Source organism: Pan troglodytes, chromosome 8 (assembly GCF_028858775.2).
Source record: "Pan troglodytes isolate AG18354 chromosome 8, NHGRI_mPanTro3-v2.0_pri, whole genome shotgun sequence".
In the NCBI taxonomy this organism is placed as follows: domain Eukaryota; kingdom Metazoa; phylum Chordata; class Mammalia; order Primates; family Hominidae; genus Pan; species Pan troglodytes.
In genome coordinates, this window is record NC_072406.2 from 106,104,235 (window position 1) to 106,248,413 (window position 144,179).

The following is a 144,179-nucleotide window of genomic DNA, read 5'->3' on the forward strand; positions in this document are numbered from 1 at the left end:
TCCTTTTTCCTCTTTTCTTCCTTTTTAGTCCATACTTCTCCTTTTCCTGCTTTCCTGGCTTGCACCTGGAACATGGTGCCACCATAACCTATTACACTTTCCCAGATCTAATATCTGATTGCCTGTCAATCACTTGCAGACCATCATGGCATGTGAAAGAGAAAGTAGATTCATTTTATTTTATTTTGTTTTATTCTAGGAGTATTAGCATTTTAATAGAGCATGTCTTAGATTAAGTAATTGTTACTGAACCCCACAATAGCATCACATGGCTAGGAGACTGTTCTGCTCATTCATAAAAGCCATTTGTTTTTTGTGGTAAAATATACATAACATAAAATTTACCACTTTAACCATTCTAAAATTACAGTTCTTTGGCGTTAAGTACGTTCACATTGTTGTGCAATCATCACTACCTTTCATCTCCAGAACTTTTTTATCTTCCTCACCTGGACCTCTGTACCCATTAAGCACTAAGTTCCCATTTCCTGCTCCCCTGCCCCAGTGCCTGGCAACTACCTATTCTACTTTCTGTCTCTATGATTTTGACTGAAAATAGCCTTATTTTGCGCTGTTCAGAAGAAGAAGTTCAGGATTCCTCTGTGTTGAGTTGCAAGGGTTACACAGTGTCCTGTGTATCTAGGTGGACCCACTCATTCATGTGTGGACCCATTGCTGGCAGGCAGTGATCTGCCTGCCTGTGGCAGTCCTGGTGATGAGCCTAAATGACCATGTGTCATGCCAAAGAAGAGAGGGGGACTGAAAGAGAAGGCATTCCCGCCTCTACCCCTGTAAACTCCCTTCAGACTCATTAATTCTTTGATCCTATAAAAAGGAAACTTGGACTGAGGAATACTAAATGTGTTAATAGAAAACCCACCTTGCTGAAGCAAATGTAGCCAGTATGTCCAGATATGAATTACTGGCAGTTAAAACCAGGTTTGTACATAATAATATTGATGAAATCTAGCCTTTTCACTAAGGCAATGGCCCAGAAAGCAGGAATGGTCCATGTAGAAGTGGAGAAGGTAGGCAGTGTTCTCTATGGCAAAAGTCACAAATGGGAAGCCTGCAGGACAGACTCAGCTCAGAGTTGTCTTGTTTAGCCTGCACAATGTATTTTTAAATGTGATTCAGAGCCGGGCATGGTGGCTCCCGCCTGCAAACCCAGCACTTTGGGAGGCCGAGGTGGGAGGATTGCTTGAGCCCAGGAGTTTGAGACCAGCCTGGGCAACAGGGTGAGGTCCCATCACTACAACAAATAAAAATAAATTAGCCAGGCATGGTGGTTCATGTGTGTGGTCCCAACTACTTGGGAGGCTGAGGTGGGAAGATCACCTGAGCCCGAGAGGTCAAAGCTACAGAGAGCTATGATCACATCACTGCACTCCAGCCTGAGCAACAAAGACTGCGTCTCATAAAATAAAAATAAATGTGATTCATTGGCAGATTTAAAAAATTTGATTTCCAGTTTCACTTGAAAAATCTGGCTACGCAGCCCTGGAGTCCTGCCTGGAAACAAAATAAGGCTCCCAGTCCTTGCTTCATTCATAAAGCTGGAACTACCACTGCCAACATCTCCCAGGCTCACATCCTCCCCACTCTGACACCAGAGGTGACAGAACTTGCTTGCTTAGTTCCACTTGGAAAAGTCCCTGGCCAGATGCAGTGGCTCATGCCTGTACTCCCAGCACTTGGGGAGGCTGAGGCGGGAAGATCACTTCAGCCCAGGAGTTCAAGACCAGCCTGGGCAACATAGTGAGACCCATCTCTCATTTTTGAAAATATATATTTTAAATAAATACATAGATAAGAAAAGTCCCAAGGAGTATTCTGAATGATCAGTCAGTGTCCCACATCTACTGTAGTTGGCGTAGAATGGGCAGGGTACTCTGATTAGCAGCTCCTACTAAAATTACAGGGTTGGCAGGTAGAGCAGTCCCTCAAAACAAAGGGATACATTTTCAAAAAGGAATGGGAACACATGCTGGATAAATAAACCATCCAATGACCACCACAGGGGATAGACTGATAGTGTTTTGTTTATCTGTTTTGACATTTTAAATGTAGGTAAATAGCATAAACCTGAGATTACAGAAACACATAATTTCAGAGTTCCATAAAAGTCAACTAACCCACATCCTATCTAATGTATTAATCATGTGTTTTTTTTGTTGTTGTTTGTTTTTTTGCAGTATTCCCAACAAGGATCTTCCAGCAGGCATTTAAACTACTTACTTCCTCCTTAAGCATTCTATTCCATTGTAAAATAGTCCTAGTTGCTACACCGTTGTTCCTCATAGTCAGGTAAACTCTGCCACCTTGTAGCTTCCACCAGTCAATGGCAGCTCCCACCTTGGATGTGTCCGTAATCAATCCCTTCCATTTTGCAGGTGACAGCTCATCAAATGTTTGAAGAGAGCTCTCATGTTCCTGAGTGAGTCTTTTCTTTTCAGGCTAAATCTCAATCTACTCCAACTATTTCTCATGTGGCAAGGGGTTTACATCCCTTTGGACCTATCCAGTGAAATCTTTCAACATTCAACAATTATTTCTTGTGAACTTTCTTCATACCAATTAATAAACTAGATATTGGGAAGGAGATGGTGAGAAAAATAGGTTACATTTCTGCTTAATGGAGCATATAGCCCTGTAGATGAGGTAGATAATTATATGAATACTACACCCACAAAGAAGTAATAGGTGTTACAAAGGAAAACTACAGGGTTATATGTTTCTCTCAAATTTAATTGCCAGAATCAAATAAAATGCTTCATGTGTGGTCTTGTCAGTAGGAACACTGGGTAGTTTAACTATGTCCACAAATTCTTTGACCCTGCCTTCAAAAGATGGAGTCCTTCCCTCAAGTAGGGACTAGACTTCTGACTTGCTTCTAACAAATACAAAAAAAGCATTAAGTGACAGAATGTAACTTCAGAGACTGGGTCATAAAAGGCACTGCTGTTTCCTGCTTGCTCTCTCTTGGCTCTGGGGGAAGCCAGCTTCCTTGTCATGAGGAAGCTCAAAAAGCCCTACGGAGAGGACCTATTTGGTGAGGAACTGAGCCTCCAGCCAACAGACAGTGAGAAACTGAAACTCCCTGCAGACAGTCACATGAGTGAGCTTGGAAGTGGATCCTCCAGCCCCAGTCAAGCCCTCAAATGACAGAATCCCTGGCTGAAAGTTTTGTTGCAGCCTCATGAGAGATCTTGAACCAAAATCCTCCCCAACCCCCTGCCACCCACAATAAGCCACTCTCAAATTCCTGACCCACAGAAACTGTGAGATGATAAATATTTGGTTCAAGCTGCTAAGTTTTGAGCATAATTTGTTATGTGGCTATAGGTAATTAATATAGTAAACGGAGTATAACAATTAAATGTCATCCTTAATTAATGCAATTCAAGCTCACATTGACTATTTTGGCTGCCACGTTACCCCAATGATTCATGTTGATTTTATAATCAAGTAATATTTCTCAATCTTTTTCTCTCATGTTCCGCCAAGATTTAGCCTATTGTTCCATCTTATCAAAATCCTTTGGGAGTTTAATTCTCTTTCAAGGTAATTAGTTATCCCTATTGCTTTGTGCTGCTTCATGGAAGCAGCAATGACATAAAAATGCAAGGAATTGGGTAGTATTCTCAGATCTGCAGCGAATGAGTTGAGTGACAATGAACAATTCTCTTAATTTCCTTCAGCTTCCGTTTCTTAATGTGCAAACTGAGTATAACAATGCTGATTTCATGAGGCTCTGAGAGCAGACTAACCTGACACCAATTCCTCTCTCCAGGACTTTCCAGGTGAAAGGGACACTTTCCACCTGCACAGCATCTACTCATTCCCCCCTTCCTCTAGTAACTGTCCTATTTTCCTTTGGGGAACCACCCCTCCTACACTCATAGTCCATACGGTTAAGCAAGTTTGGATCCACCTTCCCAGCCCCAGGAATGGTGTTTACTTATGATGCAAGGGAAAACTCAATCATAAGTGCCTTAAACTGTCAAGATACTTATTGTTTGGGTGTAGGAGATTTCTGCATTTGACCAGTGGTTGAATGATACCAGACTCTAGGTCTGCATATCTGAGATTCTCATGGCCTTCTCCTCATTGTCATACTACAGTCTTTTCATTCTCACACATTAGTATCAAAGCAGGAAGTTGCTGGTGGGAGAAGAGGTATATGTATAAGGAGACTAGTTTTTTTTTTTTTTTAACTAGGGAAGAAAAATCTTCTCTGAAAGTCCAGAAAAATCACATCTCCTTTCACCTCATTGGCCAGACTCAGTCACATGGAGCTGGGAGAGAAACTGAGAAACTGAAAATTTGGTTTCAGGCTTTCAATCAAAGGAGAAGAGAGCCAGGAAACACTGTTGGGTAGGTAGATAATTAATAGAACATACCATAGATGAAGATATGGCCCAGACTACCTAGTTAGCATATTCTATCCTCCAAGTCACAGCATGGGTGCATAGGTGGACACATAATCCCACATGGCTCCTTGAACATCAGAAATATGATAGCCACCTTGCCACCATTAGCAAGAAGCCTGTCTGAGAATGATGTCTCCACAGGAAGCAGGAGTGGAAGGCACAGAGAAGCATATTCTTGCTGATCTCACTTGAGTGCCTTGTCATTGACATGCCCGCACCAGCTATACTTCTTGGACCTGCTGGTAATGTGAATCAATAAAATCCTTAGTCCAATGTGGTTAGATTACCACTTTAGTGACCTCCAATGAACCAGGCCTCCTGGTATTCATACCTTGTGTAGCCTTCTGTCCTTGAATCTGGGCTGACCCCTTGCCTCTCTTTAAACAATAAATTGTGATGAAGATGACGGCGTGCAAGTTCTGGGCATCAGCCTTCAGATTTCAGCTACGGCACACTTGGAAACCAACCACTGCAGAAGTGCAACTACCCTGAGACTATCATGCTATGAGAACAAGCTAACTATGTAGAAAGGCCTTGTGAAGGACCAAGGACCCCAGCTGACAGCAAGAACTGAGACTCCCAGCACAACCCCACCAGCCACATGAGTGAGCCCCCCTGGAAGTGAGACTTCCAGCCATAGTTGACAAGCTTTCCCCACTGAACCCTGCCCAAATTGCAAATAAACAAAATGCTAAGTTATGGAGTGGTATATTCCAAAATGCTAAGTTATGGAGTGGTATATAGCAATAGATAGTTAAAATACTCAGTTTGAGTAGGATTCCAGTGTCATTTGCTGCTGAGAGGGTTTTAATGGAAACACCACCCATGTAATCTTAGAGAAATTATAATATCTGCCTGCGATTCAGTTTCTTTAGCTGTACAAAAGCTGTAGTTGACATTCAGGATACATTTAATTTTCTTCCAGTCATTGGGTTGTTTTGGGATTAAATGAAAGAATGCATTGAAAAGAACTAATAATGCTAAGGATTCTGACTGACTCCCAGTGACCACTGCTTCCCTACTTGCTCCATTGAAATCCAGTAATTGTCTTAATTGTCTCCAGGATTGCCTTGATCTTCCAGCTTCATAATTTATCAAAAAAGGAATAAAATTAATTTAGCTAGTGAATTCTTGCTGACTCCCAGTGACCACTGCTTTCTCAAGTGGGTAAAAGATTCATTAAATGAAACTTCCAGACTTTTGGCATGGATAGACAAAGCCATAGAAAGCTATGCAAAGCTTATTTTTTCATTCTTGCATTTATTTCTTTGTTTATTCCTTGTCCATCCCTTTCATACTTCCTTATCCCATCCCACCTCCCTCCTCTACCTGTTACCCCCAGACTAGATAAACTTTTTCTGGCCTGAGCTAGTGAGTAGATTGGCTCTGCTTGGTTCTAAGAGTAAACTTCACCCTGCTTCTCTCCTAGGCTGCCTAATCATAGGAGAGGGGAAGAACAGAAATCCTAGATAGGTTTGGGGTTCTAAATGCAGGTGGGATTTAAGCTGCCTCTTTCCAGAAGAGCCCAAGAAAGGCAAACAGTAGAAACTCTATTTGGGATTCTGAGCTCAGGGAAGGGACTATCGGCTAGACTGCAGACTATAAATAGCTATGGTGGCCTGGGCCTGAGACATCTTCACTGGGGGTTCCCTATACCCAGCTAAGTATAGGGACAATAGATAATCTCCCAGAACAAATACAGTCCAGACATGGTGCAGGACAGCAAACACCTCATAGAGTTCCTGTGGGTCTGGTATGATGTGGAGCACCAAGAATCCCAGGCTCCTAAGAAGGTGCCCGGGTGAGTCAAGAGAGCCTCAGACCCAACAGAGTGCAGTGTTCAGGAGGAGGGATTGAGATGGAACAGGGACTCCTCTTAGAGGCCTGCAGCTGCACCCCAGCCTGAGCCTGGAAATAAAAAAAGTCTGAGTTCCTTCAAGAGAAATTCCAGGCATCTAGCTAGCCTTAAGAAGTAAATAAGCAACTTGCTAAGCAAGAAAGTAATAAATAAATAGCCAAGGAAGTTAGAGTCATGAGATGTTTTGTTCCCTATAGAAATAAAAAAAAAACATCTTTTTTTTTTTTTTTTTTTTTTTTTTTGAGACGGAGTCTTGCTCTGTCATCCAGGCTGGAGTGCAGTGGTGTGATCTCAGCTCACTGCAAGCTCCACCTCCCGGGTTCACGCCATTCTCCTCCCTCAGCCACCCTAGTAGCTGGGACTACACGCGCCCTTTACCACGCCCGGCTAATTTTTTATTGTATTTTTAGTAGAGAGACAGGGTTTCACCGTGTTAGCCAGGATGGTCTCCATCTCCTGACCTCGTGATCTGCTCGCCTTGGCCTCCCAAAGTGCTGGGGTTACAGGTGTGAGCCACCGTGCCCGGCCAAAAAATAACATCTTAACATATGTCCCTGAGTTGTTTTTCAGAAACCTGACAAATGAACCCACTGGCATGTAGATGGCCGTTCTTTGTTCTGAAGTTCTTCCTAAGGGGCCTGGAGGAAGTCACATCCATAAGCCAGAGCTAACATTCTTGTCTGCTGATTCCAAATGTTTAAACAAAGCTCACCTTCCTTAACTAGCTACATATCAGAGAACCTTCGACTCTACCTATGACCTGTAAGCCCCATGCTTCAAGATACCCCACCTCTTTAGGTCAAACCAATGTATAACCACCATATATTGATTAATGACTCCTGTAACCTCGGCCTCCCTGCCTTTAAAACCCTTTACCTGTAAGCCATAAGGGAGTTTGGGTCTTCCCAATTCTCCTTGCTTGGCACCCTGCAATAAATGCTTCACTTTCTTTTTTTGCAATCCTTATGTCAGTGCTTGGCTTTGCTATACCAGGCAGGCAGACCCAAGTCCAGTTTGATAACAGAATGACTCAGCTGGGATTATGTGTATTAACAACTAAAGACCAGGTGGGAATGAGGACTTGCTAGGAGATGCCAGTAAACACCAATCAGGAATTCCAGCTGCCCCCCTACTACCCACCTCCACCACCATTACTAGTGCTAGATACTAAACTCTGGTGCAACACTAGGAAAGTGGGAATCCCTGGGAAAGTGGGAATCCCTGATTGACTAAGATTAAATGGCTACCACTGAAATCAGAAAGGGGGCTCATCAGAGAAATTAAGTTCATTTGTAGAAAACTACATTTTTGTATTTTGCATGCCTGAGTTTGTGCATCAAACTAAGATCTGAAAGATGTGTAATAATTAGGGATCAGTCTAATGTATAAGGAGAGGAAGAGAATTCCAGACAAAGGGAGGAATTCCTGTTTTCAGAGAATTACATAGTACATCTGAATAACATCCCATCCAAGAGGGTTGGTTGGTTTGTATGTTTTTAATGCCATCACAGGGACAATTCCTACAATCTATTGAAACCCAGTGGTTTCTGGTTGGCTAAGACAAACTCTGTACTCCATGCTGTTATTTGCCTGACTCAACCTTGCATAACATTGGGGACCATTTTAAATTACATTGTTTAGATACTGGAGTCTCTGCCTGTTCTTCAGTGAGCCTGTTCGGAGTGAACTGCTCACCTGGCAATCATGTTTGTAATAGACAACCTTGGCAATTATGAATAAGATGGAAAGAGACATCTGGCTCTATTTTAACCAATCAGAGTCTCCCTAGAAGCCAAGTTTAGTGGCTAAGCAATGGCTAGTTATTCTCAGCGTGCAGCTGGAAGTGAGGTGCACATAACTCCAGGAGCTGGGGGTTTTTCTTCCACTCAATAGATAAGTAAAGAGAGGCAGCCTGAAGAGAGTGAAAAAAGAAACAGATGGTCAAGGAGCCCTAGCATCAAGGAACCATCTGGCCCCAGAAAGAAATAAGAGACTGAGAGGGTGGCTCAGCTCCAGACATTTCCTCACAGGCAGACCCTGTATTCCTGCCCTTGGCTTCTGGGACACACCCTGTATGTCCTTACTTACATCCCTGTCCACCCACCCCCTTTCCTTACAATATGAATATATTCATATTCCCAAGTCCATTGTGTTTGGAAACCAGAATCATAGATTACTACATAAAATCTTAACATTTTTGTCTACAAACCCACTGTTTTCTTCTTTTTTAACCTTTTAAAAAATGTTCTTTAATGGCATATAATATTTGTAAAAATTTTGGTGGTACATTGTGATTTTTTATACATATGATGTAGAGCGATCAGGTCATGGTAATTAGCATATCCACATCTCAAACATCTATCATTTCTTTGTGTGAATGTGGGAACATTCAATATCTTCCTTGTAGCTACTTGAAACTATATATTATATTATTGTTCAAGTGAGTCCCATTACTTCCAATGAAAGAGTTTAAAGCTAAGATAATTAGTATTTGTACGCCTTTGTTTTCAGGTGGGGCAGCCAGTAACAGCTACGTGCCCAAGCAATGTTGCAAGATCTCAAGTTAAGATTATTCTCTGTTCAAAATGCATGCCTGTGACTCAGCAGTTTTCTTCTCAAGAGTTCCTGCAAAGTCTTAGTAAATCTCAGCAAACTGCTGCCCTCTCTGTGTTCCCCATTAAATTAGGTTGGCCACTTCTGCAGCCTTACTCTGCCTTGCTTAGGGCACACACAGGTGAGTAAGTCATCGAACACATGAGGATTTAATGATGAAGACTGACCAAGTCTCTGTCCACTCAGAGCTTCTAGCTCTTGGACGACACAGTTAATTAAAGACACAATTCTGTTTAAGTGTTGTTTAGCCTTGGGGGAAGAAAGGATGTCAGAGAGGCACATGGCAGAGGGTGGCTAACTCAGTCAGGGGAGGTCAGAGGGGTAGGAAAGGAAGCGATTTGTCAAGGGGGAACACAATCCTGAAACATTCAAAGTCATCAGTTACATAGAACTTACGGTCTGCCAGACATTGTTCTAAGCATTTTACATACATAAGCTCATTTTATCCTCACATGGTAGTGTGGTAAATACTATTACTAGCCCTATTTTTGTAGATGATTCAAGTTCAGCACAGAGAGATGAGTACGTCAAAGAATACACAACTGGCAGAGGCAGAGCCAAGATTCAAACCCAGGCAGTTTGAATAATGAATGTTTATTTATTCAATTAAACAGCTACAAAATGGAAAAAGCATAACAATGCTTGTTCTCCATCCACCACCCATGTAGGTCATTTTTCTTCTGTTTTTGGTAAATCATACAGCCCAAAATGTCACCATATGGGTCATTTTTATTTCTAAAATGTAAATATCTTTGACTTCAAAATGTATGTCTAGTGTGACCCAACTGTATCTGCACAGTCAATGTCAAGATTTTCAAAAAGAGCATTTTGAGGTAGTTCTGCCATGTTATCATATCCAGATAATAATGAATAGCAATCACATTATTATCAGCAGTGACCTTTACACATCGGGGAGGAGGAAAAATAAACAGGATCATTTCAAGGTTGCACCAGCTGCCAGCTGAAATTACCCCATTAAAGACAACTCCAGAGGAGCAGTTGGTGGGTGACAAGAGATGCTTGTTTACATCAAGTGCTCCTTTTAAGGAAAATCCTTCCACGCACATTTCTATTTCCTTATTTTTAAAATTGATTTTGTAGCTTCAACAGAATATGATTGCTTAGTTAATTCATTTAACAAAATGTACTATAGCAGTTACTTGTGAAAGGTATTGAGAGATTAATTCTAGTATGAAAGCTTATCCCTAGACATCCCAGTGCTTGAAAAAAAAAAGAAAGGAGAAGCTTAATTACTAGTTTGGGTGGTATTTGGCTACATTATATTATGTAATAAAAAGAAGTGGCTGTTTAATGAGTCGAAGATTTCCATTTGAGGTGATGAAATATCTCTGGAACTAGATAGTGGTAATGGTTGCATAACACTGTGAATATACTTAATGACACTGAATTGTACACCTTGGTTAAATTGCTAAATTTTATATATATATTATACCACAGACTTAAAAAATGAATATATGTGCACACACGTGCATGTAAACACACACACACACACACACACAAGCACTCATAATTCTCCAGGGTGACCACAGAAGCATGAGTTGATATGGAGCATCCATCAGCCTGACTGATTATAGCATGACTCAGAATTAAAGTTTTATTGTGTTAAGTTACTTGTCACAGCAGCATAAACTAGCCCATCTTGACTGATGTAAGTTATTATATTGCACTTGGTTCACCTAACCTTTTTTCGATCCTCCTTTGCACAAGGCACTGGGAAAACAAAGATGAAAAGCTTCAAGAAGTTGAAACTAGCAAGAGAGATACATATGTTAACCAAAAGATGCGCTTAAGCATGATGGTGCCATAATAGAGGTAGATTATTAGTTACAATGAAAGTACAAAGGCTGGAATGGCCTGGAAACTCAGAGGAGTGTACTCAAGAGGGAAAAGGTTGAATTAAATTTTTAAAAGGTGTGTAGAAGTTTGCCAAGTAGAGAAAGGGAGAAGTTCTCCCCAGATTGATGAAAGAGCTTGCCCTCTGTGCAATGATACAGACATGAAACAGCCTGGCATGTCACAGGAAATGCCAGTCATCAGACAATAGAGTGTGAGGCGATGAAGATGGACTAGTGCTAGAGATGGACTAGAGAAGTTGGCAGGAGTCTGGAGTTTGGACCAAATCTTGCAGCCAGTCCTTTCTAACCATTCCATTCATACTACACATGGAAAATGAAAACACATCGGGCACACTGGGCTGCAACACACCTGTCCAGCCACAGCCAACCTTGGCACATCTTAATCCACTGCAGCAAATTAGGGCACACCTTATGGTAATTACTACTATGGGTAATGGAGAGTCATTGAAGATATCTAAGCAAGAAAACAATAGGATCAGATTTGCATTCTAAATCATGGTTTGGAAGCTAGATCAGTATGAAAAACTAGATTAAAGTCAGAAAGATCCATGAGGAGGCAGTGGCAACAATCCAGAGATGGCAGAAGCCTAAATCAGAATAGTGGCTGTGAAATTAAAAGAGTGGAAAGATTGAAGAGATAGTTTTAAGGTAGAATTAACAAGCCTTATGACTGATTGGATGTGGAGGGTGAAGGAAGATACAGAGTTTAAAATGGCCCCCAGCTTGAGTGACTAGTAGTGGCCCCACTGGGATAGAAAAGAGAGGAAGGGGAGGACTGTGTAGACAGCAGTCAGTTCTGTTATGGTCTTGTTGAACTGATGTGCCAGTGAAGCTACCTGATAGATGGTTAAATTCCAGGGAAATTACATATGGGCTCAGAGAGAAGACTGGAGTAGAGTTAAAGATACAGGGGTCATGGACAGATACAAGTGTTAGAGCCAAGAGAACAGATGAGCTTGTTGAGAGAAGACATAATTAAGAAATGAAAGGGGCTGAGAGTATTTAAGGGGAACACAGAGGAGGGAAAGCCTGTGGGAAATAACATTGGCATTTCTTTGATGCATAATGGGATCTTCCCAACTGACTGAACACTGAGACTGTTTGAAAAGAGTGACTCTGTAATCTTTCTAAATCTGTCTAAATGATCTTTAAAATCATCTCTGGGAATTCCAGAAGATTAGTCTCCTAATACAGGCTGATGCCTTTTGTGAAACTGAATATTTTTAAAATTACATCATTTAAAGTACTTTTAATGAAGCCATAGTTATGGTTTTCTCTAACATTTTTCTACAGTATATTATGATTATCTGCTTACATGTCTACACCTTCTCACTAGACTATTAAATCCTCAAGGGCCCCCAGCCCTAGTGTCTAGCATTGTACTTGGCACATAGTATACAGTTGATAAATATTTGTGAATTAACATAAATGAGTTTTAGAGTTCAATATATACAGAGTGTGATACAATAGTTTTTGGAACTCAGGTCCAACAGTCTTTCCAAAGTTTTGCAATGGAAATTTGTTAAATGGCCAAGAGACACTATAGTTTTAACGTGGCAATGTCCCTTATAATGGTCAACATCGATAAAGATGCATGCTATATTCATACACTCTGATATCATATAGATAAAAGAATGAATCAACTAAAGCTACACACAGTAATATGGATGAATCTCACAATCAGTGAAAGAAGCTGCGCAAAAAAGAATGCATATTGTACAGTTCCCATCATATAAAGCTTAAAAATAAGCAAATTTAATACCTAGTTTTAGAAGTCTGGTTAGTAGTTACCTTCGGAGGGGGTGCACTAATGGGAAGGGTCACAAGAGGGACTTTTGGGGAACTGGTCGTAAGTTCTATTTCTTGATCTGGGTGCTGTTTACATGGGCGTGTTCACTTTATGAACACTTATTGAGCCATACACAGGATTTGTGCACTTTTCTGTATGATTGCTATACTAGTGTAAAAATTTACTTTACAAAAATAATGAAACATAATCCTACGAGAGAAAGTTTTAACATAAAAGAATAAGCTCTATGTGTAAAGTAGGAGTACAGCATTAAGCAAGTGGTTGAAACGACACTAATCTACCGATAAAAAAGGAGAGTGAGGCCAGGTGCAGTGGCTCATGCCTGTAATCCTAGTACTTCGGGAGGCCAAGGTGAGTGGATCACTTGAGGCCAGGAGTTCAAGAACAGCTCAGCTTGGCCAACATGGTGAAACCCCATCTCTCCCCGCAAAATACAAAAAATTAGCAGGGCATAGTGGTGTGCACCTGTAGTCCCGGCTACTTAGGAGGCTGAGGTCGGAGAATCACTTGAACCCAGGATGGGAGGTAGATTGCAGTGAGCCGAGATCATGCCACTGCACTCCAGCCTGGGCAACAGAGTGAGACCCCGCCTCAAAAAAAAAAAAAAAAGAGAAAAAGAAAGAAAGGAGAGGGAGAGGAATAAGTAAACAAAGACTCGAGGGTATCTTCATACATATTTCTGGAGTGCTTTATAGCGAAAAGGCTCCAGAAATATGTATGAAGATCCTCTTGAGTCTTTGTCTCTACATACTAAGCTGTACTCAGTATAGGGTAAGCAAAATTCCCTAGTCTAGGCAATAAATAAATAAATAACCTACTGAGAAAAGAACAACTTCCAGGGAGCTATGAACTAAGGAGCTCACAATGTTTTGGATGACTTATCACAAAATCATCACAAAGAGAAATTCCAGGTTTGTTGTTTTTTTTTGACAGAGTCTTGCTCTGTTGCCCAGGCTGGAGTGCAATGGCGGGATCTCGGCTCACTGCAACCTCCGCCTCCCGGGTTCAAGTGATTCTCCTGCCTCAGCCTCCTGAGTAGCTGGGATTACAGGCACCCGCCACTATGTCCAGCTAATTTTTGTATTTTTTGTAGAGCTGGGGTTTCACCACGTTAGTCAGGCTGGTCTCAAACTCCTGACCTAAGGTGATCCACCCACCTTGGCCTCCCAAAGTGCTGGGATTACAGGCGTGAGCCACCATGCCTGGCCCCAATTCCAGGTCTTATAAATAAAAATATTTAGCTTTAAGGTAAAAGCCACTGTAGACCTATCCTAGAAGAGGTTAAATTCAAGCTTTAATAGGGTCAAACTGATCCACAAATAAATTAACTACAGGCCAGGATAAAGCTCAACACTCGTTAAAGGAAGAGAATAAAATCTAAATTCTATCTAGCAACCAATTTAAAAAAACCTTCACTAGTCGTGAAAAGAAGTAGGAAAATATGACCTTTAACAAGGAGAAAAATTAGTGAATCTAGAGACCCAAAAATGGAAGAGAAGCTAGAACTAGCAGGTGAGGACTTTAAAATTGTTGTTATAAATATATTCAATGATCTAAAGGAAAACATGGACACAATAAAGAGAGAAATGGAAACAAATCAAAAAAAGAGATCCAAATGGAAGTTCTAGAGTTAAAGAATATAATACCTGAAATGAACACAGGAAATAGAAACGATCTAAACTGAAGCATGGAGAGAAAAGAGGATTTTAAAAATGAATAGTGTCTCAGTGATCTGTGAAACAAAATTAGCAGTCTGACTTTTGTATGATTGTAAAATTAGAAGGGAGATTAGGAGGATGGAAGGAGGCAGCAAAGAAAATGCTTCAGGAAATGACTACTAATTTTCTTTTTTAAAAATCCCCCCATAACTGTTTATTAGAATGTGAATGTGTTCCAAATTAATAACTAAAAAATCAAGTTACAGAGCATGCAAAAATACAAACTAGCAATTCACCAATAGATAATAGTATCTTCATAATCCATACACTAAAATAATAAAATGGCTACAGAAGAAAACCCAGGTGACTGACTACAGCAATGCCTTCCATGTTCACCACACATCATGAGCAAAGCAAAAGACAAAAGATGAATTATGAAACACAGTAATCTAAGCAAGCCCACATATATATATTTTTGGGGATATCCCACTATCCTGAATAGTAGTATCATTACAGCTGACACAACTTCCAGAAAACTGCTGAGTAAGTGCTTAATATTATCCACAACAAAGCAAAACTAAATATTAGTATGCACATTTCTGAATGAGAAACTAATTGTCTCATTGATTTTAATAATGTAGTAGAAGAAAATTATATCCAGTCTCTGCAATGCCTAAGTGCATTCTATTTAAACTCAAGGTGCTATTTCATTTCATATACTAAAAGAATGCATGCCTTTAAGTGGTACCATTTGAGCAGAAATTCCTCATTGTATTCTTTAGACACACTGAAACCAAAGATTTAACTGAACTGTATTCCATAATATACTGCAAAACTCAAATATCAGCATTGTCAAAATAATTATCCATGCCTGCTGGTAGATATGGTCATAAAACTGGTTTCATTTCACTTACTGGAAGGTTTTAAGACAAAATTAACACTTCAAAATTTGATACTACCAGTATTAAACCAGTTATTGCCTGAGTAATAAAACGCCACGTTATCTATGGCTGGAAAATGAGATTGCTTAAATGGTTTGGGCTGCCTGATCATTGCAACAGAGGCACCTCAGATGGGATTCTACCAGTCTCACCAGTTCCCAGCCTGATGGGAAACATTATTTAACGTATGGCCCCATAAACATACTACTAACAAAACCGTAACAAATCTTTTGTGTTTGTTTAGATAATTCTTCTCCAGAAAAAAAACATGTCTCCCTCTCTAATCAACTCTGATGCTTACAAAAATTAAAAAATGAAATTTACTAAACTACATAAACCTATTAAGGCATTTTAGAAATTGACTTCCAGAATAATGGAACATTTTTCAGCTCTCAAAATCCTGCTATGTTTATAGGGCCACCTTACATTTGTGGAAATATACACTGCACTGAGAGAAGAGTATATAACCTATAAGCTGCTCTGTGGCAAAATGATAGCTTATTTCTAAGGTCTTAGTTTGATTTGATCAAGACCAATAGGTCTGAGCTTCTAGTGATCAAGTTCTATTATGTCCTACAGTGATGGGCTTCCAGAATGAAAAGTAAACAATAATTGAGGAATCCAAACATTCCACCTATTAAACTAAGTCTAGTGAAGCCATAGCATGAAAAAGGTTGCAATCATTTGGGATAAGTGGATAATTTTATAAAACTAAAATCAAAACACTGAAGATATGGAAAAATTCATAAGTATGAAGTAATAAGAAAAAAAAATGACACAAGAATTACAAAAATATTTGCCAGGCAAGGTATCAGAACCCCAGCATCTAGAAGTGGTTGACTCACAGGCTGGTACGAATTTACTGACAACAGTATAGGTTTGAAAAAGGAAAGTACTATTAGAAAGAAAGAACGTTGCCAGAGAGTGCATCAGGGCACCTCAGTGAGAGGACGGAGTGCACCATGGTGGATTTTTCCTTAGGAGTAGTTATGAACTTTAAGGCAGGAGCTTGAGGGTAATTGGGACCATACTAGCCACATAGGTCATAATAAATGATTACATTTGTAGTACTTTTGGTGCCTTAATGTCAGCAAGGATTGCACGGTGAGTTTTGACATGGCATTCTGGAGACATATAGAACGCCTATACATCTTTACAAACTTTAAGTTGAAAAGAGGCCTGGAACCAGATGCCAACTTTGGATACTAGGGAAGTTTAATTACTTCTAAATTCTTCAGATAAGGAGTTTTGCCTGTTTTGTGGTCAACAGGTGGTCTTTGCTCCCTTCTAAATTCCTCACATAAGGAGTATTTGTCTCCAGGGCCTGTTACTGGGTGGTTTTTGTTCTCCTCAGTATTTAAATATTGGACTTGAGAAATGGGTTATACATTGCCTTCCAGGGCAGAAGAGAAATGCCTTAGATGTTCTGACAGCACTGCACCTTTGGTTTGTTTTCAGTGATTGGTGGAACATGAACAGGAACCACATTATTGCTTGGGGACATGTCTTTTTCGGCTCTGTCTGACATTTGCTTCTGAGAAACAATGTGAGGTATCTCTGTTAGAATTGTCTGAAAAGTAGCTTCTACATTTGTAGAGTCTAGAGCAGATGTCTCAATGAATGACAAATCATTTTTTTCTGCCAAAGCTCTTGCCTTCAACTCTAGGAACTTCCCTGAGATGATGTAAATCACTCTTATTTGTCCATGATAACATGACAACAATGTTACTATCAGTGTGATCGCTCAGTTCTTTCAGCAATCATTCTGTATTTTCATATGTGAGATGTTTAGCAATGTCTTAAACCAATAAGGCACCTATATCTTCATGATAATAAGCTTATGTTATAGCTTCGTATTACTCTTGCCCTGCTCTGTCCCACATCTGTGCCTTTATTGTTTTCCTATCAATCTGGATGCTTCTTGTTGCAAACTACTCCAGTGGTGCTCTTGCTTTCCAGATTAAACTCATTTTGAGTAAATCAAGACAGGAGATTATTCTTTCCAACACCAGAATCTCCAATAAGGATAACATTAAAGAGGTAGTCATTCTCATTGTTGCAGGTGCCCATTGCACAACTGAGGAGTGAAGGGGTGGGAGCGGTAGTAGCATCTGTGAGACTAGGGAGGCATTGCTGCTCCTAATTTTCTGCATTTGATGAAAAGTACCAATCCGAAGATGCAAGAATCTCAGTGATCCTCAGTCAGAATAAAAACAGAGAAAACTATAAATTATATCAACACATGTTGATGACAACTAATGATAAAAAGTTGCCACACAGTGACCAAAGACTTAGATTACAACACTCAACTCCCTTTGAATACTTGGAAAGCTTTCTCAGGAAGGAAGTGTATAAATAAGCCTAGATTGTAAGGATTAGAAAAAAATAAATGATTATTTAATGCCTAGCCATTGAGAAACATTCACAAGCATTAGTACCATCCAGGAAAACATGACCTCACCAAACAAACTAAATAAGGCAGCAGTGACAAATTTCAGAGTGACAGAGATAGGTAACCTTTCTGACAGAGAATTCAAAATAGCTGTTTTGAGGAAGCTCAATGAAATCCAAGATAAAACAAAGAAGAAATTCAGAATCCTATCAGATAAATTTAACGAAGAGATTGAAATAATTAAAAAGCAGAAATAATTATCAGGCAGAAATTCTGGAGCTAGTCAATGCAATTGATAAACTGAAGAATGCATCAGAATCTCTCAACAGCAAAACTGATCAAGCAGAAGAAAGAATTAGTGAGCTTGAAGACAGGCTATTTGAAAATACGGAGTCAGTGAAGTCAAAAGAAAAAAGAATTAAAAAAATGAAGCATGCTTACATGGTCTAGAAAACAGCCTCAAAAGGGAAAATCTAAATTATTGGCCTTAAAGAGGTGGTAGAGAGAGAGAATAGGGTAGTTTATTCAAAGAGATAATAACGAAGAACTTTCCAAACCTAGAGAAAGATGTCAATATTCAAGTACAAGAAAGTTATACAACACCAAGCAAATTTAACCCAAATAAGACTACCTCAAGTCATTTAATAATCAAACTCCCAAAGGTCAAGGATAAAGAAAAGATCCTAAAAGCACCAAGACAAAAGAAATAAGTAACATATAAGGCAGCTCCAGTATGTCTGGCAGCAGATTTTTCAGTGGAAACCTTACAGGCCAGAAGAGTAGTATGATATATTTAAAGTGCTGAAAAAAACCCTTCTATCCTGGAATATTATATCCAGTGAAAATATCTTTCAAACATGAAGGAGAAATAAAGACTTTATCAGACTAACAAAAATTGAGTGATTTTTTTTTTAAACACCAGACCTGTCCTATAAGAAATGCTAACGGGAATTCAATCTGAAAGAAAGGGACATTAATGAGCAATAAGAAATCATCTGAAGGTACAAAACTTACCGGTAAGTAACAACAAGTACACAAACAAATAAAGAATACTGTAACAGTGTAATTGTGGTGTGCAAACTACTTCTATCTTGAGTAGGAAGACTAAAAAAGATGCACCTATCAAGAATAATAACTGCAACAAATTTTTAAGACAGAGAGTATAATAAGATATAAACAGAAACAACAAAAACTTGAGAGGAGATGAAGTTAAAGTATTGAATTTGTATTAGTTTTCTCCTTGTTTGTTTTTTAGCTTCTTTGTTCAATTTTGCAATCAGAGTTAAGTTGTCATTCGCTTAAAATAATGGGTTACAAGATGTTATTTGCAAGCCTCATGGTAACCTCAAATCAAATACCTACAACAGTTACACACACACAAAAAAGAAAAAATCAAAACATACCACCAGAAAAAAATCACTTCCAAAAAAAAGGAAGACAGGAAGGAAAGAAAGAAGAGAAGACCACACAACAACCAGGAAACAAATAACAAAATGGTAGGAGTAAGTCTTTACTTATCATTAATAACATCGAACGTAAATGGACTAAACTCTCCAAACCAAAGACATAGACTGGCTACATGGATTAAAAACACAAAACAAAACAAGACCCAGTGATCTGTTGCCTACAAAAAACACACTTTACCTATAAAGACACACATGGACTGAAAATAAAGGGATGGAAAAAGATATTCCATGCAAATGAAAATCAAAACAAGAGCAGGAGTAGCTATACCTATATCAGATAAAATACATTTCAAGACAAAAACTATAAATACAAACAAAGATGGTCATTATATAATGGAAAAAGGATCGATTCAACAACAGGATATAACAATTATAAATATAAATACACTCAACGCTGGAGCACCCAGATATGTAAAGCCAATATTTATTTATTTAATTTATTTATTTATTGAGACAGGGTCTTACTCTGTTGCCCAGGCTGGAGTGCAGTGGTGTGACCATGGCTCACTATAATGGCTCACTGTAGCCTTGACCTCCCAGGCTCAGCTGATCTTTCCACCTCAGCCTCCTGGGTAGCTGGGACTACAGGCACACGCCACTATGCCCAGCTAATTTTTTGTAATTTGTTGTAGAGACACAGTTTTACCATGTTTCCCAGGCTGGTCTCAAACTCTGGACTCAAGTGGCCCACCTGCCTTGGCCTCCAAAAGTGCTAGCATTACAGGCGTGAGCTACCACATCCAGCCTAAAGTCTTAAAACATGAAAAAAAAAAAAACCGAAATCATATAAAATATATTCTCTGACCACAATGGACTAACACTAGAAATCAATAACAAGAAGAAGTTGGAAACTATACAAACACACGGAAATTAAACAATATGCTCCTGAATGACCAGTGGGCCAATGAAGAAATTAAGAAGAAAAGTGAAAAATTCCTGGAAACAAATGGATGTTAACTGTCGCCACTGTTATTTAACATAGGACTGAAAGTCCTAGCTAGAGCAATCAGACAAGAGAAAGAAATAAAGGGCATGAAAATTGAAAAGGAAGAAGTCAAATTATCTTTGTTTGCAAATGATATAATCCTATATTTAAAAAAACTAAAGACACCACCAAAAAACTATTAGAGCTGATAAACAAATTCAGTGAAGTTATAGGATACAAAATCAACGTACAAAAATCAGTAGCATTTCTTTTTCTTTTTTTTTTTTTTGAGACGGAGTCTCGCTCTGTCCCCCAGGCTGGAGTGCAGTGGCATGATCTCGGCTCACTGCAAGCTCCAACTCCCGGGTTCACACCATTCTCCTGCCTCAGCCTTCCAAGTAGCTGGGACTACAGGTGCCCGCCACCACGCCTGGCTAATTTTTTTGTGTTTTTTTTTTTTTAGTAGAGACGGGGTTTCACTGTGTTAGCCAGGATGGTCTCGATCTCCTGACCTTGTAACCCACCCGCCTCAGCCTCCCAAAGTGCTGGGATTACAGGTGCTAGCCACCATGCCCGGCCAAAAATCAGTAGCATTTCTATATGCCAACAGCAACAGTCTGAATAGGAAATTGAGAAAGTAATTCCATTTACAACAGCTACAAATAAAATACTTAGGAACAAACTTAACCAAAGAAGTGAAAGATCTCTACAATCAAAACTATAAAAAATTGATGCAAGAAATTAAACAGGGCACAATAAAAACAGAAAGATATTCCATGTTCATGGATTGAACGAATCAATATTATTAAAATGTCCATACTACCCTAAGCAGTCTACAGATTCAATATAATCCCTATCAAAATACCAATGACATTCTTTACAGATATAGAAAAAACAATCCTAAAATGTATATGGAACCACAAAAAACCCAGAATAGCCAAAGCCATCCTGAACAAAAAGAACAAAACTAAAGGAATCATGTTACCTGACTTCAAGTTATACTACAGAGCTATAGTAACCAAAACGTGATGGTACTTGCATTAAAACAGACACATAGATCAATGGAACAGAATAGAGAACCCAGAAATAAGTCCATACATCTACACTGAACTCATTTTTCACAAAGTTGCCAAAAACATTCAATGGGGAAAAGACAGTCTCTTCAATAAATGTTGCAATAAATACACAGCAGAATGAAACTAGACCCCTATCTCTCACCATATAGAAAAATAAAATCAAAATGGATTAAAGACTTAAATTTCATACCCAAAACTATGAAACTACTAAAATAAAACTTTGGAGAAACTCTCCAGGACATTGGTCTGGGCAGAAATTTCTTGAGCAGTACCCCAAAAGCACAGGCTGCCAAAGCAACGAAGGACAAAGAGGATCACATTAAAAAACGTCTGCACAACAAAGGCAACAATCATCAAAGTGAAGAGATGACCCACAGAATGGGTGGAAATATTTGTAAACTACCCATCTGGCAAAGGATTAATAACCCAAATATATAAGGAGCTCAAACAACTTAATAGGAAACAAAACAAATTTAATAGTCTGATTTTAAAATGAGCTTAAGGTCTGAATAGACATTTCTCGAAAGAAGACACCAAATGGCAAACAGATATATGAAAATGTGCTCAAAATCACTGATCACCACAGAAGTGCAAATTAAACCTACTATGAAATATCATCTCACCCCAGTTAAAATATTTTTTTATCAAAAAGACAGGCAATAATGAATGTGGGTGAAGATGTGGAGAAAGAGAAATCCTCATACAATATTGGTGGGAATGTAAATTAGTACAGCCACTATAAAAACAGTATGAGGTTCCTTAACAAACTAAAATAGAACTACCATATGATCCATCAACCCCACTGCTAAGTATACACCCAAAAGGAAGAAAATTAATATATCAAAGAGATATCTATACTCCCATGTTTATTGCAGCACTATTCACAATAGCCAGGATTTGGAATCAACCTAAGTGCCCATCAACAAATGAATGGATAAAGAAAATGTGGTACATATACACAGTGGAATACTTTTCAGTCATAAAAAAGAATAAGATTCTGTCATTTGCAATGACGTGGCTGGAACTGGAGGACATTATATTAAGTGAAATAAGCCAGGCACAGAAAGACAAACTTCACATGTTCTCACTCATTTGTGGGAGCTAAATTTAAAACAATTGAACTCATGGAGACAGAGAGTAGGAGGATGGTTACCAGAGGCTGGGAAGGGTAGTGTGGGCAGGGGTAGGAAAAAGGGATGGTGAGTAGGTACAAAAATTACTTATATACAATGAATATGATTTCATATTTGATAGCACAAAAGGGTGACTACAGTCAGCAATAATTTGTTACACATTTTGGAATAACTGAGGGGGTATAATTGAAATGTTAGTAACACAAATAAATGATGAATTCTTAAGGTGATGGATTTACCCTGATGGGGTTATTACACATTATGTGCCTGTAACAAAATACCTCAGGTACTCCATCAATATATACACCTACTATGTACCCATAAAAATTAAAAATAAAAAAGTTAAAAATATAAAATAAAATATAAATGACATAAGGTTGATCACCTTTAAAAAAAAAGTTGCCAGAAAAAACAGTGGGACAAAGATAATATTAACACTGATTTATCATCAGAGACAAGTCAGGCAGAAGAAAATAGAACAAGATTTTCAAGGTCTTGAAAGAAAAAAACTGTCAACCTATAACTGTATATCCAACACATATATTCCTCAAAACACAAAATAGAAATACATTTTTTAGACAAACAAAAACAGAGAATTTGTTGCCAGCAGATCTACTCTACAAGAAATATTTTAAAATTTCCTCAGGCTGAAAGAAAATGATACCACATGTATCACATAGAGACATAGTCCTAGACAAAGGAATGAAGAGTTTCAGAAGTGGTAAACATTTATGTATACGTAAAAGATTTTTCTCCTCATTTTTTAATCTCCTTAAGAGGTAATTGACTGTCCTAAACAAAATACTAACAATGCATATATTTAAAGAAACTTATAACCTATTTCCTCCTCTCTATCCTTTAAGTAAGCTATTGTTACAATTATCATACATTTTATCTAAATGTTTTACAAATATGAATACACACACACTATGGAGGCTGCAGGAAATATTGACCTTGGCAAACTAGAATTACCTAAAAGCATTCGTTGTTTTAGGGCAGTAATGGTTAAGAACTTGGGCTTGGGGCCAGTCACAGTGGCCAGTCACAGTGGCTCATGCCCAGCCCCTTTAGGAGGCTGAGGTGGAAGGGTTGCTTGAGGCCAGGAGTTTGAGACGGGCTTGGGCAATATAGTGAGACCTTGTCTCTACAAAAAATTGAAAAATTAGCCAGATATGGTGGCACGTGCCTGTAGTCCCAGCTAATATACAAATATACAAAGCAAATATACATGGCTTTGTATCTAAATGGAACCTCTTGAGTGCTTTCTATCCTTACTACCACTGAAGGTGAAATTGCTGCTGCTTTAGCGGACTAGAACTGGCTTCTCTTATTGGATTGTGGTAGCCAAGCACTCTGTGTGTGTGTGTGTGTGTGTGTGTGTGTGTGTGTGTGTGTGTGTGTGTGTGTGTACATATGTTTGTCTGTAGGATAAATAATACTTTGTAGTTTGGTATTGGAATTCTCTGCTTACTGACACTTGGCTTAAGCCTTCTTTCTCCTTGAGGTCTCATCTTAGTAGAAATTAATGTTTGCCCTTTTTGTTCGACAGAATCAGGAGTTGGAAGAACATCCAGTAATGGGTACACAGAAATGGAGCAGGGAGAAAGAAGGAGAAGACGGAGAATAACAGAGTGCCTGAGGCATGCAGACGATTCAGGAAGGGACTAACATTAGGTCTGAGTTATATGTAGGTATTCACGTTGCAAATTGCCTATGAACAGCCACCATTCCCTGTGGGACCCAGCTGAGACCCATACTTTGGACAGCAGAATTGAGTTAGGAAGAGATCAGAGCTGTAGACACTGGAGTACGACTGCTGTCATAGCAGATTAGGACAGAGGTTGGATTCTGTTAATAGCATTATAAAAATTGTTTTTCTTATTTATTTCACAGCATTTTACTCTAGGAAAGTTAAGATGCTAGAGAGACACCATAAGCCTAGGGCACATCACATAGTTGTGTGGAAAGTCATCACGAGTATTGCCATCGCAATGGTCTCAGCGTTCAAAGGAGAACGAGTGAAAGAAACTATGCTCTAATGAGGTCCTCTCAGAAACCAGCAATCCTGGCAATTCAGCTCTCTGGGCAAACAATAGAGCAGAGTCATCAGGACCACCCACCTAGGCGTCTGATGATCCTGGGTTTCAATCCTACCTGTGCCCTTCACTATCAGTTTGACTTTGGGCAACTGGTTTAACATCTCTGAGCCTCAATTTTCTCATCTATAAAATGAGGATGATAAAATGCATACTGTTTAAAAAAGAGTACTTACTGTTGGGTACTCTACAAGTATTATCTCATTTTATCCTCGCAACAGCTAGATACTATTATTATTCTATTTTATAGGTGTGAAAACAGAGGCTCAGAGCAATGGGCTGTCATGTGTCGGAAGTCACAAGGCTGGTTAAGTGGTAGATCCAGGAATGGACCCTGGGCATTCTGATTCCAGAGCCCTGCTTTTAACTATTAAGCAAAACTGCTGGATAAAGCTCTCCTGAGTATCAAATAAGCTGATGAGCTCAATAGTGCCTGGCACATTTTGATTCTTTCATAAATGGTAATTATCAAAATGAGAGTTGAGTGCAATCCAGATCCCAAGTTATGACAAATCTGGGGTTAACGTGAATTCTGTAGCAACACCCAGGGCCAACTCTAAAGCTCAGGCATCCTCACTCTCAGATAATCTATAAACAGAAAGTTCTCATAGAAAAATACAAGTTCCCTGGGGTGTCAGAAATCGTTTATACAGAAGGTGCCTTTTGCAGCATGGGAACAGATCAGAGAGTAGGAAAGCAAGGAAGAACTGGAGAATGTCCTGGCCCCATCGTCAGAGCTCCCTTGAAAGGGAGCATCCTGACTTCCAGCCCAATCTGTCCAACAGGAGAGAACAGAAAGCTGGGAACTAAACGAGTGCCACACCCCTGGCTCATGGATTTTGCAGGATGCTAGGTAATGCTAGCATCATTTCTTCATTTCTCCATCATCTCCCTCCCCACCCCGATCACGTCCTCGGCCTTGTCTCTTTTGTTCCCAACTCCACCACTGCCAAGAACTGTACGTGGTCCAAAGTGGGCACTCAAACAACACTAGCTGAATGCATTACATGAAAAATGGTATGAAGATAAAGATAAATATATTAGGGATCAGAATGGAAAATTGTCATGCCTTTTTTAAGATGAAACACAGGACTTCAGAGAAACTTCAAAAATCTGGTAAGGGCTTTAAACTGTCTACAGACATTAAAGTTCAAACTCTCAGAAATGTTTTCCCTGGCATTTTTAACCCCCTAAAAATTTTAATAAAATACACATAAAATTTACCATTTTAACCATTTTAAATATACAACTCAGTGGCATTAAGTGCATTCACATGGCTGAACAACCATCACCACCATCCATCCACCGAACTCTTTCACCATCCTAAACTGAAATGCCATACCCATTAAACACTAACTCCCATTCCCTCCACATCCCAGACCCGGGGAACCATCATTCTACTTTCTGTCTCATGAATTTGACTATGCTAGGCCCTGCTAATAAATAGAATCATACAATATTTGTCCTTTTATGTTCAGTTTATTTACTTAGCATAATGTCTTCGAGGTTCATCCATGTTGTAGCATGTCAGAATTTCATTTCTTAAGACTGAATAACATTCTACTGTATGCTTTATACCACATTTTGCTTATCTGTTCATTCATTGACGGACATTTGAGTTGTTTCCAGCTTTTGGCAGTTGTGAATAATACTAATATGAAAATGAATGTACAAATATCTGTTCAATTTCCTGCTTTCACTTCATCTGGGAATATATATCCAGAAGTAGAATTGGTGGATCATATAGTAACTATGTCTAATTTTTTGAGGAGCCATTCCTGGCATTTTTTTCTGTTATATTTTCAGAGTCAGCTCCTACTTATTTGAACAGTTTATTTTGCCTCTCCAGTGTTCTATCCTACATTTATCCTAAATGACCTCTCTTTTGCTGGTCCCCTCTTTCATTTACAAAGATTATTTAGAAATATGATCTTATGTTCCACAGTACTGATTTTTCCCAAAACAAAACATTAGGGCTGTTTGGAACAAACTGCCATTTCCCAAGTCATAAGTTGCATTAGTTTAAAAGGTAAGAATCCACGAATTTTTTGGAAAAAAAAAAAAGCAGTCCTTCAAATCAGTACCAAGGTACCAGTTTGTTATGAAAGACAGTTTCTGACTTACAAACGTCTCACTTAGGAACATCCCTGACATGCAAAGACCAGTGGAAACCAGGAGTCTGACTCCTCCTGGAAGTCTCCACCTGCTGCCACAGGGATGGTGAGGATCTTGGACTTTCAGTGGTTAACAGGGACAGGTTAAAACCCACCTCTTCTCCATTTTCATCTTCCTTCTTGACACCAGAACTATGGGAGTGCCATCCTTGCTGTGGCTACCTGGCATCACAGTGAGAGCTCCTGTTCTCACTGGAAGATTGAATCACTTCGGAAGCAGAAGTGTGTGTGCTGGAACACAGCACAATTTTGCATACAGAAACAATGCTCCTTCACATCTAGTCAACGAGTTCTGCACATTCCATCTCCTAGCCACCTCAAAATCCATCTTTCCTCCTTGCCTTCTCTACCTGGGGTCAGAATCTCATCTGGGTCACTTTAATAGGCTCTGAACTAGTCTCCTCTACAGTCGGGATTTCTGGCCCATCCTGCACATTATGGAGAAGATCTATCTGTCACCAGCTCAATATCACTATCATCACCAAAGACCTGAAATAACAATGTTCAGGAGAGACCTTAACAGCCCCACACCTCTACTGGGTGGAGCTTCAGGACAGCTATGTCTTCTGACTTCTAGTCTGGTCCGCACTTTTTTTTTTTTTTTTGAGACAGTCTCGCTCATGTTGCCCAGGATATAGTGCAGCAGCATGATCTCGGCTCACTGCAACCTCTGCCTCCTGGGTTCAAGTGATTCTCCTGCCTCAGCCTCCTGAGCAGCTGGGATTATAGGCACCCGCCATTACACCTGGCTAATTTTTGTATTTTTAGTAGAGACGGGGTCTCACCATGTTGGCCAGGCTGGTCTCGAACTCCTGACCTCAAGTGATCTGCCCTCCTCGGCCTCCCAAAGTGCTGGGATTACAGGCCAGCTTGGTCCGCACTTTTCTCATTGGTTGCCTTTTATGTCAGCATGGCTGTCAGCTAAATGGGAGAATGAATATAACTGATACCATTTATATATGAAGGTCAGCAGTGGAGGGGAAGGAAGTTAAAGGGAATAAACTGCAGGTATGAAATCATCTCACCACCTTTAATAACTGGTGTAGTACCCATTTTCTTCTCTTCTTCTTCTCCCTTTTCGAGGATGGTGTTGAAAGTGTTGAAAGTGGAGCAGTCAGGGTACTTCCTTCTCAAATCATCACACTTCTTTCTTCTTTACCACACTTCCTAGCCATAATCTTCACCATTTAAGAGGAGGGGACTCTTCAAACCCTTTCCATATCGAAATCTTAGAATGCAATTGTGAAACTGCACTTGACTTCCCAGATATTTGAGGAAGCTTCCTGGTTCTTGCTTTATAATCATGATCTACCACCCTTACCATCCTTCCCTGAAATTTCCCTATCTAAAACAACGACAACAAAACCTGTTACAGATATTTTTGTAAGTAGCCTTAAATTTTTTTTATAGAGACAAGGTCTATGTTGCCCAGGCTGGTCTCAAACTCCTAAGCTCAAGCAATCCTCCCACCTCAGCCTCCCGAAGTGCTAGGATGGTAGGCTGAGCCACCGTGCCCAGCCTTAAACTCTCTTTTAAGACAAGGCAAAAGTATGTGTTAATCAAGTGAGAATTCAGGTGACCATTTGTCTCAGTTTGCCTAGGACAGTCCCAGTTTATGCCTGTTTCCTTGTGTAACTTTTAAAAGAGCTCCTACTTTTACTCTTAAAAAAAAAAAGGTCCAGTTTGGAGGATAAATTATATGCTGACCCTAGTTTAAAACACACTTTGATTTTCTAACATAGTGTTTTCCAGGTGATATTATGCTTTTGCCCACATCATTGCATTTTATTTACATAACTACTCTGCGAAGCAGGAGGGGAAATACTTGATCGCTATTAAATAAAGGAGGTAATCAAGGCTTCGAGGGGTACAGTGGTGACTGAGGTCACACACTCAGGGCCAGAACCTAGGATTCCTGCCTTCAAGTCTAAAACTGTTTCAGCTGTGGATCACTATGTGCAAATGTCTGAGTAAAGGCAAACTTCACTCTCCTTTGGTGATCTGCTTGGCACTGGACTTAGAAGTTTAGATACGTTCATCCTTGCACAGAGACTGTTCTTCCACATATAAAGCAAGCAAAGAGATGGAAGAAGAATTATCAGCTAAACAAAAAGAGGCTGTTAGTGAATCCCGGGCCAAAGAATATATATCTTTTACCGGGTCTAATTACATCAGATTACTTGAATCTTACATCTGGCCAAATTAGGATATTTCCATTTAAGAAAAGAAAACCAAAGATCAATAATGCATGCCTACTCTTGCAAAGAATGCAAAGAACATATAAATGGGTTCTGGTCAGTCTTATAGATATATTTTCCTATAATTACACACTAATTCTTTCTTAAAAATATTTCCCAAAACAGCAAAATTCTACCCTCCTTGGTAAGCAGCAAAGGGACAACACGGGAAACAAAACAAAACAAAACATAAAAACCCTAGACCATTTAAAGACAAGCATGGTGCTTTGTAAAATCTTCGGGGTATCACAGAGGTGCTGAATGCGTGGTTACATCAATGAAAAAACGCCCACTCTTTGAGCCTCCTGAAAAGGAGGCCACAGGACCCCCGGGCGCCAGGGCTTGGGAACCCAGCGCCCCTCCTTGTCTGTGCCATGACAGACAGGTTCAGTGTGACTTGCCAAGGATGGCTCCAAGCAGCTGGGCCATGTAGCCTGAACGCAGCAGAGGGTTGGACGCCTTAGAGCCAGCTGTGGGCACCACAGCCCGACCAGGGAGGCGGCGGGTCTCCCCAGGTTAAGAGGCCAGCGGAGGACGCGCGCGGTCTCCTTGGGGGAGGGTGCGGGTGGGCCGGGCGCGCATGCGCATGGGCGCCATCGCCCGCCGGAAGAGCGGCAGCCCAGGCGCTGCTGCTGGCGCCAGAAGGCACCGGCCGCTGGTAGAGCGCGTGCCGCGAGATGCGGCCTCAGGACAGCACCGGGGTCGCGGAGCTCCAGGAGCCCGGGCTGCCGCTAACGGACGATGCACCCCCGGGCGCCACTGAGGAGCCGGCGGCCGCCGAGGCAGCTGGGGCGCCAGACCGCGGTAGGTGCTGGCTCTGCCTTTCCTCGCCGTGTTGCTCCCGCACCGAGCCGGGTGAGTGCGCGGTGTGAATCGGGCTCTGGTCTCGCTCGGGGGTCCCGAGCGGGCGCCGGCGGGTTGGGGTCCCCGCAACCCGGGCACAGTGCCCACCGCGCCTCCGTCCCCACCCTGCCCGGGGCTCGGGAAACCCCTCGAGCTGTCAGCTGGGGGGCTGCAAAGCGGAATTCCCGGCGCCCCAGCCGGCGCTAAGACGGAAGAAACTTTCCGATTGTTTGCAGTCCTTTTGGGATTCCGAGGCTGCTCCTGTAATTAGTGTCGGGGCAGGGCTGTGGAGTCAGACTGCAGTTTGGCGTACCCTCCCCTAGGTCGTAGGTGGGGGGTCAGCGAGAGAGGCCATCCTGCAGTGGGGCGACGTTGCGAGGAAGCTGACCCTGAAAAGTGATCCCGGTGGTTAAGGGTTCTCTCCGAAAAGGAAGCTGAAAAGCATCGAGTCTAGAGAAAATGTTCGTCCTAGAGTTTTAGAATCTTGGAAAGGCAGAGATAAGTGGGACCGCTAGTTTTTAACCTTTAGGGATACAAGGACTTTTTAGCAAACGATGCAGAACAAGGCATATCTTGTTAAGAAGCTCACAGCCCCGTCCCCAAAGCCAGGGACCCCTCGTGAAGAACACTTTATGTTCAGTCCACCTCCTTCGACACATGAGCAAAGTGAGGCCCAGAAAGGTGAGGGCTTTTGGGTTTTCGTTTGCTTTGTCTCCTCCAAGATGTGGAACGTGGGGGTGAGATGGGGCGCATGTCCAGGGAGCACCAGGGTTAGGATCCCAGCTTGCCATATACCGGCCTAGGGCCCTTTCCACTGGCCACAAGTGCTGCTTCAAGCACATTCCTCTTAGAAGTCGACCATCTAGCAGGAGCAGCTTCCTGCAAGAAGAAGGGAATAGGCAGATCTCTTTTTAGGACAGTTACACGGCCTGCACCACCTTGTCCTCTGGGTCACCTCCCCTAAGTGTGACCCTGGATTTCTGTTCCTCTCCTCTCACTGCGCTTTCCCCTCCTCCCTTTGTGCACTTTCCCCAAGTTAGAGAGACAGACTCTAGGAAGACTATTCTTGCTCCATTTCTGTCCTAAAGGCAAACCGAAATGATCAGACTTGTGATCATTTATAAATGGGCTGGTGCCTCTAGAACAGGGGTTATGCCAGGCTGAATTGAACAGATAAGCAGCCTTTGAAAAGGTCAGTACCCTCTGGGTGAATGTCCTTCTGGTGGCATGCCGAATCAGTCCATGCAAACTCTTAAAGTTTCCCCTTTTTGTGAATGGAAGAGGAATTCTCTACTCCCAGGCAGCTCATGGCAAGATGAGAAACTTATGTGAGTGTATCTAAGAATCTTGTGGGTGTTTAACTTCAAAGAAAGTTTCTACCAGTAAGACTTAGTTATTGTAAGGTGACAAGATAATATTTTGGAAAGAAAATTGACATAAAAACACTTTACTGTTGTCATTGAACTTTGTGACACCTCTTGTTCTAACTGCTTATCTCAACAAAGCTTTTTTCAAGTTCTGGTTGGAACTGTTACCCATATGTCTTACATTCTTGGATGACCTTAACAGACACATGCAGCTGTCCCAAGACATCTCCTTACTTTCTTCAGGGACAGTGTGGGTCTTACACTGAAGCAAGGAGAAGTAGTTTCTTAGGCCTGTGCCTCACATCCTCTGGAAGGAGTTAGTGATCGAGTGTAGCAGTGGTTCTCAAACTAGTGGAGCCTTTTAGAGTTACAGAGATTCTATTTCGGTGGGTCTGAGATGGGGCTTGAGAATTAATTTTTTTTTTTTTTTTTGGAGATAGGGTCTTACTCTGTCACCAAGGCTGTGGTGCATTGGCGTGATCACAGCTCACGGCAGCCTCAACCTCCTGGGCTTACTCGATCCTTTCATCTAAGTCTCCTGAGTAGCTGGGACCACAGGCACACACCACCACACCCGACTAATTTAAAAATATTTTTTGCATTGATGAGGGGGTTTCCCCGTGTTGCCCAGGGTGGTCTCAAACTTTTGGGCTCAAGAGATCCTCCCACCTTGTCCTCCCAAGGTGCTGGGATTACAGGCATGAGCCACTGCACCCAGGAATTAAAGTTTTAAGTGTTACTCAGGTGATTCTAATTCCCAACCAGGATTGCGAATCACCAGCTGAAAGCAGAGGATAGAGAAGCTGAGTAATTTTTCAGTTTTCTTCTAAGTGAGGAAATTACACCATGGCCACTTACCTAATTTGAATAATTTGAGTTACCAAATTATTAGATATGCTTGCAGTGAGATATGAACATGGAACCTAAACAAATGCCTCTTTCAATTATGCTAGTCATGCTCATCTCCATTGACAGGATTGAAATGATTTAGTAAGAAACTGAGGTTTGTCTGAGTGGAGCCAGTCCTCACCCTCATTAACAAATCATCAAATGCAGCGAGGCCTTCTAATGTCTGTCCCTTCCCAGTTGGAAAGCATGAGCCTTAAGTGTTTATAGGCAAGAAAATACATGCATATGTGTTTTAAGGGAAAAGGTCACTAGGGCCAAGGGGGTGCAATTACATTTTTAAAGAGTTAAAATATTTAATGTTAAGTTAAAATATTCCTGGGGAAAAAGTAGCAAGTTTATGTTGGAGAAGATACTTGAAACAGAGCAGGGAGATGTTTTCTGTCCTTGATCTTCTCGGTCTGTTCTGTTTGAGGGTGGAGTTTCTATGTAGGGGTTGAGTTTCTTTTAAGAAAAACTGTTTTATTTGGAACTGAATTCTGAAATTTCAGAGGCCAAACCCTAAGGCTGACCACAGCCAAGGCATGTATTTTGTGGTGCTTCACTTGGAAGTCTTCTAAAGCTTCCTTCTCATGGGCTGCGTGTGTGCGGTTTATTTCTGCAGTATACAAGCACATGGATACAGAACAGAATGAGGATTCTGGCATCTTAAGGGAAGGACTACTGCTAGTTCCAAAGCAGTATCTTCAGCTGTGCACCTAGAACCGGAAGAGGTAGAGAATGGTGCCTTTGACCACAAGGCCAGGCTATAGAATGCCCCAGAAAGCCTGTGCATCAGCATACTTTGGTCCAGTTTGCAAAGTCATCTCACTAACCTGAGGATGTGTAAATGTGTTACCTGGTGTTTACGTTTATCAGAGAAGGGCATTTTAAAAAACGTTACACAATACTGTTTTATAGCTATCACATTATAAAGTCCTAGATTGGAATGATAATACGAGTTTTCCTACAAGTTGCTCATATCCACTCACCCTTCAGTTCCACTGTGCTCTTAATCAATGAGGGCCACTTGTGTTTCCTTCTTACCCTCAACCCTGTTTTTGTGTTAATTTCAAAAAAGAATATATCCCGCAGTGTGTGGCCTTTGTTTTAGGGCATTCTCTGCCCACCCTGCTGCTTTTGCTCTCTGAATGACAGACGAGTAAGACTGAAAGCAGGTTCTACTCCTGTGTAGGAAACTAAGACATAGTAAGTGGCTAAACAAGTTTAAAGCTCACACAGATTGTCATTAATGACTGAATACTTGATGCCCTGGAGAAAGCACTGGTTTCCTGGTTCAGATCAAGCCAAGAGTAGGGATTAGATGGCAGTTCTGTACAAAGCACTTGGGATCCAAAGGGCTAGATAACCCACACCCTCCCCTTGAGGAGTTTGTGCTCTGAATGGGAAGATAAGTCGTGAAAGCATGAAAAGTTAAATATAGATTTGATTAACAGTTCAAAATAACAAAATGGAGAACCTTCCCAGATTATGCTGTTGCCGATAGTGTTAGACTCTTGAGTCTTTCCTTGAAGTTCTCTCATCTTTCATTCACTGAATATTTATCTAGTGTCTTCTATGTGCCAGGCATGAACAAGACAGCAAGATCCCAGCCCTGGAAGAGCTCACAGACTTGTGGGAGGAAGTCAAATAATCAACAGATAACTGTATAACCCAATTATAACCCATTTTCCAGAAAAGAACACTTTCTTCATAAAGCCAATTTCGCCAGTGAGGTGTGGCGTAAGATATCACTTGGAAGGATTTTTTACTTGCCATCTTGACAAGTGTTTCTTAAAGATTTCTCTCACCATCTTGGCAAGCGTTCTACTTCTTGACTTGTAAGTGAGGATGATTCTTCAGTGAGCCATAGGAAATCCATTTGATAGGGCGAAACGGCATTTTAAAAATGCAGGTTTAAATTGTTATCCTCATTTATGGTTCTTCATAATTGATGGGGAAAATGGTACAGGCACAGAGAAATGATATGCTTAGGAGGTAATAAAGCCTGTTGACCTTTGACACTGTTCCATTTTTCTCAGTTTCTAAGTGAAAATGATAACACATACACTTGGAAGCAAGGACTAACCAGAATTTAATCTTTTTCAGAAGCCAAGAAGAAAGCACCCTGTCCTGGACTTGGCTTGTTTTACACATTATTGTCTGCCTTCCTTTTCTCAGTGGGCTCTTTATTTGTTAAAAAAGTGCAAGACGTCCATGCTGTAGAGATTAGTGCGTTTCGATGTGTGTTCCAAATGCTAGTTGTTATCCCTTGCTTAATATACAGAAAGTAAGTATTTTTTAACTGCAAAGTAGAAGATATTAATAAATGTGTGTATATCTTTTCACCTGCCTGTAATTACTCTATCTGCTTTATCCATCTCATATACTTACCAGTTCCTATGCCCCTTGGCTCTGCTTAATGAAAAGTCATAAGCATCTACCCACAGAAGATTCTACCATGAGCATAAACCACATACCCAACAAAGTGGGGAGAAAGAAATTTTGTTTTTCACCACCTCCCCTTTTGAAAACAGAGCTTTCTTTGTATAATTCCTCTTGTCTTGTATCACCCTCCCTTCTTTCCTTTGGCATAACTACTGTTTGGAAGTTAAAAAAATTAATGAAAAGAAGTAATAGTGTATCCTAGTATCAGAAGTTTTTTTAGAATGGGCTGCTTTCTTACCAGGGCAAAAAGAAGATTATAGTAATAATATTTAGGTATTCCTCAAAAGGTGATGGGGTAACCCTGAGCAAGGTTACTTTCGTATTTAGTTTCCTCTTTTGTAAACTGGAGGGAATGATACTGTGTGACTTCTGCCCTACAAGGTGATTCCAAGGGTCAAATAAGATTTATTATAGGGTGGAGTGCCTTGTGTAGAGTGTAACAGTATATGAAAATTGTCTCTATTCCGCCCTCTCTGTTCTCTCCCAACCCAATTCCTCTTTTCCTTCCCTGTTGAACTCCCTACACTCCCTGGGTTAAAATTATGCCTCCTTCAACCATTGTAACCTCCATATACCTCAGTGTATTTAGAACCCTGAGAGAGAGACCAGTTGGGTCCTTGGTGGCTGCCTGGCTCTTTGTCTCTTTGGGCAAAAAAGGCTACACCCCAAATGAAAAGCTTTAGTCACTTGTCACCAAAGTCTCCTTGTATCTCTAACATGGTGCGGATTCACTTAGAATAGTTTCACTCCATATGCTGATGATTTGGTGGGAAAAGTGAAAATCTGCTAATACCTGCAAATTTCTGTCAATGCGGACAAGTCACACTATTTTAAGAAATGATGGTAGGGCTTTAGAAATTTCTAAGGGTAGCAGCAGAACACCGATGCTAACATAATCATCTCCCCCATTTTGAAATAAAGATATTGTCAGGGGAAGGACACTGGAAGAATGTTGTTAAAATCCTTGGTCCTCATCTGTTTGGACCCATTTTATGTTTTATTATCATGGAAGACTCTTTGCTTCTCAAAGTATGGGCCAAATGTGACTGTGCTTTCATTTTAACTCCAAGATACCTGGGGTAGCCTAGATGATAATCTAATGAAGTCTAGCCCTGGCACACGTCAGCAAGTTACACCTAGCCAGGAACCTACACAGAGTGGGTACTTAGTAAATATTTATTGAAAAAGAATTTGAATAGCAGTAATCACACTTTTCCAAACACTACATGTTCTTTTTCAGTGCGTTTTGACTCTTTCCTCAGGAGAACAATGAAAACTTGTCTCATATTCAATGACTAAAATAAATTTTAGCAGTTTCAAGTTTTGTAGAAAAATTCATGAGATTGAGAATGAGCATTAGCTGGGTCTAAGTTTCCTTACACAGGGCAGCTGAATCTTGACATTGTATTTATCATAAAAGTGATATGTTTATAGAAAATTTGGAGAAAATAAATATAAAGAAAGAAAATTACCTATGAGTTTATCTATTAAGATATAAACATGATTAACATTTAGTTTATTTTCCTTTTTGTCCTTTTTGCAAGCATATATATACATATACGTGGGATAAATATCTATATTAATTGAATTATAATTTTACTATGCATGTAATTCACTTGCACTGGTTTTGCTTTTACTGTGAACACTTTACTGTCATTAACTATACTTAGAAAATACTATTTTTAAAAAGTATATAATATTCATTTGTGGATATTATAATTAATTTACTATTCCCTCATTTTTTGATATTTAGTACTTTAAAAATAATGTTTAATTACAAATTGTAATTTAAAAACAAATATTAATTTCATTTAATATGCATTTCTTCATTTGAATTTACAGAACTGGGTTTATAGGCCCAAAAGGTCAACGAATTTTCCTCATTCTCAGAGGAGTCCTTGGTTCTACCGCCATGATGCTTATATACTATGCTTACCAGACAATGTCCCTCGCTGATGCCACAGTTATCACGTTTAGCAGTCCAGTGTTTACGTCCATATTTGCTTGGATATGTCTCAAGGAAAAATATAGCCCTTGGGATGCTCTTTTCACCGTGTTCACAATCACTGGAGTGATCCTTATCGTGAGACCACCATTTTTGTTTGGTTCCGACACTTCGGGGATGGAAGAAAGCTATTCAGGCCACCTTAAGGGAACATTCGCAGCAATTGGAAGTGCCGTATTTGCTGCATCGACTCTAGTTATCCTAAGAAAAATGGGAAAATCTGTGGACTACTTTCTGAGCATTTGGTATTATGTAGTGCTTGGCCTCGTTGAAAGTGTCATCATCCTCTCTGTATTAGGAGAGTGGAGTCTGCCTTACTGTGGGTTGGACAGGCTATTTCTCGTATTCATTGGGCTCTTTGGTTTGGGGGGTCAGATATTTATCACAAAAGCACTTCAAATAGAAAAAGCAGGGCCAGTAGCAATAATGAAGACAATGGATGTGGTCTTTGCTTTTATCTTTCAGATTATTTTCTTTAATAATGTGCCAACATGGTGGACAGTGGGTGGTGCTCTCTGCGTAGTAGCCAGTAATGTTGGAGCGGCCATTCGTAAATGGTACCAAAGTTCCAAATGAAGCATCATTGCTGAAATACATATTTTTTTCAAGTACACCATCACCTAATTCACATACAGCATACGCACACATCTGGAAAATCTGCATTTTCTTCATTGGTTATATTTAATAAATTGCCTAAAGTACCATTTTTGAATGTAGTATGTCTTTAGTTAAGAATAGCTAGTCTGTTTGGTGTAACAATTTTTTGGTAGCTTTGGTTTTGGTTTTGTTTTTTTGTTGTTGTTGTTGGGGTCAAGTTGGTGAGAGGAGAGCTCATTGTTTGAAGAAAAACCAAAAAATTTTATGGCTAGTAATATTATATGTAATTTTTAAAATGTATTTTTGGTACTGATGGGATATGGGTGGGGAGGCTATTTTAGATATTCTTTTAGCAGTGTAGAGCCTAAGAAACTTGGTTCTACTACCATGATCTTTATAAACTATGCCTTCCAGACAATTGATAATGCTGCTATAATTAGTATTATGTTGATAATTCATTTGCAACCTTATTCTATTTAGGAGGATGAAGTTGAAGCTTAGAATAGGTGCCTGCTTAATGGTGTTAATAATACAAATGAATTGGCCTTATTTTCAAGGATTTTATAAATGATTATCATACTTGTAACTCATATTTGTGCCTTTTCATTTTAATGCTGGAATTTTTATTATGTCACCTCTAAAACACTTAAATTGCCAAATTTGGCTAGTAGTTTTGTTTCAGTGGCGTTAGCAACTGCAGCTAGCATACTATAATTTTAATTGTCCTCACTTTTTTTTGAAACTGCACTAAATTTTTCTTAACATTCCAAGATTTCAGATCTCTAAATCACAAAGAGAAATCTTGGCATGACCAGTGTGCACGTTTCCATCCTGAAGTGTTTTCTCTTCACTAGAAATGTGATTTTCTATAAATTCCCCTTGAATTTATAGTGTGATGCCAAATAAAATTTTCTCAGGATCTTATTAGGTTGAACCATATGTAATTGCCAAGATTTTACTATTTTAACTTAGAAAAACCACAGTTTCATATGATTCACCCTAATAGATACCTCCATTATTCTCTAAATGAAATAGAAGACTTTGGAGTATATGTTTTTAAAGTAATTTTTTAAAATATGGTAATGTATTAAACTTATTTTTATAGTTATGAAATTATGTGTAATAATGCTTTATGTTATACATTAAATGTAAAGACTTGTGAATCCATGTTTGATTGACTTTCATAGTTTCCTGCATTGAAATAAAATCACTATGAATTCTAGTTTATCAGCATGATGTTAAATGTCAGTGCCATACCATGATGCAGCACCATGACACTAACGCCATGAATTCAAACAGCACGTTTTACACCTGGAACTTCATCAGACCAATACTTTGCAGTTAGAGAGAATTTAATATCTAGAAAAGCTTGGGAGGTTAGTCAGGACTTAGGGAGTATACATAAATGATTACTTGTTGTAATGAACCCTTTATTGGTGAGGTTGCAATAGCTTCCAGCTCTTACTGTGTCAGATGAAGCATCTGTCATTATCTTAAGCCTGCAGAGTTGAAAGGTTATAGGCTCTTTCCTACCCTCTCATCATAATTTTTCCAAAGCAAAGAGGAACTTGGCTTCTGGGGTTCGTGCCTTAGTGAGAAAGAATCTTTTCCAATAGTTCCAATGGGGGAATTTTTGGCTTGCTGATTTTATCAATTGCCTTGACACCTGACAAACCCTAAATGAAGTCTATGTAGGTGAGTCATCTCTGTTCCACCTGATTTACAGTATTGGAATTTAGACTTGCAAAAACATCATTCTGCAAATATCTTAGATAATTACAGAATCAGGAGCATTTGAGAACTCTAGAGGTCTCAGAAATCATCACATAGGGGCCATGCTTCGTAGATAGGGATGAGAGAGAGGAGACCTGCCCAAGTTGAATTTCCATGGCCTTCCTCCCTTCCTTAGTTCCATGATAAAGTATGGACAGTAAACCACTACTTGAGCTACCTAAGGTGAATTAACTCTCAGGGAACCCTCTTCCAGTTCTTTACCTTGCACAGTGAAAGAATCAATGGCACCTAGAAGGTTAAATCTCTTTAGGCCCATACACTAGAGACATGTTTTGTTTGAACAATGTAGTTTAAGTACTTAAATGTCACACTATATAACTGAGGTTAGAGAAAATGTTTCTTCTAGCCCTTACAGGGTGTGATTCTTAAACACAATGTCCAAGGTGTATACAAGGATATGTATTGTAACAACTATGGGTATGTATATTTTGCAGAGCGTAGTTTCTATATCTTGAAAAGGAAAATATTTTCATAAATTGTTTTTATAAGTACTAATAAAATAATATGAAAGAAAGCTATATGTTGGTTGTTATGATTATAGCAAATATATAACTTATTTCCCTTTCAACCCTATGCTTCAAAATATATTTTCTGTAGGAGATTGACCTCTAGCCATTCAGCTGGGATATAATCTCAAAGTTTAAACTGTTTATCTGACCCACTTGTACTATCAAGAGGGTCAGATGAACAGTGTAATCTGTTTATCTCTCCAAAATAAAGGCATTAGTCTTCTGTGTTAGTGAGACCTTCATTCTTCTAGATCCTGAGAACTTAAAGTAGCTTTGAACTCTGTACTTTTTGTTCCTGTAGCTAATCCGTTACTAAATCCTGAAGAGTCTTTCTTCTTATTGTCTTGCGGATTTATTCTTTCCTCACCATTTCCACTGCCACCATCTTAGTCCAAGACTTAGCACCTTACACCTGAATTACGACAACAGTTTACTGGTTACCTGCTTCAAGACTCTTTCTTCCACTCTGATTCCTGTCTCAGTGCCAGCTTAATGTTCCTAAAGCCCTATTTTCACTGTTACTCTGGTTCTCATGAAACCACAGTGATGCCTTATTACACACCATATCACATCAAATTTTCATCTGGCCCTACTCCCACTTCTCCGACCTGATTTCTACATCCCAACACAAATGGGATACTCAGATCAGTCTTACCACTAGCTCCCATGTTTGCCAGTAGAGTCCTTCCTCTGCATTTCCCCCCTGTCCTTACCTTCTCTTATTTACCCTCTAAGGCCTGTTAGCCTCCAATGGCTCAGCTTAGGCTTTTGTTTCTTCTGGACTCTAGCTTCTCCTACCCACATAATCCATCTTGGAAGAGTGGGTAAAGCACTGGATTGGGATCTGAAGGTCTAGTGTGGTTTTATCACTTTTCAGCTGGGCAAATCACCTAATGCACCTGAGCCTGTTTTCCTCACTTGCCCAGTCCCTCTTGCAAATGAGTGCCATAGAAGGGCTTATAGACTATTAAGAAGGATGAAAACATTAAGTATTGAACTGTGGTTAAGACTGTAGAATTGAGTATTCACTCTCCTCTTCAAAATGAGGCGTATACCAGAGTCCTTACTCCCGAGCAGCCTCACCAGGAACCGTAGGAACATGCCTATCAGAATGCAAACTCCATTCGGCCCCCTCCTGCTAGCACAGAATTGTGCTGTTGGACAGCTTTCACTTCCTAGCTGATCTTCCCATATAGGGCTGCCAAGGATCACCAGTCCTTTCATGCGCAGGTGTTACCACCTTTCCGGTTCTGGCCCTAGCTCTGATCTTATATGGGTATTATGCTTGGCTCTGACCTGGGGAATGGGCCTGATTTATGTGTGTTTCCCATGCACTGTGTACTCAGCATGGTTCTTTTAGCCTCTTACGTATTGCACCCGGTAAGCATATTTACTCTCTTGAGGGCATTCTAGTGGGAAGAGAGCCAGATGTTCTTGATATCACCCTGGTCTCTGATCTAGGTGTGTATGGATCCATGGTCAATAATGGGCATTAGAATTTGGTTATATGGGTGAAGGTTGGATATATGAATCCTGGACACTACCCTAAGCATGCTGTTTTATGCCCCGTTTGGTGCCTTATATCAGATCTAATACAGCTACCATATTCACCTAGAATTCTGCAAGATAACCTATCAGGGACTCTGATCCACAATGATGGATCCACGTTTTAGCCTCTTTGAACATTAAGTTTGGAGCTGGACCTGGGAAAACAATTCACAGCCCATGAACCTTGGCACTTCTCATCTCCTGGAAATTCAGGGGTGGGCTTTATAGCAAGAGGGTAAGGAGAAGACATACTTGGTATCAAGGGAGGGCAGTAAATGTAGCAGAGATGCCCAGTACACAGGAAAACGTTCCACTGGGCTCAGGAAATGTCATTACTAGAGAAAGAGCCTGGGTCTCTTCCACTAAACTTTCATGATTCTAGAAACCATGTGAGATTAATACCAGTAAGCCTGATGAAGCAAAGGAAGTAACCTAGATTCATGATTAGTTGCCAGGGTGGGGTCAGGAAAGTATAAAACCATAGTTGAGCAGAAGTAGACTTGGGCAGGAGGAAATGTGTTCAGGTGAATGGTGCAGCACGAAAGTACCATGCCAGGGTTGGGAGCTCCATGGTGCAGCAGAAGTACATGGAAAGGCCAGGCCAGAGGAGTGCATTACTAACCAGAAGGCCTGTATCTGAGGATATAAGAACCTGGCTGTTCTTACCGCTGTTCCAAGTATACTTGACCGTGATTTAAGATTAAGCTGTATGTGCCAAGAACATACCAGAAAGAGAGAAACTAATAATACAACTATATTTGATTTTTTCTATGATTATAGTAGGTACTAGCTCAATAATATTAGAATTGAATTCAAAGCAATAGCATAATTCAGAATGGACTAACATTTTCTTTCTTCTGATATTCCCCCTGGGAAATCAGCCACATTGCTGTGAGGAAGCCTGGGCTACATGGAGAAGCCCACATGAAGAGGCCCATGTGGAGAGGAACTGAGGCCCTGACACTTGGCCCCATCTGCACTACCAGCTGATAGCCAGCATGAGCCTGCCAGCCAGGTGAGTGTGCACACTGGGAATGGATCCTCTAACTCTCAGGTGAGCTGCCCCAGCTGATGCTGTGTGGAGCAGAGACAAGCCCTCCTCCTACCTCCTGAGCTCTGCTCAAATTGCAGATTTGTGAGAAAAAGAAACCAGTTATTACTGTTTTAAGCCACTAAAAAAAATATATAAATGATAAAATTGTCTTGGATATGTATGTACCACATTATACACAATCACAATTACATAAAGCAAAACACCTCAAAAGAACAAAAATCAACAAAAGGTAGGACATTTTCATGGGGATTTTTTTAGCCTGTGACAGATAAAATTCACAAAAATTAGATATATAGGGGATAAGAATAATAAAATATAATAAAGTTGGTCTAAACCAACTGTTTTCAAAGTGTGGTTTGGATACCTCAGAGTCCTCAGGACCCTTTCAAAGTGTTTGCGATGTCAAAACTATTTTAATAATAATACTAAGAATGTTATTAGTCTGTTTCACAATCATTCTTTCATAAGTATACAGTGGAGCTTTCCAGAGGCTATTAGACATGAAATTGCAACAGCTTGAATGCAGAAGCAGATAGGAGAATACAGCTATTATCTATCAAGCCAGGTTTGCAAAAATAAAAAGCAATGCCACTCTTCTCACTAATTTTTTTGGAAAATAGTTATTTTTTATTAAAGTGTTATTTATATTAACATATAATTACATTATCTTTCAAGGCCAGCACAGTGGCTCACACCTGTAATCCCAGAATTTCAGGAGGCCAAGGTGGCCAGATCACTTGAGTCCAGGAGTTTAAGGCTGCAATGAGCTATGATCGCGCCACTGCACTCCGGCCTGGGTGACAGTACGAGATACAACAGATGAACACACTTCCTGTTTATGTGCTTTAGTTCCTTTGTATGTGCATTTTAGAAAAGTCAGAAGTCTTTGGTACTTTGCAGCATGTGTGCATTGGTACAACTTCTAGGAAGGGCAATTTGGCACCATCTATCAGATTTACTTATGTGCAAAATGATATGTACAAGTTTATTCCAGCCTGATTTGTAATAGCAAGAAGAAATGGAACTAGCCTGAATGTCCCTCAATAGAGTACTGGTTAAATAAGTCATGGTATATACCCAAAATAAAATATAATGCAATTAAAAATAAATTTAAGAAGAGCAAGGAAGCTCTCCATATATGGGTGTGGAATAATGTCCAAAACTGTTAAGTGAAAAAGCAAAATTCATATCATGGTTGAGTATGTGCTCATTTGTATAAAAAGAGGGTAAACAGAATATTCCAGGAGGATATGCAAGAAACTGTTAACATTGGTTGCCTTTGGCAGCTGAAGGGCGAGGTGAGAGACTTTCCACTGAATCCCCTTTTACACCTTTTGAATTTTGAACCAGGTGGGTAAATAACTTAGTCAAAATAAAATAAAATAAAATAAAATTGGTGGAACAAAAATAAAAAGGTGACTTGATGGAAAAGAAAGGAGAAAGAAAAGGAGTAAAAGACATAGGGAGCTACATATATACATTATGTCATACATACATACATGCATAGAGAGATGTTTACTGCTTTAATCTGGGCTGTCACCCTGACTCACCTTACGGACTTCCTTTTGCTCCCTCCTCTTTTGCCTCATAGAGTCTGCAGACCATACTTAAATTCCCACATCTCCATGATTGAAGAGAATATAAAGATGAAACTGAAGTTCACCTTTTTAATAGGACTATATCCTCCAAGATCCTAGAAAGCGTTGTGTGGCCCTGATTCAGAGGTCTGCTTTCCTATGGCACCAAAACAATTTTTACTTGGAAAGGACACTAACATTTATTGAATAAACCTCATCCCAGCCAAGAGCTTCTTAATCTTTGTCTCATTCCCTCACCAACCTTGGGAGATAGACTGATTGGGAACTGAAGTTCAAAGAGGTTGAATGGGGTTACCTACCTGCTAAATTCTAGTCCCCTCGCTAGTAAATGATGAGGTTAGGCCATGAGGTCTGCCTGACTCCAAAGACCTTGCCCTTTCCAATACTTCATGCTGCCTCCATAATTGAGGGTGGTAGAATGCAGAACAGGGAGTCATTTGTCACTGTGGTGGAGAAAGGATTGGTTTTTGACTTTGGGATTTAGGGATACATATGTCCTCCTTCCTCCTTCCCCTCCTAGAGCAAGAGCTAGAAGTGAAAGAATAGAAGGTGATGACAACACTGCATATATTTCCGTTTTATTTCTTCCGATCTACTAATTAACATTTGTTGGGCAGTAGCCATAAACAATCCTAGCCAATGCAAGGAAACACCAAATATTGTCAAGCCCTCACATTGGTCATAACTGGAAGCAAACATGACATATATGGACTATATAATCAGTTTGCGTGGGCTACAGCAAGATGTTGCCCAAGAGCCTAGGCATGAGCTGGCTTCCTACGGCCTCCAAGCAGGAAAGAATGGAGCTATACACAGTCATCTGAATATACAGAAGTGAACCCTGGGCCAGCCACATTCAGCCGTAACTTCCCCAGACTGTTTCTACAGGTGCAGTGTGCCAATCAGAAGAAAGGTGGCCAGCCTCAGGAGAAAGGACAGGAGAGTGACTCTGGCAGGCTTGCTCCATTGTAGAGATGAGATACACCAAGATAGTGACTTCCCAGCTTTTCTCCCAAAAGCACCCCTAATAGCTGAGAAGAATCTGGAGGCATAGCTACCATCACAGCTACACTAACCACCATACTTTACTGTATCCTTCAGGTGTCTGTCCTAGCTAGTTTTCTGGTCTGGCTCCTTCAGTCCCTGCAACAAGCCTGTTTATTTTCATTATATTGATGAGGTTATAGAGCTTGGACAAGTTACATGACTTTTCGAAGATCACATAGCTAATAAGTGTCAAGAGTCTTATTCTCAAAACCCTGGTCTGTCCAACTACAAGCCTGTGCTCCTGACTCCACTATTCTGCTTACCCTAAGCCTAAAGCTGCCCACTTCAAGCTCAAATCCTCTTGGAGGCTTCATGCTTTTAAAAAAAAAAATCCATGCAATTTTTTGCGTCCTAATTAATAATATATCTGTGTGTTTTAGTGTAAAAATTTTTTTTAAATTACCAATTCAGTTATTTAGCTTTTTATTCCCCAAATCTTTGGTATCCTAGGCAGATGTGTCATATTTATCCTGGGCTTTATATACCTCTGGTTTGAGGGACTCTTGAACTTCATTTTAAGAAACATGGCCCAATGAGTACACAGTCAAGTCTTCATGTCCCTGAACACTGCATTATAAAATCAGCACTCCTTGTTCTTTGTATATTTGTGTTATCAAATAACTATGTGATTATAATCTGGCTTCTCATATACCATAAGTGCAGAAGAGAATCAAAAGATTGAGTACCTGATTCCCTAAACTGTCAAATTTCCCGTTGTATATTAATAAAATTTGTATCATTTCACAAATAAGACTCTATGTTTTTGGTTATTGTTGCTCTTCCTAGAGAGATAGAATGTATTCCCAGCTTCCCTCATCCCCTTTCTTCTAAAATAATATCCCTGTATTAGAGTAATTATGCTGGCTGCTATAACAGACAACACCCCAAATCTCAGAGTCTTAAAAAATAAAGTTTTATATCTCGATTCCCTCACAGTCTGATGTAAGTTGCAAGGTCTCTACAGTATCTCTCCTTTGAGTGGTGATTAGGCTCCAGGCTCCTTCCCCCTGATGATCCTGACTTCTTATACAGGTAGCCTCCAAGTTTACCAAGATTTTACATCAACAGTCTTGACGGAGAACATCGTTTCTACCCAGATGCCATTGACTGTAACCTAACTTAAAAGGAGGGTAGGAAATAAGTCTTCCTTTGTGCTCAGGAAGAGGAAAAGAACAATAGCAACAGAATTTGGTGAACCTAAAGCATTGTTTCTGCCATAACCCCCTTCCTTTGGGGAACTGCTGAAATCTAAGTCTCTAGTTTTGGTGGAGCTGGCAATTCAGAATCCTACCCCCAATGGCCTAGGAAGTGGGCAGGCCCATGACCTGAGCTCAGCCAAGTCAGGTTTATCTCTCTCTGTAATTTGAATCATGAGCAGGGCCTCAAGCGCAGAAGGAGCTGTCCAGTGGCAGTGCCCAGAGAGAAGGGCCGTGGGTGCCGGCTGTAGAAATCCTGTAGACAGACTGGGTCCTGTCCCTCCTGATGCCCAGTTGTCCAGCTCTTCCATCAAGTCTGTGAGATCCCCACTATCCTTCCAATTAGTTCCCTACTTGTGATTAAGTTAGAATTTGTTTCTGGGCCGGGCGCAGTGGCTCACGCCTATAATCCTAGCACTTTGGGAGGCGAAGGCAGGCTGATTGCCTGAGCTTAGGAGACCAGCTTGGGCAACATAGCAAAACCCCATCTCTACTAAAAAGACAAAAAATTAGCCGGGCATGGTGGTCATACCTTGTAGTCCCAGCTATTCGAGAAGCTGAGGCAGGAGACTCGCTTGAACTCAGGAGGCAGAGGTTGCAGTGAGCCGAGATGGCACCACTGCATTCCAGCCTGGGTGACAGAGCCAGACTCTGTCTCAAACAAACAAAACAAAACAAAACAAAAAAACCCCCAAAAACAGTGTTTCTCTTACTTGTACCCAAATGCAATTATTAATTATTAATCTTAATTAATACCCAATATTTGCCACCTATATGCTAACAAGCAGATTTCCCATCTCTTCATGACTCGACCCTTGGGGATATGATGGGCTATCTGGCCAACCTTTTTCAGATGACATCTCTCTATCTTATTAAGATCTTTAATCTTCTAAGTGCATGAGAAAAGCAAGAAACAGTACAAAGCAGATGTTTAAGGCCAAAGAAGTCATAAAGACAACATGCCATCCTCCGCAGGGATGTCAGGTGGATGATGGGGTCATATCCAGGAGTGATCTCTGAAGAAAGATCCCATACATCAATTTGTCAACCTATTTCACAGACAAAAATCAGGATTCTAAAATAACACTGTCCAGTAGAATTACACTGCAGGCTACACATATAATTTTTAGTTTTCTGGAAGCCATATTAAATAATGTAAACAGACAATTGAAATTGATTTTAATAATATATTTTATTTAACCCAATACATCCAAAATATTACTGTTTCAACATGTTATCAATATAAAAAATTATTAGTGAGATACATTCTTTCCATCATACCATGCCTCAAAATCTAATGTGTGTTTTATAGTTACTGCACATATCAACTGAGACCAGTCACATTTCAGATGCTCAGTGGGTACATGTGGCTAGTGAAATGACCTAATAGTCCCATAGACAGTTGTTTTTGGATAAACGTAGAAATTGGCCCTTCTAGTCTTAAAGCTTGAAACTTAGAGCTGTAAGTTGTTTCGGATGGTTGTACATCCCCATCTCCTCCATCATGACATTGGTTCTTCCGAGAGTTCTTTTCCCCTTGTCTGTATAGGTGATTCAGGTCAGCCCTGACCTGGCTCCAGGCTTTGGTTCCTCCTCCTCCCAAGAGCAACTACAGGTGGAATTTGTGGCACCCATCTCCACTAGCTAGTGACACCGACTAACAGTCCCATAGACAGTTGTTTTTGGATAAACATAGAAATTGACCCTTGTTTGTATCTGAGTTCCTTCCTCAGGAAAGGATCCCCAGGCCTCTCACGAAGTATCAAAGAACTGAAACCACGTCATTGCATCCACACAATGAAACGCCAGGCCCCTCATTCATCATGATTGCTTCCTTACGCCTCTCGAGTTCCTGTTTTCTCAGACATAGTAACATGTCTTCCCTGCTATATAAACCCCTAATTTTAATCAGTAAGAGAGATGAATTTGAGACTGAACCCCCATCTCCTTGGGTGCAGCTCCCAATTAAAGCCTTTTTCCTTGGCAATACTCATTGTCTCAGTCATTGCCTTTCCGTGCAGCAAGCAGCAGGACCTAGACCGAACCCCTGGTGTTTCAGTGACACTAGTAGTTAGCATGTTTGACAGCATAGTTCTAGAAAGTGCTAGGAAGAAAGGAGGGTTATAACAGCAGGCACAATTTCTTGAGCCCTGCCATGTGCCAGCACATGTCAAAGCTCCTTACATATTTCTCTCATTTGATCCCTGGAAAAGCCTTTTGAGATTCTTATTTTCTCTATGTTACAAATGAGAAAGACGACTTAGCGAGTTTAAGAAACTTGTGTGAAGTCACATTGCTAAAAAAGGACAGAGGACAAAGCACACAACACACACAGTCTGTCTGACCCAAAGCAAACACTTTCTAATTGATCTCATGCTTTTCATTTACAGATATGAGGACATGAATTGCCTTGGACTTTTACCCTAAAGGTTGTGGATCAGGAAAGGTCCTAAACAAAGCACAGGGGAATGGCACTAATCTCACCAGTAAGGTGTGTAGCCAAACCAGCTGTTCCCTGTTAAGGTAAGAGGCATCTAACATGAATTAGAGAAACAGAAACAAGTGCTAATACATTTCTCCAGCCAAAAAATTCTATGAGAAGCAATGGTGAGGTGATGAGCAAGGCGAAAACACAAGTAAAGCTCCACTAACCAGAAAGAGATAAGTGGGTTTGAACATTAACAAAGGGCAGAATTGGTGATAAAAAGTATTCAAAAACTTCGAAGATAAACATGCAATTTCAGTAAAGCCAGTGGAGGTGAGTGCCACAGTTCCACTTGTAAGGTTGCCCTTGGAGGAGGAGGAACCGGAACCTAGAGCCAAGGTCAGGGCTTACCTGGATCACCTATGGAGGTAAGGGGAAGCAAGCCCTCGGAAGAACCAAAGCCACAATGGAGGAGATGAGGATGTACCACCATCCAAAGTGTGTGTTTGAGAACATCCCTCTTCAGCAGGCTTCGCACGGGTTACCAGGATAGACACAGGTGCTTATAGATGCTCAGCCAAGACTAACTTAAAAAGCCAGAGTCCATAAAACAGTCCTCAGTGAAATAAGAACACCATGCTAAATCTAGTAAGTGTTTACATTTTGCCTTTATGTATTAGTGTTTACCCTTTATGAAATTATGGTAATAGTGGATAGTCATTGTTTGGGTGGCTGTGTGTGTGTGTGTTTAAAGTCTTCACTTGGCAAATATAAAAGTCAACAACTTTATATTGGTTCTCCAGTTTTACTATTAAAACAAATTGATGGTATATAAAATTTTAAAAAACACTGCTTGCTTAAGATCCCATTTGTTTCTCTCTGATATTATTTCAACTATTCACTCAACCCTAGCTCCATCCTCTGTGTATAAATATGCTCAAATTTCTTCAGATCAAACCAAATCAAACAAAACCTCCCTTAAAACTCTCCTCCCTTCCTCTCTAGGTACACCCAAGCACTTGTTTCTTCTTTATCCACCATTCTTTCCTCAACCCACCAGCTGTTGTATTTTTCCCCCATTTTCCACATTGGCAGTTGAATATTAAACTGTGCAATCGTTTTTCCACCCAAGTAAAGATGAATTAAAATTTGTTACTCAATCTCAGTGTTTTCCCTTCTGGTTGAATCACCGTTAAAACGGTCTTGCTTTCTTCCTATTTAATCCCTGTGAGAGGGCACAGTATTTCAGCTACATTATGTGTTAAATTGGACTTTGTCAGCTACCTCAGGAATGTAGCCAAGTTTATATGCTTATATATAAGAGAAAAGCTATGTTCCAAACTGGCTTTCAAATAAATGTTGCTGTTAACTTTTTATTTTGACATAATTTGACATAATTTTAATTTGACATAATTAATTTGACATAATTTCAGAATTACAGAATTACAGAAACACTGCAAGAATTGTACAAAGAATTCCCATTACCCAGATTCCCCTAGAGTTAATATTTGAGAGTAAGTTGAAAACATGAAGCCATTTACCCCTGTATAGTCGGGGGTCACAGTTCTCCATATATATATATATATAAGATATATATATAAAGTATATATATATAATATATATATAACATGTATATATAAAAATATATATATAACATGTATATATAAAAATATATATATAACATGTATATATATAAAATATATATATAACATGTATATATATAATATATATATAACATGTATATATATAAAATATATATATAACATGTATATATATAAAATATATATATAACATGTATATATATAAAATATATATATATGGATGGATGAAAGAGAAAGAAGAACATACAGGGAGGAGGAGAAGAAGGAAAGTAGACATATGTTTTATGAAATTGGCTTATGGGATTGTGTGTGTTGGCAGGTCGGAAATCCATAGGGCAGCCTAGCAGGATGGAAAATTAAGGTAAAAGTCAATATTGCAATCTTGAGTCTGAATTCCATAGAGCAGCAGGCTGGAAATTCAAGCAGGGTTTCTATGTTGCAACTTTGAGGAGAATTCCTTCTTTCGGAAACCTCAGTCTTTGTTCTTAAAGTCTTCAATTGATTGGATGAAGCCCACTCACATTACGGAGGGCAATCTGCTTTACTCAAAGTCTACTGAGTTAAATGTTAATCACATCTAAAAAATACCTTTCCAGCAACATCTATTTTGGTGTTTGACCAAACCTCTGGGTGCCGTTAGCCTAGCCACATTGACACATAAAATTGACCATCGCACTTCTACAGTCCTGGAGTGTATATTTCCTTTAAAAGGACATTCTCTCAATAAGCATAGTAAAATGTGCAAAATCAGAACATTAACATCAATACAGTGCTATCATCTATTATGCCAACCTTATTCAGATTTTCACAATAACGTAATTGATAGCCAAAAAAAAAAAAACTGGAGAAAGTTAACAAGAAAAATGTTTAAAATCCAGAAACTGATAAATAAATGGAAATTGTGTTTACCTTCAATTAATTGTAATCTAAAGTAACTTTAATTAAGAATTGTTAACTTTTTTTTTAAAGCCCCTGATCAAAGAAATTAAAAGTTGGCAATTTTCTGATGGACTCAGCCATTTTTTTGAAATTTGGTCTTCCAAATCCCAAAGTCTGGTACCTGACTGGAGATTCCATTCTTTCTCATCTGCTCCGGGAACTTGTTTTTCTGAGTTCTCAAACTCTTCATTTCTACTGACCCCTCTTCTGCTTATAGATATGTTCAGATCTCTTCTATATTCACACCAAACAAAATCAAACAAACATTTCTCTCGCTCCAGCATTTCTCTTGGGTTGGCACCCTCGTTCTTCCCATCCGACGCAGATTTCTAGAGACCCACATCTGCCTCATTATCCTCCCCACACATTCACCTCTTGATTGTAGTAGACACCATTGTTTCCTTACCCAAATTCATCCTCCTCCCTTTTTCCTTGCTTGAATCTCCCCAGTTTTAAGTTCTCATGCCACGCGCTGATGAAAGTGCACCCAACCCAAACCCAGAGGAGGGGCTAAGGTAGGGGTGAATTTCAATTAGTCTCTAAACCAAACATTCCAATCCTCTTGCCAGTGATTGGCTTAGAAAGGGGCAAAGTAACCAGTTCTGACCAATGATACGTGAGAGGCAGTCTGCAGGCAACACCTCTGGGAAAGAGTTGCTTGTTCTCACAATGAGGCTTCTGAAGAGTGTTTTCTGTTTGTGTAAGGAGGTGGTGCTAGAGCTGCTTCAGCCTCTTGCTGCCATGAGGACATCTAGCCAAACGCATCTTGATTGATAAAACTCATTGGCACCAGCAGACGTAGTTAACATTTTGCAAGCTAGCAACAAATTACTGGAGAATTATATAGTTGTTTCTCTCCCAGAATTCAAGGTAATTAAAAATCTATTCTTAAAAAGCTTTATTTTTCCATTTTAGAAAATATAATTTACTAATATTATAAAAGCATTATTTCTTATTCCTTCCTGCTTTTCTTTTCAGCAAATGCACAGTATTTATGTTGTGTTAAATGTCCTGTTGATGGATACCTTGAGAATTTAACAACTGAATACTTCATTATGTGTAAAATAAAATCCTAAACCTGACCAATGACTTCTTTAATAGAAGAATCCGGTGACCTCATCTCTTTGTTATCGTATCTGCCACATGGCATACAAATTAACTTTTAAATAATAATTCATTCGTGAACTGAAATGTCCTGGAATCCATCAGTTCATAGCAATGCTGTGTTAGCCAGGGCTTGCAGCCATTCAATTCAATATGAGTTACTTTAATGCAATATCTTTCTAAGGTTCTGTGCACTTTCTTAAGTATGGTCCTTTCAAAAGGCTGCCTGGCATCTTGGTCTGTGATTTTTCAGCAAGGATAGCGGTAGTATTTTAAACAGAACAGCTTTTAAGATTCAGAAATCATTAGCAGGAAAGTGACTTTAATGAAGTGGTTTAGTAGTTCTTATTATCAAAGAATGTTGATTTGGACATCCGCCTGGACCACACTTAGGGAAAAAAGAACTGTCAAAATAACAGGCTAGGTGCTTATGATTCCCTTGGCTTAGAGCTCAGTTTTACCAGTAGATGTCACTATAGTCAGACATTATTTTAAAGCCTCAAAAAGAGAAAGATAACCTCACCGGAGTTTAAAGGATCTGAGGGGGAAAAAAGCAAACAAGTTCTTCTATAGCTAAACATGTGCTCTTCTTTTTTTAAAAAGCACAGTAGGCATTGAATAAATGTTTACTAAGTGAACCGACAAATAATCAATGCATATGGAATAGTCCGCCCTGAAATCTTTGTGATTGAGTTATGCTCTGATAGGAATCAGAGGAAGAGCTTTAGAGTCTGCAGAACAAAAATGATCTCTAAGATGCAAGCAGGCAGGTACAGAAGTAAGCAACTCTGCCCAGAGTCCATTCGTGAGAAGGGACGTGGGGATTTAAGCAACTCAACTGTGCAGACTGTTGCTCGCCACCCTACGCCAGGCACTGAGCTAGGGACTACTAGAATCAGAGAGGGAGTCGCGGTACGTAGAGCCGATGGCGAAGTAAAGCAGAGGTCATGTGTTCTGTCCTCCATCCTGGAGTGGGGGAGGTGCAGGTTTTCCTGGCTTCAGAGGTGGATCAAAGTTCTAAAATCAGGGTGAAGGAGCTGAGAAACAATTCCCATCAGCTCTCCTTCAACACCCTCTTTCCTTTTTTTAAACTGAGGTTTGCCTGCATAAGGCAGAAAGAGATTAGGAAAACAGTTTGCAAACCTGGCAAATTATTCAGAGGTTTGATATATTGAAGATATATGACAACATGTATTACAGCTGTTTTGAGCGCTTATTAACTGGTACATTCTGCACCAGCTCCATTCTCTGATTTAATCCTCCTAAGAGCTCTAAGAGCCAGGAATTTCTATGATCCTCATTTTTTGAGATGAAGTATCTGAAGAATGAGGGGGAGTGGGGTTGAGAGGTTAATTTGTCCCGGATCACCCAGTTAATGAGTGGTAGGACCAGGTTCTAACTTAGGCCTGTATGGGGCACTCTGCTGTGTTCCTGCCTTAGTTCATTATTCCAAGGAAACTGACTCTAGTCAGGGTCTGACTACCAGCAAAATCTAGGATCCATGTTGTTTAAGTTGATTTTGCCCCAGTCATTCCTTTTTAAACTCTTAGTGAACCATTCTTATGAACAGGGCACTCCGTTTTGGACTAGGAGAAGGGGAGTGTAAAGGAAAGACAGTGGGCTGTCCTAAAAGAATTTATGATTGAGTGGGAGTAGACATGGGGGCATTTGGAGATGGGAGGAGCTTGGACAAGGAAGGTCACCCAGCATCTGCCTTCTCCATATGGCTTAGGAGGGTTTGGGGAAAGTGGAAAAGATTTGGAACAGCTGCTGTAAGGAATGTGCTAGGTTAAATAATGTGTCTGGAGAAGTGAGGGGTATTTCAAGATCCTTCTTTCCACACCTCAGAATTAATGGAGCTTATTTTCTCAGATTTTCCAAAATAAAGTTCACCTCTGGCTAGAGCTCAAGCTTGAAGAATTTCAGTACAGAATTTAATCTTGTCTCTTGAAAAACTGTCAGCACTTAATTTTTTTAATCATGAAAACAGATAAATGATAACACTGCACTAAGAAGGAGGCTAAAACACTTGCTTGACTTGCAGTGTTGATTATCTATCCAATTGGATTTTTCTTAGTGTCAACTTTATTTCTGAAATAAGAAAACAACCAAATGAGAAACATTTTTAAAACCACAAGTTGAAATCCTAAGACAAACCTAACATTAGGGATGTCTGAATTTGTTAGTATCTTCGAGGCACATGGGTTACATTGCCCTAACCCTCGCATTTTGAACAATGTCATCTGCCCACTTTGTGTTTTTTCATAAATATGTAAGTGTTTTCTGGTTGTTTTCATTTCTGCCTCCATTCCACTTTAAATATTTTGTTTAATTATCACATTACATTTTATGTTTAGAAATCCTCTCTTAAAGACATTCCGTCTTGCCTGTAGCGAGGGAGGTAAATTTGGTTGAGTGTTAATTACTAATGGAATTTCTCCAGACTCAAATCTTTCCCCATACACTTTGCCACAGAACAGGTAAAAAATGTTGCTCTGGAGAAATTATAGCATAAATATCTCTAAATCAAGGGCTTAGTAACAAAGTCCACAACTAGTATAATATTTTTTCAGAGTGGCTGTCAAAAACTGTACAAATTCATTAGTAAAGCCCTACACAAGGGGGAAAACACCCCCAAACAGGAAAAATAAATGGCTAATAAATATATGAAAAAATCAACTTTACTGTAAATAAAGATAAATTAATGGAGCAGTAAGTTCTTTTCACTTTAAGTCAGAGTTTGGGGTTTGTTTTTATAAAAATAACACTTGATATTGGCAAGAGGGTTCAAATTGCCAGACAGCATTGTGGTTGGGAATGTTAAGTTGGTAAAAATTTTTTGAAAAATTTGCAATACATATCATACCCTGTGGCCCAGTAACTATTTCTAGAAGATTTTTCCTAAGGGAAAAAACCCCTGAAACACAGAAACAAATATTTACATAAAGACATTCCCTTTTATAATTTATAATAATAAAAATACAAATAACTATTCCATTTGAGTATATTAGGTTTAAAAAAGCTACCTTCATAGATTAGAATATTATGCATCTTTTCACAAGTATCTTTATAAAGACAGAAGTAAAGGGAAATCCAAAGGAATAGAAATCGTTCTATCATAAAGACATGCACACATATGTTCATTGCAGCACTATTCACAGCAAAGACATGGAATCAGCCTAAATGCCCATCAATAGTGGACTGTGTCAGGAAAATGTGCTACATATACACCATGGAATACTATACAGCTATAAAAAACAAGATCATGTCCTTTGCAGGAACATGAATGGAGCTTGAGCTCGTTATCCTTAGCAAACTAACGCAGGAAGAGAAAACCAAATACCACATGTTCTCACTTATAAGTGGGAGCTAAATGTTGAGAACACATGGACACATAGAGGAGGAACAGTGGACACTGGAGCCTTCCAGAGGGTAGAGGGTAGGAGAAGGGAAAGGATCAGGAAAAATAACTAATGGATACTAGGCTTAACACCTGTGTGATGAAATAATCTGTACAACAAACTCCCAAGACACAGGTTTACCTATATAACAAATCTGCACATGTACCCCTGAACTTAAAAGTTTTTTTGTTTTTGTTTTTGTTTTGTTTTGTTTTGTGATGGAGTCTCGCTCTGTCACCCAGGCTGGAGTGCAGTGGCACCATCTCAGCTCACTGCAACCTCTGCCTTCCGGGTTCAAGCGATTCTCCTGCCTCATTCTCCCGAGTAGCTGGGATTACAAGTGCCCACCATGATGTCCGGCTAATTTTTTTGTATTTTTGGTAGAGACGGGGTTTCACCATGTTGGCCAAGCTGGTCTTGAACTCATGACCTCAGGTGATCTGCCCACCTCAGCCTCCCAAAGGGCTGGGATTACAGGTGTGAGCCACCACACCCGGCCCCAAATACAAGTTCTTTTTACAAAGCTTACCAAATGGAGCCACAAAAAAAGAAGTAAAGAGAAATCGTCATGTTATGATATTAAGTGGAAAAAGCAGGAGAATAAATATATAAATAATATAAAGTATATATCTACATATATATAATACATGTCCTCAGCTCTAAGATGACTAAATGATCTCTGAGGTCCCAAGCATGATTTTATAAAGTGAAGAGAGCAGTTAGATATCTTATCAGTGTATTGTCATCACATGTTATCAATGTCTGGAATCTATAAAATGATGCCAGTGACACTTGGTACTAGTATGAGGTCAGATTCCCTAGGAGAGCCCCAGACAGAGGTTGAGGTGTGTGTGATTTACTGGGCATATGCTCTTCAGGAAAAGCTCATGAGGAAAACAGACCAGGGAGGGGGAAAGAGGCAAGCAAGGATGCACTTTTTTAAATTTATGTATGTATTGAGACGGGGTCTCACTTTGTCACCCAGGCTGGAGTGCAGTAGCACAATCTCAGCTCACTGCAACCTCCGCCTTCAGGGCTCAAGCAATCCTCCCACCTCAGCCTCCTAAGTAGCTGCCACCACACCAGGCTACTTTTTAAATTTTTTGTAGAGATGGGGTTTTGCCATGTTGCCCAGGTCAGTCTCGAATTCCTGAGCTCAGGTGATCCACCCTCATGGGCCTCCCAAAGTGCTGGGATTACAGGCTTGAGCCACTGCACCTGGCAGAGGATGTGCTTTCAGGAGCATAAATCACACCACTGCATTGTAGGTGGGTCTTATACCCAGAGCAATTCTTGGGGATGGGGAATCTGTGGGCCATTAACAGCCAGGTTCAGTGGCCTTAATTTCTAAATTTTGTTCTCCTGGGTAAAATAAGGTGCCTGAATTAAATCAATGAAGGATCCTTCACGTGGGCCTGGGAATCTCCAGGAATTGTATTTAAAATTCAGCTTTCCATGCAGTTTTCTGGGATTCAGGTGCATAACTTTTGTCAGATTCTTTGAGGACAGGGTGACTTCAAGCTTCCTTCCACCCCAGCACTTTGAATAGGAGTGTGAGAAGAGACTTAGGTCAGAGGTGGAAGCTAAGCACTGAATTCTTAGTTCTAGTTTTAGAAATATAATCGACCAGAACAGGGATTCTTTGGTCTCACCTTATCCCAACCCCCATTCAAATTTAGGAAAATTAAAGGCAGTCTCCCAGAACCCACTCAGACCCACTCGCTTTCACAGCCACATCTTTTCAGCTCCGCCACCTCCCGGTGAGGGGGGTGTTATCCTCGTTTTACAGAGGGGAAACTGAGGTGCCAGTGATGTGACTCATTCAGAATCCCACAGCACCCCCTTGTGGTGTGGAGCTATGGTCAAGACTTGCTGTGGAAACCAGTGGCTTGCGTTTCTTGATTTTTTTTTCTTTTTTTGAGACAGGTTCTCACTCTGTCACCCAGGCTGGAGTGGAGGGGCTTGATCTCAGCTCACTGCAGTGTCGACTTCCCAAGCTCAGGTGATCCTCCCATCTCGGCTTCCCGAGTAGCTAGGACCACAGGAGCATGACACCAGCCCAGCTAATTTTTGTATTTTTTGTAGAGATAGGGTCTCACCATGTTGGCCAGGTTGGTCTCGAAATCCTGGGCTCAAGCGATCCATCCGCCTCATCTTCCCAAAGTGCTGGAATTACAGGCGTGAGCCACCATGCCTGGAGAAATATTTTTGTTTTAAAAAATACTGTATTTATCTTTCAAAGGTGATACTTTAAAAATTCAACAAGCGAGAAAGTAAAGAAAAGGGAATCCTTCTACACTGTTGGTGGAAACGTAAATTGGTGTAGCCACAGTGGAAAACAGTTTGGAAGTTTCTTGAAAAATTAAAAATATAATATGATTAAAAAATCCCACTTCTGGGCATATATCCAAAGGAATCAAAATCAGTATACCGAAGAGATATCTTCACTCCTGTGTTCACTGCAGCATTATTCACAATAGCCAAGACATGGAAGCAACCTAAATTTCCAAAGGACAAATGGATAAAGAAAATGTGGTGTATATATACATACAGTGGAATATTATTTAGACTTAAAAGAGAAAGAATCTTGCCATTTGCGACAACATGAATGAACCTGGAGCACATTATGCTAAGTGAAATAAGCCTAACACAGAAGGACAAATACTACATGATACCAATTATATGAGGTATCAGGTATAGTCAAACTCGTAGAATCAGAAAGTAGAATGGTGGTTGCCAGGGCCATATGGCAAAGGAAGATGGGGAACTATTGGTCAAAGGGCACAAAAAATTTCAGTTATGCAACATGAATAGGTCCTAGACATCTGTACAACATAGTGCCTAGAGTTAATAATATTGCATTTTATACTTAAAAATTTGCTAAGATGGTAGATCAATGTCAAGTGTTCTTAACACAAATTATAATGAGGGTGGGAGGAAACTTTTGGAGGTAATTGATATGTTTATGGCATAGATTGTGGAAATGGTTTCATGGATGTATACTTATCTCCAAACTCATCAAGCTGTATGCATTAAATATGTACAGATTTAAAATAAATAAGTAAAGTTGCAGCAACAGTCAGAGAAGATTTTCCAAGGACTGCAATCACATTGCTCTCAGAACATATTTTCAAAGCAAGAATCTGTATAGGACATTGACATCTGGATTTCTGATGCATTTCTTGTATCTTAAATCAGGGATTGCATCATTAATAAACTTCCATATAGTTAAAAAATTAGAACACAGAAATGTAAAATATAAATGGAAGGCTCAATTCCCCTGACCTTTAAGTAGTAGAGTGGATTCTTCTTTTATTTTTCTCCTCTTTTTTTTCCCCATTTTTTTTAGAGACGAGCTCTCCTTCTGTAGCCCAGAGTGGACTGCAGTAGTATGAACTTACTGCAGCGTCGAACTCCTGGGCTCAAGCTATCCTCCTGCCTCAGCATCCTAAGTACCTGGGACTACACATGTACACCACCATGCCTAGCTGGATTCTCTTTTCGATAGATACATATAGATTTGTTTGTTTAATTGATTGATTAATTTTTACAAAATGGAATCATACGGTACATTCTGTCCCGAAACTTCTGTCCCACTAGACAGTATATCACGAAAATTTTTCATGTCAGAAGATAAAGACATACCTCATTCATTTGAAAACAATAGTAAAAACAACATGTACATATATTTCAGACCATCAATATGTTAATTTAAACGGCCAGATTAAATCATCTTGGTAAACAATGTGGAGTGAAACTTCTGCCATCTTAGAGCAATTATTTGAACTTCCTGTAAACTGATTATGAAGGTTGTAGGTCTAAACTATTCAAAAAATTCAGGAACTTTTCAGGACCACTCACAACAAATTGTTAAAATAAGCATGCTCTCACAGCCCCGGGGGCTGCCCTGCAGGAAATGTTGGATAATGTTCAGGTCCATCTGCTTTGTGCAGGTGCTCATGACATCGTAATGACAAACTGTACAATAGCAAGAGAACATACAAGCTGCTTTGCCATGATTATATTATATTATATATAGTTTTAGCTCTTATAATTTTGGTGTCCTGCCTGTCTGACCCCTTATACTTATAAGAGAGTTTTTCTAAAGTTTGAGTGCTTATGGTTTACCTTTTATTTTTACTTTTTTTTTTTTTTTTTTTTTTGAGACAGAGTCTTGCTCTGTCGCCCAGGCTGGAGTGCAGTAGCACAATCTCAGCTCACTGCAAGCTCCGCCTCCCGGGTTGATGCCATTCTCCTGCCTCAGCCTCCCGAGTAGCTGGGACTAGAGGCGCCCGCCACCACGCCCGGCTAATTTTTTGTATTTTTAGTAGAGACGGGGTTTCACGGTGTTAGCCAGGATGGTCTTGATCTCCTGACCTTGTGATCCGCCCACCTCAGCCTCCCAAAATGCTGGGATTACAGGCGTGAGCCACCATGCCCAGCCTTTTTTTTTTTTTTACAGATAGGGTCTCTCTCTGTCTTTCAGGCTAGAGTGCAGTGGTACAATCAGAGCTCACTTTAACCTCAAACTTCTGGGCTCATGTGATCCTCCTGCCTCAGGCTCCAGAGTAGCTAGGACCAAGACACACATCACCACACCTGTCTAATTTTTAATTTTTTTGCAGAGACAGGTCTATTTTGCTTAATCTGATCTTGAACTCCTGACCTCAAATGATTCTCCCATCTCGACCTCCCAAAGTGTTGGGATTACAGCTGTGAGTAACCATGCCTGGCCTAGCTTTTAATTTTATAAATGTTACTGTATTTCAGTAGAAGTAAAATAAGTAAGCTAAGAACTAGAAGCCAAATGGTGTACTGATAGACAGCTAGACAGGCATAGATATAGATGTATAATTACCTAACAAATCCTACTAAAATCAGAAAATCTAAATAGCTTCAAATTGAGTTAACTGAGCTTAATATGGCAATGCAGAAACATAATTGTACCAACCTTACAATGCAGATAAAGTTCCAGGGGTGAAATTTTAAATATAACATTATTTTACTTAACCTGTAAAACAAATGAAAAGTGATGGTTTTGAAACTTTAAGTAAATGCTTGACTGTGATAGCACCAAGTATCTGATTTATTTTTATTTTTTTTCTTTTGAGACAGAGTCTCACTCTGTTTTGCAGACTGGAGTGCAATGGCAAAGTCACAGCTAGCACCACAGCCTCAAACTCTGGGTCAAGTGATCCTCCTGCCTCAGCCTCCTGAGTAGTTGGGACTATAGGTGCATACACCACCATGCCTCCCAGCTAATGAATATTTTCTTTTTCTTTTTTTTGAGACGGAGTCCCCCTGCATCACCCAGGCTCTTCTTCTGTCGCCCAGGCTGGAGTGCAGTGGTGCGATCTCAGCTCACTGCAAACTCTGCCTCCCAGGTTCAAGCAATTCTCCTGCCTCAGCCTCCCAGGTAGCTGGGATTACAGGCATGTGCCACCACGCCCAGCTACTTTTTGTATTTTTCGTAGATATAGGGTTTCATCATGTTGGCCAGGCTGGTCTTGAACTTCTGACCTTAAATGATCCACCTGCCTTGGCCTCCCAAAATATTGGGATTACAGGCGTGAGCCACCACGCCAGGCCAATGAATATTTTCAAATTGGATTTATTGAACACCTCATAATGTTTCAGTACACATGTAAAAAGTGCATTATACTGGAAAAAACAGTCTGGCATGGTGGTTAACAGTTTCAGTTCTGGAGTCAGACCATGCTGGGTTTGAATTCTAGCTCTATCTATCTCTAACTAGCTAGGTGACTCTTGGGCAGATAATATCACCTTTCTGAGCTTCAGTCTCCTCATCTGTGAAATGGCTTTACTAGTCTCCATTTTACAGGAACATTGCAAGAATTAAATGAGATCATGGAGTTAAAGAGCTTAGCACAATGGCGGATCCCTAATAAGTGTTAGAGATTATTATTGTTTTAAAGAAAGGAGAAGCAAAGGCCACTCAGGGCCAAGGTGAAGGATGCTCTTCTCTGAGGTCTTGCTGAGCCACAAGTAGCTTGTCAGGACCTCTTTGTCACATCAGCCTAACCCCTATGTCCTGTGTTCTCAGCCACTTCACTGCATGATCTCACTCCCAGTGAGTACTCACCTCCAGTAGGGAGATGCCCTCTGTTATACATTTTTTTTTCCTTTCTGACATCTGCATGGAAAAAGAAAAGAAGCTCTTAGAGTTAAGTATGAGAAAAGGCAAGTGACGACAGTCAGAGAAAAAGAGTCCTGCTGCCAGCCTCTGAAGAAAGCCACCAGAGGGGCTTTGATGCTCACCTAATCTGAAGAAAGGACTTCGTTTCCAGGCTAAAAATTCAGAATGAATTTATTTTTTCGTTTTCATGTAATTAATAGGTATGCTTTGTTTAGAAAAAACAAAACAAAACACTGCATAGTACAGACAAATGAAATGTTAAGTTTCCTGTCCCAAACAATTCCAGTCCCAGTTTCTTGCTCCTTTTTAATTACTGGTTTCTGGGCTTTTGGGGATCACCTTTATTGTAGGTGAATTTGAGGAGAACACTCTGTTCCAAGCACTTGTAGGGTCCTGAGTCAGTGTATGTTGAACCTAAGGGAACAAGAGGATTCTGTGTCCTGGTTGAGGCCAGTGTCAGCACAGGCATTAGCAGACATCATCCTTGCAGAATTTAAAAATGAAATTTTGAATAAATGAGCAGATGATGATCAAAGAAGCCAGCGGGGCCAGAAGAACTTTTCAGTTTACATCTTTCTACAGCCATCCCCAGAGTGCCTGGGTAGAGCAAGCAGAGGGCCATTAATAAACCAGACAAATGCCCACCGCTCGTCCAAGGAGCAAGGCTCGAAAATCAGACCAGGAACCCGATTCTTCCTGTCACAACCAGGCACCTGGGATGGTGAGAGAATGAACTCAGCGGTGAATGGTCCAGACCTAGAACCCAGACAGATCCTTGAGAAGAAAGATAGGAATAGACCACCTACTGGGGTACAGGTTTCCCCCAGCCAAGCCAGCCACATGCAAACCCAGAACAAGCCAGGAATCTATTCTTCTCATAGACATGCCAGCCAACTTGTGACTTACCTAGCAGGAATTTAGAAGTGGATTAAGGAAATGAGAGCGATGCAAGTTGATTTCATTATGGTCAGATGCCAGCAAAATAAATCTAGATCATCATTATGTATTTATACCCATAAAGGGAAGAACTTGGCATGGATTACAAGGTATTTAATTATAATTTAGACATGTTATGGCACTCAGTGTTTTGTTTTATTATGCCTTTCATGTATTGACAGGCCAATGTGACCACAGAAAATTTAACCTTCCTGCCAGTCCTTCTCCCTGACCTCCTGTATTGCTAGGAAGAATGAAAATTAGCTGTATAGGAAAAAAAAAGATTAACTTTCATAAGTAGCCCATATGTGCTGTTGTAAAGATTCACTCTCATAAGTAGCCCACAGGTGATGTCATAAGTATAGTGAATATAGAGGGGGAGAGCTGAGTCTCTAAGCACACAAGCTTTTTGAAGCATCTCTGCTTGGCAAAGGCTCTTCTCCCCACCTCCAAGTTATTCTTTCAGACTCACCTCTCTTTGAAACCTTTCACCTCAGCCAGGCGCAGTGGCTCATGCCTGTAATCCCAGCACTTTGGGAGCCCGAGGTGGGCGGATCACGAGGTCAGGAGATCAAGACCATCATGGCCAACATGGTGAAACCCCATCTCTGCTAAAATACAAAAAATTAGCTGGGCATGGTGGCGGGCACCTGTAGTCCCAGCTACTTCGGAGGCTGAGGCAGGGGAATTGCTTGAGCCCGGGAAGCAGAGGTTGCAGTGAGCCAAGATCGCACCACTGCACTCCAGCCTGGTGATAGAGCAAGACTCCATCTCAAAAAAACAAAAAGCAAAAAACTTTCACCTCCCAGTTACGGTGAGTTTCTTCCCCTTTTCTCCTTCTGGAGTGCCCTGTTCTTACCTCAGTAATTGTTCTAGTGGGTGTTCTAATTGTTAGTTTAAGAGTCTGTCTCGGTTGTACCAAGATGGCCGAATAGGAACAGCTCCAGTCTACAGCTCCCAGTGTGAGCGATGCAGAAGACAGGTGATTTCTGCATTTCCTACTGAGGTACTGGGTTCATCTCACTGGGGCTTGTTGGACAGTGGGTGTAGCCCACGGAGCATGAGCCAAAGCAGGGCGGGGCATTGCCTCACCCAGGAAGCACAAGGGGTGGGGGAATTTACTTTCCTAGCCAAGGGATCAAAATAAATATCATTCAGCTTGGGCAATATGGCGAAACCTTGTCTCTACAAAAAATACAAAAAAATTATCAGGGCACGGTGATGTGTGCCTGTAGTCCCAGCTACTTGGGAGGCTGAGGTGGGAGGATCACCTAAGCCTGGGACGTCTAGGCTGCAGTGAGTTGTGATCACGCTGCCGCATTCCAGCCTGGGTGACAGAGTGAGGCCCTGTCTCAAATAAATAAATAAATATCATTAGTAACAGATTATAACATATTAAATAAAATGGGAATTCATGAGCCCATACTGATACGAATAAATGAATAAGTAAGTAGGTGGATAGATGATAGATAGGAAAACTTTTCTTTACATTGGAAAGTCAATTGAGTCTGGGCGCGGTGGCTCATGCCTGTAATCCCAGCACTCTGGGAGGCCGAGGCAGGTGGATCACCTGAGGTCACTTTGAGACCGCCTGGCCAACATGGTGAAACCCCGTCTCTACTAAAAATACAAAAATTAGCCAGGCGTGGTGGCACAAGACTGCAGTCCCAGCTACTCTGGAGGCTGAGGCACAAGAATTGCTTGACCCCAGTGACAGAGGTTGGAGTGAGCCAAGATCGCACCACTGCACTCCAGCCTGGGTGACAGAGTGAGACCCTATCTTGAAAAAAAAGAAAAAGAAAGTCAATTGATAATAGTAAACACAATGATGAAATTAGAAAAATCACTATGTGGCAATCATCACAGTAATAATAAATTCAACTAAAAATATCAATAAATGATAAAATTAGTGGGTGAATGTTTGATGAGGAGCAGGATACTTACATGGTCTCAAAATAACTCTCCACAAAATACTTACTGAGTATAAAGAGAAAGACAGTAACTATAAGCAGTAACTTGAGGCAGAGAGCACTTTAATCAAACAACGAAGGTTAACATCAGCATGTTAGACAAATTGAAATCATACACCACGTCATAGGATACATTGAGGACACACAGCCTCGCTTCCGTGATATCTTACCAAAATGCAAGTCATGAATCTGATCACAAGGAAGCATAAGGCAAAGGCAAACTGAGGGACATCCTGCAAAATAACTGACCTTTAAGAGGGTCAAGGTCATAAAGCCAAAGAAAGATAAGTAGATATGGCAACTAAATGCAACATGTATTCCTGTATTGGATCCATTTGCAATAAAGGACATTAATGGAACAATTGGATAAATGAATGGGGTCTGTGGGTTAGATGATAGTAATTATCAATGTTAACTTCCTGATCTAAATGGTTGTATCATGGTTATGTAGGAGAAAGTCCTTGTTTGTAGGAATATTCTAAAGTATTCAGGGATATTAGACATTATGTCAGCAACTTTTCTTCAAATGGTTCAGAGAGTGGGGAAGCTCTTTATTCTATTTTTGCACCTCTTAAGTTTGAATTTATTTCAAAAGTGAAAAGAAAAGATTCCATGAGTCCACACTTAAACTAAAAACAAACATAGAAAGGGAATAGAAAAAGAAAGTTTTTATTTACAGTAGAAAGCCAACTGAAAAAATGTATAAGGAACAATAGAGTTTTAAACATTACTATTTTTCAACCACTGTGTTAACTGATTTAGGCAAAAATCATCAGTGGATCCTAAAATCACTGGGTGATAATTTGTTGAGGAACAAGATACTTATACAAACTCAAAGCATCTTCTCATATTACTTATTAATTACAAAGGGGAAAATGGTACCTTTACCTAAATCTGATAGATACTACTTCAGCCAAGTGATTAAAGTCAACATTACCCATGATGGGATGAACTGACATCAGATGATTCCTGCCATGATGCACTAAAAGAGACACACACCATTTACATTGTATTCCTGCCAAGAAGGCATACTCATAATCAAATCACAAGAAGGCACTCGGACTAACCTCAAGTGCCCAGATCTTAGTTTCTACATTCTACTAATCAACATTCTGTAAAACAATAGGCAAGTGCTCTTTCAAAATGTTAAAGTCATGAAAAACCATGGAAGGCTGATAAATCATTGCACATTAAATGACACTAAAGAAACATGATAAAGAAATATAATGTGCTATCCTGGATTAAATCCTACATTAAATGTATAAAAAATTGCTATATTCTTTTTTTTTCCCCAGCTCTGTCACCCAGGCTGGAGTGTAGTGGTGCAATCACATCTCCCTGCAGCCTCAGTCTCTGGGACTCAAGTGATCCTCCCACATCAGCCTCCCAGGTAGCTGAGACTACAGGTGCATGCCACCACAACCTGCTAAATTTTTTTTTTGTATTTTTTTTTTAGAGATGGGGTTTTGCCATGTGGCCCAGGCTGGTCTCATACTCCGAGGCTCAAGGGAATCTATCTGCCTGCCTCAGCCACCCAGAATGTTGGGATTACAGGCATGAGCCACTGTATCTGGCCTAAACATTGCTATATTCAATATTAGTATAGTAGTAAAATTGGAATAAGGGCTTTATAATGGGTAATTTTAGATCAATGTTAAATTTTCTGAGTTTGATAATCAGACTGTCCTAATTCTAGTTGATCTTTTCAACTTACTCTCAAATGTTTCAGAGAAAAAAAAAAAGAATAAGAAGCGTATGTGTGTGCGTGAGAGAGAGAGTGGGAGAGGTGGAGAAAGAAAGCACAAATGTGTCAAGGTGCTAATAAAATGTGAAGTCTTCAAATTTTTAATTTATAAAGAAAAGAAATTATCTCATTCAAATCTGTATCCTCAGCATCTCCTAGCATTGCCCTGGAATATAGTAGATGCTCAATATATGTTCATTAAATGCTTAAATGAAATGACAAAGTCTGATCAGGACTCTTACTTGCAAGTGATAAGACATTCAGTTTAAGCTGCCTGAGCGTAATAGAACTCAGTACATTAAACTGCAAAATCAAAGGGTATAGCAGTTGGCATAGCCAGATTCAGGTGTTCACTTGATGTGATCACGATCTGGACTCCTCTTTCTCTCTCAGCCCTATTTTCCTTTGTGTTGGCTTTACTTTGTGTTGGCTTGAATGTGTCCCCCACATTTCATATGTTAGTATATTTGGAGGTGGTGAGGGCCTTTAGGGGTAATTAGGATTAGATAAGGTCATCAGGGTAGGGCTCCCATGGTAGACCAGTGGCTTCATAAGAAGAGGAAGAAAGACTTGAGCTGGCATGCTCTTGTCCTCTTGCCATGTGATACCCTCCACCATGCTATGATGCAGTAAGAAGGCTCTGACCAGATACGGATCCTTTGGCCTTGGACTTCCCAGCCTCCTGAATTTAAGAAATAAATTTTCCTTCCTTCCTTCCTTCCTTCCTTCCTTCCTTCCTTCCTTCCTTCCTTCCTTCTTCCCTCCCTCCCTCCCTCTTTCTCTCTTTCTCTCTCTCTCTCTTTCTTTCTTCTCTCCCTCTCTTTCTTTTTTTTTTGAGACAAAGTCTCACTCTGTCACCCAGGCTAGAGTACAGTGGTACAATCCTGGCTCACTGCAGCCTCCACTTGTGTTCACTTCCTAGGCTCAAGTCACCCTCCTACCTCGGCCTCCTGAGTAGCTGGAACTACGGGTGTGTGCCACTACACTTGGCTAATTAAAAAAAAATGATTTTGTAGAGATGAGGTCTCACTATATTGCCCAAGCTGGTCTTGATCTCCTGGGCTCAAGGGATCCTCCCACTTTGGCCTCCCAAAGTGCTGAGATTATAGGTGTGAGCCACCATGCCCTGCCAAGAAATAAATTTATTTTATTTATAAATTACCCAGTCTGTGGTGTTTCATTATAGCAACCGAAAATGGACCAAGACACTCTCTCAAACTGACTCTTCATATAGTGGCACCATATAGCTCTCTAGTTCAGCAGAAATAAAGATTCTTTTGTCCAGTTGTTTCATAAACTTCCACTACTAATCTCATGGACCTGATGTGAGTTGCCAGAGAGGATGAAAAATGCTAATGAGCATATCTGAGACTTGAGACTTTCACCCAATCCATGTGAGTAAGAGAAGGGTAAGTGTAGTTCTCTAAGGAAATCAGGTGGCATAATGAGGCAAAGCCAAGCCACGTTGGAACCAATGATGTTTCGTAGCTGGCACAGAAGGGGAGGTGAGTGAGCAGTAGGTGGTACACATATAACAAGCCCTTTAGGGCAGTGGTCACAAGTTGGCAGCCCATGGTCCAAATACAGCAGACAGTGTTTTGTTTGAACTCCCTGCTGTGGTTTGAAAGTGTCCCTTCCAAAATTCAGGTGTGGCCAATGCAATAATATTAAAAGGGGTATCTTTAAGAGTTGATTAGGCCAAGATGGCCCCTGCCTCGTGAATGGAATTAAGGCCCTTATAAAAGAGGCTTCATGCAGCACTCAGCTCACTTGCCCTTTCGCCTTCTGCTGTTCCTCCCCTCCGGAGGATTCAGCAACCAGGCGCCATCTTGGAAGCAGACAGCTCTCACCAGTCACCCAAATCTGCTAGTGCCTTGATCTTGGACTCCCCAGCCTCCAGAACTGTGATAAAATCAATTTCTGGTTCTTTATAAATTACCCAGCCTCAGGTCCTTTTGTTATAATAAGGTATTTCCTGTTTTAAAAACTGGGAACTTTTTTTTATAGCATCCAGATTTCTGGCTACTCTTGAAAACTCAAGAAGATCTGGCAACACTGAGTTCACATTCTCACACAGGAACAATTGGCTGGAGCTGAGTAGCCTTAAAGAAAGAACATCCTCTGTAGAACGGCATCCCCCTCACTCCCAATTTTCTCATGCCTGGCCCAAGTGTCTCATTTACGTGACCGGTGGGCTCTATGGGCACTGAAGCCTGTGACAAGTGAAGGGGAGCTCGCGAACTCCTAGCAGGCTCTTTGGAAAACCCACTTAGCCCTTAGCACCTCCCTCCTTAGCACCTCCCTGTGGCCTCTTGCATTCTCCTCCTTCCAGGTTTCTATTGTCAGCAAAATTTTGAATAAAGATTTCAGTAAAATTTTGAAAAGAAGTTAAGGGGCTCAGAAATTTGGCAAAACTAAGTTTATGCTTGAAAACTACAAAATAAATAGGTGGAAAAAAACGTTTTACCACAATTTGCCTCAAAGGGTTCCCACACCCCTGCATTAACTAGAATACTTTAGAAGCAAAGGCGAATGACTATTCCTACCCCCTTCCTCTCTCACCCACACCCGCAAAGTCCTAGAACTACAGTCCCTTTAAGGACATCAGTATGAATATTTTTGTTGTCTTCCTTCTCTAGTATTTTCAGAAACTTAACACATGCTGGACGTAGCAGGTGCGATTCTAATTATAATGTGAGTGGGAGTCCACCGAGCCAACTATTTCAGAAGGGCTTTGAAAGTTGTATCAGAGCATCGAGCTGGTCGCAGCATTGTGCTGCCTGAGCTGCAGCCCATTTGGGCATAGGTCCATTCACTGTCAGCCTCCTTCTGGCCAGTTAAACCCCTGAGAGCTAGGAGTGAGTTAAAAAGAAGGAAAAAAAGCCAGCACCTGCTCCAGCTTTGGCAAGAACCCTAAAATAGAGCAACCATTTCTCGTGAGAGCTGAACACAGTGTCTGCAGCTGCTTGCTTTCCTATCGAAAATCAATTTCTATCTATTAAATAACATAAATAGGATAGCCTTTCTCCCTTTCAAATTCATCACTTTTTTTCCTGATTGAAGGAATCTTTTTGAGCACTTCCGTGTAGATTTGGAGTGAGTGGGGAAGGTTTTTTTCTTTCCCCTGTCAAAAACCATCAACCCGTGAAAAAGAAGGAATCCACTTGTAAAGTTTTTTTTTTTTTTCAGTTGACCACTTTTACAAGTAAGCATAGAGCTTACTGTTTCTTGTTTTAGTTTTCTTTCCCAGGCAAACTGCAGAAGAATAAATGAAAAATATACAGGGGAACCTAATACTTCTCTTCAGTAAATACCCAGTCCTCAATAAAAATAGGCTTCAGTTCAGTATAATAGTACACACATAGAGAAAATGGCATGGAGAGAAAAAGGACAAGAAAGAAAAGAGGATAGAGAGTGTATGGTCAAAGATGGGAAGAAAGAAGATAAAAGTTGATCCCTTGATCAGACCACTCCCCACTCCAAACAACCTTGGTCCCTAAACTCACCTTACATCCTAATTCTGTAAATGCCACAGCTCTTTAGCTTGGTCCTTGAGCCTTCCACACACTTGGTCTATTCAGTTGGGTTGTTGTTCACCTGGATGCCCTGATAAAACCAACCTTGTTTCCCCAAACTTGTCTCAATTCCCTGAAGAATAATAAGCACGCTCAAGGAGAATTCTTCCTACAATAGGTTATTCATCTTAATTATCCAGATCTTTTCCCAGAGTGCATACAATTTTATTTATTGTGTTTTGGATGGCTCATTCTTAAGAGTCCAGAAAAAGTATATTACCAGCTCTCTATAAATGCATCCATTCAACCAGCATTTCTTGTTTTCCTGTTGAATGCCCTCTGAGATACTGAGAACTATTGGACTCAAGATGTCATTTCTCACCTCCTCCAACATAATTCTCTAGTAACCAGACCATTAGGCATTCTGTCAAAATATCTTGTACGTGGCCCTATCATTTCTTTTACTTAAGTAAATGCAAGTGGCCCATGGTGAAGTTAGCCAAGCAGAATACATCTTACAGGGAGAATTATCTATTCCTTAAACTTCACCCACAGAAAATAAGATGTTTTAGAATGTGTACATTTTTAAAATAGTTTGATTTGAAGTGCCAAGGAAGGGAAAAATATTTAAAAATGAGTTCTGAAAGACAATAAGGCAATTATAAGTCATTATTAAAGTAAATAAACTTTGTTACTTCTTTCCTCTCACCTCCCCTTTTCACCCCATTGATTCTGCAGTGTCTCTTGGAAAAATAAAAGCACTGTACACAGAGAGAAGCTAAGGATAGAGAAATGCATTTTAAAGTCCATGAACTCAGTAACTTATCTTCTCTCTGCCTGTCCTTTTGTTTAGGCAGGGACTCAGACTCAGCTTCCAGTGTGCCTCTCTATCACTGGTCTTGGAACCTTCCAGTTATATTAGATAATCCTTTTATGGCCTGGCATTCTTAGTGTCAAATACAATTACTGGTTAACCTGATGGCTGTCTCCTCTCATGAAGAAAGTTTTTACAAAACTTGCCAAGACCAGGTGAAGACTAGACCAGATCTAGTCTCAGAGCTCCAGGCTCCTCCCTGACCTCTCTCTGGTTCTGACAGCAATGACAGGGTAATGCTGCCAGCAGGCCTGGGTGAGGGAGACCCCTGCCCTGATTCTGTTTATTTTCTGAACTTTAGGCCCAGAAGTAAAGCCAAACATCTTCTGCATGCTGTTGTGAAACCAGTTAATTTTCAGATCTATTATAAGGGCAGTGGAGTGATTTGCACAAAAATCATGCCATGCCTCTGCTCAAAAGTCTCCAGCAAATGCCCATCTCACTCGGAGAAAGGCTACTACTGTCCTTCAGGGGTCTACAAGCCTCACCAGCACATATCCACCCCACCTGGCTAACTCTCTAACTTCCTCTTCTTCCACCGCCCCCTTGGTCTCTCTACAGCCATGTGACCCTCTTGCTGTTCCTCCAGCATCTCAATCTTTTATTCACCAATGGGCCTTTGCATTTGCTGTCCCCTGTGCCTGGAATGCTATTCCCCCAGGTACCCACAGGCTTACTTTCTCCATTCCTTGCAGTCTCTGCTCAAATGTCGCTTTGTCAGTGAGACCTTTCTTGAAGATACTTCATAAAACAGCAGGAGCCCGCTCCCACAGTTCACATACCATACAATACACTCATTTGAAGTGTACAATTCAATGACTTTTAGTATTAACAGAGTTTGCATCCATCACCACTATCAATTGTACAACATTTTCATCACCCCAAAAAGAAAGTCTGCACCTTTTGATCATCATTACCCTCTGACACACCAATTACCCCGGTTCCCTAGCCCTAGCTGACCACTAATCTGCTTTCAGTCTCTATATATTTGCCTATTCTGGACTTTTCACATGCAGGAAATTATACAATATACAGTCTTTTGTGATGGGCTTTTTTCACTTCTCATAATGTTTTTAAGATTCATCCATGTTGTGGCATGTATCAGTACTTCATTGCTGCTTCTTGGCAGATAATATTCCATATGGATATACCACATCTTAGTCCTCTGCTTATCAGTAGATGAACATCTGAGTTGTTTTCACTTTTTGGCTATTGTGTATAATTCTGTGAAAGGCATTGTGAGCAAGTTTTTATGTGGTCATATGTTATTTCTCTTGGGTACATACCTAGAGATGGATCCCCATCATTTGTGTTATGCTTTATTTGAGCATTTGTTACCAACTGAGGTATTATATATTGACTTGTTTTCTGTTTTATTGCCTGCCCTGCTCCCACTAGAATATAAGCTCCCTAAATGCAGGATCTTGATGTGTTTTGTTTGCTGCTTAGAATAGTGCCTAGCCCAGAGTAACCATGCAACAAATATATGTTATATGAGTGAGTCAAAGAATGCTAAAATCAGAGCAAACTTAGGGGGAAAAAACTATTAATTCAATAAACCAATCATGTGTACATTAAAATTCCACTTGTGGGAAGAAGTCTGGAATAACAACTTTCAGGGAAGTAAAAAAATTCCAGAACTGCCACTAGCCTGTGCCTTAGTCAAGTGACTTCCTTTTGGCCTCAGTTCCTCCCCTTTAAAATATCAGGGTAGAACTAGTATTCCTGGCTCCTTCCAACTCCATGTTCCTTAGTGGTAACATAAAAATGAATAAGTGACTTGATTTGCTCACACAGGTATTTATTTTTCATTCATTCATTCATCCCCAAAATATTAAGTGCCTTCATGAGCCAGACACTCTTCAGGTGACTCACTGTGCATATCAATATTTATAGTCAATTTGGATAATAATTATACCATTGCTGATTTAAATTTCTTTTTTGAATTTCATCAAATATAGCTGGATTGGGCTCTTTAAAAATGAAAACTATCTCTTAATTATTTTAAGTTTTAAAGACATGGGCATAAACTGGAACTAAAAAAAAATTAGTATCAACACAATGTAAGTTTATTATTGTTTCTTGCTTCAGTATGTTCCAGTTTCATGCAGATACAAAATGCATCCATGTGCAGAAATGGAGAGGGGATAAGTGGGGTGAGGGATAAAAAGTCTCGGTCAGACTCAGTGGCTGTGGCTTTTGCTCTATGGGACTACAATCTACATTCTGAGCACTCACCATTCACAGCTGCTACCTCTTCTTGTGTTTCTCATAGTCCTCATATACTGAAGGTTTGTCTGAAATGAGGTGAGCTTCTCTATTATTTCTTTATCCAGGGAGTTTATTCCTCAATTTGGCATAATTCCTCAAGTGTTGAGGGGCAGGGGGAGTAAGAGAGCTGAAGAGTTTTTTTCTTCTATTGACACCATGCCAATGGGTAAGCTGTACACTTTGTCTCCCTTGTACCTTCGTTTCCTCCTTAGGAAGACAGTGGATTTAGAATTTAGATACCACTGTCTACTAGGTTGAGCATGACCATCTGCAGAAGTTAGAGCAAACCAAAGCAGAGAGGCCAAAGGCATGAGAGGTTCTTTTGTACAACGGCCTTGTTTTTGCTGGAGAGTTATGCTTGCCAAATTGCTGGCTATGTTCCTGGACCAAATATTCCAAAATGTACTTTGTCAGGAGAATTTTCTATGATTAAGTCCCAAGGACAGTTTTACATAATCTTCCCACTACATGATTTTAAGAAAGCATTTTGGGAGAGCAAAACGAACCTGGGAAGTAATACACAAATGCCTCATTCAACAAACATTTGTTTACCTGTGATGTGCCAGGCTCTGAGCAGATGGTGGTTAATGTTTTCTCATCTAACCTGCCCTGATTCTCCATGAGATGAGGATCACTGGCTTGCTTTGTTTTACAAATGAGGAAACTGAGGCTCAGAGATGTTAAACAATTACCTCAGCTAGGATTATAAAGGTAATAGACAAAATCTATGGAACTCCAAGGAGATCCTAGGAAATAAGTCACTCTTATGAAATAATTCTTTAAAATATTTCTTAGTATTTTATTATTATTTTAAAGATAAAAAAGAGTTGACTGTAAACTAGTTATATGTACTGGTCACAAACAATGGAACCAGCTCTTGGTACTAGAGAAAACAAATCAATAAGTAAATAAACAAGCCTGGGAATTGAAGAAAATGTACGATGAAAGAATAAATCTTAGAAAACAGCAGGAACTAAGGGGTTCAGAGACTCTTAATAGAAACAAGCATTACCCTTCAAGATAAGTAGGTTTGATGATTTTCAGCCATTTTAAAACTTTTCGTGCTCTACTCCACTCAAATTTCAGAGAGCGAATATTGGAATGATTTAGTTTGGGACTTCTGCCCATGCCGTGGTCAAGGGAGGGACACTTGACATGTATGCTGAATCTATGTTATTTCTGACTGGAGGTGAGTATTGGTTTTCTTAAGCGAAAGCTGGGTGTTGTTATCAGGAGAAGGGAGTGGAGAGGCCAAGCGGGCAAAACAACAGATGTCCATGAACCTGATGCCAGGAATGTGGCCTCTCCATCCCCTTGGAGGGATCTATGACATGGGTTTGAGGCTAGGGGCAGATATAAACCATGAATAGAAATAAAGATAAATGCTGGATCAAAGCTGTGGCCCAGGTCAGGAAGGGGCAGGCCTGAGCCAGGAGAGATGGATGACAGAGAGGGCACTTGGAGTTCTGAGGTGTGAGCAGCTGTATTTTCTGATACGCACTTCATCTAGCCGCCTGCACCGAGAATGTACCACATGGTCAGTAGAATGGAATGTAGGGCAGACACCAGCCCCTCGGAAGCACACAGAAACCTGATATAGTGGCTTCAGCCGGATGCCTAATTCCCTGTGGTGTCCAACGAACGGAAATACGAGGCTGGCCAGGCCATGTGAGAGAGTAAGACCAGCCAAGTGAGAGTTATCAGGGCCGAACTGCACATTTAGGTGAGACCAGGGAGGTTAGCTGAGGCACAGAGAAACTGCCCCATTCTCTTTCTTAAGCGGAGGCTTACCCGGCTAGCAACAGAGAGGGGTCCTCGTTGAGGTAGAAAGTGCTGGCACCAGAGAGGGTAGAGGAAACTCCTGTGATAGATGCATGAAGTGCAGTCTCATTTGGAGCCAACAGCTGGGGCAAAGCAGCAATATGAATTACCAGATATAAGAGGTCAGTGTGAGACTGTGGTAAAGAATGAGGCAAGAGACCAGGAGCTTTGATCAGAAACAGGTCTAGAAACACAGTGGGAAGTAGGATGGCTTGAGAAAGTTCAGTATACAAACTGAACTGCCCAAGAAACCAAAGCCTTGTTCTCATTGGGTTCTGGTCACATGACAGGGGGCTAGGCAACCAATCAGACCACTTAATAGTATAGAGCTGGGTTGGAAAAAAATAGGCAAATACTATAGGTCTACCTGGGCACCTTGTCCAGAGAGGACATCCACTGAAGTGAACTGCAGGCAGGAAACAGAGGTCTGAAGGGGAGAAGCCAGGGTCCTACAGTCAGAGAGCCAGCCAGGTGGGCACTAATCAGTACGATAGATCCCTGCTCCCAATGCAGATATCCATCGAGGGAGGACACCAGGTTGCTGGTCTTGGTAATGTTTATTAAGTGTGAGCCTCTGTCTAATTGGGCAAGTGTCAATTCTTAATCCAGTGCCTTAGACCATTCGGCCACCCTACCGTGGGCAAGTGTCAATTCTTAAAAGTGAGATGATGTTTTCGTAAAACAGTGATTCTCAGCCATGGCTCACACTGGATTCATCTGAGATTTATTTGTTGTTGTTGTTTTGTTTTAAAATGGGAGTGTCACTGTGTTACCCAGGCTGGATTCAAATTCTTGGGCTCAAGTGATCCTCCAACCTCAGCCTCCCAAGTAGCTGGGATTATAAGTGTCACGCCCAGCTCTCACCTGGGATATAAACAGATTGCTTCCTTGGCTCCACTTGTGAGTGTAATTTATTTAGACTGAGGTGCAGCTTGGACTTTAGAAGGTTTGAAAAGCTCCTCAGGTGATTCCAGTGAGCACTCAGGGCTGAGAAGTGCTGTACTAGAGCATTGGGTCCCAATGAGCATTCATTGAGACATTGGCCCAGCAGGTTTTTGTTGAAAACTAGGTTTCTCATCCAAAAAAAATTAGGGAGGTAATACATAAAGTATACATTTTTTGGAGACTTAACTAATTCTGAGAAGTTATTCAGTAAAATAGCTTTTCCCCCCACTTTATTTATTAAGGTAACATTTACATCCATATTTGAAGCATATGGTTCAATTAATTTCAACAAATACATACGCCTAACAGTTGGGGAACCTAGATACAGAATACGGAAGTTCTTGTCCTGGCTTTGCAAGTTTTCTGTAAATTGAAAATTATGTACATCAAAATTAAAAGCTAAAAAAAGTATACACTTGTATTACCACCGCCTAAATTAAGAGAGAGAACATTTCCATTACTCCACAAAGTTCCTGGTATTCCTTTCTAGTTACCCCAAGACCTTCTCCAGAGGCAATCATCCTAAATGATTTTTATCACCATAGCTTAGTTTCACATATTCTTATAGTAGGTACTAGTTTGTGCCTGCTTCTTTCCCTTGATACAATGTTTCTGTTGTTTTGTGAATCACACTAGTTCATGTACACTGTGTGAACTAGTAGTTCATTCCCATTATAAATAAAGCTGCTATGAACATTCTTTATACCAGTATTTTTGTGGACATACTCTTATTCCTCTTGGGTGCAGCAAGGTTTTCACTGTGTGTGTGTGTGTGTCTGTGTGTGTGTGTGTGTCAAATAATATATATAAATATACGGATGCTGAGAAGTTCAACTAGGAGTGCAATTATAGCTACCAGTAGCTATCTGTTTAGCGGTAAACTCTTTTCCAAAGTGGTCATACCACTTTATATTCCTGTTATCAGTGTATCACAGCCAGTTCATATATTTTCTGATGCTTGGTATTTAAATCTTATTTAGTCTCATTGCAGTTGATGTGAAGTGGTACTATATCATGGTTTTAATTGCATTTTCTTGATTACTGTTAAGCACCTTTTCATGCACTTATTGAGTGTTTATATATTTTTTATGTCAAGTATCTCTTCAAGCCTTTTGCCTGATCTTTTTTAGTTTTGTCTTTTTTATTATTAATTTGTAGTTCTTTATATATTCTGATATCAGTATTTTGATGTGAGTACTTTGTCAGATATATGTATTGTGAATATTTTCTCACAGTCTATGAATTGTCTTTCATTTTAACTATTTCTTTTAAAAAGGAAAACTACATCTTTTGATTAATGTTTTTAATTTTGTTGAAGTCAAATTTGTCCTGTTTTGATGTCCTAAGAAATCTTTGCCTACTTCATGGTCATGAAAATATTTTCCTACATTTTCTTCTACAGGCTGGATAGATTTAGCTTCCACATTTAGATTGATCACTCATCAAACAATTGATTTTGTATTCTACATGATTGTTTAACACAGAATTTCCCAAACATTTCTGGCCATAAAATCTATTTCCCTATAGAACACCTATCTCCATTCCAAGGAACTAACATAATGTACACTGAGAAATGACTGTTTTATTAGAGGAATCAGTGTAACTAAATATGTCTGGATACCATCAAATCCATTAAGTACAATCTGGGCCCAGTGAACAAGACACAAAAGGCAGTAAGTTAAAAAGAGGTTGTAACGGACTTGACATACCTGGGAGAGAACTCTTTTCAATTGAGCTTAAAGCCTATAAATATTCAAAATGTGGAAAATTAACAACTATCAACTAACTTTTCTATCAGCAAACTAGGCCTTTATCAATAAGATGAATACCTTATTTGTAAGCCCTTGGGGGATGAAGACTATGTTCATTTATCTCTCTCTCAGCACCCAGAACAGTTCTGGGTATATACTAAACACTTAATCAATACATTTGCAGTTGAAATACAATATTTTATAAAGGATATACATCAAAATGTTAAATTATTCTTTTGATGGTGAGACTACAGGTTACTTTTATGTTCATTATTTTAGTCTTTATTTTGTATTTCAACAATGATTGCACTACATATGGTTTACTAAACAGATCAACAGATAAATATGTATCATTTTACTGTACTCTGTATCTTTTTTGCATTTTATATTTAAAAGTGAGCTTTGTTTATAAGAAAATAAACAAGGAAAAGTGCTTAACATTCTGAAGGGAAATCACCTTCAAGTTGTAAAATGAACTTCCTTTAAATTTTAAAAATATTTATATTTAAAATACCCCTTGGGAAAGACTATTAAGTCTCCATTAGGAGACAAGAGAGAAGGTTTAGTCTCATCATTTCTTATTCTTCAATTAAGTAATTTAACATTAACACTAAGACCTTGGAGGTTGTGCTTGAATTTGAGAAACTAATAATTGATGGGACTAATGACCAGGAGCCATGATGTATGTTTTGCAAATGCCTACAGGCAGCAGCAGCAGATAAGGAAAAACATAACTGAAAGCTTTATAAAATGGGCGTGAAGTATTGTTTACTGGTGGATGAGAACTGAATATTTGGTCTGCTGCTTCAAAATCTAATTTACCTTGAAACATCAAATACTTAGCTTCGAAACTGATGGTTTAAGAATACCAATAGAAGTAGCTCATTAAAATTCCCTCATCTCAAGGAATTCCTTTAAAAAACCAAGAATTTGTTTTTAAATTTTTATAATATACAGTGGCTCTAACCAAGGATAACCAAATCATGGGCCAGTGTATTTTTTGTGTTTAATCTGTCACTGAAACTGTTGTGTCTTTTCAAATATTATTAGATTTGTGGGGTTTGCTTGTTTGTTTTTGAGACAGAGTCTCACTCTGTTGCCCAGGCTGGAGTGCAGTGGCACGATCTTAGCTCACTGCCACCTTCGCCTCCCAGGTTCAAGTGATTCTTGTGCCTCAGCTTCCCAAGTAGCTGGGCTTACAGGTGTCAGCCACCACACCTGGCCTGTGTTTGCTTTTTTGTTTAGACAGTTCATACTTTACTTGTATTCACTACAAAACCCTGCACTATCAGACAACACAATAAAGAGAGAGCGCTCACAGTAAAATGTCTGTTAATAAGGATGTTTTGACACAGGACAACTCATCACCATAAATGAAAATTTTACAGCGACACGTGAGAGGATTTCTTTTCGCCTTAGAATGTGAAGCAGTTTTCTTTACTTATTTTCTTACAAACAAAGCACACTTTTAAATCTACAACGAAAAAAAATATAGCATGCAGTAAAATGATATGTATTTATCTGTTGTTCTGATTTGTAAACTATATGTAGTGCAGTCATTGTTGGGATACCTAAGTGGTTGCTATTTATTGTTTTGATTAACATGAAAAATGAAAAGAGAGAACACTTTTAGATGTGAAAGGAGCATTGCAGATGACAGACTTCAGTAATTGCTCCAGCAGACTGCAAAGGGCTAGTTTTACAGCAAGAAACTGGATAACCTGGTTAAATGTTTCATTCATATGACCTATCTGATTAGGGGTGGGCTGGTTGGAATCTGCTGGGCCTGAGGTTAATTTCTCCCTCATAGCCTCAGACTATGACAGAACAACCTCTTCATGCCCTGTGCTCCACTGTGGAATTTGTGATCCTGCCCCTCAGGTCAAAGCTATCTTAAAATGGCAAGAATAGCAGCAATACTGAGTGAGGCATTCAAAAGGAGGAGAGCTGACTGGCCCAGGCTGCTGGTGTGAGAGAGAGATGAAGATGTTCTTGTCAAAAGCCCGGCCAGGATCTTTTCAAATTTATTATCATAAATGCTCTCATGCAGCCATCCTGCTTTCATCCAGTGGAGTGGGTGGGAAGCAGAGAATCAGGAAGAAATGAGAACACTAAGGACCTGGAGAGTGAGGAGGGCTTCAGTACAGGATATGCTTTCTCTGGATCTCAGATCTCAAAATGATCTAGGGCCCATAATCCCTGAGTCCTCATTTGGGTTCAATAAACTGACCTGAGGGATCCATGTAAGTGTCTTCCAAATTATTTTGAATACTCTGAAAAAAATACTCTCTAGACTCACACAACATTTCTAACACCAAATGTGGGGCATGGGGGGTTCCCCACACCAACCAAGTCTCCCGACATGGGGGTGGGGTGAGGCGGGGTAGGGGAGGGAGTGGCGTCCTACAATTTAATTCAATCCTGACACTATCTACCAGATGAGTAGCCTCAGATCCCACAAGTGAAAAGGCTCAGTCCCACAGACTGCCCCTACTTCAGGTGCCAGATGAAAGTGCGGGCCTTCCTTACTTCTGACCAATCCTCTATAAACTGAGGGTTTCTAAGACCCCCCTCCCCCCAGGTTTGATACTTTGCTAGAATAGTTCAGAACTCAGGGAAACACTTTGCTTACATTTATTAGTTTATTATACAGGATATAGCTCAGGAACAGCCAGATGGAAGAGCTACACAGGGCAAGGTCTGGAGTTCAAGGTGAGGAGTGTGGAGTTTCCACACCTTCTCCAGGTGCCCACCCTCCCATCACCTCCATGTGTTCACCCACCTGGAAAGTCATCAAATCTTGTTGTTTGAGAGTTTTTTTTTTTTAAATTTTTTATTATACTTTAAGTTTTAGGGTACATGTGCACATTGTGCAGGTTAGTTACATATGTATACATGTGCCATGCTGGTGTGCTGCACCCACTAACTCGTCATCTAGCATTAGGTATATCTCCCAATGCTATCCCTCCCCCCTCCCCCCACCCCACCACAGTCCCCAGAGTGTGATGTTCCCCTTCCTGTGTCCATGTGTTCTCATTGTTCAATTCCCACCTATGAGTGAGAATATGCGGTGTTTGGTTTTTTGTTCTCGCGATAGTTTACTGAGAATGATGATTTCCAATTTCATCCATGTCCCTACAAAGGACATGAACTCATCATTTTTTATGGCTGCATAGTATTCCATGGTGTATATGTGTTTTTAACAGCTTGAATTCCATTCCTCATCTCCTCCTGGGGGGTAGGTGAATTGGGATGAAAGTCCCAAGTTTCTATAATCCTTCTGGGGACTGGCCCCATCCTGACACTATCTGGGTCCCACTCTAAATCACCTCATTAGCATAAACTCAGGCATGTTCAAAAGGGGCTCCTTGCAAAGAACCAAAGACACTCCTGTCATTCAGGAAATTCCAAGGGCTTTACGAGCTCTGAGCCAAGAACTGAGACAAAGTCCAAGCATATTTCTTTTTACACTACACTTTTTTTGATGATGGAACATTTATGCTTTCAGGGAATATATCTGAATTTTGGAAATAGCCAAGCCCATTCAATTCTAATCAAGCTAGACCAATGATGACTTTCATTTGGATAGCGTGTTTCATTTCACAAGGTGTTATCACAATGCCTTGTATTATTTAATCTTCAGGACAACTCCTGGAGCAGGTACAGTCATGCACCACACAATGACATTTCACTCAGTGATAAACCACATATATGACAGTGGTCCCATAAGATTATAATGGAGCTGAAAAATTCTTATCACCTAGTATTTACTATACTATACTTTTTATCATTATTTTAAAGTATACTCCTTCTACTTATTTTTTTTTAGAACTGTAAAATAGCCTCAGGCAAGTCCTTCAGGAGGTGTGGACAAGAAGGCATTGCTATCACAGGAGACGACAGCTCCATGCATGTTCCTGTCCCTGAAGGCCTTCCAGTCAGTCAAGATGTGGAGGCGGAAGACAGTGATATTAATGATCCTGACCCTGGTAGGCTAATGTGTGTATTTGTGTCTTAGTTTTTAAGAAAAAAGTTTAAAAGGTAAATAAAATAAAAAATATTAAAAATAGAAAAAAAGCTTACAGAATGTATTAGTCTGTTCTCATGCTGCTAATAAAGATATACCTGCTACTGGGTAATGTATAAAAGAAAGAGGTTTAATTGACTCACAGTTCCACATGGCTGAGGAGGCCTCACAGGCATGGCGGAAGGCGAATGAGGAGCAAAGTCTTGTCTTACATGGGGGTGGCAAGAGAGCTTAGGCAGGGGAACTCCCATTTATAAAACCATCAGACCCCATGAGACTTTTTCACTACCATGAGAACAGTATGGGGGAAACTGCCCCGATGATTCAATTATCTCTACCTCGCCCCGTCCTTGACACGTAGGGATTATTACAATTCAGGGTGAGATTTGGGTGGGAATACAAAGCTTAACCATATCACAGAATAAAGATATGAAGAAAATATTTTGTACAACTGTACAATGTATTTGTGTTTTAAGCTGTGTGATTATGAGTCAAAAAGTTAATAAAAATAAAAATTTATAAAGTAAAAAACTATAGTAAGCTAAGGTTAATTTATTATTGAAGAAAGGAATTTTTAAAAATAAATTTAGTGTAGCCTAAGTGTACAGTGTTTATAGTTTACTCTAGTGTACAGTCATGTCCTAGGCCTTCACAGTCGCTCACCACTCACTCACTGACTCACCCAGAGCAACTTCCACTCCTGCAGGCTCCATTCATAATAAATGCCCTATACAGATGTACCATTTTTTGTTGATTATACATATTTTTACTGTGCCTTTTCTATACTGAGTATGTTTAGATACACAAACACTTATCATTGTGCTACAATTGCCTACAGTATTCAGAACATGCTGTACAGGTTTGTAGCTCCGAAGCAATAGGGGCTAGCCTAGGTGTTTGGTAGGCTATACCATCTAGGCTGTGTAAGTAAACTCTACGATGTTCACACAACAATGAAGTCACCTAACAATGTGGTTCTCAGAACACATCCCCGCCGTTAAGCAACGCACGAGTGTACTTTTATTCTCAAATTGCAGAGAAGGAAAGTGAGGTTAGGAGCAGTTAAGGGATATGCAGAGTACAAAACGAGTAGGTAGCAGAGGTTAAACTTGAGTCCAGATCTTCTGAATCAACATCCAATGCTCTTTACCCTTTATCAGAGGTTGTATTTTATAATTTTAATTAGAAAAATATGAAGCACCACTATTAGGGCAGTGAAACTAATATTCATCCATACTGCATAATCTTGTGCCAAAAGCAATTCCTAAAGAGAATTTCCAAAACATTTTAAGCAATGGCATCCTCATTAGCATGAGTGTGTGGTCTTCTAAAAAATAAATGAATGGTGTTCCTATATTTCCAGATACGTGGTTGGACTTTAAAGTCTCATTATTTCAATGTCACAACTGGTAAGACTTTAAAATGCTTACTGTATTAGCTTCTATAAAAAAATCATTATGCAGGAAAAAATATTGAAGGAATAAGTGATTTAATAGCTGCAAAAGGGAAAATTGCAAAGAATACCTAATGAATGTTAACATAACATAAAAACAGACTTGTGGGCTACTTTATTTTTATCTAGGAAAAGAAAAAATGTTAGCATAATACTGATACCTACATGTCTACAGAAGAACTTCATCATACTTGGAGGTTATATGCTAGAATTTCCTCTCATAAATAGAGAAATATGAGAGAGATGTTGTCTAATTCACTTTTCCCCACAGTTGTTGGCTTTGGGTCATTCATTCTGTTATACGTTTCTTGTAGGTGCAGTGACTACATGTATGAAATGAGCCTGCAAGAGTGTTATATCAAGATAAAAGGGTCATATATGTGCCATAATTGGTCATCGAATGGCTTGACACTGATGTGTCAGAACAGTTCAACACCAATTGTTAAATATTGGGAAATTTTGTGAGCCAATCATGGAGCATTTACCCAATGGAAGTCAGTAAACACGACACACCAGGGGTTCCCCTCACTCCCACCCAAGCCGGTTTACCAGCACCCTGCTGACTTGAGGTGGGAGGAACAGTGGAGGGAGGTTGCTATTTACCACCTTACAAATGTTGGAAACCACAAATTGAGATTTCTCTGTACCGGCAGAGAATACCAAAGATTATGCCAACGTCTCTGGTTACTTTGGATTTGATTTATAAATAGAATTTTACTAAAGCTGGGACAATAAGGCTGCATTTAAGGGCATTTCTATCTTGCCAAACAAACATTGGGAGCTACAAAAGAAATCCAAAGTGTTCGCAGTGGATCGTTTAATTTACCTTCTGCTTAAAATAATGTATGGTGGCCACTATATTTATATAGTTGGGAAAAAAAAGGAAAGTTAAGACTATAGATATATACTTTCTCTTTAAGAAAGAGAAATCATTTTTAGACATATATTTTTGGAAAAGCAGGCACTAAACTGATGATCTCTTAGGAGAGCGGAGATGGGATTAATGGGAATGTTTATTCTCTTAATGTCCAAATTTTCTTTGTTGCTTTTTTTAAAAAAGTGGTGTTTAATTTTCTTTTTTCTTATCTTTCTTTCTTTCTTTCTTTTTTTTTTTTTTTGAGACACGGTCTTGGCAAGATCACAGTTCACCACAGCCTCCATCTGCCAGGCTCAAGTGATCCTCCCACCTCAGCCTCCCAAGTAGCTGGGACTACTGGCTCATGCCACGATGTCCAGCTATTTTTTTTTACTTTTGGTAGAGATAAGGTCTCACCATGTTGCCCAGGTTGGTTTCAAACTCCTGAGCTCAAGCGATCCTCCAGCCTCAGTCTCCCTAAGTGCTGAGATTACAGGCATGAGCCACTGCACCAGTCAGCATTTAAGATTCTTATAACTAAATAGTACTTTTAAAAGAAAGAAAAGGACCAAATAATATCAGATAAATGTGGTCATACTGACCACTTGGTAATGGCCTGTTCAAGGCTGAAAACTTCTCCAATCGATCATTTCCATTCTTATTCTTCTAGTCTCAACCTATTTTCATTTCTTAATTGACTTGATTTTTCTTCAAAGATTAAATGCATTTGTTTCTTGTTGAACTCAGAATTTTCAGTTATTGTGCTTGTTTCAAAATGCTTTAAAATTAGTTCCTGCATTGTATTGAGAGACATATCAACTGAACTCTAAGGACTGGTAAGGTCTTGCAAGCCCACCACTGCTTTCATTTGTTTGCAAACCCCATGGGACTCCTATTTCCAAGTGCCGGCAGTAGACAGAGCTGGCAAAATTTTGTTCTGACAGACTACTTTATTCTTGTCAAGGAAAGTTTGTCAGTGGAAACTATGTCAGTAGAGGAGCTTCTGGAGAATTCCAGCATCAGGGGCACTGGGTTGTTATTTCTGGCTTGGCTGTAGAATGAACCCTGGGACTATAGGCAAGTCACTTAATCTTTTAGAGTCTCACCTGAAAATAAGATTAATACTATGATTCTGTGACTCAAAGATACACATTTTCCCTGCATTTTATTATTCCTGAAATGGAATGTGTCTAAATAAACTTGCCAGCTTCCAGGCCCAGTATGGATACCCCAGTATGAGATATAAGTAACATTTGTGAATGTAGGTGAACTTGGAGGGCTACATAGAAGGTATCTGTTTATTTGATATCACACGGGATGAGTGATTTGCATTGATAGCAGCTCACATGTTTATTTGTATTTCATGTTAAATAAATCAAAATTTACATTTATTCTAATCAAAGCAAATCTTTGTCTCTAGAGGACTGAATAAATATTTTCCTATTAACAAGCAACAGCCTCTAATAACTGTTATTAAATTGTCATCCTCAACTGATGACATATTATAATCAAGGAAAAGGGAAAATAATACCAGCAGGCTAATGTTGAAGATTCAATAAGATTAAGCTCATAAAATGCTTAGCATAGTGCCTGGTGCATAGGACGCACTCAAGAAATATTGTCATCATTGTCATCATCATCATCACCACCATACTTTATAACATATTACTCAACAATTGCTTTCCATAGCCATATTTCATTCACAACCCCTGTGTAAGGAAGGCAGTAAAGTCTGATGCACCCAGCGACATTGGACAAGTCACTTAGTCTGAATAGTGGTTCTCAACTTTTGCTGAATTTCAGAATTACCTTGTGAACTTTTGAAAAATATCAGTACCTGAGTCCCAGGCCAATTAAATTAGAATCTTTAGGGGTTGGGTCCAAGTATTTGAAGTGTTATTAAACCTTCCTGGTGATTTTAATGTGAATTATTTTATGTTAGTGGTTCTCAACCTTAGCTGCACATGAGAGATCACACAGCTCAGATGAAGCTCATCAGCATTTCAGGGGTCAGATTTAGGCATCTTTTCTTTCTTTCTTTCTTTCTTTTTTTTTTTTTTTTTTTGAAGCAAAAAAGGAAAAAATGTTGCCAAGCTTTATTTAGGCTGTAATGGTTACAGATAACACACATCTAACCCTATATTCCGTGCTTCCCATGCAGTCCCCTGAGCAGGCTCAGCTACCCTTTCCCTCCAGTCTCACTCTTGTCTTCCTCCTTGTCCTTCTTGCCGTCCTTGGTGGCCTGGGAGGCCAGGGAGCCCACAGCATTTCGAATGGCTTCATTGTTGGGATCCACACCTGGGAGGTTCTCTAGGACACTCTGAAGGAACTCAGGGTCCTGCATCACGTCGTAATCATCCTCCTCCTTGGCTGGCTCAGATGTTTCCATGGCTGAGCTGGCATCAATGTCTGCTGATTCTGCCAGGCCAAACTCTGCTCCCCGCAGAGACATCTGCATGGCACAAACAATCTTCTCTTCCTCAGTCATACTGCTTAGGTCAGGAAGCCCAGTGTGGCCAAACTCTTGCTGGCTGATGGTCATCTTCAGCAGGGCATCGTCTGAGTCTTCAGTCCCAGTCGTAGCAATCCCGGCCTCAGCAGCAGAAGCTGCAGCTGCCTGCCGGGCCTCCTCCTCCTGCCGCTGCCGCTGCTCTTCCATAAATACACGAAGGACTAAGGCCAGCTCAGGATCAGCACTGGGATCTACTCCAAATTCAAAGTCACTGGCACCAAGACCCATCATGGCACCACCTTCACCGGCCAAAATCGGAAAACTGATGAGAGCATCAGCCAAAGTGGGCCCAGGAGGCACTGTCACCAGATGAGAACCGGTTCCATCTTTGCCATTCAACGTGTTTACAAAGGCTGTCAGCTTTTCTGTGTTCACCTCCTCTTCCCCAAAATTGATAATGTCAACATTTACTTTCTCCTTCTTGAGGCATTTAGCCAGTTTCACCAGATCCTTCTCATTGTCCTCCACTGGGTTTCCCACAAAGGCAATGATGCGGATCTTGTGATTGTTGCCTTGTCGGTGCTTCAGAGCCAGATGGGCCACGTGGATGCCCATGCAGAAGGTGATCTTGCCCTTGGGTTGGACAGTATGTAGCTTGGACAGGATACAGCCAGTGTCTGGGGTGAGTGTGGTCAGCACTTCACAGTCATTATCCAGTGTGATAAGGCCCACGTTGTTCTCAGGGTTGCTGCGGGTCTTTGAATGACAAACTGTGTTGACAGCATCCTGCTGGGCCTGCAGCCGGGTGGGTAAGAAGTCTCCATTCCGCATATACTCACTGTTGTCCACACTTGTAGTTAGCGTTTGCAAAGTCTCTCCAACTACAGGTGAGAAACTGGGGTCAGGAATAGGTGAGCCCTCACTGATTTCCTCCAAAGGTGGAGTCTGAGGTAAAACATCAGGACGACCAAGGTGAACGCCTGGCTCCACTTCCGCCTTTGTTGTCACTTGTGCCTTGTGTTCCCCAGAGACCAATGGCTGGTAAGTAATGCAGGAGTTGCCACTGGAGCCTGCTCGCTGAGAGAAAGATGAGCCAGACTGAAGTTTTTTGGAAGGAGAAGGCTTCAAGGGAATCTTCTTAAATACCGTGTTGCACATGAAGCGCTGGAACCATTCAGCATAGAAGCCTGGGCGATGCACTGAGACAGTGTCTCTGTCATGTACCAGGGCTTTCCAAGAGTGCTCCAACTTCTTAACAAACCTGTAAGACTGTAGAATGTCAATGATGCCAATATAAAGCAGAAGCCTTTCCCCTTTACTATTCCGGGCAGGGATGCCACCCATATGGTCGTCAGTCTCCATGGTGCCACCCCGTCGAGCCTCTCCCTGGATGGATTCCATGGCTGTGGAATACGGAGCCTTTTGGGGGGCCGGTCTTTGAGTATCAACTGAGTATTGTGTTTCGCTGCTTAAGGGCTCTCGTTGTGCATGATCTATATTATGGATTGACATCAAGAGGCTATAATCCATTATCTTGAAGCTCTGCAGCACCAAACAGTCACGCTGCAGGGTCTTACAGAGAGCGTTGTGCACGTCAGCATCCAAAAAAAGACCATCAGGGATGTCTTGTAAGAAGTCTAGGTCTTTAAATGTGGGAAGAGGCTTCTCTCGCTCTTTCTGGGAAGCCCGCCGTCTGTAGGTTGAGCCTTTGAGGTCATATTTGATATGCATTTTTACCGATCTTGGTAAAAGATTGTTCATCACCACAATCCGAATGTTCTTGCCACCTGCCTGCACACAGTACAGTCCATAGAATTTAGGCAGCAAAGTCCGAGGGTTCTGGTTGAGGTTTATGTAGTATCCTGGAAGCAGCTTCTGCAGAAACTCCGCCTCTTTATGTCGGACTGTCTTAATAATGAACTCATCGTCGCTGGACACATAGAACAGGGAACCACTAGCTCCAGAGCTACAGAGTTCAATCAGCGGCTCACTGCAGAGGGAATACAAGTAATCACTGGGCCGGATACCAAATAGCTCCCAGAAGTAGCGGAAGGCAACAGGTGCATAGGTCTTGAAACGAAAGGCATTGTAGTGATGAGCAGGGGTCAGGTTGCTCCCTTCACTGGGAAAGAAGATACTCTCCACCATGTGGAAATCTTGCATGAGGACATCACTCTCTGGTTTGGTACTCAGGCTCCCCACAGTGTGGGTAATGCCTAACTGGATGGCACCTTTCAAGGCTGATGAGGTTGTCCCTCCTGAGGAATCAACACTTCTATGGCCTATTTTCTTGATGGGCATGCCAGAGGCATAAGGCACCTCAGATGCCATGGGTCTCTTGATTCCAGATGCTGAGGACGAGGTACAGGAAGGGACCGCGGGATCAACGGATGAAAAACCGACTGAAGACAACGGCCCGGAGGAGGCCGACGCCATCTTGGCAGCCCCCTCCCCCTCAACGGCCTGGCTCGCTTTCAATCCGGCTCTTCCTCTTCTCGGAATCGAATCTTCCCAACGTCTCTTTATAGAACCCACGTTCTGTGGGCCACCTCCCCGCCCCCTCCAGGGCTCCCTCAGACAAGTCGAGCCGGCTGCTGGACCAGCTCAAGTCCACACCATTCGCCTGGCATGGGGGAGAACTCACGTCTCGCACCCCCTCCACAAGTTTAACTGCTTTCCACAGGGGATACTTTCCCCTTTCACAGAAGAGTAAGCTTAAGCTGGCTGCTGGGACCTTGCGTCCAGACCAAGCCACATCTGAAAAAAAAACGAGGCATGAAAAGTCCCAGAGGAGCAAACGCCCCCTCTCCGTCCTCCCTAGCCACGGCCTGTTAATCGCCCAACCCGGCCAGGATTTCTTTTCTGAGTAGTGGATCCCATACATCAGAATCATCTGGGGCACTTGTAATTTAATCCAAACTCATGTGCTCCAGTCCCCCCAATTTTTATTTACGTCTGGGGTGAGGGCCCTACAATCTGTGCTTTTTAAAAGTTCCTGTTTTTCTCTGGTATAGAGTTTGAGAATTGCCAGTCTAATAAGCCTCTGACTGGTGGTGATGGTTGCCAGTCTGATAAGGCCCCACCTCCAACATTGGGGATCATATTTTGATGTGATATTTGGGGGGGAAATATCCAAACTATATCAGAGACTGTTCATTCAGCAAGCACTATAATGCTATTTACCTGCAGCACGTTACATTGTACCTGGCACACAGGAGATGCCCAGTGAATATTTTTGAATGGATGAAATGCCTGCTGTATTAGTCAGGGTTCTCTTAGAAGGACAGAACGAATAGGAGATATATATATACACACATATATATACACAATATATATACTATATATTATATATACATATATAATATATATAATATATATACATATATTATATATAATATATACAAATATAATGTATACATATATTATATATAATATATATACATATAATATATAATATATATACATATACTATATATACGTATATATAATATATATACATATATAATATATATACGTATATATAATATATATACATATATATAAAAGTTTATTAAGTATTAACTCACACAATCACAAGGCCCCACAATAGGCTGTCTGCAAACTGAGGAGCAAGGAGAGCCAGTCCGAGTCCCAAAACTGAAGAACTTGGAGTCCGATGTTCAAGGGCAGGAAGCATCCAGCAGGGGAGAAAGATGTAGGCTGGGAGGCTAGACCTGTGTCTTCTTTTCACGTTTTTCTGCCTGCTTTATATTCGTTGGAAGCTGATTAGATTGTGCCCACCAGTTTAAGGACCCACTGATTCAAATGTTAATCTCTTTTGGCAACACCAAAACAGGCACACCCAGGATTATTACTTTGTATCCCTCCATCCAATCAAGTTGACACTTACTGTTAACCATCACACCTGCTATAAGCCAAGTATGATACCAGGTCCTGGAGATACAGAGATAAATATGATAGGTCAGCTCCTGAACAAACCATCTAACAAGGGAGTCCAAATTATTTTTTAAAAAGATAGTAATGGAGTACAGCAGTTAACATAATAGGAAGATGCAAAACTGAATTGGGTGAACACTAGAGGAGGAGTTCTGAGAGCACTGAACTGAGACTGCAGATGAGGGGGATCAGGAGAGAGTTCCAAGCAGGCTAACACAAGCCAAGTCTAGAAGGACCAGCAGAGAGTCAGTTTGGCACAGAAGTGAGGTATGAATCTTCCAGCTGAGCAACACCCTGGACCAGGCACAGAAGCATGACCATCACCGTGGTTTTGTGAAACCAACAGAAGATGAACATGCTAACTGTTGGTGGGTAGAGAGACCACAGGACTGAGCATGTCCAGGGCTGGGGTGGGAAGGAATCTATGTTTTCCCCTCCTCCCAGCACATACGTTTGCTGGGTGCTCGAGAGCTGTGGTCTTCTGATATAGATGTGGCTGAATGGCAGGAACACTAGACAGGAGAGTGAAGGCCCCTGTTCTCAGCTTCAAGGAAAATTTCTTATTCATTTTTGTTCTTTAGGGCCAAGTTCAAGCTTCTGCAAAGACTGGGTGTTCCCCAAATGCTTCAGACAGACTGGCAGGGCAGCGACACAGCCAAAATTGTGAACAGGCTCCCCAATTGTTCCGGGGACTTGCTGTTCTCCAGCTCTTTCCCCTGAGGGCCTCTGGAGCCTGGGGTGTGCAGGCCTGGTATTATCTGTCTCAACTGAAATAGATTTTCTGGCATATAAAGAGACGCCACAAAGGAAGACATATACCCAGCTACATGGGTGTGTATCCCTAGATGCATTTTTACCGCTAAAGTCAAGATCGGATATTTCTGACTGCTTTCCACAAAGCTAAACTTGGACAAAAACTGCATGTAAACACATTAGTTTCCCCAAATCACTGTCTTTCATCATCTAACAATTAGATTACAATTTATTGGTTTCTAGAATTAGATTAAAGCAGTCCGTAGACAATTAGACTTATTAAAATAATATCTGCTAAAAGGAAAGCTTCCAAGTCGGTTTGAACTCCAAATTATTCAAAATATAATATCCACATTTTTTCCCTGACCTCCCTTTTCTAATCCTATTGAACTCTGTCTTAATTTTGTATAAGGTTTATTCATCTTGATCAGAAGCTTAATAGACTAAACTGGAATTACTATATTTAAGATATATGGCTCTGAAGGGGACTAAAACTTGTTTTCTTCCTTAGATTTAAAATAAAGTCAATTTCAATTTAATTGGTTAATTTCAAGAGCTTTTAAATTTTTTCTTTCCTGGGGAGGGCAAGTATGTTTCAGTTGTAAAGAAGTAAACAAAAGACGTTCTCTTTCATTAAGAAAGTGTAAGGTTAACAAAATTAAAGCACTCACATCTGGGTGAATTGGTCTCTCAGAACAAACCAACTATTTCTACATGACAACAATAGTTTGCAAGTGGTTGTTTTGACACCTCCCCATCTACAGTAACAAGAAAATATAATAACTTGAGGAAATAAACAGGGCATAAATATGTCTAGAAAGGAGAGAGAGAATTATTTAGTGAGTTCAAATCCAAGGTTTAGCCTCATCAGAAAACCTCAAGAAAAGTCACAAAAATGTCTAGATCTCCCTTTCCTCACTTTTACATGGAGAATGAAAGTACCTATGTTGAAAGTTGATTAGTGGTTGCTAAGGGCTGGGAGAGGCAGGATGGTGAGTGACTGCTAGAGAATGCTGGAACTTCTCTTTTGGGGTGATGAAATGTTCTTGAATTAGATAGTGGTGATGGCTGCACACCTTGTCCTGCAGCCTTGCAAACTCCTTAGTCTCAGGCAAACCAGGACAGTTGAACACTCTAAGCCAGCTGTTTTTATTCAGGGTTCATGGGCAATAAGAGACCCATTTGAATTCAGTATTATAAGCATGGCCATTGGACTGTCTCATGCAGTAGCTCTCACACTTTAGCCTCCATCAGAATCAGCTGGAGGTCTTCTTAAAACACAGGTTGCTGGATCCAACCTCCAGAGTTTCTAACTCAGTAGTTCTGAGGTGGGGTCTGAGAACTGGTGTTTCAAACAAGTTCCCAAGAAATACTAATGCAGCTGGTCCTGAGACCATACTTTGAGAAGTACTGGCGTATGCATTTAAAAATAGATAACATTGGGAAAAGGCCTTATGAAAATAAATAAATAATAAAATTGAAAAAATAAAAATTGATACATTATGGGCAAAGAAATAAATTGTACTTGAACAGAATTTAAATTTCAGCTGCCATGAGGAGCGAGGGTGACATTCCACAAGTATTTCAGTTTATCTATACTGTCTCTCAGAGCTACCCAAATTGGTGTTAGGGTGGAAATATTGTGGAGGAAGATATGTTAATAGTTGTGCTAAGAAAATAAGCTTGCACTTTTAGCCAATCAACAGTAAAATGAGTTTATTTGAGTTAATCTTTAATATAGTAATATGAGATGTAAATTCCTGAAAGATATGTCATATTTCCAAAAAAAATTTTTTTTTTTTTTGAGACAGAGTCTTGCTCTGTCGCCCAGGCTGCAATGCAGTGGTGTGATCTTGGCTCACTGCAACCTCCGCCTCCTGGGTTCGAGCAATTCTCCTGCCTCAGCCTCCCAAGTAGCTGGGACTACAGGCACGTGCTACCACTCCCGTCTAATTTTTGTATTTTTAGTACAGATGGGGTTTCACCATGTTGGCCAGGCTGGTCTTGAACTCCTGACCTCAAGTGACATGCCCTTCTTGGCCTCCCAGAGTGCTGGGATTACAGGCGTGAGCCACTGTGCCCAGCCATATTGCCATATTTATGCTTTTATTTTCAAAGTTGAAATCACGTGGTTTCACATTCTTTTTTTTTTTTTTTGAAAGAACGAAGCAATAGCCATAAGCTTTTTTTTTTTTTTTTGGAAGTCTTAAAACCCATGTTTAATGCTTGCATAATAGTCCATCCAGTAGTGAAGCAAAATTTCCTAAACCTAACCCTTATTACTGGACATTTAGGTTGTTTTCATTTTCAGTTTTCAGGCATAGTTTTTTTACTTTTGTCAACCTAATTCCTTGAAAAGAATCCTTAGGGCAATGCCTGCCTCAGCCAGCATGGAAGTGTTTCCATGTTTGATAAGCATTGCTGCACACTGGCCTATGCAGGCTGAGCCATGGTCATGCCACTGGTAATTCACTGTACCAGCTTCCCCATGACCTTGGCAGCACTGGAAGTTATTTTAAAACACAAACTACAGTGAGGTGGGAGGAACTGGTTTAATAAGCATAAAATAGTGTTTGTTTTTCTTGAACTGTTTACCTCTCTATTATTACTTTCCCCAACTTATTTTGAAAATTTTTAAGCTTACAGAGAAATTGAGTCTCATATCCTCTTCACCGAGATGCAGTTGTTAATATTTTGCCATATGTGATTTCTTTCTCTTAATACACACACACACTTTTTGCTGAGCCATTCGAAAGTTGCAGACATGACACTTCACCCCTAAATACCCCACCATGAGTCTTCTACATAATCCAAATAACCATTATCAAACACCACATACACAAGAAATTTAACATTGATACAAAATAGTATCTATTATGCAGTACATATGCAGATTTCCCTAATAATCCCAAAATGTCTTATACAGCTGTTTTTTAAAATCTAGGATTCAATCAAGATTCACACATTGTATTTGTTTATCACATCTCTTTACTGTCTTTTAGCCTAGAAAAGTGTCCTGATGTATGTATTTATTTATTTTTGAGACAGGGTCTCGCTCTGTCACCTAGGCTGGAGTGCAATGGCGCTATCTCTCGGCTCACCGCAACTTCTGCCTCCCAGGTTCAAGTGATTCTCGTGCCTTAGCCGCCTGAGTAGCTGGGACTACAGGCATATGCCACCACGCCCAGCTAATTTTTGTATTCTTAGTAGAGAAGGGGTTTTGCCATGTTGGCCAGGCTGGTCTTGAACTCCTGTCCTCAAGTGATCCACCTGCCTCGGCCTCCCAAAGGGCTGGGATTACAGGTGTGAGCCACCACGCCTGGCCTCCTGATGTATTTTTAACTCTTTCATAACACTGAATCTTTTTGAAGAGTACTGTCCAATTGTTTTACAGTATATCCCACATTCTGGATTTGCCACATTATATTTTCATAACTATATTTAAGTTAAACATTTTTGGTCAAGAACACTGTATATGTGATGATGTGTACTTCCCACTGCACCCCATCAAGAGGCACACAATGTCAGGTTGTCCAATTACTAGCAGGGCTGAGTTTTATCACTGGGTTAAAGCAGTGTCTGTTGTAAAAACACATTTTCCATTTGTAATTAATCAGTAATGTATGGAGGTAGTAACTGGAGACTGTGAACATCATGTTCCCCAACATTTCACTCAGAGGATTTTGTGTCCATTGATGATTCTTCCTAATTAGTTATTACATTGTTGGCTACAAAGTGATGATTTCTAATTTAATTATGATTCCTTTTTATATATTAGCAGATATTCTTCAGTATAAGTCAGCTATATTCCCCTTTTAAAATACCTGGACTTCCGGCCTCATGAACTCATGGATTCTCTTTTAGATACAGTATTATAATCCATTAACACTGATATTCTTTTTGAAGCTCAAATTGTCCAAACTTTGGCCAATAACAGCTCCTTTAGTGCCACGTTGGTGGTATAATGGTGAGCGTAGCTGCCTTCCAATAAAAGCTCCTTCGAGCTGACTCCTGTGTCCTTTTGAAACGTCCTCATTAGTCTTTCAACAATTCTTTGCTTTTTAGCAGAGTAAGATATTCCAGGCTCTGCTTCTACTTTTACTACCCTAGATCTGAAATGAGCAATTTCTCCAAGGAAAACCTGGTTCCTTTTTGTGGGAAATCATATTTATTAATAGTAACCAAGGTCTGGGTGGCAGTTATGCTCATTGCTACTGGGTACTATTGCTTCTAGGCCTTGTCTGGAAAGAGCTAATGTGTATACGTGTGTGTGTGTGTGTGTTTAGCTATTTATAAAATAATGACTTCACACTGATACCTCCAATTCCCTTCAATTCAATATAATGTCACAAGGTTCTTCCTTACCTTCCCGTACTCCACATTTGTATTTCCCTTTTACTACAGTGAGAGTCCTGGATCTCTAAAATATCAATATATTTACTCTCTCATACAGTATACATGAAATAGTTTCATAGTTACTATGTCAATAATACACCAAAATAAAACCTAGTAAGTAAAATTCGAGATTTTCCTAAAGCTTTTTTTGTCTGTAGAATATATCCTCCAATCCCACCTGAAATGAGAAAAAATAAATAAAAATTAAAAAATTAAAAAGATAAAATAGGATATATCCTACAAAGGGTATACTATTGAATTGTTACGTTCAAAAGTTTCTTGGATTATTTCTTTTTGTGTGCGGGTATATGATCAATTTGATATCTATTTGTATTTATTTGTATCTGTTTGTATTCATTTTTATGGTTTGCTCTTTCCACCACTGTAATTTTATTTTTTGAAAATGTAGACCATGTATGTGGTTCAAAGGTGAAAAACTATATATAAAGTATGATACACTGTTATAATGGTGGCTGTCAATGAGCCATGCCTTCTGGTATTCATGCCTTGTGTAGTCTCCTCTCCCACTGACACTGGAATGGCCACGGGACTTGCTTTGGTCAATGAGACACGAGTAAATATAATCGAGTAGAGGCTTGATTAGCTCTTGCATTGAGGCTTGTCTTCTGGGAACTCTCCCTCTTGGAGCCCAGCTGTCAGCTGTAGAGAATCCAGGCTATTCTCCAAGAGACAGAGGCTGGGTAGAGAGATCTGGGAGAATGAGACAGCATGTGGACAGAGAGAGGCCAAGGGGAGGAGAACTGAGTTACCCCAGCTGAAGTTCCAGCTGCAGACAGCCCATGAGTGATTCCAGCTGACACCACATGGAGGAAAAGCACCACCCCAGAATGGTGAGAAATTATAGTCATTAAGGCACTAAATTTGGGATAGTTTGCTGCACTGTAATAGATAAGTAAAACAAAAGATACACTCAAATACGTGCAACCTCATCTATTTCAATTGGATATTGTTGCATAAAAAACTATCCCAAGGCCGGGCGGACCCAGTGGCTCATGCCTGTAATCCTAGCACTTTGGGAGGCGGAGGCAGGTGGATCACAAGGTCAGGAGATACAGACCATCCTGGCCAACATGGTGAAATCCCGTCTCTACTAAAAATACAAAAAAATTTAGCCGGGTGTGGTGGTATGTGCTTGTAGTCCCAGCTACTCAGGAGGCTGAGGCAGGAGAATCACTTGAACCCGGAGGCAGAGGTTGCCATGAGCCGAGATCGCGCCACTGCACTCCAGCCTGGGCAACAGAATGAGACTCCATTTCAAAATTAAAAAAAAAAAAACTACCCCAAAACTTAGAGGTTTAAATCAATAATTTATTGTTACTATATCTCATAACTTAATGGGTCAAGAATGCAGTAAGAGCACAGCAGGAAAGCCTTGACCCTGTTCTACAATTTCTGAAGCCACAGCTGGGATTCTCTGAGTGCTGGAATGCTAAAGAGCTGGGTGCTGTTAGGTATCTCTCTCTTTCTGTCTCTATATCATCATCCCTCAGTATCCACAGGGGATTTGTTCCAGGACCCCCATGGATATCAAATTCTGAGGATACTCAAGTCACCGATTATATAAAATGGCATAGTATACCAGCCTGGCCAACATGGTGAAACCCCTTCTCCTACAAAAATACAAAAATTAGCTGGGTGTGGTGGTGCATGCCTGTAATCCCAGCTGCTCGGGAGGCTGAAGCTGAAGAATCGCTTTAACCCGGGAGGCGGAGGTTGCAGTGAGCCGAGATCGTGCCATTGCACTCCAGCCTGGGCAACAGAGTGAGACTCCATCTCAAATAAACAAACAAAAATGGCAAAGTATTTGCATGTAACCTATGTGCATCCTTCCTTATACTTTAAATCCTCTCTATATTACTAATAATACCTAATACTATGTAAATAATTGTTACACTGTTTTTTTTTTTATTTGTATTTTTCCTTTTTCCTCAAATATTTTCAATCCAAGGTTGGTTGAATCCACAGACAGGGAATAGCTTCTCCACACAACTATCTTAAGCTTCCTCCCAGCATGGGAACTTCACCCTCATTGCTTCTTACATGATATTTCAGGGCTTCAAGAGCAAGTGTTCAAAGAGACAAGAAGTAGAAGCTCTCTTTTTCTTAAGCCTCTAACCTGAAAACCGGCGGTGTCACTTCCACTGTATTCTGTTAGTGAAAGCAGTCGCAGAATCTACCTATATTCAAGGGCCAGGAACATAGACCCCACATTTTGATGAGAAGATATCAAAGAATTTGCGGCCATCCTTAATCTGCTGCACTGTCCCCTATTCCTTCTTTTCCATTTCATTCTCTCCTTCCTTACAGCGCACTTAAAAAAAATTTTAAACCCACAAGTTTTGTTTCCCTTTTTCTCCCTATGCAACAGATAGCATTATTTAACTATTTTCTTGCACGTTGCTTATTTTCTAGACAGCTTTATTGAGGTATTGTTGTCACACAATGCACTGCATATATAAAAATGTAAAATTTGATAAAATTTTACTTGTGCATATATCTGTGCATCACCAACACAATCAAGATAATGCACAGATCCATCACCCCCAAAGGTTTCTCTTTGTAATCTTTCCCTCCTACCCCTTTCCACCCTCTTCCCAGGCAACCCTGATCTCCTTTCTATCACTATACATTAGTTTACACTTTCTAGAATTATATATTAATGCAATAACCCTGTATATACTCTTTTTATGGTGGTTCTTTTGGGAGGTCTGGCTTCTTAGACTCAGTATCATTGTTTTGAGATGCAACCACATTGTTGCCTATATCACTAGTTTGTTCCTTTTCATTGCTGAATAGTATTTCATTATACGGCTATATCTCAATTTGTTATTCAATCATCTGTTAATTGGAATTCAGGTTGTTTCCAGTTTGGAGTTTGTCTTAGCTGCTATGGTATTTTACCATAGCCTGGGTAGCTTAAACAAAATAAATGTATTTCTCACAGATCTGGAGGCTGAGAAGTTCAAGGTTAAGGTACCAGCCAGCTGATTTCACTTCTGGTGAGGACCCTCCTCCTGGTTTGCAGATAGCTGCCTTCTCACTGTGTCTTCACATCGGAGAGGGAGAGACAGAGATAGAAAGAGAGAGAGAGAGGGAGAGAGAGAGTGCATACACATGCTCTCATCTTTCCTCTTATAAAAAAACTAATCCCATCACAGAGACCCCATCCTGACAACCGCATGTAAAACTAATTACCTCCCAAAGGCTGCACCTGTGAATATCATAACACTGGGGGTTAGGGCTTTAACATATGACTTTTGGGGGAACACAGTCTTTTGGTTCATAACAAGGCTATTACAAATAAAGGCCTGAGGGAGCTGGTTTGTCCGTTCTGCCATGTGAGGACACCTAGATTGTCCATGTATGAGGAAGAGGGCCCTCATCAGACATCATATCTGCATGCATTGATCTTGGACTTTCCAGCCACCTGAACTGTGAGCAATAAATTCCTGTTGTTTATAAATTACCCAGTCTAAGGTATTTTGTTATGGCAGTCTGAATAGACTAAGACAATGGCTTTGGCTAACAGAGGTGGTAAGAAATGAACATCATCTTTGCAGCACATAACTGAGCCTCACTGTTTGTTTCCTGGTGGCTCTTAAGTCTTGAAACCCATCACTGACCAGTAAGTGCATGTATGGGTTATGTGAAGCCTACGTATGTATTTCTCAAGTGTCCATAGTCAGATTAGAAACTCATGGGTTAAGGGAAGTATCTAGTCCGAGTAGCAGCTCTGTGTTGGCTGACTTACCAAACTGTATTTACTTAATATAGATGAATAATGAAAAACTTTAATGAACTATGGCAGCACCTCCAGCTTCTAATAGATCTGAGCATGATGCTCTTCCAATAGTGAAATTATGCTCAGAGTTCAGACCAAATTGCATTAACTGTTGCTTCCATGTTCTCAATAAAAAACAGAAGCATGAGTCACATTCCCATTTATAAAAGTAATAGTTTTTTATACTGTAGTAAAGGCTGCAGAAATGTGTCTGGCTAGACCTCAAGAAATGATTCCTTCTGGGGTTACCATGGTCAAGGGTGGATCCTTGACTTCGAGGGGTCGGAGATTTAATGTGGTCACTTGACCTGAAGCCACCCAGGGATAGAAGGAGGCTCCTGTCCTAGCTGAGGGTATATGTGACTCAAAGCAGAGGCCACATTGGTGTATCCCTGTGGGAGCCAGAGTCTGAGAGGATGTTGTGAGGTGTCAGACAGCTTAACTGATGTGACACAATCAGCACCAGGGAGCTCAGAAGAAGGTGGGTGATTGCAAAGACAAGACAGTATAGTTGTTAACTCCATGAAGCAACTTCCTAACTTCAAATCCTGATTCTGTTACTTACTAGCTAGGGTAAATTACTTAATCTTTCTGTGCCTACATTAAAGTGAGTAAAAATGTATGAAGTACATAAAATAGTGCCCGGCACCTCGCGTTATTATATGATAGTAATTACTTAGCTAAAGGATGAACAAAGACAAGGTAAGTCAGGACAGCTCCTTATCAGATTGGGATCAGATTGGAAAAAAAATTGGTATTTTACCAAGGAAGGCCCAAGACTCCCTGGTTAAGGTCTGTCTGAATAGTGGCCCCCTAATAACATCCACATGCTAATGTCCAGGACCTGTTACTATGTTACCCTAGGTTGCAAAAGGGACTTTGCATATCTGTTTAAGTTATAGATCTTGAGATGGAGAGATTATCCTAGATTGACCAGGAAGACTGAAGCTCATCACAGGGTCTTTATAAAGGGAGACGGGAGACCCTTTATAAAGGGTCAGAGGAGGAACTGTTTCAACCAAAGCAAAGATCAGATTGACTGGGGCCATGAGCCAAGACATGCAGATAGCCTCGAGGCTGGAAAAGGTAAGGAAACGGTTGCTCCCCTAGAGCCTCCTGAAGGAACCAGTCCTGATGGTATCTTGACTTGAGCCCAGTGAGATTGAACTTGGACTTTTTGTTTTTTGTTTGTTTGTTTGTTTGTTTGTTTTGAGACGCAGTCTCTCTGTCGCCCAGGCTGGAGTGCAGTGGCGCGATCAGCTCAGTGCAAGCTCTGCCTCCTGGGTTCAAGCCATTCTCCTGCCTCAGCCTCCCAAGTAGCTGGGACTACAGGAGCCTGCCACCACACCCAGCTAATTTTTTTGTATTTTTAATAGAGATGAGGTTTCACCGTGTTAGCCAGGATGGTCTCAATCTCCTGACCTCATGATTTGCCCGCCTCAGCCTCCCAAAGTGCTGGGATGGGATTACAGGCGTGAGCCACTGCGCCTGACCTGAACTAGGACTTTTACCCCCTAGAACTGTAAGATAATAAATTTAGCCACATTAATAAATAAAGCCACTAAGTCTGTGGTAATTTATTACATCAGCAATAGGAAACTAATACAGTCCTTAAAACTCAGTGAGGTATCAGTACTTCTATTTTGCCTCTGTGGGGCAGGGGTGATAGTTCCTGATAACACAGAGTCAGCCTCCTAAATCACTCCAGCAAGCTCTGTCCAAGCAGGGATTGCCGTTCCTGGTGCATGTTTCTTGTCACTTCAGTCACAGAGGATGATGCTTGTTTTACTTTATCCATTGATTGGATCATATAGTAAGAGATCTATATTCTGGAGCCATAGCCCAAAAATGTAACTGATTAAATGAAGAAAATTATGTATTCATAGTATATTCAAGGGTGTTATTGTTTATGCAGCAGCTATGTTCAGTGGAAAGAAAAGTATACATTGGTTGGGCAGGGTGGCTCATGCCTGTAATCCCAGCACTTTGGGAGGCTGAGGCAGGCAGATCGCTTGAGCTCACGAGTTCGAGACCAGTCTGGGCAACATAGGGAGAAACCCCCCCTCCACATCTCTACAAAAACATTTAAAAATTAGCCAGGTGTGGTGGCGTGTGCCTGTAGTCCCAGCTACTGGGGAGGCTGAGGTGGGAGGATCACTTGAACCGAGGAGGTTGAGGCTGCAGTGAGCTGTGATTGTGCCACTGCCTTCCAGCCTAGCCAACTGAGTGAGACCCTGTGTCAAAAAAAAAAAAAAAAGTGTAAATCAATGTTTGTGAAATAAGTCATTTTTTTGGTACTTAAGTCATGTGTTTTTAAGGATTAGTGGAACTATTTAAAAATATCCTACAATGAGTCCTTTTGAAATGTTAGTAATAGCATTCTTTCTCAATTTTCTAAATCAAGATTTTGATTTGTTTAATTGGGAGCAGACTTGTATTGCACCGTATCTTTAAACTGTAGATTCCACTTATGATCTTCACTCATTTATGCATTCATTCTTCCAACCCCTCTTTGTGGAGATGCCATTTAGTGCCAGCCTCTATCCTAGGAGCTAGGAAAACAGTATGATAATGAAAGGAGCCAGAGAATAAGCAAATACTCAGGAAAATATGTCAGGCTGTTAAAAAGGCTATGAAGAAACTAAAATAGGGTGATGTGGTAAAATTGAAATAAGCTTTAAAAACTCATTACTGATTTCCTTGTGGTGATCCACACGTGGGAAGGTGTCTTGAGAAATGCCTTTCCATCTGTGAAACCCTTAGTGTAGCTCAAAGAGAGAATCTGGGTGGAGCTTGGAGTGTTTTCTCCCCCTGTAACTCTGAAGATTAACTTATTTATCCCTTTGAAGGTAAAAGAAGAGAGTGTTAAAAGACCCTCACACAGCAGATACACAGTAAATGTTTATTTTTATTATTCCTTATTTGTTATTGCCCAGCCCTCTGTGGTGTTCTCAGTTCACTGGGCAAGTGAAGTTACAAATATACAGCAATTAGTCTCACTTATCAGGGCAAGGGTCTGCTCCAAGTATTCGTGTTTAGAAGGCAGAGGGTTGGAAAGGAACATTGAGAAGTGTTCCTTCCTCAGAGGAAGGCTGCTGCACACAGTCACCTGCCTGGCCCCAAGATGTCTGCCTGGTATGTATGAGCTGCTTGGCAGAAAAGGCATCTGGTGTCCCCCCAGTGTGGCACAGGGGAGACATGGCCCTATGACTGCAGAAGCCCTTCAAGTCCCTTGTCTTCAAGTACTAGTAGGGAGCTTTCCATATATGAACTCACTGTTTGCTACCTTAGTTCTAAAGCCCCTTCTCCTGGCTGCTCACTCTTCCATTTTGGTTCTTGTCCTCAACTTTGCAATTAACCTTCAGGACCACTTTTACAGCAATGGCCTCAGATCTTTCAGCAACAGTTCTTGTTCCCCACCCTAGCTGTGCTGTTGCCTCACAGCTCAGATAAATCCCCACTCTGAGTTCATGTTAACCCTTCCGCAGCAGTTTTTTTCCCAGGGACTACTCATATGAACAGCCTCCCAGCTTCTGCGCTTTCCCTATCCCATTTTATGAGCTTGAAAACTAAACATTCAGAGAGTGTTTCTCAGACAAATTAGCCAAAGGCAGTATAGTAGTAGAGGTTAACCATGCAAGTTCAAAGCACAGCTTTGAAAAGGAGATCTTCCACCTAGTAGCTATTCAAACTTGGGAAAATGACCCCCTCTAAGGCACTACCTTCTCATCTATAAAATGGGGCTAATGATTCAATGATTCGGTGAGGTGATGTCCAAGGCCTGGCACATAGTAACTAAATGTGAGCCACCACTGCTGCCCTCTCCTGGTCCTTTAGCTCAGGTTGACTCAATGGCATCATGGTGACCTTAGAGCATCCAAGGGTGCCTAATTTTCCACTAGAGCATAATGAAACATAAAGCATGAACTTCATAAATCTTGATTATAAGAGTGGGATCCTCATTCTTGAAAATCAAAATGGAAAAACGTGGGATGGTGTGGTTCAGGTAAAAGACGATGCAGTGACTTTATGGAGGTCACTTATTTGGTAGATGTGACAGGTTACAAGTGGCAGAAACAGTCTGATCCAAGGCTTGATCACAGAACACCCTGAGAAAATGTGTAAAGAAAGTAGTGCATGGCTGAGTTAAAGAAGTGGAGAATAAGCCTGGAAAGATAAGAAGGGGAAGGCGTGGAGAGCCTTGAATGCCAGGGTGAACAGCAAGTGGTGAAAATGCTAGGCTATGGGCTTTAGAGACCCATGGGCTCGGTGTGAATTCTCGTTCCACATCATACTAAGTAAGGCAATGGTGTTCAAATTTTTTTGAACATGGCACACACTAAGAAAAATGTTTTACATTGTGTTCCAGGACACATGCCCACACATACACAAATGCACACACACCCGTGAATCAAAGGTGAATGAAACAGTTTTTACCCTAAGTATGCATGACACACTCTGATATTTTCTCTTCTACTTTATTTCTTAAAGCTGCTAGCTATGGACACGAAATTGGTCTCACCATCCATTAATGGGCTGTATCTCACAGGTGAATTAGATAATCTTGGAAAAACTACTTCCTGGCTGCATGTGGTTGCTCATACTTGTAATCCCAGCATTTTGGGAGGCCAACATGGAAGGATCGCTTGAGCCCAGGAGTTTGGGACCAGCCTGGGCAACAGTGTGGGACCCCATCTCTACCAAAAATTTAAAAATTAGCCAGGCATGGTGGAGCATATCTACCAAAGTAAAAAAAATAGCCAGGCATAGTCCTAGCTATCTGGGAGGCTTAGGTGGGAGGATCACTTGAGCTCAGGAGGTCAAGGCTGCAGTGAGCTATGATCACACCACTGCACTCCAGCCTGGGCCACAGAGTAAGACCCTGTCTCAAAAAAAAAAAAAAAAAAAAAAAAAGAAAGAAAGAAAAAAGAAAAACTACTTCCTATCTCTGAACTTTAGATTCCTTATCTATGAGGAAGAGGTAATGCCAGTCTGATAGAGCTGATGACTAAATAAAACAGCACTTAAAGCACCTGACACAGAGCTTGACATATAGTGCATATTCAATACATAAAGTTGGAAATATTTTTGCCAATTTATTGATGGGGATGAAGAGAAGGATTTTGAACAGTCAAAGGTTCCTGGAAATTTTTAGTCTGGTGATTAGGAGACATTGTGCAGTGACATTAATTGGATGAGGAGACAGGATAAGGCTAACTAGGGGACATTTTAAGGTTTTCTTCCATGGTGTCAGTTTTGCTTTTATTTTTGGACTATAAAAATCATATTAGTTCATTACACGGTTTGGTTTCTGTATTTTTAATTGTTTGATGCCTTAATATGCAGAGGTTTTAATTATTTATGTATTTTAAACTTTCAAGTTCTTTCTATTGCTTTAGACTTGGAAAGCCCCTCCCCACTATTAGAAAAGTTAAATATTCACCTTCATTTTATTTTACTTTTTTATGTGAACGATTTTATTTTAACATTTAGCTATTAATTCTTCTGAATTTTTTTAATGTATATGTGCATAAGGTGAAGTTCTTACTTGATATTTTTCCAAATAACTAGCCAATTTCCCCATGCCATTGTTTAATAATCTATCCCTTTCCAATTGCCTTGTCCTATATCATCATGTATTACATCCATGCGTATTGTATATATCCAGTTATGTGTGTATTTGGATCAACTTTTTGATTATTTTGTTCGGTTTATTCTTGCGATCATATCATATGTTTTTTGTTTTTGTAGAATTGTGCAAGTTTTCAAACATATAGCAAAATACAGAAAGTAATGAACACTATGTGCCTAACTCCCAGAATTAACAAATAATTAGCATATGTGCCTCAGATATTTTTAAATTAATAAACTTTATCTTTTAATAAAGTGTAAAATAGAATAGTCTTTGGTTCATAGCAAAATTGAGCAGAAGGTACAGAGATTTCTCATATACTGCCTGCCCCCACACATGCATAACCTCCTTCACTAGCAATATCCCCCTCCATAGCTCTGGAGGCTGAGGCAGGAGGATCACTCGAGCACAGGTATTTGAGATTGCAGTGACCTATGATAGGGCCACCACACTCCAGCCTCAGCAACAGAGCGAGACCCCATCTCTAAAAAAGAAAAAAAAATCCCCCACCAGAGTGGTACACAATGAACCTATATTGATACATCATTATCACCCAAAGTCCATAGTTTATATTAGGGTTCACTCTTGGTGCTGTACATCGTATGGATTTTGACAAGTATATAATGACATGTATCCACTATTATAGTATCTTACAGAGTAGTTTCACTGCCCTAAAAATCCTCTGTGCTCTGCCTATTCACCCCTCCCTTGCCCCGAATCCCTGGCAACCACTGATCTTCTTGCTGTCTTTATAGTTTTGCTTTTTCCAGAATGTCATATAGTTGGGATCATACAGTATGTAGTCTTCCAGGCTGGCTTCTTTCACTTAGCAATGTGCATTTCAGGTTCGTCCATGTCTTTTCATGGCTTGAATAGTTACTTTTTTTAGCACTAATATTTCATTGTATGAATGTGCCACGGTGTATTTATCCATTCACCTATTGAAGGATGTCTTGGTTACTTCCAAGTTTTGACAATTATGAATAAAGCTGCTATAAATATCTATAATTTATAATGACATAATTTTTGAATTATAAATATCTATGTGTGAGTTTTTGCGTGGACATAATTTTTGATTTATATGAATAGTCTGATTGCTTGTTCATATGGTAAAAGCATGTTTAATTTTATAAGAAACTGGCAAACCATCTTCCAAAGTGGTTGTACCATTTTGCATTTTTATCAGCAATGAATGAGAGTGTCTGTTGCTCCACATCTTCATCAGCATTTGGTGTCATCATTGTTTGGGATTTTGGCTGTTCTAGTAAGCGTATAGTGGTATCTCACTGTTATTTCAATTTTGCAATTCCCTAATGACATATAATGTTGAATATCTTTTCACATGCTTGTTTGCCATCTATATGTCTTCTCTGGTAAGGTGTCTGTTCAGGTCTTTTGTGCATTTTAAAATCATGTTGTTCATTTTATTATTGTTGGTTTTAAGAGTTCTTTGTATACTTTGGATAACAGTCCTTTATCAGATGTATCTTTTGAAAATATTTTCTCCCAGTCTATGGGTTGTTTTCTCATTCTCTTGACATTATCTTTCCGAAAGCAGAAGTTTTAAACTGTAATGAAATCCAACTTCAGATATTTTTAAAGACCAAGATCACTACAGATATAACTGAGGTGATTTTGTACCTTTTCTCACACCCTTTTATTTCCTTACTCGTCTAGAGGTGAATCACTGTCATGAAGCTCATGAGCGCACGTACCATTCATGTTTTTACACTTATATTTCGTATATACCCATGAACCAGATAAAATTTTATTTTGTTTATTTTTAAAATTTACAGCCATGACAGGCCAGGCATGGTGGTTCACACCTATAATCCCAGTGCTTTGCGAGGCCAAGAAAGGAGGATTGCTTGAGCCCACAAGTTCAAGACCAGTCCGGGCAACATAGCAAGACCTGTCTTTACAAAAACTTTAAAAATTACCTAGGTGTGGTGGTGCATGCCTGTAGTCCTAGCTACTTGAGAGGTTGAGGCAGGAGGATCACTTGGGCCCAGGAGTTAGAGGCTGCAGTGAACTATGATCACGCCACTGCACTCCAGCCTGGGTGACAGAGAGAGACCCTGTCTCTAAAAATAATGTAATTAATTAATTAACTAATTAATTAAAATGTATAGCAATGGCATTATACTGTGCATATTATTCTGCAACTTTTCTTTTTCACTCAACATCATATTTTTGAAATATATCTATGTTGATACTTATACATCTAATTCACCTACTTAAAATGCAATTGCATTGCATTCTATCACAAGTAAACAGAAACGAACATTAATTCATTCCTCAATAGATGCACATTCAGGCTTGTTTCAATCTGTTGGTTTTTGTTTTGACAATTACCAACAAAACTGCAAAGGATTTATAGTACATCTCTTTATGCATATATGTAGGCATCGAATACAGACATAGAAGTGGAACTGGAGTTTGTAGTATAAGAATATCTTCAGCTTTACTAGATATTGCCTAACTGTTCTTCAGAGTGGTTTGCCAATTTACACTCCCACCCACAGTATATTAATTCCCATATTTTCTAATTCTAGCATTTGTTCTAGCCAGACTTGAAATTTTGTCGGGGGGCGGGGGGTGGCTAAGTAGCTGGTGTAAAAAGCCATCTCATTGAACAGTTTTTAATTTGTTTTTCCCAGATTATAAATGAAGTTAAACACGCTTTGATATGTTTATATAATTTGCCCATTTTCTATTTTTCCTACTTCCATTCTTTAAGGATACGGATGATTTGTCTGTTATGCATGTTGCAACTTTCTTCTCTTGATTTTGGACTTTTTTTAAACTTTGTTAATAATCCTTATGGTTATACAGGTTATATGGTTAAAGCCAAATTGGCCAATTTTCTCTTATTAATTAGACTTTTAAAAAATCATTAAGAACTCCTTTTCTCCCCTGATACTACAGAGATAGTATCTTACATTTTTGTCTAGAAGTTGTAAAGTTTTTATTTGGTACAGTATGTCTCCTTCCTTTATCCACAGTGCAAGAGTGGCTCTTGTATATCAGACCTCAAAGAAAACTAAACAGTCCTTTAGGCACCCAGGAAAATGATCACATAATCTAAAAGAATAAATAAATTAAGGCTGGCCTCAGATACCTCTCTCTCTCTCTCTCTCTCTCTTTTTGAAACAGGGTCTCACTTTGTCACCCAAGCTGGAGTGCATTGACACTATCATGGGTTACTGCAGCCTTGACTTTCTGGGTCAGATAATCTCCCACATTAGCCCCCCAAGTAGCTGGGACTACAGGCATGCACCACCACGCCCTGCTAGGTTTTTGTTGTTGTTGTTGTTGTTTGTTTGTTCGTATTTTTTGTAAAGACTGGGTTTCGCCATGTGGCCCAGGCTGCTCTCAAATTCCTGGGCTCAAGCGATCCGCCCACCTCAGCCTCCCAAAGTGCTAGGATTACAGGTGTGAGCCACCATCCCTAGCCCTCAGCTCTCTCTTAAGTACATGAAGAAAGGATACCAAATACACCGAAGCCTAAACAGGTGTGGGAAGGTCCCTAGAGAGGACAGCCCAGCCTCCACTGGACACTCGCTGCCACCACATGGGCTCTTCCAGTGGACAGTCACTGGTGGTGCTGAAATGTCACCTCTGTGCCCACCTTATTGTCTTTCTTTTATAACATTGTTTTAACTAATCATTTATTTTCTAAGTTTTTAAAAATTTTTCAGTCACGTTTTTAAAAATGCTTAATATGGGAATTTTTTAACAAAAGCAAAAATAGAGAAAATTTCGTTATAATGAAATTCAATGTAATCACCTTAGTTTCAGCAAACCAACTTGCATTTTCTGGTGAGTTTTAAAAAATCCCATTGGGATTTTGTTAAATGTTAGATATTAATTTAATAGAAATTGGCATTTTTAATCTTTAAGTCTTTCCATGAAGGCATATTGTATCTCTCCCTATTTATTCAAATCTCCCTAATTTCTCCAAATTAATCATATACACACACAATTATATACATCATTATGATTATTCCTAATTTCCATTTTTAATTTCTGTTGCTACCATTGCTTAATGTTTTAGTGTTTTGGTTGAATTATCCCAATATATTGCTAAGTAGATAGCAGTGTCGTGTAGAAAAGCTATTGATATTTGAATATTTGTCTGTATCTAGGCTCTATACTAAGATCTCATTAATTCTGAGTATTTTTAAAAAATAATTGTCTTGGATTATCTTAGGCGCATAATCACATTTTCTGCATGTAATTATAATTTTATTTCCCCCTTTTCAGGAGGTATATTTCTATTTTCTGTTTTGTGTCTTACTATATTGAATAAAACATCCAGAGTATATTGAATAATAGTTATAATTGGGCATTTTTGTCTGGCATTAATTTTAATATGTTCTCTTCTAAGTAGTTCACCATTTGTATGGTGATGGCTATTATTTGCAATTTTATTAAGAGCATGCACTTTTATTATTTGTTTTAATAAGGCTTTTAAAATCAGGAAGAAAGTGACATTGAATTTTATGAAATGTCTTTCAGTTGTTTGACAATTTGATTCTTTGATTTATTGGTAATAATTCTTTTATTAATAGATTAGCTAATATTCAACTATCTTTAAAATGTGTGATATATCTTAATTGGTCAGAGTACATGATTTTATAGTATGTTACTGAATTTGGCTTGATTGTACTATGGAATTTTCATGTCTAGACTCATAAATGATAAGGATTTATGGTAGCGCTTTTTGTGCTATGTTTGTTATTAATAAGTTCTGGAATCAGGTTTATGTCACTTCTTAAAATAATTTTGAAATATATTTTTTTCTTTGGGAGATATTTTATAAGCATTTTATTTATGTCAGTTGAAAGTTCGGAAGAACCAAATGGTAAAATTATCTGGCCCATGGGCAGCATTTCACAACAAGAGTTCTGTGCAATGCTTTATAAATTAGGGAATTTCTGGATTAAATGCAGTTAAATAATCACTTACTCTGGTACTTCTCATAGTTATGTCATTGTGCCTTGTAAACCTCCAGCATATTCAAATTTATTTGGTCACAGAGTTCCTTATATTGACGAACTAGTATTGGGTGAAAATACTTCAATCACACTAAAGCTTTTTTTTTGGTGAGGATTCTTTGATAAATACTTCATTAGATTATGTCAGTACTTGTTACTGCCGTTTTCTCAGTATCTTGCATAATTTATGCCCCGAGTCACTCAGTAAATATTTAATTAATGAGTTAAATATTTTCATTTATTTCACTGATTATTGGGCCAGTGTTCTCAGCTGAAAGCAACAGAAAGTAATTTATGCTAGAAAGCAATTTCCCAAAGGAATTTGAGTAGCTTGGAGACAGGCTTCCAAGAACAATTCCTCAAGCCACGTCCTAGACATTGGAAGTATATTTTAGCACTGTTACCAGGAGCTCTTTCTTCTGGAGTCTCCTGCTACCAGCCCTGAAGCCACCTTGGCACCAAAAATCCAGCTTTATGGTTGCTCTCAAAAGCTCATGAGTGTCTCTGCTGTCATTCTCAACAGCAAAATGTATTTTGTAATTTTCAAATTGTTCACATTTTTTTTGAGATAGAGTCTCACTCTGTCGCCCAGGCTGGAGTACAGTGGTGCGATCTTGGCTCACTGCGGCCTCTGCTTCCCAGGTTCAAGCGATTCTCCTGCCTCAGCCTCCTGAGTAGCTGGGATTACAGGCACCTGCCACCGTGCCTGGCTAATTTTTGTATTTTTAGTAGAGACAGGGTTTCACCATATCAGTCAGGCTGGTCTTGAACTCCTGACCTCGTGATCCACCCGCCTAGGCCTCCCAAAGTGCTGGGATTACAGGTGTGAGCCACCGTGCCTGACCTACACTTCTTTAGCGGGTCACACTTATAATCCCAGCACTTTGGGAGGCCAAGGCTGGCGGTTCACTTGAGGTCAGGAGTTCCAGACCAACCTGGCCAACATGGTGAAACCCCATCTCTACTGAAAAGAAATACAAAAGATTAGCCAGGCTGATGGTGGGCACCTGTAATCCCAGCTACTCAGGAGGCTGAGGCAGGGAAATTGCTTGAACCTGGAAGGCAGAGGTTGCAGTGAGCCGAGATCATGCCACTGCACTCCAGCCTGGGCAACAGAACAAGACTCTGTCTCAAAAAAACAAACAAACAAAAAAACCAAAAAACCTCAAAAACATATATATATATATTTTCCATATCTATATACGCTTATATATGTATATACATATATACGTGTATATGTATATATACATGTATATGTGTGTATATGTATACATATATGTATATACGTATATATATGTGTATATATATAGAGAGAGAATTTATTTGGGCTAAAAGTTTGAGGACTGCTACTGGGGAGCATAAACTCAAATTGCCCTGAATATACACTTTGATTAGCAGCAGCTACAAGTCCAAATACTTCAGTTCTGAATTTAAATCTCACACAGGTATGCCTGGCTGATGGTGCTGGGTAATCTGTCACTATCTTAGCTGCAAAGGAGGCTGGGCAAAGGTAGTTCATGGCTAATAACTTGGGAAAACAAAATTACAAAAAATTCTCCAAACCCAGCAATAGTGTTCAAAATACATATTTTCCTATTTCTTGGATCAACTGTGATAAAAATTCTCAGAATATTATACATTAATCCAGATTTTAAAACTTCATTAGCTTAGACTTTTAGTATTCTTTTATAATTGAAGTGTTACATATCTATGCAGAATTCTCTTTTTCTTTTATAAGTTTGCTAGTGTTCTTATTTTTGGTTATATATTCTAGAAGCGTTATTCTTTTTTAATGCCCACACCACTCCCCATCCTCCTCCTTGCCCCTGCCAAAAAAAAAAAAAAAAAGAAGCATTTTATGTTTTTTTGAAGAACCAGCTCTTGGATTTATCTTCTAGTTGGTTAAGGCTTTCATCTTTACTATTTTTGTTTTATTTTTTCTTAGAATTGTTTTGGTGTTTTTAATTTAAATTTTCAGTTCATATATTTTTACTCTTTCTTGTTTAATAATAAAAAAATTTAAGATACACATTTGCTATTGATTACTGTTTGGCCATATTTCATTAATTTGGATTATGCAATATTTTCATTTTGTTATGTTCCAAAAAACCTCTAATTATAATTTGGGTTTCCTTTGTGATCCAATAATTATTTAGGACACTGTGTCTTAATTGTCGAGCAGCTGATGCTTTTTGGCTTTAAATGTTTAGTATTAATTTCTAGTTTTCTTGCATTTTAGTCAGAGAATATGGCCTATATATTTCCTGGAATTCCTTGAGATTTTCTGAACCCATTTTTGTAAATGTTCATGAAACTTGGAAGAGAAGATATATTATCTCTGTGTAGACTGTAAAGGTTATAAAGAGTTTAGATGTTGTTTCTTCACTTTTTTTTTTTTTTTTTGAGACGGAGTCTGTTGCCCAGGCTGGAGTACAGTGGTGCCATCTCCGCTCACTGCAACCTCCGCCTCCCAGGTTCAAGTGATTCTCCTGCCTCAGCCTCCTGAGTAGCTGGGACTACAGGTGTGCGCCACTAAGCCCGGCTAATTTTTGTATTTTTAGTAGAGATGGGATTTCACGATGTTGGTCAGGCTAGTCTCGAACTCCTGACCTCAAGCAATGTGCCTGCCTTGGCCTCCCAAAGTGCTGGGATTACAGGCATAAGCCACTGTGCCCAGTCCACTTTTTTGTTATATTAGTAAAAATCTATGCCAAAATCATGAACAAATTCAGGCCAAAAGGTTAGTTATAAAAACATGTGGCATGAACAAGACCCATTAGCAGGAGAGGTAGCTATCTCAAGGTAAAAAGAGAGATCCGAAGGACATCAGAAGGGCTGATAGGAGGACATCAGAAGGAGGGTAGGAGGGAAAGATGGACAGAAGGGAGAAAGGAATCAGAATAGAAATGCAGATTTTAGATGCTCGGGAGCACAGGTTTGGGACACATTTCACGAACACTGGGCTCTGGTTGATGAAGTAATTCTTTTATACACTGCATGCAATGTCTTTGTCAGGGTGAGACAGATATAGCATAGGGTGAGAAGCTGCTTCTGGAAAATAAGGCTAAAGAAAAAGACGTGTCAGACTAAGAGTGGAAGCCGAAGGGAATATTGTGGTCAGTGAAGGGAATTTCAGAAGGGAGACCCTAGAGGGCTCAGGTATAACCTCACTTGCAAACTCTCCGCTGAGTTTGAATAGAAATAAGAGCACTGAGGCAAGAGGTTCCCGGATTGACTGAGAACCTATCATTTTGCAGGTACGGTATTCCAGCCTAAGATAAAGTGTGCACAAGTCCCTGCCCTCATGGAAGACACCACGTAGTCTCAATATGGAAGGGGGCAGGGAGGTGGAACTCCTTTAAAATAATGCCAGAAATAGCCTGGAGAGGAAGCTAAGACGTAGGACATTGGTAAGTCTTCAGTGAAGACAGGAAGAAAGTGGAATATGCAAGCGTCCTAAGTTTTGAAAGCAGAAAGACTCTCTCGGGAAGGCCATGGGAAAAGTGGCGGTGGGACAGCAGGAGCTAGGCAGCCCTTCCTCTTTCTACCCTAGTAACTAGCTTTCTCTGTAGAAGACTCAAGGAATGATGTGGTGTTGGGGTCAGCAAGGTGAACTCAGTGTGGAAGAAGCTATTTCAGATGTCCAGGGAAGGCTGGGGTAAGAGGATGGCTTTAGGACCAGATTAAGTTCAAATCTAGATATCTGTGTAAACTTGGGCAAGTTACTCAACCTTTCTGAGCTTCTGATTTCCTTATCTTTAAAACAGAAATGATAACAGTGTCCACTCATAGGTTTTGTGAAAATAAATACAACATATTGTTGTACAAAACTTTTAGCACAGTAAACCTCACCTTTAGCTATGAGGATTCTGACCATCCTCGTATCTTCACTTTCTTCCTTTCCTGGTTTAATGTTATCATCAATCATTATAAACAGTCCTTGAGTGTATCCTAAGCCCTTGACCTTTTCTTGCTTTGTTAACAACCCTACTTAAATCCAACTCTCCATTTTTCCTTTTCCTGTACCTATGCAGCTAAACCTGGCTGAAGAAAAATGTACAATCATTGTGACTGGGCTCACTGTACTCTGGTGAGTATTTAATACCTGGCATTGCATTTCCCTATTCCATTTGCTCTCTCACTTTCCAAGATGATTACTTCATACCTTTTCTCTCAAACTTTCTGCATGTCCTACCCCATTCTCAGTCTCATCTGATGACTTTGCTTACCATTTCTTTTTTTTTTTTTTTTTTTTTTTGAGACGGAGTCTTGCTGTCACCCAGGCTGGAGTGCAGTGGCACGATCTCGGCTCACTGCAAGCTCCGCCTCCCAGGTTCACGCCATTCTCCTGCTTCAGCCTCCTGAGTAGCTGAGACTACAGGCGCCCGCCACCACGCACAGCTAATTTTTTATATTTTTAGTAGAGACGGGTTTTCACTGTGTTAGCCAGGATGGTCTCGATCTCCTGACCTCGTGATCTGCCCACCTCGGCCTCCCAAAGTGCTGGGATTATAGGCGTGAGCCACCACGTCCAGCTGACTTTGTTTACCATTCCATTGCGAAAATACAGGCAAGCAGAAGAAAACTTTCACGAGCTTCAACTAACTCTACCTACCTCCCAACATTCGTTCCTATTGTTCCAGTTATGAAAGTTATGTAAGGAACTATCCCAAGACTTATGGCCTAAAAGACTGACCATTTATTTGGCTCAAAAACCAGCAATTTGGGCAGGGCATGGCAGGGATAGCTTTGATCTGCTCTACTTACTATTGCTGGAATGGCTTGAAGGTTAGTGACTGGAATCCCTTGAAGGCACACTCACCCACATGTTCAAGGTTGATGCTGGCTGTCAGCTGGGATCATACATGCCACTCCAAGTGGTCTGGGCTTCCTTACAACGTGGCATCTGGGTTCTTGGGTGAGAGTTCTGGAGCAAGATAGGCAAACAAAAGCTGTCTCAACTTCCATGACATAGGTACTCTAGCCACAAAGCATCACTTCTACCTCATTCTATTAGTTAAGGGGCTGCCCATATTCAAGAGAAGGGGAATTAGACTTCACCTGATATCAGTGGCAAGGTTCTAGAAGAGGATGTGGGACTGGAAATATAGCTGCATCTACTTTTGAAAAATACATTCTGTATTCTCTCCTGTTTCTTTAAACTGTGCATTTTGGCCACTAAGAACAACATAAAACCTTAAAAACTACATCTAGAGAAGTCTCCACACCTGAGGCTGGAGTTCAAGACCAGCCTGGGCAACATAGCAAGACATCATCTCTACAAAACAATTTTTTTTTAAATTAGCTGGGCATGGTTGTGCTTGCCTGTGGTCCTAGCTACTCAGGAGGCTGAGGAGGGAGGATCATTTGAGCCCAGGAGTTCTAGGTTACAGTGAGCTATGATCACACTACTGCACTCTAGCCTGGGTGACAGAGCAAGACCCTACCTCGAGAAGAAAAACAAGAAGTTTCTAATGTCTATGCTTTGGAATTCCAGTGTTGCTAAAACTTTTTTTAAAAAATTGTGCTTTTATAATTTTTCATTATGGCTCCTTGAAACAATTTGAGCTGGTCCCAACTTTTGCTGACAACAACTCTGAACCAGGTATTACAATGAGATTCCTGAATGTTTCAAGAAGAAAAAAATGTTCTGTCAAAAGATTGACAAGATTTTGGAATATTCAAAGGGGTTTATGGCCTTTAAATACCATAAGTCTAAATGAAAATAAAAATCTGAGTTTTATTTATTTAAGTAATAAACCTTTACATGTTCTACGTGTTTTCATATACACTGGCTCATTTAATCCTCACAATTACGCTGAGGGGTACTGTATTAGTCTGTTCTCACGCTGCTCATAAAGCATACCCAAGACTGGGTAATTTATAAAGAAAAAGAGATTTAATGGAATCACAGTTCCACTTGGCTAGGGAGGCCTCACAATCATGGCAGAAGGCAAGGAGGAACAAAGTCACAGCTTACATGGCAGCAGGCAAGACAGAAAGAGCATGTGCAGGAAAACTCCCCTTTATAAAACCATCAGATCTCGTGAGACTTATTCACTGTCATGAGAACAGCATGGGAAAGGCCCATCCTCACGATTCAATTACCTTTCACTGGGTCCCTCCAACAACGGGGGAGTTATGGGAACTACAATTTGAGATCTGGGTGGGGACACAGCCAAACCATATCAGGTAGGTACAATTTATCTAGAGGAAAATGAGGCACAGTGAGATAAGTAACCTGTCTGAGGGCTCACAACTTGGGGGTGGATCTGAGCATCCAACTCAAGTGGTCCCACACCAAATTCTGTTCCCCTAACACCGGCTGCGCTGAGAGAGGATGTTTAAGATCATCTTTCCCTGCTTTGCTTACTGTTCCCTGGGGACCCTCACTCCTAACCATGTCACACAGGTAGAGATACCTACAGCTTTAACAAGCCGGTTGTTTTTCATCAACCTCAAACTGCCTTAGTACATCTAACCTCACATACAAGACAACTCTAGGAAGTGTGTTTTTGGCTCTCTGCTCACCATCTGAACTTGCTAGTCTATTTGCAGACAGCTAGTAAGCCCGGTACAGTTTGATGCAGTGACTTCGAAAGGGAGGAAATGGCAACTGCAAAAGCTGAGGGCTGCCTTGTTCCTTCAGTCCTTCCTTGGCTTTTGTGCTACCCAGATGTCTGTTGGCAAATTCCTCTGTTTGACGATCAGCAGCTGTTTGACAAAGATCAATGCATTAGTCAATGGTGCCCACACTGACTACTCAGTTCCCAAACTAATGGTTTGTTTATGAACGGGTTAACTGATGGCTGGCTTGTTGAGTGTGGCAAAGCGCCAATCCTTCTTCTGTAATATGTGCAGTAGAGGGTGTGGGGCCTCTTGTTGGCAACCACCACCATGAAGTCAGAGACCACTGCCCCCACCTCCTTTCTGAAAATTACAGGATAGGGGAGGCAGAAAGAAAGAGGGAAGATGGTTCCGTTTCTTAAAATAATTTTACTACTTAAATTCCCTAGTCTCTATGTTTATCATGTATTTAAATCAATTTCCATTGACTGGAGACCAGTATGTAATGTAATAAGCTCAAAAGACATGTGTGTTTTCTTCTGAAATTTCAAACATAGATGCACTTTACTGAAATAAAGTCTCCACAGGATTGTTTCTTGGGGCTGTTGTTGTTGTCTATGCAGAATGGTCTTGTATAAAGAGATGCATAACTTAGTTTACTGAAGCTGAATTTTCCATGGAAATTATCCAGTGCTTTCCCAATTCTCAGGCGCTTTATCTGACAGTCTTTCTTCCTCTAGATAATGGCTGGCAGCAGCCCACAGAGTGGAGGTTATATGGTGCACTTCTGAAAAAGTCTTGAATGGAGCCATTGTTCCCCTGAGATGGTCTGTGTGTTTCACTGAACAGAGAGCAGGGTGTAAAAAAGGCACCTTGTGTGCAACTGTTGGCGAGGTTGGGGAGTGAATTAAAATCTCCAGAAAGTCTGGGCAGTGCTGTTCAGAGGAGCAATGAACACTCTGGAAGTACTGTTAGCTCAGACATTCCAATGTGGTGAGGCAGCCTCGGGGACACGACTTCCCTCCAATCTCGTTTAGAGAGGGAGCCATGGGGCGAGCAAAGGACACTGATCTGGACCTGCTCTCTTTGCAAAGATTTGAGGAAGGCGCCCCTTTCTAGGGATGGGGCCACAGTGATTATCACACTTGGATAACTTTCCTGCTCAACGGACCTAGATTTGCCTTGCTTACTAATCATGCAATGACTCATTTGGAGGATTCAATGTTAACTGCTTGTGCATTTACCAGTTTGTAGCTATCTATTCCCACGTGCCAAATTAAAAAAAAAAAGTCTTTGGGGGTGCCAGGTGATGGATGAAGTTTGATATTATTCGATCATTAAATGAATTATAAAACCATAATATAATACTGTATATTAAATAAATAGCCTACCTTGTTTATTGTCAGTGATGCTACCTCTTTCCTCAGCCCTTTATTTACTTGTTCAGGATAACATAGCCTCAGGGATTGAGTAAATTACCACTTCTCACTGTCCTAGTGCTAAAATGCCAAGATCTTAAGGAACAAAGAATTTCTTTAGAGCCCTCTGCAGAGACCTTTCTGAAATCAGCTCTCCAGGGAGGCAATCATGTTAGTTTTCATTAAAGTCCTAGTGGTGAGAAAACAGCAAGACAGTTTAAGGACCAGACTGGCAGATTTTTCTTAACAGCAGGATTCTTTGGGCCTCCTGTGCTTTCTTGCTCCAACCTCTCCTGTGTTCTGGAGCCTCCAAGAAGGAGAGATCACTTTTAAGAGGGACCCGAAAGAAAGGGTCAAACATGAGCGGAGGAAAGTGTGTGGGAGGAGATGCTCCAGGTAGAAGGCTCAGCTTAAGTTCAGGTACAGAGCTAGAGTGGGAGAGACATTCTGTTGGGTGATCCTTATTAGCCAGGGCATGCTGGGTTACACAGCCATGGAGAGTTAGTTTGGAGGGCAATAGGGAGCCAGTGAAGTTTTCTGCATAGATTAAAGTTGTAAAAAAGGAAGAATAATACAGCGGTGGTTTGAAGGATTGATTTGGTCCAAGGGAGAGGACAGTGGGAGGCGATATGGGCCACAGGAATGGGTCCTGATCGGATGTAGGAGAAGAGGTCAGGCCTAGGGAACGGTCTTCCATTAGAACAGGTAGAGGGAGGAGGCACAGGTTTAGGCGAAAGGAAGGAGGATGATGATTTGATTTTTTTTTTCCAGGTCCTTGGCTCTCCTAAGACTCATAAAAGCCGCTCCAGCGGCTAAGGAAGTTCTGTGCAAAGCCTGTAGTTTCTAGTTGTGAAGATCTTCAGGTTTGCTTGAGCAATGAAAGAGTACTGGATTTGGAGTCCGCAGTCCTGGATGGCCACCATTACCAGCAAAAGGAGTATTTCCGGAGCCTGGCACAACGCTGGGCACATTGATGGGGCTCAATGAATATGTATTAAATGAACGAGTGACAGAACAGATTCGAGACTTGGTGCTGCCATCTACTACAGAGACCTTGATCGTGTCCTTTATCTGCCGTGAACCTCAGTTTCCATATCTGTCAACCAGGGGTGGTTCCCTGGGGTAGTGTGAGAGTAAATTCCCGCCGCCTGAGGTGTGCAGAGTTCCCGCCCTTCCCGGAGCCGGGCGCCCCAGGAGCGCTCTCTCTGGCTCCCGCCAGAAAGGATGGCTCCTAGGGGTCAGGGCCAGGGGTCTGGGAAGGGGTCGCGCCGCCAGCAGCCAGCTCCGGGGGAGGCGGCCGGGTCCTCGCTCCGCGCCCGCCTTCCCCGCGCGGCGAGAGCCGGGGGCGGGCCCGGCACAGGCCGCTCCCCCGCCCGGCCGCCCGCGGCGGCGCTAGCGGCCTCTCACCCGGGGCGGGCGAGTTCTGGGAAAGCCCAGCCCAGGGCGGGGGCCCCGCTGCCGCCCGCGCAGCCGCCGCTGTCCGGGCAGCGCGCACATCTCGGCGGGCGCGGACTGTGAACGGCGCGGGTCCACACGGTAACGCTGGGCAACGTGGGCAACGCGGCGGGCGGCGGGCTCGCGCGGCGGGAGGGGCAGCGGCGGCGCGCCCGGGCTCTGCCTCCCGGGCTCTGCCTCTCGGGCACTTGCCTGGCTCCTGCGCGTTCCTGGGCATCGGCTCTGCAGCTGACACACAGTAGCGGGGACACCCGACGCCGCTAGCGACAGGCGCGCGGACGGCTGGTCCCAGAGGGACGCTGCGCTTGGGGACGCCGGCGAGACTCGCCAGGAGCCAAGAGGTGAGGAAGCGACTCTGTAGCTCGGTTCCTGAGGACTGGAGAAAGGGAAGGATGGGCTGGTTCTCTCCCAAGGCAGTCGACCCGCCTAAGGGAGCAGCCCGACTCCGCGTACCTGGCGGAAAAGTGTCCTCGCGCTCCCGGGGGACCCGAGGCGGGCGGTCCTCCAGGGCATGCAGGCCGCCCTCGCAGGGGCTAAAGGACACCCTGCCAGTGCCTTCACTCCAGACGCCTGCCTCAGGTCGCCCCTTCGTGTTGTGAGTACGGTGTGGAGGTGGCCAGTGCAAAGAAAAACGTAAGCTCTTTTTGTGGCGGTACTTAGCAGTGGTATTTCAAGGAAAGTGCTCAAGAGATTGTTCCTGGAGAGATTTGTGTACATCAAGTCCTAGAAAATACAATATTGGACCAGGTCCCGCTCTAACTGATAACTAGAATAGCTAGCTTTGCCTTCAAGTCCTTTAATGCTACAGTAATAAATACACTAGAGCAAGAAGTCTTCTGTCGTGGCGAATGTTAGGTGCACAGCGTAAATTTGTGGGAGCTTTCGCCCCTCGCTCTGTATTTAAGCCATCAGACACTTAGTTCAGCCGACTTAACCAATTATTCAGTGTAAGACTCATTTAGTGATTAATCAGTGTCATTTTAAATAGTGAGTTCCCTGAATACCTGTTAAGTAGGATTCACGTCTTCGAAAAGTTTTATTTGCACGAAGGTCATAATTTCAGTTGCATTATGCAAAATTTGCCCGTAGGTCTTTTAGATCTCTGCAGGATTGGTATGTTTTCATGTTTCTTATACCCCCCGTAGAGGTAGGGCAGGGCTGCTGCCACAGAATGGGCACTACTGAGGCCAAGAATGCTTGACCCCACTAGGGAGAATTTTTGAGAGCCTGACTTGGGAGGTGGAAGCAGGTGACCCCATAGGTGCTTGTACAGGTGCCCAGTTGTCATTGAGGAGAGAGGTGGACTATCTCTAGGTTATTGTATGCATCGATGTCTTCATGAATACTTTTCTGAAGAATGTCTGATGGTGTTGTCATCTAGACCGTCTGATGGCACATCTTCCCCCACATCCACCACTCTAAAGTCTAACCATCCTTCAAACTGTGTTTTGCTGGTGGTGTGAGGCTTTTCCTGAAACAGCCAACCTCCCCCTGCTCTGATTTCTGCAGCATTTTTTCTCCAGGGCCCTTTCTGCTCTCTACCTTCTGGGAGTTATTTATGTAGATGTCTCATTTTCCCTACTGAAGGCATTTGCTGTGGCTTTCATGGCAAAATGCTTGCACCTAGAAGACTCTAGAGATAATTGTGGGCCAGTATTAAATCTTAAGAGTTTGGTTTTACAACATAAATATCTACTTTGGAGAAGGAGATAATATAATTGAAAGGAGCTAGAGGAATGTATAATGTTTACCATTAACACTATCCTTTATTTACAGCCCCATGGGGGAAATTCCTTTTATACCCAGGAGCCATGTCTAATAATCACCTTCGGTTCATGCCTTGGGACCAGGTAAGAAGCGAGATTGAACTGGAGGGACATTCTTCCAGTCCTCTTAGTAACATAAACTCCTGGGATGTGGTCCAAGTTTGACCTGTCATTAAAAATTCCATACTCCAGTGGGTTAGAAGCTAGATTCCAATGAAGGCGGTTGGTTTTGTTTTTCTATTTACAACCATTCTTAGTCACATTCTTCTCTGGGCTTTTGTTGTATACTTTAAAAAAACTGTTTGATGTGCAGTTTGTTACCTGTAACTTTCTAAATGAATAAAAGAAGATTGAAAAAATACTGTGCATGGTGGAAGAGTTTTCTAAAGTAGACAGCAGGGGATGTTTCCCATGCCTGGGCAAGAGGAGGGATTTGCACAGAGTGAGGCTTGCTGCACGTGTGTGTGTGTGTGCGCGCGCGTGTGTGTGTTCCACACACCTGGCTGACAGGCGCCTATATAGGACAGTTGCTTTAGTCTTAATGCCTTCTCTCTCTGCCGGAACTACTTCTGCGGTGGAAGAACAATAAAACAGAGCTTCTGGGTTCAGAAGGAGAAGCAGAGGAAAAGCCAAAAACAGTAGAAGCAGCTAAGAGTGTGAATTTGTTTGCTGAAGTTGCTTTCCTCCCAACGTTCAGTTGAGATCTGTGGCGTTGAGCAAGTAGGGGTTTGGTTGAGGCGAGGGAAGACAGGTGATTAGGAAAGATGGTGCTTCTGGAAGAGGGGTGGAAGGTTCTGATAGGGTTTTAGGGAAGCATGTGATTTAGTTATGTAAGGCTCAAAGACGAGAGTTGGAGATGGAGGAGTAGGGAATGGAGAAAGAGAGGAAGACGATATCAAAGATGCATTTTGTTATAGGCCAACCATGTGGCCTACAAAGAAGGGCAGAACTCTCTCTAGCATCATGTGTTCCTCTCTGCTCCCTGGATGCAGAATGCAGGGTTTTTACCGAGGCTATAATTCATCTGTGTTATGGCTTAAATAGATTTTCGTGGGCCAGATTGGGAACCAAGCCCTCGGAGGCTGCATTGTCCAACATGGTAGTCACTAGCCACATATGGCTATTTACATTTGAATTGAAATTAGTTAAATGAAATTAACCACCCATATTTCAAGTGCTTGATAGCTACATGCAGCTAGTGGCTACTGTATTGGACAGTGCAGATATAGAACATTTTCATCATCTCAGAAAATCCTTCCCTAGAGGATTGTTTCAAAGGGGTAATTCCTATTATCTCCAAAGTGTACTGGTTTCCAAATGAAATTTAGTCATAACTTTAAAGTTTCCAAATTTTACATGAAAATAATAGAAGTTGTTGTTGGTAACACTATGGTGCTTACTACATGCCAGGCACCACTCCAAGAACTTTTATCAATTAACGCATTTAATTTTTATATATTACACAGTCAATGTGAGAGATCTTATCCTTTAGCTGTATTTCCAAAATCAAAAAAGCTCTAAAAACTGTGATTTTCATAAATTTGGCTACAAAACTTGGTGTGAAGTGACGTGAAGTTATGACAGTCTTTATTTTTCTCACTTGGTGAGAACTACACATACATTTTTACTTCAGAAATTATGGGCATATTTTATTTGCTGCAGATACCATTGAAAGTGTTATGTAAGATATGGCATATGCATTTTTACCATTACAAAATCCATAAAGCTTCTGAATCACAGTTGGCTGGCTGCTCAGAATTTGGATTAGGGAGTGTGGACTTCCATGATTATGCCCATTTTGAAGATGGGAAAACTGAAGCAACGAAAGGTCAAGTGATTTGCATAAAGTCACGGCAAGGAAGTGCCAGTGTCAGGAGCCAGTCAAAGTGGGCTGTCTCCAGAGTCTGTTCTCTTGATCACTGTGCTATCCTACATTAAACTCTGGGCTCATGACCCAAAACAAATAACCATCCTTTTTTTTTTTTTTTTTTTTTGGCTAGGTGAAACCTAATAGCTTTAACTCAGCTCATTAGAAAGTTTCAGATAGTGATCTGGCTAAATTGTTTAGCAGTTGAGGTTTTGAAATGCCATGGATAGTTCAACCACCGTACGTGCTTAGCAATTGTTTAGCTTGCCCCTTTCCACCCTGTGTCAGCCACACTTGTTTTTGAGCATTCACTGTGTAAGAACTGGTAGGAAAAGAGGTGGGTACTGGTGAAACCACTGGGCTCATGTTGAAATCTTTGGCATGTGGGGGCTTACATATTCATAACTGTTATGGGGTGGAGGGTGGCCGGTGGTTTGGTCCTAGTATAGATCAACTGTTACAGGCGAGGGCCATTTGGTGGACTACCAGGATTGTAAGCCCTCCTGGCGTGTTTTTGGAGGGTCTGCATCAATCTGACTCAGTCGGAAGTCTTTCTAGGGAAATTGAATTCCTCTTTTCTTGTGGGAGTTCGACTGGAACTGCAAGGCTGGTCTGGGGGCAAGAATGGACATTTCATTTCTCCTCCTCAAGTAGTGGCAAGCCTCAGTGATCTCTTCTTAGATTTTGGTCCAAACCTGCCTTTGAAGAAATTATTGAGTAACCCCGAGGTTTCTCCTTTGAGTAGGAGGAGATGTTCTGGACATTTGACCTTTTGTGTGTAGTTTAGCATGGCCTCTGCAGGACCCCCTGTCTCTTTGCAGCCAGGGGGCATGTATACCTCTTGTAGCACAGTCTCTGAGGCCCCTAATGATCTTTCCCCACCTGACTCCCTGAATCCAGTTATCATGGCTTAAGGTATAGAGCCTGGACACTCTATTCGTAAATACAAGATTCTCTAGAATCAAATTTCCCTGGGGTTTACCTAGTACAACCTTGGATGAGCAACTGACCTTTGCGTAAAATAGCAATAGTAGTTGTACAGGGTTGCTTTGAGGCCAAAGTGAGATGGTTCACCTAAAGCACTTTGCATAGAGACAGACACATCCTGAGTGCTCAAAGTTAGCTACTAATATTACTGTTTCTTCCCCCAGGGCTCCTCAAGTCTTCCCAGTCTGCAGTGTTAGGTTTTGGGGAGGTGGAGATGGTAGGCTAGATCATGATCTACCAAAGATGTCCAAGTCTGAATGCCTGGAACCTGTGAATATGTTACTTTACGTGACAAAAGGGACTTTTACAGATGTGATTAAATTAAAGCTCTTGAGATGATCCTGGATGATCTGGGTGGGCTCAGTCTAATCTCGAGTGTTCTTAGAAGAAGGAGACAGGAGTGATGTGAGGAAGGGGTCATGAGCCAAGCCTCTAGAAGCTGGAAAAGGAGAGAAAATGAGTTCTTTCCTAGAGCCTCCAGAAGGAATGTAGCCCTACTAACCCATTGTAGACTTCTGACCTCCAGAACTGTAGGGTATCACATTGGTATTATTTAAACTACTAAGTTTGTGGTCATTTGTTGCAGCAGCTATAGGAAACTAATACAGCATGGAAGAATAAAGAGAAAGCAGTCAGGAGTGAGAAGAAAGCTATCAAAATAAGAGAATGATAATATAGCTAGCATTTAGTAAGAGCTTCATACTAGGTATTGTTCTAAGCAATTTATAGGTACTAACTTGTTTAATCCCCACAACCCACTTTCTGAGGTAGGTACTTTTATTATCTGCATATCACGGATGAGGAAACTGAGGCACTGAGAGGTTAAGTAAATTACCCAAGGTCACACAGCTAGTATGCAGGAGATCCGGGATGTGAGTCCAAGCATTCTGGCACTCTTAACTGTCACCCACACTACTCCCAAAGGCAGGCATTTCTGGCTGTTGAGTCTGACACTATCAGCCACTGAATGGTACGTGACTGTACGTGGGGAAAATGCAGTGTTGGAATTGGTGAGAAAGAGGGCAGTGTAGTTGGTTTTTTTCTTCCCCAGAACACTGGTTATTGAAATACTCGTAAGTTTTCACTGTTGCCATCTCCTAGACTGCATCTGGACAGCCCGAAGCCGTGGGAGCAGTTCCTGGGCTGGCCTCCCTCTCGCTCCCACCTCTGTTCCTGCAGCCGCCTCGCTCACCACAGACCGCTGGCCCCAGCGCCCTGTTGGCTCTGCTTCCCGCCTCTGCCTGTTTATTGGATTTGCCTCATTCCTGACTCTCTGCTCCAGCCCGGAATTCCACCACCTCTGGGCCCTCCAGTGCTCAAACTTGAGCTGGTTAGTGTCAGGGCCCAGATTGGAATGGCCCTCTGTAACTGCCAGTGGGGGATTATTTTTGCCTTTTTCCTTTGATTATGCTGGCTGTTGTTGGTGTTCTAGCTGGGCTGCTTTTGTCTCTCAAGCACATAATTCAGAGTGATATTGGTTGGGAACAGGGGTTTTCAAACTATGTTCCAGGAGTGTTTGGGGCCTCTGCAGGGTGAGGGAGATGCTGAGGAATGAAGATCTCTATCGTTTACTTCGGCTTTTACCGAGCAGTCCTGCTCTTATTTGTCTTATATACTGGGGCTCTGTTTTAGATTTTGCGTGAAAGAGGGGCTCTATTGTTAGACAAAGAGACAAGTTTGAGAAGAACTAAATAGACTTGCCATAGACTTGGATGTACAAGAAATATAACTGTATTTTCCCTCATTTCATTTTATAAGTTTGGGATCTGGAGTCAGGTTGCTTAGGTTCATTTATATCTGGCCTCTACTACTTATCATCTGCATGGCCTTGTGCAAGATACTTGGCCTGTTTGGGCCTAAGCATCCTCATCTACATTATAGAGGGGTAACAGTAGTACCTATCAAATAGGTTTTGTAAGAATTAAATGAAATAACTCATGTCGGAGGCTTAGAACTGTACATTGTGTAGAATAAGAATTCTAACAAATATTAGCTTCTTTGATAATTTTATAGTTGTTAGAACTGTACATGGGCTAGAATAAGAATTCTAACCAATATTAGTTTCTTTGATAATTTTTATTGTTGTTACTGAGTCTCCCAGTTGAATGGCAGAAAAAGGATTTAGCCTCATATCTTCATCCCTTCTACTGCTCTCTGAATGGTGTTGCAGCTGCAGGTCTTACTTCCTCTCTCCCCAGCTGCCACTGAAATAGCCACTGTCCTTGTCCATAGGTGACTTCATATACAGTGCCACTGAGCTGCCTCTCATGGGTGCAGCAGCCGCAGCTCCCTGAAGTCTCTGAGGTCTCATTCATTGCCTTCTGCCAGGAAGCGAGGTTCCTTCTGCTTTCAGGACCTATGAGACATTTTGTCTTTTCTCCCCTGACTACCAGCCAGTAGGAGTTGGAACGGGGGCAAGGGTCAGAGTAAAGCTCCAGTCTCCTCCCTGCTTCTGCTCAATATTGGGTCTATGATACAGACTAATGCCCTTTAACCCTTTCCTCTGTGCTCTTAGGGTTTAAGTTTTTAAAACAAAAGCCAAAAAGGCTCATAGGTCTGCCCTCAGCCCCCCATATCCCTCCTCTGAAGCAGTGAGTACAGGGCTACTTGCTTGAAGAGGAAGGAGGAAGATATCTGGGGAAAATAAAACAAAACATAGATAGGGTGCCTAATCTTGACAGGGCTGTTAGTCCAACAGTACTGGCCAGTGTCATCAGTGATGTTTGCCCAAAACCTCTTATCTCTCTCTTCTTAGTAGTGGCATCACTGCTGGCTGTGTGGTTGTATGGTAACCTCAAGGAAATGTGCTCCATTTGTAAAAATAATAAAAGGTCTCCTTTAGAGGGGCTGATGATGGGTGCACACAAGTTCAGAGCTATAACAAAACTCAGCTAGCATTTGTATATTTTCATTGCTTTATAGGAATAGCCACATAATAATAATAAAACAGTAAGGCTGCTATATGCAGAATTAAGGAAGAGACAGACATAAAGAGAGACTCTGTTTTGATGACTTCACTTTAGGTTTAAACTATATAATATTACTGACTATGGAAAATCTGGAGAATGGAAAAAAATCATTTGGGAAAAAAGCCTGTGACCAAGTACATGCTATACAAATCTGGGATTAAAATATCACATAACATGGCTTAATTTGGATATCACAGGAGTTGTTTCAAGTTACTGTGATTTCTAAAGAAAGTTTCAATTCATTTGTTGTTATTAATAACACAAACTCAGATTTCATTGATTGAGCGTGTTTTTCACATATGAAATGTTTGCCTGGAAGAATTGAAGCCCTCTCTAGTAGCCTGTTTTGCCAATCTCAGAAAGGTGGATAAAATTCACAAAAGCTAAATACTCTGGGCATGAAATTGTATTCCTTTTCCCTCCACAAAGGCAGAATGAATTTGGATGACAGAGCAGAGCTTGAGCAGTTTGGTTAACTGTCGGGGTCTGAGTGGATTCACTCAGACCTAATTTGCTTCTAACTCGGTCTGGCTTACTGTGCTTGAGGTTTTTCTTTCATCATGGCTTGGGCACAGTTTTAAAATTTACAGTGGTAGGGATTGGTAAATCTAGAGGTAGTTGTGAAAAAAAAAAGCTCAATTATTATTTGAATCTAAGAGAAGAAGGCAGGAACTTTTGAGCTATGCATAGAAGCTATATAAGTTTGCAAAAAGAACTCCAAAAATCAATTTCCTGCACCAGCAGTGCAACACAGACATCAGGCAACCTTGCATGCTCTCCCATGACACTCTTGGATAGGCTTTTGACTGCCTTTTGCTGGCTGAGAATGGTCCGGGCGTCTCTAATGCCAAGTCATGGGATGGCTGACAACAGGTGGAGGGCGTTCCTGTTGCAGGCATGCAAGCCCAGATCAAATTAGTCATAGAAGTTAAGAGAGTGTGCTCATTTCTCACCATGCTGTCTATTTCTAATGAACTATCACTATCTAAGGAGTCAGATATAAAATATATCACCCATTTAGGAGATACTCATTTTTAAAAAAATCTTTAATCCAAAAATAATTTTGCTTTAACAACTACAATTCTATATTTTATCTTAAATTATTAACACAGACATACTTCTGTTTATATTTATTTATTAGTTTTTGATTATATGCTGTTATCCAATACTTACAATTGAGGGGAAGAAAGGAGAAGGGTCCAAGCTTGGCCCTCTTGGTTTTGGAGGAGTTGAAGGAACCGGTCTCCTAAGAGACTCATGGATTTGTCCTAAGCTACCCAGCTGGGGAGCAGTAGAATGGAACTTTTGTTTTTTCAAATAAAATTGGGATCACATGATAAATACATCATATGCAATTTTGGATCCTAGGTTCCTTGCTTAACATTCTATCATGAAGATTGTCAACTTTAACAAATGAGATTCAGAAAATATGATTAAGTATAGAGTTTATGTGAGCACAAAGCTTGCAGATGACCACTCGAGGAATACCAGTTCTGAAATGAATGGGGTCAGTGGTCCATAGTGGAGAAGTTCTGTGTCTTACTCATTATTTTCTAAAGATTTTATATTTTTTATTTAATCAACTTAACTTTTTAGTAGATTCTCCTGCACTGTCTAGGTAGAGAATTATATTACCCACAAATAATGATTACTTCTCTTTTAAATTAGTAATTCTAGAACATTAATAACTGAGTGAGGATAATAGACTGTTTTATTTTACTCCTGATTTTAATGGAAATGCTTTTCATACTTTCTAGAAGGCATAATGTTGGCTTTTGGTTTAAAATAGTTTAAATTACTTTGAAGAAGTAGTTTTGTATTCCTGGATTTAAGCAAAAGATGAAAGGCAGTTGAATTTTATCAAATGCCAAAAAGGTAATCTTGGAGATGATTTTATGCTTTTTCACATTTGACCTGCTGATGTGTTCTATCAGGTTCACAAATTTCCCATCATTAAACCACGTTTGCAATTCTGCTGTGGCAGTTCATTATCTGTTTGTTAATCAGTTGTATCTCTAAAATAGAGATATTAATCTAGAAGCCACTTGGATTTTACTTTGAACTTAAAAAATTAGCTGTACTTTAGCCATGGTCATCAAATGCGAGAATTAAAATTAGCTTGCTGCTCCTGAGTGTACATAGATTGAATTCCTGGAGACCCCGTGTGCTTTCCTAAGAGTGACAGGTGCAGATTCAGATGTGGTAAGGAGCTAGGGACACTGTTTATGTGGGCGAGTATAAGGAGAATGAAGTGCACACCATGGATTGGGTAACTGGGGCTTGTGCTCTTGTAAGAAGTTTTGGTGTTAAATCAAGGGTAGCCTCTAAAGTGGCCTTCCTGTGAGATGAAAATGAAATGCCTTTTAAAAAAAATTGTAGGCTGGGTGCAGTGGCTCATGCCTGTAATCCCAGCACTATGGGAGGCTGAGGCGGGTGGATCACGAGGTGAGGAGTTCGAGACCAGCCTGGCCAAGATGGTGAAACCCCCGTCTCTACTAAAAATACAAAAACTAGCTGGGCATGGTGGTGGGCGCCTGTAATCTCAGCTACTTGGGAGGCCGAGGCAGGGAATTGCTTGAAGCCAGGAGGCAGAGGTTGCAGTGAGCTGAGATCGCGCCACTGCACTCCAGCGTGGGTGACAGAGCGAGATTCCATCTCAAAAAAAAAAAAAAATTGTAAGCAAGGATACTCTCATTTCTTTGTGTTCCTCCCAAGACAGGCAGAATTGGAACTCTATTATCAGATGGATAGACACCATCCTTGAGGATTCTGGACACACAGTATGGACTTCCTTTTCTGGAGTAAAACATTAAATAGCAGAGCAGCAAACCTGCAAGATGAAGCTTGGTCCAAATCATGACCTTAGAATCTAGTAATAGTCTAATTCAATGTCAAGTTTTAGTTTAGGTGAAAGCTTAAGGGGGGAAAAAGTGTTCCTAAGGCATATAGAAATGAAAAGAGAAAGCAGATATAAAACTTAAAAATTAAATGTCAAATACTTTAACTCTGCGTTTGACAGCACCTGTGGGACTCAGAAACTGACCCAGAGATTTAGCTACTGCTGGGTGTCTTTGTGGAGAAGCTGAGGAGAATCTGAGCCCAAGATGTAAGAAGGTGGTTGGTTGCCTTCTTCACATTCTTGTTGCTTATGTGTTGCCCCTCATCCTTGTCTCCTTTTTGCCCACAATTTTGGACTTTTTTTCAACCATCTTTTCTCATCCATTCATCACTGATCCATTCAGCAGTTATTTTGAGTCACTCCCCTGTGTCAGGCACTATGCTGGCTGGTGGGGACAATGGTGAGCAAGGTCCCCACAGCAACTGCCCATCTGAGTTTACCTGAGCCAGATGATCATGCAGGTGGGGACCTGACACTTTCTGTCATTTGTGAAACAAGATGTTGCTCACTCTCTCTGTTTCTCAGTGTTTCCAACTGTTATTTATTTATGGAAGGATAGAACAAAGCATTATAAGTGAGGAATCATTTGTAAGTTGTAAATTTTGACAATGTTTTGTTAAACGGGCTTAGTTAAAACTCTAACTTCACTCATGGGAAAGAGACTTCTGTTGCTGTTACCTGGTGTTTTCTTTTGCTAAACATTTCCATCCTCGTTCCTTCCTTTTTGGAGAAATTTATTTTTAATTTGAAGAATTCTGGAAGCAAGGGCTGCTGGGACTGAGGTAGCACATTCCAAGGAATCAGACTAGAATGTACAAGGAGAGACAGCAAATGCTCACCTTGTGACCAGTTCTATTCAGTGGGAAGACTCAGCAAAAACTTGGGAGGATGCCCAGGACATTGGTTGCTCTTGTATTGAGGAAGCCATTCAGGTTAATCTAGAGTAACTAGTTCACATAAATGCTCTACTATTGATTTATGGCTTTGTTACTCGTTTTGAAATTAAGGACTTTGGTTCATTCTGTAACTAGAATGTTTACTGCATTCCTCATTCTATATCCAGGATTTGCCATCAAAGATGTTTCAGTCAGTTAGAGAGACATGGACAAATACCTGAACTTCTCAGCATCTTTACCAAGAAATGTCTGGTAAGGACTTCCACCTCTGTGAGTGCAGTTGCACCTTTACACCAATGATTCTAAGCCTCTCCACAGCCTAATTCTCACTTCTGAGCTCCAAAGCTGCATATCGGGTTGGCTGGGTAGCATCTCCCCAAAACTCGTGTCCCAAACTGAATGCATCTTTTCCTAAACCCGTTTCTCCTGAGTTCTCCATCGTAGTGAGTAGAACCTTAATCAAACCACTTGCTGAGACCAAAACCCTCACCTGATTGAGTCTGTGGTTTCTTAGCACTGAAGGCCTCACCTTCCCAGTCATGACACGCTGCTGCTTTCCATTCTAATGTTTGTCTTTCCCAATAGAGTGTGTGTGTGCCCTATGAAGCCAAGGCCAGGGACTTTTGTTGGTTGTTCATTTCTCTTATTTCCAGCCCTCACACAATATTGAACATGTGACAAAGGTCTCAAGAAATACATGTTGATAGGTTGTACAAATGGGAATTCCTGCCCATTCTGCCTTCTAAATATCTCTCTAATCAGGCATACCCGGGTTTGATCCAGCTTTGCTGTTTTCTAACTGGGTGGGCCTTGATGAAGCTATTCTTAAGAAATTATTTTTAGATAATTTCTGATTTACAGATTAAGCTATTTTTAATCTCTCTTTGCCTCAGCTTCTGAATCTGTAAAATGGACATAATCATAGCACTTACTTCATGGGGTTGTGATGAGGATTAAATGAAATAGAGCATGTAAAACTTATTACTGTGTTTGACATGTAATATCATCTATTATTACGAAGATAAGTTTGGAGCTAGAATGTGAAAGACGTTCAGTGCAGATTAAGAGACATGTGCTTTACCTTTTAGAAGGTAAGGATCCATGAAAGGTTTCTACTGTGTGGTGGAAAAACCGTGAGCTGTGGAATCAACAGACAAGTTCAAATGACAAGTCCACCATTTAATAACTGAGACTTTTTCACATGTTTACCTAGCCATTCTCAGCCTCAGTTTCAAAGTCTCTAAAATTTGGGGTAACAATACCTCCTACAAGGGATTGTTGTAAGGTATAAATGAGATGGTGTCAAAAACATCCAACACTACTTGTTTTTTTTTTAATTTACTTTCTTTACTTTAGTACTAAGCTCTAGGTTTCCTTGGAAACAGATCTGCAGTCAGAACCTTGTTCTTGGCTAAGCTCACTTTAACATTTTTATCAGATACTTGGAGAAGGCATAAAGCCATATTTCCCAAATTGGCAAATGACTCAAAGCTGGGAAAATAGCTGATACAATAGGTGATGGAATGAAGGCTCAAAATGACCGTGGCAGGGTGGAATGTTGGTCCTTTACCAAATGGGACATCTAGTTAGTGGGTCAAAGCAGTTAAGAGCAGGGAGACCACTGAGGGTGATTCTGCTAGTCCTGATGATGTATGCAAAGGATCTGAATTGAGGTGGTGTCAGTGGCAACACAGGGAGTTATTAGTTGGGAAGAACCTTTTAGAAAACTTATTAGAATGTGACAGCTGATTGGATATTTGGGGGTGGGTGTGTTGATAAAGAGGACTATGGGTGATTAGGAAGTTTCCTTTCTGGGTTTCTAGGGGAAAAAATAGGTACCGGTTCATAGGAAGGAGGAAGTTAGGCAGAAAAGCTGGATTAGGGAGAGGGAGAGAGGACAGGAGTCTGGTTTTCTACATGTGTGTTGGTTCTACTGAAGAGGAAGTTGGAAAATCAGGACTGTAGCTCCAAGGAAAGGCTGTGTCTGGAAAGAGGCATTTGGAAGTCATCTACATAGAGGTGATAGTTGAATCTGTGGGTGGGAGGGGAGGGGATGGCCAAGGAGTGGCTGGTGCTATTCAGAATCATTAGCATTGTTGGCTCTAACTTTAGATAAGCAGTGTAAACAAACCCTTGCCCAAGTGGGAACTAGTTCCACTGCCTTCCTGGTGCTAGTATGTAACTTGTTAAAGCAAAGTTCTGCAGGATGAAAAGAATCTCCTAACAATTTCAGGTTTAAAAAATTATATTTTTAATTACAGAAGTGATATACAAATACATTCTCTTTTTTTTTTTTTTTTTGCTACTGGTGTTTCCAGAAGAGTGAATACATCCTTGTTTCTAAATAATGTAAACTGCATATAGGTTAAAAGCCCCCTGTTAGTCCCCATCAAAGCCTACTTTCTTTTTTTTTTTTTTTTTTTTTGGAGTTATTTGGTCTGGTGGGTATTCTTATAGACTTTTTTCTATGTATTTACATAGTTACACACATGCACATGCACATAAAGATACACTTTTGTTTTCGTGTGTGGTTTTCTTTTGTTTTCTATAAATGAGTTCATATTATGTTTTGTTCGGTTTATTTTTATTTTTAAGAATATGGCCAGGCATGGTGGCTTATGCTTGTAATCCCAGCACTTTGGTAGGCCAAAGTGGGAGGATTGCTTGAAGCTAGGAGTTCGAGGCCAGCATGGGCAACATAGTGAAACCCCCATCTCTCCAAAAAAAAGAAAAAGGAAAAAGAAAAATTATCTGGACATGGTGGCACACACCTATAGTCCTACCTACACGAGAGGCTGAGGTAGGAGGATTGCTTGAGCCTGGGAGTTTGAGGCTGCAGTGAGTGGTGATTGTGCCACTGCACTCCAGCCTGGACAACAGAGTGAGACCTTGTCTCAAAAAAAAAAAAAAAAAGTAACAATATGCTCTGAAAATCTTTCCAGGTAAATTCATCTAGAGCTAAGTCACAAAAACAATAAAACCTGCTTTCTGGGTACAAATGTACCATATTTTGTTTTGTTTGTTTTTGAGATGGAGTTTTGCTCCTTTACCTAGGCTGGAGTGCAGTGGCATGATCTCAGCTCACTACAACCTTCACCTCCCTGGTTCAAGCTATTCTTCTGCCTTAGCCTCCTGAGTAACTGGGATTACAGGTGCGTGCTACCACACCCGGCTAATTTTTGCATTTTTAATAAACACAGCGTTTCACTACATTGGCCAGGCTGGTCTCGAACTCCTGACCTCAAGTGATCTGCCTGCCTCAGCCTCCAAAAGTGCTGGGATTACAAGCTTAAGCCATCATGCCTGGTGAATGTATGATGTTTTATTTAATCATTCCACTATTGATAGAATATGCCTTGTTTCCAACTTTTACATCTGTCCATCCTACAGGAATTTGCTTCTAGGAGACTGCTGAAGTGCCCCAGAGGCTGGAATACTTTGGTAAATAGTCAGCCAGGAGGTAACAAGCCATCTGGGGCAACAAGAGGCACATAAGGAGAAAGGAGGTAGAAAATGCTCCTTCTTAGTGTTGCTGCCATGGCTTAGAGGAAGGAGACCTATTCATTTTGGGGACTCAGAAGTAGATGAGAGAGGCTGAGCCGTGTGTATGGGTTTTGCAGGGTGGAACCATGGATGGATGCTAGAGGTGAACTCTAAGTACTGCTCCTTACTGCTCTGGTCCCATCACCTCCCAGGGGTCAACTAGTAACACACCTTTGACCTCTTGTGTTAGTCTTCTCGTGAATTGCTATAAAGAAATAACTGAGGCTGGGTAATTTATTAAAAATTTAAAAAGAGATTTTAATTGGCTCACCATTCTGCAGACTGCATAGGAAGCATGGTACTGGCATGTGCTTCTGGTGAGGGCCTCAGGAAGCTTACAATTATGGTGGAAGGCAAGAGGAGCCAGCATGTCACATGGCAAGAGCAGGGGCAAGAGACAGAGAAGGGGGAGGTCTCAGACTCTTAAACAACCAGATCTCATGTGAACTAATGGAGTGAGAACTTACTCATCCCCAAGGGGATGGCACTAAGCCATTCATGAAGGATCCATCCCCATGATCCAAACACCTTCCACTAGGTCCCACCTCTAATATTAGAGGTCACAATTCAGCATGGGATTTGGAGGGCACAAACATCCAACTATGTCATTCTGCCCTTGGTCCCCTAAATCTCACGTTCTTCTTATATTGCAGAATACAATCATCCCTTCCCAATAGTCCTTAAAGTTTTAACTCATTCCACCATCAAGTACCAATTCCTAAGTCTCATCTAAGACTCATTTCCTTCTACCCATGGGTCTATAAAATCAAAACAACTTATTTACTTCCAAGACACAATGGTGGTACAGGTATTTGGTAAACATTCCCATTCCAAAAGGGAGAAATTGGCCCAAAGAAAGGGGCAAGAAGCCCGAAGCAAATCTGAAACAAAACAGGGCAGGCATTAAACCTTAAAGCTCCAATATAATCCTTGACTCCATGTCCCACATTCAGAGCACACTGGTGCTTTATGGCTTTGCAAGGTGCAGTACCTGTGGCTGCTCTCACAGGTTGGAGTCTGCTATCTGTATCTTTTCCAGGCTTGAAGAGTGCAAGTTGCTGGTGGCTCTACCATTCTGGGGTCTGGAGGGTTACAGCCACCTTTCCACGGCTCCACTAGGTAGCTCCACTAGGTACAAAACACTGTGTGGGGGCTCCCACCCCACATTTTCCTTTGGCACTGTCCTGGTAGAGTCCCTTTATGTGGGGGCTCTCCCTCCATGGCAGGCTTCTGCCTGGGCACCCAGGCTTTCTGATACATCCTCTGAAATCTAGGGGGAAGCTGCCATCCTGTGTCACACTTGCATCCTGTGCACCTGCACACTTAACACCGCATGGAAGCCACCAGGGCATATGGCAGTTTGTACTCTCAGAAGAGGCAGCCTGAGCTGTACATGGAATCTTTTGAGCCACAGCTGGAACTGGGGCAGCCGTGTCCTGAGGCTAAACATGGCAGGAGTGTCCAGGGTCTGGCCTCTGAAACCATTCTTTCCTCCTTAGCCTCTGAGCCTGCGATGGGAGGGGCAGCTTGGAAGATCTGAAATGCCTTCAAGGCCTTTTTCCTGTTGTCTAGGATATTAGCACTTGGCTCTCTTTTAGTCATGCCAATCTCTTTAGCAAGTGGTTGCTCTGCAGCCCTTTTTAATTGTTCCCCTGAAAACAGGCTTTTCTTCTCTACCACATGGCCAGGCTGTGAATTTTCCAAACTTTTATACTCTGTTTCCCTTTTAAATAAGAGTTCAAACTTTAAGTCATTCCTTAGACTGATCACACCTGATTGTAGGCTGTTAGAAGCAGTCAGGCTACCTCTTGAATGCTTTGCTGCTTAAAAAATTTCTTCTGCCAAATACCCCAAGTCATCATTCTTAAGTTCAAACTTTCACAGATCCCAAGGACTTGGACACAATGGAGCCAAGTTCTTTGCTAAGGTATAACAAGGTGACCTTCACTGCAGTTCCAATAACTTCCTCATTTCCATCTGAGACCTCATCAGCCTGGACTTTGCTGCCCATATTTCTATCAGTATTTTGGTCATGACCATTTAACCAGTCTCCCTAAGAAGTAGCAAACTTTCCCCCATCTTTCTGTCTTTTTCTGAGCCCTCCAACTCTTCCAGCCTCTGCCCATTTCCCATTTCCAAAGCCACTTCCACATTTTCAGGTATTTTTATAGCAATGCCGCAGTCCCCAGTACTGATTTTCTGTGTTAGTCATTCTTGCATTGCTATAAAGAAATGCCTGAGGCTGGGTAACTTACAAAGAAAAGAGGTTTAGTTGGCTCACAGTTCTGCAGGCTGTATGAGTATGGCACTGGCATCTGTTTGGCTTTTAGTGAGGCTTTGGAGCTTTTACTTATGATGGAAGGTGAAGTGGAAGCAAGCATGTCACATTACCAAAGAGCAAGCAAGACAGAGAGAAGGGGGAGGTTCCAGATTCTTTTAAACAACCAGATCTTGTGTGAACTAACTGAGAGAGAACTCATCACCATCACTAAGGGGATGGCATTAAACCATTCATGAGGAATACACTCCATGATTCAGTATCTCCCACTAGGCCCCACCTCCAACATTGGAGGTCACATTTCAACATGAGATTTGTAGGGGACAAACATCCAAACCATCTCACCTCTTATGACAGGGAAGCCACTTGCTATGCTTAACCACAACAGGACGCTGTCGGTGCCAGTAAGCTGGAAGAGCTGGAGGCTATGGGGAGGAATGGGAAAAATGAGTGTCCTAGTGAGATAAGGATTTTCACCTCTGTCCCCAGGTTCTGACCAAAGCTGGAGTGATTTATCTGGGGACGGGTGGGTTGGATTTGAAAACATTTTTCTTCTTACAAATATCCAAATGAATATATAAAATTTAAAATTCTTGTTTGTCAGCCCCTGAAAATATAACCCCAGGTGAGCAACTGTTAGCCTCTTCCTTTTTTTTTCTAAGTGCATAGGATTGAGGCAGCTCCAGTGTAAAACAGAGAAAAGAAATGGAGGGACCTTCTTCTCTCTCTTCTTTCCCTCTCTCCCTCTGGTTTTCTGCCTTTCATACTCTGAATCATATCATATCAGGTGACCAAATTTGGGGCATAAGCATTTTACTAAAACCCCAGGGCTCTACTCCTTCTGTTCATTTCTGCTGCCTTCACTCAGGGCTCAGAGGAGTTTCCATGTTGGGCTAACTGCAGCACCTCTTCATCAGCACTGATGTAGCAGGTGTCCTGCCCTGCCAGGTGTTGAGGAAGCTGCACCGTCCCAGGGTGAGACTGCCTGGTATACAACTTCCCAGGCAATTGCGAATCAGTAACATGGCCGATATTTTCCAGCATGTGAACCTGGGAATTTCTTCCCTTGATACCTCTCTCCAGTTCCCCAAGTCTCACCCCTCCGGTCTCAAGTCCTCCCTGTTTGCAGCACAGGGAACTCTGGTTTATCTTTTGAGGCCTCTTGTTTCAGACACATGCCTATGGAATTCTGCCCAGGATGAGCCCATTCATTGGTCCAGTAGCCAATAGGGCAAGTCAAGCTTGGCTGGGAGTAGAAACAGGTGACACTCAAAAGATAAACTAGACTTCCCTGTGCTGCAAACAGGGAGGACTTGAGTTTGGAGGTGTGAGGCTTAGGGAAACTGGAGAGAGGTATCAATGGAAGGAATTTCCAGCCTCACATGCTGGAAAACATCGGCCGTGTCACTAATTCACGATTGCCTGGGAAGCTGTGCATCAGGCAGTCTCACCCTGGACGGTGCAGCTTCCTCATCACCTCACAGGGCAGGGCAGTGCAGTGGCTGCATCAGTGCTGACAGAGGGGCTGCAGTTAGCCCAAAGTGGGAGAGTGGCTGCTGCCCACTTCTCCAGGTACATCTTCTGGTCCCCTTCCCTCCCCTGCACCCCAACCTTTTCACAACATAGATACTCCAGCAATAAATACCCAAAGCTTTCACTACTTGGAACTCCCTAAACTCTGTGTAGTCTTTCTATTCTGTGTCTTACCTTGGCCACTCACTCTTCCCCAACCCCTCTTTCCTCTATCCTTTATACTTTAAATTCATTTAGGCATCAGTCACTCTAGAAAGCCTTCCTTGACTAGTGTAGGCCAGATTCACCATACTGACTTTGAGTTTTCTGTTTAGTAACTGTCTCCCCCACTCCACTGTAACAATCTCAGTCACCTCTCTCTCTATCCTTGGGACTGAGCCCAGGAACTGGAATATACTAGCGACTCACTCAATTCATACTTGTTTAGCCCAACTAACCCAAGGCAGGAAGCATCTTTGTGTTCTTCCCCTAAGTTTGCCTTCCTGGCAGATCCCTAACTTCATAAGTATCATCTTGTTATTTGAGCCCCTTAGTAAGAAAACTCTCTGAGAGGCCTCACCTTGTAATAATTTGGTTGCATTCTGTTTGGATGATCTGCAGAGTGGAACACTGTCATTTTTAGATTCCAGACAAATCTCCACTCCACCTAGGAGGAGTGAAGTGACGAGGGAGCATATCACCATGCCAAGGTCACAGAAGGAGGCCTTGTAAGGCACTCAGGGTTTTGTGAACTGCCCCCCTCCCTGCCAAGCACAATAACCTCACCATGTATGTGATACCTTTCCTTTTGCAACACTTTGGCATATCTGATCTCATTTGACCCTTCCTACAAATCACCTTGTGAGGTAGAAAGAACTGATTATACAAAAGGAAACAAATGAGGCTGATTCATTTATTTATTCTACAAATACTTATTGGGTTCCCACCGTGTCTCAAGTGAGGCCTTGAGAATGGGCAGTAAACACAAGTAGCACATTCTCAGCTCTCAGGAAATTCTAGTTCTAGTCCGGGGAGGCAAACAAGTTACTAGTGTGCAAATAAGTAATAAATATAATTTCCAGTGGTGGTGCATGCTCAAATGACAACCAGGCAGGGTAATATTATAGAAAGTAATGGGTGTGGAGGAGGGGCTGCTTTCAAGCAGGCAAAGCCTTTCTAAGGAGATGACATTTGAGCCGAAATCAGAATGGCCTGAAGTACTTGTAGATGATCCCTGGGGGAGCTAACATTAGAAACCTGAAGAGGGCTCTTTCCCTACCATCCTTTGGGCTCCTCTCTTCCCTCTGTCCCATGTCCATGGACACCTATGGGTTATGTTAGGGACTGGACATTGGTTTGTTTCACGGTGGGCAGGCAGGGGATGAGGTGTGATGCAGTTTCTTGGGAACTCGTACAAGCACAGCCCTGTCCCCTCAACCTGAGTGTACACAGCCAGCTCAAAACTGAAGAGGGGCCACACAGGGCCAACTTGGCTTCATCTGTTGCCTTTTAGTAGTCCCTTTCTCAAGGGGTCCCTTAGGATTAAACTTCACTTTCCTCTGGGTCAACAGGAGGGGGTGTCAGAGACACCTTCCCTAAGGCAGCTAAGAGGTTAGGATCCTGCCATCTTAGAAATTGTGGTAAAATATACATAACAAAATTGATCGTCTTAACCATTTTAAAGTGTACAGGTCAGGTGGAGTGGCTCAAGCCTGTAATCGCAGCACTTTGGGAGGCTGAGGCAGGAGGATTGCTTGAGGCCAAGAGTTTAAGACCAACCTGAGCAACACAGAGAAATCCTGTCTTTAAAAAAAAAAAAAAAAAAAAATTAGCTGGGTGTGGTGGTGCATGTCTGTAGTCCCAGCTGAATGAGATCATGTCTCTAAAAAATAAAAAATAAAGTGTACAGTTCCGTGGCATTAAGTACATTCACATTGTTTTGCAATTGTTACCATTGCCTCTCTCACAAGATTTTTCATCATCCTAAGCTGAAACTCCATACCCATTAAACAATAACTTCCTGCCATTTTTAAAGCCCCGATGGATCATGGGTAATGAGGAAAGTTTACAAAAGCCTCTGCTCTGATGTGTAGGATCCTCTTATGCTCAATGTAATATCTTTAGGTATACGCTGAAGACAAGAATCACCTGGCAGTGTGGTGATAGGAGAGGTGCCTGCTAAAAATGCAGATCTCTTGTCCCCTTCCTGAATCAAAATCTCTTGGGTTCCACCCTAGCAAGGATAGTTTTACCAAATCCCCACCATGATTCTGATGCTGATGTAAATGTGAGAATCACTAGCCGCAGCCTCATGGGAAGACAAAGTGAGGAAGACTATTAGCCAGGGTGGATGGGTTAACTCACAGTATGGGGAGACAGCTGCCTGGATTTGAATCTTCACTTCACCTGTGGTTCACTGTATGACTTAATCTGTCAAAACCTCAGTTTTCTTATCTCTAAATTGGAAATTGTCATCTTGGTACATACCTCACCGCAGTTCCTGTGAAGATTGAATAAAATTATACACACGAGGCGCTCAGCACAGGGCATGGAGTCAGAGGTCTTGATATAGTATAGGGGCTGCTGTGTGCAAGGTAGTTATGTTTTCTTGAGGAGTTATGGGTAAAATGAATCAAATTTTACTACCTCAAAGCTGCTTTATCTTAGCTGTCATCCATTGCAGGAAAGCAACCAAGGTTATTAGTCAGGATAGAAAAAAAAATGCCAGTAGCAACTGTGAGGGTAGAATGCTTTTCTTGAAAAATCTTTTCAGAGTTAGATTCAGATAGAAAAGTTCCTGAGATGAATGGTTAAGTGACTAGTAGTATGCATTGCATCTATTGTTTAGCTGTGGGAAATAATAAAGAAAACGAGGGATTGGTGCCTGAACCAGATCCTTACCACTGCCCCACTGGGAACAGGGCAGTCAGGGTTGTTTAAAGACTATTCTGGATTGTTTGTGCCCCAGTCGTTTGAGAGTGAGGCTTATAGACACTGGTCAGAAAAGCTTCCTGACTAGAACGTGGCTCAGGAGAAAGGAAGGTAATGGGAGCTTGGGAATGATAAACAGGACTCAGAAATGGGAATGAATAGGCCAGGTTCAGGGAATAGGGGGCTAGCGCACCCTAACTGAAATGAATGTCAAACTAATGGGTTGGAGAGGCTAGTGTTGATCAGACCAGCCTCAAACCCAGCTCTATTTGGCCGAATGAAATATAAACTATCACCTAACCCTAGTAAATTTCCCTTTGATAAATATCAGTTAGGCCAATTAGAGTAGTTTTATGGACCATTTTTACTTGGTACCTACCACATAGTAGGTGTTAAAAATTATTTGTTGAATGAGTGAATGAATCATACCCGTTGGTTGATCAGCTTTTGGAGGAAACATTGAGCAATCTGGAAGCCGCTATATGTCCAAGGATGTGTTTACAAATACATAAAACAGGTGAGAGTATGTGTGGTTTCGGAGGGGCAAGGCAGTATGATTTTCCATGATCGCCTCCTTTTAAAACATAACATTTAGAACTTTGGGAAAGGGATTGCTGCTATTTATGTAGGTTTTATTATGTCCAAAAATTATTCCTTTAGACAGTATAATATTATATTTAGACAATAGTACTAGGTTGAGTGTCCCTTATCTGAAATACTTGGGACCAGAAGTGTTTTGGATTTTGGACTTTTTTGTATTTTGGAATATTTGCATTATACATAATGAGCTATCTTGGGGATAAGACCTAAAACATTAAACTCATTTATGTTTCATACATACCTTATATGTATAGCTTAAAGGTAATTTTATATAATATTTAGAATAATTTTGTGCATAAAGCAAAGTTTTGACTGCAGTTTGACTCTGACCAGTCACATGATATCAGGTATGTCAGCACTCAAAAAGTTTCAGATTTTCAAACATTTTTGGATTTCAGATTTGCGAGTTAGGGATGCTTAACCTGTGTTTTGTCTAATGAAGCAGGATAAAAACAATATATAGTATAATTTCAATTCTGTAAAAGATCTATGTTCATGGGGAAAAAGCTGGAAGGAAGTTATAACAAAATTAGAACTTATTGATGGTATCATTTCTTTTGTTTATCAGCCCCTTTCTCAAATTTTCCACAGTAAATGTGTAGGTATGTATTACTTTTATAATCAGAAAAATATATAATAACCTGTTTTATTTGTTAAAAATTAGTGTAGAGTATGGTACGGCACTTTGGCCAAAGCTTGCTTTGTTTTTTTAATCCCTGGTACCCATAAAATCACAACTGATATTTGAAATGATGACGTAATGATATTAAAAAATGAACTATACTTAACATGCTTCCTATGCTTAGTCAAGTCTAATACTACTCATGTTCTGTGATGCAGTTGATTTGCTGAGGAGCCCACACCATTCAGGTCCTGGGATTTGCTCCATCCCCCACACCTGCATTTCCCTTGACCTTCCTGGGTAGCCCCACCCCCAACCCCCATCAGAGCCTCAGAAATGGCCTGAAGGCTGGGAGGGGACAGGTCAGAGCCACCCTGCTTGCTTCAGATTGTGGACTCTGAAAACAGTTCTGTCTGTTTTATTTGGGGTTACACCATCCAGAAAAATAGCAAAAGTGCTGCAGTATTGGCCTGCAGATTAAGCACTTTAAAAAACAAAAAACTAACCCTGAAACTTGTTTGCTTCATTTTTTTCTTTTCAATTAGGTAAGAAGTGTAAGTAATATTGTGTCCTTCCTTTGGATAATGAATTCTCAGTGGTAAATCAGAGGCACAGCTAAAATGAACTTTGAGTTTTAACGAGGTATTCTATTTGCATTTTTAATTCTATCCAAAACAAGCCATTAGAATGACATCAAGTGTTTGAGTCAGCTGTTGCCTTGGGCATCCACCCAGAATTTGATGTCACTGATGGGCATCCATGAGAAGCAGGAATAGTTTTTAAGCTTGTTAACTGGAGGGCCACTGAAGGCCTTCAATTGGTGTTGGTGTTGATTATAATAAAATATAAAAAAGAAAATGGCTAGAAATCACCATCTTATATGACATAATACTTATACATTAAGTATGTGGATTTAAAATGCTTCCCATCTGCTACGGCTTTGTGGGGGAATCTCTATGAGACTGGAGAGTTATTTAGTCTGGAAAATGTTTTGCTTGGTGTGATGATAAAATGTAGGCTAGACATCAGATGTAGGGGATCCAGATATGAGGGGATCATCAGACATAGGGGATCCAGACAGGAGGCAGAGCCTGAAGAAAAGAGTTGCAGAAACTGAATCATATCTTCTTTTGATTAAATCAGGATCATTTTACTGAAAGACTGTAATGTAAGAATGTGTGAGGGTGGTAGAGTGGTTCTTTTATGTTTATCTCGTCCAGAGTGAGTTTTCATCTTACGAGTTTTTAATTCTTTTGAAGACAATTACCTTAATTAAGGAATGACTTGTAGAGTACTGGTTTGAAAAAGCATTTAGCAAATAGGTGTGCTGATGTTGCCTGTCAATTAATTTAAAATTGCTTATAATACGAGCTTGAGTTAACCCAGCTAATTGGAGGCAACTGGCTGCTTGAGGAAGCTTGTATTTTTGATGCATGGATGTGTCATGCAATGTGTTCAAGGAAGCAGCTCAGGGCCCTTCCCACTTTTCTCTTCCCCCTCGTTTTGCCAGGCTTCCGAAATGTGCTATGCTACTTTGACCTGCTATGAGAACTTTCCTGGGCTTGCCCAGGATAGTTCTACTGCTTTTGCTGATGGAGGCTACTCTGCCCTTGCTAAACAGAAGGCAAGGCCAACCCATGACCTTCCATCCCAGCTCCAATAAGTGACTGTGATTCCCTCTCTGTTCTGTTTTCTCCTGACTTTACTTCCCAGGGCAGGTCCTCTTCTACAGACTATGACATTCTCTGGAAAGTCTTCACTGATGACTTGAGTTTATGCTGATTTCTACCATCTGTATCTGCACTTTTGGTCTGTTGCACAATTAGTATGCTTACAATTTAATGATTCTCTCACTTTTTTACTACCTGAACTATACTATTGAATATTTTGTGGTATTAGTTCATATCCTAATTTTTTTCTTTATGACTCTGTAGTAAGTAATGATTTCCTGTAGGGAGGGATTCTGTCTTTCTCTTCTTGTGAACTAATCTGGTACCTTGCACATGTGCTAAGCACCCAGTAAACTTGTAGAAATGTTAAGAATCATTTAGCTTCCTGCACTGGATAAGATAAGGAAAATGATCACATATAACATATAATAATATCCTACACAAAACAGTAAGTGTACAGATATTTGAGCCTTTATTATTATAGTGCTGAAGGGGTGATTTAAAAAAATAGACATAGTCCTACATCAGGAAATAATATTTGATGACTCTGGAGAGGTTTTTATAATGATAAGAATAAAAGGTACTACTTTTTGAGAGACTGCTATTTCATAGGATCATTATGAGAATTACATGAGAAACTATTATTTTTCCCCATTTTGCAGATATGAAAACTAAGCCTAGCAAGGTTGCGTTATTTAAGATAAACCTGTTAAGTGATGAAGGCAGGATATGAACCCAAACACTGCTATCCCAGTGCTATGAATTCATTTGAGATTTTCAGCATCAGATCTGTACAGTTGAGAAAGTTGTTTGCTGCTCAGAGGTGCCCAGCTAAAGGAGCAAGTGGGATTGAAATGCA

At 40.8% G+C, this 144,179-nt stretch overlaps 3 protein-coding genes, 1 long non-coding RNA gene and 2 pseudogenes across 11 annotated transcripts in view; 3 read left to right on the forward strand and 3 right to left on the reverse strand.

The window, feature by feature from the left end:
* Positions 1-16,599: 16,599 nt before the first annotated feature.
* On the reverse strand, positions 16,600-17,260 carry LOC100611593 (ras-related protein Rab-11A-like; annotated as a pseudogene).
* Positions 17,261-29,262: 12,002 nt separating this feature from the next.
* Positions 29,263-38,056, forward strand: SLC35G1 (solute carrier family 35 member G1). 2 transcript variants are annotated; one of them, XM_521566.7, is made up of 3 exons: positions 29,263-29,544; positions 33,894-34,074; positions 36,075-38,056. In XM_521566.7, the coding sequence occupies exons 1-3, from the start codon at positions 29,367-29,369 to the stop codon at positions 36,811-36,813; spliced, it is 1,098 nt and encodes a 365-aa protein (XP_521566.2). In that variant the 5' UTR covers positions 29,263-29,366; the 3' UTR covers positions 36,814-38,056. The 2 variants fall into 2 exon arrangements, with proteins under 2 accessions (XP_521566.2, XP_003312738.1); XM_003312690.6 differs by having other exon boundaries at positions 29,266-29,493.
* A 3,513-nt stretch (positions 38,057-41,569) lies between these two features.
* LOC134807200 (uncharacterized) lies at positions 41,570-83,401 on the forward strand. The gene is made up of 4 exons (XR_010146991.1): positions 41,570-41,700; positions 47,971-48,103; positions 80,864-81,023; positions 82,829-83,401. It is a non-coding gene; the product is annotated as an uncharacterized LOC134807200 (long non-coding RNA).
* A 1,554-nt stretch (positions 83,402-84,955) lies between these two features.
* PIPSL (PIP5K1A and PSMD4-like) lies at positions 84,956-88,680 on the reverse strand (annotated as a pseudogene). Its single transcript, NR_024414.3, is given in 1 exon segment — positions 84,956-88,680. The product of NR_024414.3 is annotated as a PIP5K1A and PSMD4-like (transcript).
* A 25,427-nt stretch (positions 88,681-114,107) lies between these two features.
* LOC134807046 (uncharacterized) lies at positions 114,108-125,715 on the reverse strand. The gene is made up of 4 exons (XM_063780508.1): positions 125,584-125,715; positions 118,973-119,435; positions 115,872-116,054; positions 114,108-114,267 (listed from the first exon to the last, which is right to left on the reverse strand). Exons 1-3 carry the CDS (start codon positions 125,713-125,715, stop codon positions 115,903-115,905), a joined length of 747 nt encoding a protein of 248 aa, XP_063636578.1. The 3' UTR covers positions 114,108-114,267; positions 115,872-115,902.
* PLCE1 (phospholipase C epsilon 1) overlaps positions 119,031-144,179 on the forward strand; it is a 333,932-nt gene continuing 308,783 nt past the window's right edge. For 5 of the 6 annotated variants that reach the window (XM_063782031.1, XM_063782034.1, XM_009458958.5 and 2 more), the window contains exon 1: positions 119,031-119,121. The gene's annotated coding sequence lies outside the window, so the exon portion shown is untranslated. Of the gene's footprint in view, positions 119,122-120,556; positions 120,631-144,179 lie in introns of all 6 variants that reach the window. The other variant, XM_063782032.1, reaches the window with a different exon arrangement.

Coding starts and splice junctions, on each gene's coding strand:
- SLC35G1 (XM_521566.7), top strand. CDS start 29,367: ATGCGGCCTCAGGACAGCACCGGGGTCGCGGAGCTCCAGGAGCCCGGG. Junction 29,545..33,893: donor TTGCTCCCGCACCGAGCCGG/GTGAGTGCGCGG, acceptor AATCTTTTTCAG/AAGCCAAGAAGAAAGCACCC. Junction 34,075..36,074: donor CCTTGCTTAATATACAGAAA/GTAAGTATTTTT, acceptor TTGAATTTACAG/AACTGGGTTTATAGGCCCAA.
- LOC134807046 (XM_063780508.1), bottom strand. CDS start 125,715: ATGAATGAGACCTCAGAGACTTCAGGGAGCTGCGGCTGCTGCACCCAT. Junction 119,436..125,583: donor GGCAGCTGGGGAGAGAGGAA/GTAAGACCTGCA, acceptor ACCACTGCTAAG/TACCGCCACAAAAAGAGCTT. Junction 116,055..118,972: donor CAGGAACGCGCAGGAGCCAG/GCAAGTGCCCGA, acceptor TTTGTCAAACAG/CTGCTGATCGTCAAACAGAG.